The sequence below is a fragment of the Artibeus jamaicensis genome, unplaced genomic scaffold (assembly GCF_021234435.1).
Source record: "Artibeus jamaicensis isolate MK-2021 breed Jamaican fruit bat unplaced genomic scaffold, CSHL_Jam_final scaffold_847, whole genome shotgun sequence".
Lineage (NCBI taxonomy): Eukaryota > Metazoa > Chordata > Mammalia > Chiroptera > Phyllostomidae > Artibeus > Artibeus jamaicensis.
The window spans coordinates 29,949,638-30,083,067 of record NW_026522057.1 but is presented as its reverse complement, the minus strand read 5'-3'; the positions used below and the strand labels follow the sequence as shown (position 1 = coordinate 30,083,067).

The window sequence follows — 133,430 nt, the reverse complement described above, 5'->3', positions numbered from 1 at the left end:
AACCAGGCGCCCCCATGTCGGGGGCCACGAATGTGGACCTTTACGTGCCATCGGCCACAGGCCGTGCCGAGCCTTGAGGAAGGAAGTGCCCTGGGCGCTCAGAGCTTTTCCCGTCTCAAAACTCGGAGAAGGGGTGAGGAGCTGAGCCAAGGGCTTGGTTCACCCGCTCCTCATTCCCTCCCGGCAGCTGCAGTCTCCCGGGCCCTGTTCTGGGCGCTCCAGGCCGTCATCCTCGCCCTCAGTGACCGCAGGGCCCAGGCAGCCCGAGGACGAGGCCGCTGGGCAGAGGACAAATCCCCCCTGCCGGGGGCTGGGAGCAAGCAGTCACCAAGTGCGTCTTTGGTTCGGAACCAGGGCTGGGGACAGGTCACGACTGCCAAGCTGAATGGGCGGTGCTCGGACCTGAGCCGGCAGGGCCACTCAAAACAGGGGCACAGAGTTTGGGAGCAGTCAGAAAGCGGGGCGACAGACACCCACCAGCACACCAGAAGGAGCTGATGTTTGGGCGGGAGGCGGCTGGCGTTGCCGGGACGTGGCGCAGAGGGCGGTTCAGGGAGGCGTTTCGTGCCGCCGGCCCAGCCGCACGGTTCGGTGTCTTTGTCCAGCGGGGCAGCTGCCTGCTGCCTGGGCTCCGGTGCTCTCACCTCGGAGACGCAGGCACGGTTTTTCTCACCGGTGGACGCCGTGGCTGTGCCATCAACGTAGGTGCTGAAACCAGTGCCTGGCGCACAGTAAACAGTATGGGGGGGGTGGGGGGGTGGAGGATTTGCTGTGTCCATGGAGTCAGGTCTGCTGTCCGACTGACAAACACATTTTCAGGGACTCATCATTGCTAATGGGGGGCTGCTGGTAAATACTATGGCGTGGGGATGGAACAGTAAGGGGCGGGTCGGCCACCCACCCTCGCTGTCAGCCAGGAAGACTCCCCAGTCACCAGGCAGGAGCAGGGCCTGAGATGGGCGATGACCCGAGAGCATCTGGGGACCCACCATCTTCACGAAGGTGCTTGGAAGAGGGAGTGAGGGGGGCAGAGTCAGGGATGTGACGGGGGAGGCAGAGGGTGGCGGGAGGGTCCGCCCCGAGGTTTCCGGCGGATGCGGGAGGAGGCGGGGGAAGAGCCGCTGTCCTGGAGCGTCCAGACAGAACCGGCCCCGCCAACACCCCCGGTCCTGGTCCCTGAGCCTCCTACGGGACGTTGGGCCTCCAGAGCTGTGGGAGAGTAAACCTGTGCTGTCCAAGCCACTGACCTGGTGGTCCTCTGTCACGGCAGCAACGGGGAACTTAAAAGACACACCTCTCTGCCCAGCACCCCCTCAGCTGCCGCCCCATCAGAGAAGCCAGGCCTTACCCGAAGGTCACACCCGGACTTCCCAGCTGGGCCTCGGGCCCTGGCCTGGGAGTGGGGCAGCCGGAACTCCCAGTGTTTAGGGCCGTGTCTCCGCCGCCCTCCCAGCCGCAGGGTCAGCCTCCAGCCTCGAGGAGCCCGGCCTTCCTCTCTCTTGGGGGAGAGGGTGGCGAAGGGAGTGCCAGGAGGCACCTCCAGAGGATGTATTCAGCCACTTGAGATGGGCAGTGGGGGCCCCTGTTAGGGGACCCGGCCCCGGCCCGGGTGCGGCCTCATTCCAGGCGTGCGCACATGAGGGCCACGTGTAGCACGGGCTCTCTGCACAGACGTGTCTGTGTGGTGCCCACAGCTGCCACCTGACACTTTCACCCCGAGCGGCCCCTGAGGAAGGGCCACTTTCCCCAGGTGACGGCAAGACACCGACCTCCCCGGTCGCCCCGGGGCGGTGTGGGGACAGCCCAAGCCCGCTGCCCGCGCCCCCCGGAAGTGCGTGCCTGTGTGAGCAGGACACAGCGGCTGAGCGTCAGCTGCTCCCTGGTTGAAAAGACCAGTCCCAGTTCGTGAGAAGCCCTGCGGCCGAGTGGCAGGGGAAGGCCCCACGGGCCCGAGCCCAGGCTGAGTCAGACTCTGCACCTGCACCCGTGTCTCTCCTTCCCCGTGTTTGAAAAGTTCTAGGGGGCGGGCGGAAGGAAAGCATGCAAACAGGGGCAGGGACTACGGCTCCAGCCCCAGCTCCCCGCCTCCAGCTCGTCCCTCCTCAGGCTCAGGGCGTCACCGCCACCGCCACCGTGGGAGGGCACGGCTCTGGAGCAGGAGCACAGCCAGCCACCAGCCTCGGGCTCCAGGCCACGCTCCGCCCCGCCTGCCCCGGCTCAGCCGGCCACGCGGCTCCAATGTCATCACCTAGGCTACCGGACGCCGCTGCCTCCTCCCGCCTGCCCAGCCACGAGCTGCAGCGGCCAGCCTCCTGGCCCCTTCCCTCGGCTCAGACCCTCCTGGCCCCGTCCCCGGCAAGGTAGGCTTGGGTTGGGCCTGGCCCTCCGGTGCCAGGCACCAGCTGGAGGTGCTGCCCTCGTCGCGGCCACCCAGGGTGCAGAGCCCTCTCCCCACTGCCTGCCCCTGGGGCAGTGGCAGCAGGCAAGCAGGCTGGTGGCCAGGCCAGTGCCGGGGGGCCGTGCCGGCGAGCGTCCTGATGGGACTTGGGTGAGGAAGACCAGTCCCTGCTTCACGGCACTCTGGGGACCCATCTGCCCCCAGGGGGGCGGAGGCGCAGCCCACATGGTCCTGGGCCAACTGGGCAGGAGCAGACGGGCTCCGACTCCATGCTCTACGCCCTTGGACCCAGCAGAGCTCTCCCTGTCCCCTGCCCGGGGGGACCCGCAGTGTCCAGACCCGCAGGTCCGGTCGGGGCTGGCCTGGAGCCGGCTTTCTCAGCTCCCCTCACCAGCGTGGGGCCCAGAGGCTGCCCTGGACCCTGGCTCCCCCCGGCCACCTGCAGGGCACCCGAGTCCTGGACATCGGAAGTCCACGCCCTGTGCACAGCCGCTGCCACTGCTGTGCCGTCCCCACGGCTGAACTCCTGAGGCCAGAGGTTGTCTGGCCTCTCGCCCTCGAGGGGAGGAGCTGGCATGGGAATTCGCTGTGAGGGAGGCAGGGGGTGTGTGCGCTGGTGCAAGCTTGTGGGCGTGCCTGTGTGTGCGGGCACCCTGGTGGTTGAGAGAGGGGCGGAGGGGAAACTGGCTGGCTCCTGTTCCCGCCCGACGCCCCTCCAGCAGAATGGAAAGCGAGGAAACTGACCGAGAGGGGATTAAATCTCAGACACCCCAATGCGCCCAGCGGACATGCAGGCAACCATGCTCTCTCGGTGCCTGAGTTCGCCCAGAAATCCTGCCAGTGGCTTTTGCCCAGATCAGTTCTGCATGACACGTGTGGCCTTCCTGACGCTGCAGGAGAGGCAACAGAGGCCCTGACACGCACATGGCCTGCAGGGGGCCGAGGGCGCCCGAACCCGTGGCTGGTGGGAGACTCTCACTCGAAAGTGCACCAGCCAACCTGCGTCCCCGGGGAAAGGGTCCTGGGCCAGGACGCGCGCCCGCCCCCACGTCCGAGCCCGTCCCCCCGGTTGTTCCCCAACCTCACCCGGACCTGCTGACGCCTGCCCCACTCTGGGCTCACCAGGCCCACAGTGTGACTTCCACAGAGCCCACTGTGTCTCTCTGGGAACCCGGCCCTCAGCTGGTTCCCTGTGGCCCGCAGAATTCAGAGCCCACCACGGCCGAGACCTCCCAGCCACCCCCTGACCCGAGGGCCATTGGTGCTTCCGGAAGAACAGCTGGGCGGTGCGGCACGGCTGTGCCTTCTTCCCTGGGTGCCTTGGAGGGCTGACAACAGACAGAGGGCTCTGGGCTGGGACCGACACAGCGGGGGTGCTGTAGATTCTGGGGGACATTCTCGGGAAGACCATCCCAGGGCTGGGGGCCAGGGGCCAGGGGCCAGGGGCCAGAGAGGGGGCTGGGCGAGGCCACTCTCTGGACCGCTGACAGATGCTCCTGGAGCGAGGGAGGGGCACCTGCACCACGGTCATGGCCACTTGGATGAAGTCACATCAGATGTCAGCTGACTTCAGGGCAAGGAAGGAACGTGATTCAGGGGGCCAGACTGAACGTCGGGAAGAAGCATGGCCTCCTGGCTGGGAGTGGGGCTGGGGGGAGCCCAGAGCCCGGGGGGATGTCCGTGCAGGGTGGGCACACCCAGGAGTGGGGTGCTCCTGTCAAGGGATGTGAGGTGTCCCAGGGAGGGCGGCCAGGTGAGAGCGATGGGCGGGGAACAGACATCCAGGGCATGGCGGAAGGAGCACACAGGCCTGTCTGGAGAAGGTTCCAGAGGCAGAGCAGCCCCTCCAAAGCTGGCTGCTGGCATGTAGAAGTGTGACCCCCTTGGGCAGAAGGAGGGCCAGGCGGGCGGGACAAGGCCCCACGGTGACCCTGTGGTCCCCAAGGCTCCCACAGCAGACAGCTGTTTGCCATGGGACCCGTGCCCGTCACCTGCACACGTGGTCACTGCTCGTCCTCCGCCTGCGTGCCCGCCACTCTTGGGCTCTGGGGATGCGGTGGTGACCGAGCCCTCAGGGACCAGCATGCAGTGGAGGGAGGTGGCAGGAAGCAGGGGTCCATCCAAGGCCGATGTGGGCTCCCCGGGGCTTCTCCTGCAGGTGTGCCGACCCCACACGTGCTGCCTGCGCAGGGGCCGGGGAGGGGCCTGCCGGTGGGTGATCCAGGGCAGAGCCGCGGCTGGTAATGGGGCTGGGAGAGGGGGACGGGGGGCTTCATGGGCAGGAAAATGCTCTCTGATTCAGTGCTGGCTGAGATGGAGCAGGGGGTCCCCAGGGTTAGGGACATGATCCCTCCCAGTCTGGAGCTGTGCTGGGACAGCAGGGGGCGCAGAGCAGGGGGTCGGGCCAGGAGGCTGCCACAGCCGTGGGCAGGGGCCAAGGGGGCTGGGGCTGGGGTGGCCCTCCCAGTGGGAGCCCAGGGTTCCTGAGCGGTGCAGAGGCCGGGAAGGCGGAGCCCAGGGTGCACCAGGCGGCCGTCTGCCCCCCTAGACCCCGCCAGGAGGAGTGTGCCAAGCCGGGAGCTCCGGCATGCCCACTCGGACCTCAAGCTGCTCTCTCGAAACTCCCAGCTGTGACTGCACCTTGCCCGGCCCCGTTTTCCACCTCCGGAGCTGGTCTGAGCCTCCCTCACAGACACCCACTCTTGTGCCTCCAACCCTCCGGCCAGGGTCTCAGCCCCTGCTCCACCGGGGGCGGGTGCCGCTGGGGAAGCCGCCCAGATGGTGCTGCTGGCTCCCGGCACCGAGCCATCCACCCCTGACCTGCCCCTGCTCTGCCCGCTTCCTAGACCTGGGACCCCTCCGACCAGCATCACGCTCCTGGTCCCCCCCCCCCCTTTGTAGAGAGTTCACCTCCGTCAGGAGCCTCTTGCCTCTGATCCTGCTTCCCTCCCTCCTCTCACCGGCTCCAGCTTTCCTCCACCGCCCCTGCTCAGGCAGGGGCTGGGGGTCCGGACCTCTGTCTGCCGGCCCCTCCCTCTCGGGTCCAGCCCCTGAAGCCCGAGCAGGCAGGCGTTTTGTTACCGTGCTCGGGCGGGCGGCTTGTCCGTCACCCACTTTGGCAAGGCCCTGGAGTGGCACATGGGGTTTCTGCTGTGATGGGGCGCTGGGTCCCCCTCATTCTGCAGCTACGTCGCTCCTGGTGAGACTGGGGACAGGGGGGCCTCTGCACAGGAGCCGGTGGCAGTGCAGCCGCCAGACTTGGCCTCCCCGCTGTGCTGGGGCGGCTGGGGGCTGGTTTATCCCCCTCAGCGGCCTGCCACCCTGACACTAAGTAACTCTCGGTCAGTTGCAACTGGCTACTGTTTCCTGAGTTCCTAGCGCCCCAGATCAGCACCCTGGGCGTGCACCTCAGGAAACAGGGACTCGGAATGGGCAGCACAGCTGAGCAGGGCGCGGCGGTGGCAGTGGTGGGCTGTGTGCGCTGGGGGTTGTGCGGGGCAGCGCCGACCTGGGCAGGAGGCCACGGGACAGGACCGGCGTGTGCGGGCGCGACCTGCACATTTGGGGAGCGAGGAGATTAGGAGGTCGGTTATGGTGAGGTCGGCAGAGGGCAGGATGTGGACTGGGCTTTGATGCGTGTAGGTGTCAAGAAGGGGGGCAAGGGACTTCCGGGGCGCAGCGTACAGGTAGGAAGGCAGGCTGGGCAGGGTCGGCTCCTTGCTTGCCTCCGGGAGAGCCGGCCAGGTGGAGTTTGGGGGTCAAGTGGAAGGGTTTTGCCCTCTGCCCAGACCCACTGTGGGCTCTTGGGCAGATGATGTGACTTCTCCGTGCAGTGAAAATAGACGTAGGGAGTGCTCGCCGGTAGGAAGGGCTGCCAGCCCTCCAGGAGTTAGCGTTTCTTTGTTTCATTTAGCTGCCTATTCATTTCTCTACTGCAGAGCCGTCTGGGGCAGCCCCTGGCGCGTTCCCAAGCTTCTGCTCAGCCAGGCACCTCTCCCGGCAAGGACTCTCCTAGCCCCTGTAAGCCCCTGAAGGTTTGTTGAACCCTCGCTTCTTTCTAGAAGGTTGTCGTGCTTGCACGGGCTCTAAGCCAACTGTGCGATTAAAGGCAGGAATGACCGAGAAGCTTCCGAGTCCTCTAGACAGAGACGACCTAGGTGCCGGAGGGGGCTGCCCACCCTGGGCTGGCCGTGGGAGGAGGCCCTTTGCCTTCCAGGGTCTGGAGTCCCGGGTAAGAGGCTGGAGCCCGGGGTAAGAGGCCAGCAGGGTAGGTGGCAGCTGGCCTGGGAGGTCCGGGGGCTGCCCCACTGCCCCCATTCTGATGGGCTGGGCCCAGGAAGGACAGAGGGCAGCTGAATTGGGCGCCTCCAGCTGTTTTCATGTTTCCCAGTGGTGCCCCGCCTCAGGGTGGGGAGGCTAAGTTTGTCTCTCGTGGCCTGTGCTTGCTGCCCCCCAACCCCGCCCGGTGCAGGACTCGGGGAGGGGGCTGCCCCCGGAGGGTGCTGGGCGGCCTCAGCCACAGGCCCCTGCCGGGCCCTGCAGGCCCCAGTCTCTCCCCAGGAGGTACAGGGCGCAGCTGTGGCCCAGGGTCCTGCCCAGCCCCAGCCCCACCCGATTGGCCGGCACAGAGGGCGGCCCAGCAGTTCCCTGGAAGAAGGCAGGAAGGGTGGGTCACGAGGGGCGCTGCCCTGTGTCCAGGAGGGAGGCCCAGCCCCACCCCATGGGCAAGAGCCACCGCCGTGTTGGGGGCCGCAGAGCCCTCTCAGCAGCGAGGGCCCCGGGAGGCCGCTCCCAGCGTCCCGATGGACATGGGCTGGGCACGGCCCGGGGAAGATGGCTGCCGACCGTGGTGGCCGTTGGACAGGCCCGCCCAGGTAGGGGACATCCGGGCGCTGTGGGCCCCTCGAGACAGGGCCACTGGGGTGACAGGAAGGCCCTGGGGTCCCCTCCTGTGATGATACCATTTCCCCGACACCTTGGCTCTGAGGCCACTGGGGTCTCACTGGAAGGAAGAAGTGAGTGGAGCCTCTGGCCGGGGCACAGTGGTTGCTTGGCTCAGAAACCCTGACGGCTGGTGCGGGGTTGGGGGGCCGGTGGGGCCCCGCGGCTCTCTGCTGGCCCGACAGACCCGCCCCTCCCCGAACGCGGACGCCCAGAGGCCAGGCTGGACAGGCCTCTGCCCTCCGGTCAGGGCTGGACCGGAGGCGCTGTCCCCATGGATGGGGCGTCTCTCGAGAGCCCTGGGGAGGGACAGGTGCAGGGGACAAGAAACAGGAAGCTCTGAAACCCTGCCTTGTGGGTCACACAGCCCAAGGGGTGCCTGTGACGGGGCGACACGGGGGCCTCCTAAGCCAGAGTCGGGGAGGGAGGGAGGGCAGCAGCTCCCCAGGGGAGGCTGTGGCCTGGCCTGGCCCAGAAGGACCAGGGTGGGGCAGGCGGCGGGGTGGACAGGGGCGAGGTGGTCCCCAGCTCAGGTGCATGGGGACAGGCAAGGAGAACAGGGAGGAGGCATGTGGGGACAGGGCCGGAGAGCCACATGGGGCCGGGGCAGAGGTATAGTGAGGGGACATGTGGGGACAGGAGGCACTGGCTCTGGCTGGGAAGCTGTGGGCGACGAGCTCAGAGGGAGGGGCAGAGCCGTGGAGGAAGGGCCTCAGGGCCCTCAAGGTCTACAACCCCCGGCCAGGAGCTGAGGGGCCCCGGGGGCGGGGCGGACGAGTGGCGTGCCCTCCCCAAACAGGGGTGACCTTGGAAGGTGCATCTGTCAGAAGCCGTTGGGCCGGAACTTCCTCTCAGACACCCTGAGTCACCAGGGGGAAGCAGTGGAGTGTGAATCCATGTGCTGGCACCTCAGCCTCCCAGCCCCGCCTGAGCTCTCGGGGTCCTGGTGGGCAGGGGGAAACCCTCGGGCCGCCAGCCCCAGGACTCTCCCCAAGTGACAAATACGGGCTGTTGAGTTGAAGTGGGTTGGAGGCCCCGCCCGCGGGACTTGGGGACAGAGCAGGACCCTGGGTCTGAGGTCTGTGGGGACATTCCCGGTGCTGGTGGCGGAGGCTGCTAGGAGCCAGGGCTGGAGAGACGCGGGCACGGATTTTTTTTAGCCGGCTGAGTGAGTGCTCCAGGGACATGCTTTGTATCCCTGAGGGCCCCCTGTGCTGCCCCGGGCTCTTATTTGTAAAAATTAAAGAGAAGTTTTTGTTGAGGTGAAAGTCACAAAGGATAACATCGGCCCTTCTCAGGCGATCAATTTGGTGACATTAAACACACTCTTGTCACCCCCCTCCCTGTGCCCCAGCCCCTGGCCCTCACCACTCTGCCCCTGTCCTTTCGGCTTTGCCCGCTTGAGACATTTCCGACGGACGGAGGCACAGGACACGGGGTCCTTGGCGCGTGGCTTCCCTCGCTGGCGTCCCGTCTCTGAGAGCCGTTGACGGTGCAGCGTATGCCGGGGCTGCGCTCCTTTTCTCGGCCGAGTGGTGTTCTGCCCTGTGGACCTGCCGCCGTTTGCTTCTCCGTCCCTGGTGCGCGCGGGGGCTGTTCCCTGTCCTTAGGAACAGTGTGGCCAGGATGGGGGATGGGATGTCGCTGTCCACTCTCGGTGGGACGCTGAGGGGCTGTCCTGACTAGCTGCTGCTCCCCCCAGGGGTCCAGCCCGGGCGGTGGGCGAGGCCAGCTGGCCCCGCCTCAGCTGTGCAGCCACCTCACTCTGGATTGCCCAGGGCCCCGCCCCTGCCCCACACTCAGCCCCACTGGGTTGTGGACAGCCTGGGCCAGCACGGGGTGACCGCCCAGCACAGGGGGTGCCTGTGGGTGCCGGCCAGCCCCTCAGGAAAACCTTCGTGGGTGCTGTGCTGTGGGTCTGTTGGCTTGGGGAACAGGCATGACTAAGTCAGTTTCCACTCTGAGAAAACCACGTGGCCGTTTCTGTACGCAGAGCCCTGCCGTGTGACCTCCGCAGGCCGCTTAACCTCTCTGAGCCTGCAGGAGAGTTGGTGTGTGGCCAGCCCTGTCTAAGCTGCTTGTCCCGAGCCTCCTGGATTAGCCACGCCTTCGTCCTCGGGCCTGGTCTATGTGGTGGCCCTCAGGGCTCGTGCCACAGGGCCAGGGACTGGACGCCCAGCACGCGGCGGCCCTGGGGGCAAGCCACAGGACTCCACAGGCACCTGCCTGCACGGGGACAGAGTGGCAGGTTTCGGGGGCTCTCTCCCTCTCCCGATGGCTCCGGGCAGGTCCGGGCCTGCCTGCTCGGTCACTGCCAGGCTGTGGCTGGACTCATTCCCATAGCCGTGCGCCAAGGACCAGGACTTGTCACCTCGGCCTGGGCAGGGACAGAGGTTTCCTGCCCTCCCCCTGCCCCCACTGCGGGGCAAGGGGCTCCAGCTGAGCCCAGCCTGGTGCCTGGTGGCAATGGGGTGGGGAAGACCCTGGGAGAGGCACTGGTGGGGACAAAGGACAGCAGAGCCCTGGGTCAGGGCCCCAACACCCAGGCATCTCCTAGGATGGGGGAGCTGCCGGGGGTTCTTGGCCTTGGTGGGCTTCTTTGTAGGCCCAGAGCTGCGTCCATATCTGTGTCTCAGGGTGGCCCCCCTCAGAGGGGAAAAGCCCAAACCCAGCGCTGGGCTCCTGCCCCCCGTGCGCCCGCACACGCTGCCCCCACATCCTGGGGCAGCAGGAGCCCCCAGGCCTGGCTCCAGACCTGGCTCAACCTGGAGACAAGGTCCCAGCGACAATGACCACGTGCCTCCGAGTGCCGACGATGGCCAGACCCCTCCCGGGCCAAGGGCACCGTGGCAGCCCCACACGGGGAGGCTGCTGTCACCCCCACTTGCGCGTGGCACTCTGAGAAGGCCCTGCCGTCCAGGGCACCCCGGCTGCATCGGAGGCCAGGCCTGCGCTCTGCAGGGCTGACCTCCCACCCGCTCGTCTGAACCGGGAGGCGGGCAGGTAGGGGGTGAGCATAGGGCCGGCGTGGTGTCCTCGCGGGTCACCGGTGGCCCTGCCCGCCCGCCCCTGAGGACGTTGGGAGAGGAGCACACAGGTGTCTTCCCAAAGCACTCACGGTCCCTCTTTCTCCTCCCAGAGCCAGCCTCTCTCAAGGCCGGGTGCGGGGATGATGTCCCAGTCCACCGCCACCGACCAGGGGGCCACATTCGAGAACCTCTGGAGCTCCCTGTGAGTGTTTCCGCAGAGCCAGCTCCGGCCGGCACGGGAGGGGGAGGCAGCGGGAGGGTGAGCCGAGGTGCCGGGGCGCAGACTGAGGACTCCCTGGGGGCAGGAGAGGGAGGCCCCTGCAGCGGGTGGGGGCTGGTCCCGGGCTCGGGCTGGACACGCTGGGGCTGACGGCCCGGTCCCCTCTCCCAGGGAGCCCGACAGCACCTACTTTGACCTTCCCCAGTCGGGCCGGGGGAGAAATGAGGAGGCCGGCGGCGCGGAGGCCAGCATGGATGTCTTCCACCTGCAGGGCATGGCCACCTCGTCCGTCATGGTGAGTGGGGTGTCTCTGGGGAGGCAGGGCCACCGGTGACTTGGGTGGGGGGAGCAAAGGTGGCCTGTCCAGACCTGGGAGCCCATGGAGCCGGGGAGCAGGGTGTCGGCGCACAGCTGCCTCTGCGGCTTGCCGGCACATTCCAGCTGCGAAAGAGACAATGTACTGGCGCACAGTCAGTCCAGGGGTGGGGGTGTGTTCAGGCACAGCTGGATCCAGGTGTCTGAACAGCCACGGGCCTTGCCCTGCCTTCCCCATGGTGGTTTTGCTCTCAAATGGCCCCCTCCTGCAGTGAGGGGTACGGGGTCCACCAGCACCAGCTCCCAAGGGGGCAGGACCCCTCTGGGCCCTTCATCCAGCAGGCTGCCTCTCACTGGTCTCAACTCGGTCACGTGCCCATCTCTGAGCACCTCTGTGTGTCTGGTGGGCCTGGGTCCCCTGGAGCAAGTCGGGATGGAATGGTTCAGCGGGCACTGGGCCTGTCCCCGCTCCCTGAAGCCCCCCTTCCAGAAATTGGAGCCTCTCCCTGCAACACACACCCTTCCGAGGCATCTTGGGCATGGGCTGCGGGGGCTCCAGCCGCGTGGACGAGTCGGAGTGGAGCAGGGCTGGGGGAGGAGGCAGGAGGGTCCCTGTGTCCTCCGCCTGTGTCTGCCCCAAGCTGGGCTGGGCCAGGGCCTGCTGGCCCCCGCGGGGCTAGCAGAGGGAGCCGCTGGGGCAGGTAAGCCCAGGCTGGGGGGCTCTGGTGGGCAGTGAGCCCCTGGGACGCCCAGTCCTCTGAGGACCCTCACAGTAGCCCTGAGGCTTCTGACCCCCTGGCCTGGCCTCCGGCCTCTGCTCAGGGGCCATTGCAATGGAAAGAGCTTGTCCGGACGGAGCACCTGCTATATTCCATGTTGCGGGTGAGGAACCCGAGGCAGATGCTAGGCGAGGAGGGGCCTCGTGTCGTCCTAAAGCAGGGAGGGAAGGGGGGACCGGCGATCACAGGCTTCAGGTTAGGCACTTACGTTACAATCAAAAAAGTGAGGTGTCAGGCGCTCCCCCTGTGTCCCCTCTATGGGACACGCTGTAGGACAGGAGCTGCCTCGGAGCCCGGGGAGGGGGCCCCCCCGAGCGCGGCCTCCTGGGAGGTCTGTCGCCAGAGCCTTGCCAGCCGCTCCCACCCAGCCACCTGGCTCACCACGTGGAGGGCCGAGGGGTGGGGGCGGCCCAGGGTGGGGAGGGGTCCTGCGTTGGGGGAGGCAGAGGAGCCGTGCTAGGTCCCAGTGGGTGGGATGTGCCCCCCACCCCTGGTGGAAGCCGGGGGGTGGGGCACAGCTCTCACCAGCCCTTGAGTGAGGAGGGCGGGGCTTTCCACCCCTGGGAACACAAGGGAGCACGTTGGCCAGGCAGCCACATGCCACCTGCGTGCAGAGTCGGTCACGGAGGCGAGGGAACCACGCCCTGCCCTGCCCATTGTGGGAACATTGTGAGCTTGCCACTTTCGGCCCCTCGGGTGGCCCCCCACGCCAACTGGGAGACTCACCTGGCGTGGGCGGCTGGCGGCAGTGCCCCAGGGCCTCTGCCCACTGCACCCAGGGGCCTGGGCGGGGCTCCGGCAGGCACAGTCCAGGGGTGGGGACACTGGTCCTCTGGGGTGGTGCCTTCACTAGTCTAGGGGCCTTGGGTCACCACCCTGCTCTGCTGGGAGCCGCAGGCTCCTTCCCGGCTCCAGGGCACGCAGGGTTCGGGCCACAGGTGCTGGGCGAGGCTCCGCCCCAGCCTCCCTGTGGAGACTTGAGCTCAGGGCTCCCTTCTCTCCCTCCCCCCACTCCTCCAGAGTCCCCGCCGTCCCTGGACTCCTTCCCGCCTCTCCTGGCGCCTTTCTCTGGTGACAGCTGGTGTGGGCAGGTGGGCCACCCAGGGGCAGGGCTGCAGCCAGCAGGGGCCGCCCACCACTCCTCCTCAGGTGCTAACTGCAAGCTGCTACTACACAGGACAGCCATTTAGGAGCTCAAAGGTGCCGGCGGCCACCCGGGGCAACCTTCCTCGCTGGGGAGGGAGCATTTCTGGGCCAGCCCCCAGACAGGGGGCAGGTGCGCAGAGGGAGGGAAAGGTGTTCCTGCTCAAGGAGGGTCTGTGGTCCCAGGGAGGGTGGGGGTGGGGCCGGGGCCTGGCGTGGGCTGTGTTATCTGAGGTCCAACCCAGGCACCCCCGCCAGTCTGCCCCCACCCCCCGCCACCCGAGCAGTGAGCCCTTCCTTTGACAGGCCTCGAGGAAAGGGTCTCTGGGCTTCATGAAGCAGAGCCCTGGCCGGCCACCACGTCACAGAGCCACCTGCCTGTGGGTGGCCAAGAGGTTACTGTGAGTGCAGAGGAGGCAGCACTTGGGGGAATCCCTGATGAGAAAGGACGAAAGTCGTGGGTGCCGAGGGCCAAGTGGGAGGTCAGCTGGAGGGAGCAGCTGGGCGAGGCCAGTCCCTGGGAACAGAGGCCCCGGCTCCCCCATCACCGTCCCCAGGGGGCCAGGACTTTGGAGAAATGCACAGGAGGTGGCGCTGGACATGTGTGCTTGGTGACCCTGGGATCCCAGGTGGCCCAGGCTCACTGTGGGGACAGCGCCGGTGCTCCGGCCCCAGTGACCCAGCACTGTCTTCTCTGCTCTCACCAGGGCTGCAGGGAGGAGGCCTCCCGCCGGGCAGCCGCCAGTCCACAGCTCTGGTGCGGCCGGCTCACCTGGGGCCCAGCCTCGCCTCCTGTCCCCGGCAGGCCTGAGCCTCAGAGCACAGGCAGAGGCCCAGGCTACCCCATGGAGCCCTGGCTCCCTCTGTCCTGACTCCTCACGGTCCTGGTGTGTGAGTCAGCTGCTGCTGCGTAACAAAGCGCCATGTGAAACAGCACCCATTGGTCGTCTCACAGTCTTGCGCGTCAGAGACCCCGTCCTGGGTTCCCTTGGTGTGGGCCAGGGGGACTACCATCTCCCTCAAGGCTGGCCGACCTCTGCCAGGCTGGCTGCTGGAGAGTTCTGTCCCTGACGGCCAAGGAAAGGAGGTCCCTGCTTCCCGGGAGCGGGCGTCGAGGCTGAGGGCAGAAGTGGCTGTGCTCGGGGGCTTGGAAAGCCGAGGGTGGCCGTCCACCTCCCTGTCAGTGGTGGTGCCTAATAGATGCCCTGGCGGACCCCGGTGAGGCCCCTACACCGGGGGTGACCTCATGCCAAAGACGGTTCATTACAATGAAAATAGACTCTCCGGGAGGGGCGTGGCGGTGACCGCCTTGAAGCCCCCATTAGGTGGACCACCATAGTGGGACCCCCTGTCCATGCTCAGGGTCCCATGGTCAGCTCACTGACTTGGGCCCCGGGGGTCTTCCTGCTGGGCCACTTCCATCTGTTTCAAAGCAGCAGGGATGAGGCCGGTGGCAGCTGGCAGCCCAGAGTGCATAGGCTCTGGGTTCTCTTGCTCTGTCTGCTGCCCGGGCTGCGCCAGCCACTCCTGCCTTCACCAGGCTCCCTCAGATGCTGGGAGGGGTCCTGGGGGGGCCCACGGTCTCCTCCAGTGTCTCTCTTCTCTGTTCGGCCTTTAGCGGGAGCCCCAGCAGACCACCAGTTTCCCTGGGTAGGCGGGAGATAGCTCTGCCCAGGGCGCCAGGGCACATGGCTTCCCTTTGGGGGGGCGCGGCCTTGCCTCCTGAGGTCTCGGGGCCGTGCTGGCTGCCCTGCTTGGCGTGGAGGCCGTGGCCCCCAGACTCCCGTGGGCGGCGTCTCAGAGGAGCGGGTGTGGCTTCCTCACGGAGCTGGCCCCTGCCCGGCCGGCGCCCCCTCCGGGCCGCCTCTGTGGTGCGGTCCAGTGTGGCAGTGGGCAAGCCGGGGCCTGCCTGGGCCCTGATGAATAGTCATGAGGAGGGGGGTGGGCGCTCGTTTTGTTGTTGGATGCAGCGAGTTGACAGGACTCGGGGAGCAGAGAGAGAGAAGATGCCCGCGCGCCGTCCGCCAGTCCCCCACCCTGGGCTCCTGCCCCCCTAGCCTCGGAGCCTCTGTGCCAGGCCCGGCCGGCCGGGCGGCTGCCGCTCTGCCCCTGGCCCGCCGGCCGCCCAGACCCATGCCTCGTCCAGCCGCACGCCAGCCCCCCGGCGCGTGCGGCCCCCCCAGCGCCCACCATGCTGTACGTCAGTGACTCTGTGCAGCAGCAGCTGGTCACGGTAGGTGTGCCGCGCTCACCCTGCAGCTCCGTGCCGAGACCCCGTCTCCATCCTCAGGGGGGCTTCCACCAGGGTGGAGGGCTCAGAGGGGCGTTCTCCTGCCGGTGCTCTGGTTGGGCACCTGCTGAGGGGTGGGGCACCGCCCTCCAGGATGCACTGAGGGGCGGGGCAGGTGCTGGGCGTGGAGGCAGACGCCTGCGTCCCTGGGGTGCCCTGGGGACCGGCGCCCCACAGGCCGGGCAGGACCAGCCTCTGGGGAGTGGAGGGGTCTGGTCAGAGCCTGACAGCCACTTCTTGGCGTAGAGTTTTCCGCCCTCCTCGGCTTGGGGTGGCAGCTTTGTCCCAGGCTTCGGGTCCAAGAGCTGCCCTGCCCCTCCATCCCCTGAAGCCCTGGAGGTCATCTTCTCCCTGGGGCTTGGGCCAGAGGCTGCCACACCTGTCCCCAGCCAAAGGCACCCTCACCAGGGAATCTGCTTGTCTAATTGCCGAGGCAGGAGGGCACCTCTCTGGCCGAGGGCTGGCGAGGTTGGGGTCCAAGCTCCCGGTCAAGGACCTGCAGCAAGCTGGCATCTCGGAGGGACAGCCGCCTGTCAGAGGGAAAGGAAGGGACTGCAGCCAGCATGTGGTCCTTGGGGCCCAATGTGGCGAGAGCCCCGGGGACCTGAGCCTATTTCCAGACCTGCCAGGTCCCCAGGGCCAGGCAGGCACCCGGCTGCTAACTGAGCAGGTGGAGGGCAGGGATCAGCTTCCACCGGGGCCAGTTTCCCACCAGGGCGGCAGATAGAGGGGGGCTGTTCGCACCGAGGCCCTGGGGACACGGGAGACTCTGGTGTAAGCTTCCCCCCCAATAGTGAAGTGGGCATCACAGTGTGAGTCAGGCCAGGCTGCCCAGGGCGGCTGCGAGGTGCCTCTTGGGGCTGGGGTAGGAGGTAGGGACCGGGGCTCTGGGCCTTGGAGCATCGCCTCCTGCAGGAGCCGTGGGCAGCGAGAGCCGCTCGAGTCCACCCTGCCTCTGCCACCCGCGTTGGGGACGCGCGATGGCGTGAGGCTGCCCCACAGGGCAGCTTCGCTGTGCTCATTCATCCCCCCTGCAAGTGTCTGGGGAGCCCTGGGCAGGGGGCGGGGATGAGGGGAGGGATGTGAGGGGCCTGGGCCAGGCCGGACCGACGGCTCAGGTACCCTCCCGTCCTGTTTCTGTCCCAGAGAGGCGGTGGCATTGGCCCCAAACACCTTAAGCCCCAAATAGAGAAATGGGTTGGACTTGAGATGACTGTCCGTCGCCCGAGCTGTCGCAGAGAGCCCACGGGGCCCGCTGGCGGGAAGGCGGCCAGCATGGAGCTGCAAGGTGCCTGCTGGAGCAGCCGAGGGGAGGCGGGGGGCACAGCGCCTTGCTCCCGTGCAGCACCCGAGGGCCACCCTCTGCGCCCGGACAGGTCTTACAGGGCTCCCGGTGGCAAAGCCAGGAACTATTTCCCGAGCGCCTGCTGCATACAGGGCATCCAGAGGGAGGAGGGTCGGGATGCCACACGGTTAGGAGCCCTCTGCTGCAGTGCTGAGAGCCGGCCACCAGGGGGCAGGGCGGAGGCCGGGAGCCACACCCTGGACCTGGTGGCAGCAGCGGAGGCTCTAAGAGCCCTGGTTCTACTCCGCGCTGTGCCAGGGGCTGGGTGTGACAGCAGCCTGGAGGTGGCCCCTGGGGCCCAGTGTGGCTTGCGTCCTGGGGACCTGAGCTCATTTCCTGAGGATGAGGGTGACCGAGGTTTTGGCCTGAGTGGTTGGGTGAAGGGGGTTGACATTTATTCAGATGGGCCCCTGCAGGGGGAGTGTTTGGTGCTTTGAAAAGTGAGCGTTCAGGGTCGGCCATCACAAGGGTGGTGAAGAACTGTGGGCAGGGAGGGTGAGGGGGGCGAGGGGAGGTCCGCAGCTGCTGACGGCACAGCAAAGTGGAGCCCAGGGCAGGGGGTGGGCTGCGCTCAGAGCGAGGAGGGGGTTTGGAGGTGATGTGCAGATCAAGGGCGGAGAGGGGCCAGAAAACGTGGAGGTTTCTTGTCGTGAGCCTGGTAGGGCGGGGAGGAGTCGGGGCCCCATTGGCTGGGCAGCCGGGATCTGCCGGGCAGGAGGGCTGGGCGGAGGAGACCGGCGGGGAGTCCCGGCAGGGGTGGTGTTTACTGCCAGATCTGGGGTGGGGGCTGCTCAGAGAGAGACCAGCCGCAGGCCTGGGTCCCGCGGGGGCTCCCCAAGCAGAGGGAGAGACCCTGGAAGAGGGGCAGGTGGGGCTGTCCGGAGAGGGCGGGGGTGGGGCGGGGGACGGGAAAGGGCGGACTGGGAGGGCCCCGCTGAGAGGTGGAATACATGGATGACAGAAAAGGCTTGGGGCCTCTCAGGACCCTGCAGGAGTCCAAAGATAGGACTGGACAACGCTGGGCTGGGGATGACCCAGGGGGTCCTGGGCTGAGGAGTGGACACAGGCACAGCATCCTGTCCCCACCCTTGTGCCATGGGGGCCCCAGGCTCTCGTGGGGGGAAAAGGGGGGACCAGAGCCGAATCAGAGGGCTCGGAGTAGTCACCCCCATTCTCTCGCTTGCAGTGCCCGATGTGCCTCCTCGGCCAGGTGCCGTGTCTGTCCCTAAAGTTCCAGCACCGGGCACCTGTCCTGCCGCCCCACCTAGAGGTCTGGTTGGGACCTCCACGTACTTGTCCAAGCTGAGTTCCCTTCACCCCCCACAGACCCCAGCCTCCCTGCCCCGTGACGCGTCCCTGCCTCAGCTCGGGGACAATCCATTCTTCCTTCCCAGGCCGAACCCGGGTGCCGTTCTCGACATCCTCTCCCTGAGCACCCAACATCCGGGTCAGGAGGAGCCGGTCGGCATGCCCTCTGAGAATGCCCGGTCTCCCTCGCCGCCCTGCGCTCTCCAGCGCAGAGGGGGGCCTTGCAGGAGCCCTGCCTCCCGCTCAGCTGCCCTGGCCTGCTCCACTGGGGCGGGGTTGACCCTCTGCCAGGGTCCTGTGCTGCCCCTGCCCCTCAGCCCTCTCCCTCTGACCACGGGCCCTCCAGCCTGGAGTCTCGCAGGCAGCCGCGGTGGCGGCGTGTCTCCCTCAGGCGGGTGTCTGCTGCCGTCCTGAAAGCCCACTGCCCTGGGTGTGCATTGCCTTGGTCCTCCACCGGGTCTGAAGCCCCCGCCCCGCCCCCTCGAGATGGCTGGCCTGTGGTCTTGGAGAGATGCACAGGAGGGCTTGGGCTGCATCTGCCAGGTGGGAGGGCTGGCAGGGGCAGTCTGTCTGTCCACCCCAGAGCCTTGGATCGGGGAGAAAATGAGCAAATCAGGGACTCCGTGCCCGTTAAGTTCAGGGCCACCCCTCCAGCTCCTGCCTTCGCTGCTTCTGCCCACAGGTCTCGCCCCCGGCTCTCTGAGCTGCTCTTTGGGTCCCAGCTCCATGGTCCCCTTCGCAGAGGGCCATCGGCAGTGGCCGCCAGTGACTCCCGCCTCACCCTCCCGGGCCCTTTATCCACTGCTCAGCACCCAGAGCCTCCCTCCAGCCGCCCACTCTCACTGTCGCCCAGAGAGTAGGGCACCACCCAGACCGCCAGACCCCTCGGTGTCCCGAGTTGCATCTGCAGGATGGACAGGCTGACGGGCGGAGGGATGGACGGATGAAGGACGTGGGGGCAACGCCTGGGTCAGGCCTGGGCTGCACGTAGGGGAGGGAAGGCCGGCTGCGCATGAGCAGTGCTCATGGGGGGTGGGGAGTTGGCACCCGCACCCCGCCGTGCTCTGCAAGCCGGGCCCTCTCCCATGGCCCGACCCGGACGCCTGCCTTCATTCCTCTGCACCGAGGGGCAGAGTCTGGCCTGGGCCCATTTCCTGGTGGCTCAGGAACAGCTGTGCATCCCGGGGCCGCGCTTGCTCACGGGGACCCCCAGGAGGCTCCACCCGGACCCTGGATGCCCTGGGGCCTCGCGTCTCAGCAGCGCCACCTGTAGGCACAGGCGGGCAGAGCAGCTGCGGTCCCGCTGTTTCCGCCCTGCAGGCGCACGACTGGGGGGGCCGGGGCTTCTGGGGCACGTCTCTCCCGGGCGCGTTGTGGAAAGTTCCACATGGTCCTGGCATGGGCCTGGGCGAGGCCTGCCTCAGCCCCGGGTGGGAGGGGAGAGCGTGTGCGCACACTTTCCGGCGGAGCGGGAGCCTTTCCCTGGCACATGTAGGGTCTTGTCAGCATTGCCATCCGTTTAATCACAGGCTCGGAGACGTTGTGGGAAACACCAGCGGGACGGAGGTCTCGCTCTGAGTGGGACGGGTTAGCTCCCAGCCAAAGCCAGACGGCGTGTCAGTCACTTGCCTCTGGGTGAGGTCGAACCCAAGCCCAGGCACGCCCGCGGGAGGGGATCGGGGAGGTCGAAGTAACGCTCCCCGTCTCCAAAGCATCTGGTCTCAGTGTTCTCCTGGGTGCATGGGGGGCCGGGGGTCAGGCAGACACCCGAGGGAGGCCCTGGCTGACCCTCCCCGAGAGGCGCCAGAAGGACCCCTCAAGATCAGACCCCTGGTGTCCGCCACGCAGCCTGCAGTGCCCAACAGGGGGATGGCACAGGCGTGTGTCTGTGCCAGCGCGGGGAGTGGGTGATGGGGAACAGCTGGGGTGCACGCTGGGCGTGGGGGGTGCTGGGCCGGGGCCTCGCCCCAGGAGTCCCCACCCGAGCACCTAGCAGGAGGAGGGGAAGTCTGCGGAGGGGCATCCTGGCTTCCAGGGCACTCTGTGCCAGGCGCCACGGAGGCCCTTGCCCTCAGCGCCCCAGTCAGATCCACACTCTGACCCCAGGAGGAAGCAATGGCTGAAGCTGTTCACCCTGGTTTCCACAAAGAAGGGGACCACATGGCCAGGCCACGGTGAAGCGGGGGCTCGAACACCCATCTCCTGGCCTGCGCCTTGCCGTGTGGGCTCGGCCCCAGCCCCCAGCCCCCAGCCCCCAGCCCAGCCCAGAGGGGCCAGCCAGGTCTGGCCGCTGGAGGAGGCTCCCCAGCTGGAGCGGGGCGTGGACGGAGGAAGGGATCAGAGTCCAGTGGAGGGAGTGAGAAGGGGCCAGAGCAGCAAGGCTGGGCAGCAAGGGACATGTGGAGAGCGGAGCCCAGGGAGGCCTCGGCTGGGCCTGCAGTGGCAGCCCAGGTGCGGAGAGCACAGAGGCTGACCTAGGATGGGAGCCGAGAAGACTGTCCCTCGGGCTGTAATGGGGGCGCATTGGCAAGGTCCCCAATCAGCACTGGACACACAGGAGCTGCAAGCTGGGGGAGCAGGGGACAGGGCAGGCGGGGCTGCGGGGGCCTGGAGCCAGGGCCCAACGGGGTTAGGAGGGAGGGAGAGAGGGGAGGAGCCCGTGGCAGCTGGTGGGTCCCTGGGAGCGTCAGGGTGGATTTTGTGGGGGGCTGTGTTTGGGCCTCTTTGGCTTGGCTTTGGGTGCCCTTGGTCTACTCTGTGGCTTTGTCAGGGGTCTCTGAAAGGGTGGAGTACTGGGTCCTGGGGGTCCCATGGGCTCCTCTGAGCCTGGCTGAGGGCACAAAGCGAGAGGGGACTGGCGGGAGCCCAGGCGGGTGTCCCCTGCTGGGTCACAGAACCTGGGTGGAAAGAAACCTGCTTGTCAGGACCTCACACCTCTGACCTTAGAGATGCGTGACGAGCCAGATGGTGCCCAGACTCCGGGCTGAGGGCCGCTTTCTCTCTCCTCACCTGGGGACGTGTCTCCCCTTCCCCGAAGGATGGAATTCCAGAATCCAGGCCTTGTCCTGGGTCCCTGGCCACGCGGGTTGCCCGCCGCCTGCCCTGGCCATGGGACAGGCTCCTTGTTGCTGGTCTGAGTTGGTTTCTCACCTCTGTCCCCGACTGAGGCCCTTTCTGCTGTCTGGGTGTGCGCGGGAGGGAGTGTGCCGCCACCAGCCAGAATCAAGAAGACCTGCAGAGGGCTTGTGGTCCCCCAAAGGCCAAGGTGCCCCAGAGGTCAAGGTCCTCGTGGAGTCAAAGCCCCAAAACCCGCTCGGAGGGGTTCCCCGGGCCCCCGGCTGGGGCAGGTGTGTGGCAGATTTGACACGCTAACCACATGCAAGAACAGTGCGGGCGTCCGATGCAAATGAGAGCAGGGTGAGCGAGCTGGCCACCCCCCCCCCAAAGGGGGACCCAGAGCCCGCCTGTTTCCTCGATAGCCGGCCCTGACGTGGCTCCCAGCGGTGGCCACTTGGCCCTCGCCCCCTGGAGCGGGGAGAGGAGGGGGAGCCGGCAGCAGCCGGGCAGACAGGCTCTGCGGGGGGTGTGCTCACGCCGCCCTCAGCTCTCCAGCGGAGTAACTCCTGGACCCTCACAGAAGCCCCTGCAGGGGCAGGAGCCCACAGGGTTTAGTGTGACAGTAGTCACTTAGAGAGGTGGGGGCATGGGGACGGGTGGGGGGAGCCTGGAGGCTTCTGGGAGGAGGTGAGGAAGGACCAGCATGAGCCAGAGCCCCCGGGAAAAGACCAGTGGTGCCCCAGGGAGGCAGGAAATGGGGGCCAGGGGCAGCTCTCACCGCCCAAAGGTGCAGGATGTCTGTGTCCTTGAGGCAGGGACATGCCGGTGCCTGAGCCTCATGTTCCCTGGCTGCCCCTGCTCTGTCCCCTCACGTCCCCTCCACTGGGTGAGCCGGCCTGAAACCGTGCCTCTGGGGACATAACCAGAGTCAAGTTAAATTTCATGGACTGCCACAGTCGCAGTTCCTGTGACTGCCACACCCGACCCCAACCGAAGGCTCCTGGGCCGGTCCCTGAGCGGGTGCCCCGGGAGGTTTGACCCAAAGGACCCTGACCTTTGAGGGCAGCTTGACCTGCTCAGGCCCCATGGAAAAACAGGTCCTGGAGTGCAGCCCCGAACAGACCTGGTTCAGAGCCTGGCCTCACTTCCGAGGTCTGTGTATTTGGGGCCGAGGGCTTTGGCTGTGGAGGCGGGGACATGGGCCATCAGGAGGGACAGGCCATCAGGAGGGAGCTGGCACACAGATGTCAGACTATGAATTTTCCACCTGCACCCCCAAATCACTTGAGATGGTCTGCAGACTTTAAGGGGATAAGCACATAGAGGGACAGGCAGCTCACGGTGGGAGGGCCAGCCTGGGGGCAGGAAGGCTGCTTCCTGAGAGCTCACTGGTGGTGAGGATGGGGCAGGAGAGGGGCAGGGGACGCCCCGCCCTCACGGGGAGGTGGCCCGACCCCAGGCTGCCCAGAGTGGGCGTGGGCATGGTGGGTCCTCATGACTTTCAGGGTCTATTTGAGTTTTGGGGTGTACTTGAGTTCCGGAGTCTGTTTCCTTCAACCCTGAGTTTCTGAGCATCCAGTGAGGTACTGGCTGCCACAGGACAGGTGGGAAATGACCATCCCAGGACCCTGGGGCCTCTGCTCTCCCACCCCTGTGCTCGGTGCTCAGCGCCTGTCCTCTGCGTGCCTGCCTGGGGGGCCGGGTCTCCTACCTGCTTCTCTCCCAGGAGACTCTGGCCCGGCCTCAGATTCCTTACCTGTGCCCCCCCCCCATCGAGTTGGGCTTTTGTGTGATGAGGCGAGACATGTCTGTCATGCAGGGTGGGTTCCCTGGATCCAGGGGGTGTCCAGGGCAAGGATCCCCCCTCCTGATGAAAAGTCCCAGATTACAGTGTTTCTGGGCCCTCTTGTCTGCACACAGGAGACCCCGAATTGGGGGCACAGCCGTAGGGTTGGTCCTCGTCTCCTTGGAGTGGGGGTCCTTGGCAGAGGCCAGCTCCCTTGCTTCCTGGAGCGGGGGCTGCCCAGACACCCCCGTGGGGGCAGCCCCTGCCCGCGGGCCCCACCCAGCAGCCTCCTCCCTCTGGCCCCATCCTTCGAGTGTCCGGCCCTGTGTGTGAACACGCGTGTGCACGCTGGTCTGGGGAGACAGCAGTGAGAGCCCTTGGCCGGCAGGCAGCAGACGCGGCTGCCCTGTGATTCGGTTGAGAAGTGCTGACCCTGGGGAACAGACTTGGGTGCCCTGAGGACCAGCGCAGTGCACGGGCTGCCCACGTGGGGGGCGGTTCTGACCCCCCTCTCCTCCACCCAGTGCCAGGTTCCCAGCCCGCAGGGGCCACCTCGTGCAGGTGTGTGGAGGAGTGGACGGGTGGGATGGCCTGTGGGGGCTGCCTGGCCCTGGTCCTGGCGGGGGAGGGAGTCAGGGGCATCGCTCTGCTCTGGCGACACAGTGAGGACCTGCCGGCCCGGCCCCTCCCAGAGCTGCTGCACGCCCCCGCCTGGCCTCGGAGGCAGGCCTGGTGCCCGCGGCCCGGACCCTGCTGGGAAGGCCACCCGCTGGCTTCCTCACCCCGACCGCTCCAGGCCCTCCTCGGGTCGAGCGCAGGAGCCCTGCACCCACATGCACCCACACGCACCCACACGCAGGCACACGTGGGCGCCGCGGGCCGGGCGTGTCCTAATTAGCCCGCTCTCTGGGGAGCTCTTACTGAAAACAAAACAAACCGAAAAAGTGCTGGTTTTGCCTGGGTCCCTGCCTGCTGCCAAGTGGGTATCGCCCGGGGCCTCAGGGGCTCCTGGCTCTGCAGGACCCCCACACCCCACCCAGGGCTCTCGGGTGGCCCTGCCGGGCCTCTGCCCGCCGTCCGGCTTCAGTCTGCAGTCCAGGCAGGGCTGGCGCATCAAAGCCCCCAGCCGCTCGGGAGAAAGTGCGGGGAGCTCCCTGTGGGCGGGGCGGACCAGAGAGGCCGCCACGCTCCCGGATGCATGGTCCCCCTCTGGGCTGGAGCCCGGGCCACACAGACGGGACAGGGACCTGTGCCACACCTCCTGGGGTTCGGGCGGAGGCTTCCCCGGGGAAGCGGGACCCGCAGAGGGAGCAGCACCCCCCGGATGGGGCCTCCTCAGGGTGCCGGGGCCAGGCCCCCTTCCGGGCACCTCCACGGGGCGGGGCTGCCGGGCTGCTGTTGGGGGCACCATGCATGGTGCTTTTGGCATCTCACCGGGCCTGCCGGCTGGGGGGAGCTGCTACCTCCCACTTTGGGGGCCGCTGGGCGTAGGGATCCCATCCGCCGCTCGGTGCAGTGACTAATTCCCTGGCACCCACCGCGGATGGTAAAGAATGTGGACAAGTTAAAATCTGAACAGCGCTGTCGCGAGGCTGCCTCCCAGCTTCTTCTGAACAGAGTGGTGGGGGCCAGGCGGGGGGCAGACAGACCTGGAGCCCCCCGCTGGGCTGTCCCCCATCAGGGATGCATCTGAGGTCGGGACACCCAAAGACTACCCGAAGCTCTCGGGCAGCCCAGGACCCCACCCAGCAGGCGCTGGGCTGCCACCTGGAAGTCAGACTCCGGGGGGAGGTGGTGGGCAGGCTGGGACCCCCCTCCCCACCCCAGCACCTACCAGGCTCTCCGGCCCTTTGGGGTGGGCAGGGACAGCACGCAGCTGGTCCTTGGCCCTGGGGGACCTGCTAACCACAGTGACAATGCAGGGACTGCCACCCACGCTGGCCTGCGGACACTGGGACCCGGCCCAGCCTGCCCGGGGGAGATGGAGTCGGAGCCTTGTGGCTGGTTTTGCATGTCCTGCAGCCACATTGAAAAAGGGGGAGAGAAACAGGTGGGAAGAATTTACCTGATTTATTCCGAACCACGCTCGTGTCCGTACGTCACCGGCACGGAATGGTGAACAGGAGCCTGAGTTTTACGTTTTTTTTGTGGACTAAGGCCTTGGAATCAGGGTGCCCCCACCCCCACCATAGCTCCATTCACACTGGCCCCGTTTAACATGAATGTGGGGCCAGCCTGTGGCTGCCCTATGGGGCGGTCCCAGTGTGGGGACGGTCCGTGCCAGCAGCACCGTCCTCGTGGGGCCTGCATTTCCGCGTGGCAGACGGAAACTGCAGGGCCACAGAAGCAGTGGGCTCCCCTCGGGGGGCTGGGGGACACGGGGCCCCGCCTGCATCTTCTGGGAGGGGCGCGGGCCCCTGTCCCAGCGGCCGGGCCGGAATAGGGAGGACCGTCCCTCTGCTCCGTGGAAAACGGCTTCATTGAGTTGCAGTTGATTTTGCGTCCCGCACACAACTCGCCCGTCTCACGCACAGGCTCAGGGGTCTTCAGTCCGCTCCCGGATCTGTGTGCCCAGCCTGCGTTTCAGAGCCTCTCAGCACCCCCAGAGGAAACCCTGCACCCCTTGGCTGCCACCTGTGCCACCTGCCGCCTGTGCCCGGTTCTGCGGACCTGCCCTCCTGGGCCCCGGGGGCCCGAGCAGTGCCGGAGCGATGGTCAGCTTCCCCCGCTGGACAGCGTCCGCGGGTCCCCAGACCTAGCACTCACCAGCTATTCATTTTGTTTTCCTGGTGAGGGAGGGATGCTCCATCAAAACCCACTGTACTTTGTCCATTCACCCCTTGGTGTGTGCTCCCCCCGTTCTACAGGCGAAGGCACAGGAAGGTAGGGGGGCTGTGGGGGGGCCGCCAGAGTGAGGTCCCCACTGGTGGATGGGTTCCTGGGTTTACAGCACCAAGATCCACGCGGGAAGGCAGCGGGAGCTGGGTCCTTGGAGGGAAGCACCTGCCTGGGCTCCAGGAGGCACGGAGTGGGGGGGTCGTGGCCTTGGGAAGAACCCGTCACCTGGCACCTGCCTCCCCCTTTGCATCCTCTGAGTTTCCTTTGAGCTGGGAGGGCTCTGGAGGAGCATTTTCCCCACTGAAAAACTCCCTCCCCGGGCCAGGCGTGGGCGTGGGGCTCCGAGGACCTTGTCGGGGACACACAGGGATGTGTGCCCTCAGTGGGCTGAGGTGTGGGCGCTCAGGGTAGGAAGCCGAGTCCCCCTTGGATGGAGAAGAAGATGGGGGTGCAGAGAGGGTGGAGCCCGGGCTGGGAGAGGCTGGGAGAGGCTCTCTCTTTTGTCTTTGCATCCTCGGGAGGCAAGGAGGGCGCCACCTTCTCTGAAGAGGGGTGCGGGGCGCAGGGGCCCCTGCCCTTGCTGCCCAGTCTGGCTCTGCCCCCCGATGGGGACCCCGGGCCCTGCTCCCGCCACACTAAAGCCCCCCATCTCCATGGGCCCCAAGGTTCCTGCTCACCACCTCGTGGATGTCTGGTTCCCCTGGTTGTCCCCCAGGGCCACTGTCACTGTCATGGCCTCAGTTGCCTCATTGGTCAGACCCCAGGCCAGCAGACAGTCCACTCGGACCTGAGGGCCATCCAGGAGCTCTGTCAGCGTCTGCGGTCAGTGGCCACCTGCTTGGCCAGCGCTGTGTTCCCCTACACACCCGCCGCTGCCCAGAGCTTCCAGATCGGGGTGGGTGGGGATGGGGTCTTCCTGCCCGCCCCCCAGGTGGGATCTGATTTGAGGCACCGCAGAGGGGGCAGGGGCCCCTCCCTCACTAATCCCCCCTTAAGTCCCAGGTGGGGTCTGATCTGTCCCTGATCCCTGGACCCCACAGGGGTGAGCCAGGGGACACAGCCACATAGTGCGGCCCTGTTCCTTTGGTGTGTGGCCCTGGGGAGGAGCTGGTGCCAGTGTCTGGGATGGGCAGAGGGTGTGGACGGCCACCAAGCACAGCTGGAGAAATGGCTGTGTGGAGGGTGGGCAGAGGGTGTGGAGGCCACTCTGCCGCAGAAGGAGGCAGCCCGGTGACAGGGGCCCGGCGGTCGGCCCCCACCCCAGCCCCACCACCCACGTGGCTGGACCTCAGAGCCAGATCTGGTCCCCCAGGGCCTTGGGCAGCCGCTGCATGTACCCTGCATGAGGACGGGGGCGCCCTCTGCCCCAGCCCTGTGGCTCCCACTGCCCAGGCCCGCAGGCTGGGGTCTCCCCACCTGAGCTGTTTTGGGGGAGGCTGCCCTGGCAGGTGCTGGCCCTAGACAGTCCGGCCAAAGCAAAGGGGGCATCAGGGCTGGGGGCCACCCCTCGGGCAGCCGGCTCCAGCTGTGGGCCCCGAGCCCCGGAGCCCTGGCACTGGGAGGCTGATGGAGGGAGGACGAGGTGACTATGTCAGCTCATCCCCGCACAAGCAGTGACCTGTCAGAGTGGGAGGGGGGCACCGAAGAAACGTTTGGGATGACGGAGCGGCTGGCCCTTTAAGGCTGTCCTGTAACAGGACACCTCCCCGTCGGGCAGGGCGCTCTCCAGGCTGACTGTGGGTCTGTCTCCCCTCTCTCCTCCCACTTCCCGCCAGGCCCAGTTCAATCTGCTGAGCAGCACCATGGACCAGATGAGCGGCCGGGCGGCCTCGGCCAGCCCCTACACCCCAGAGCACGCGGCCAGCGTGCCCACTCACTCCCCGTACGCGCAGCCCAGCTCCACCTTCGACGCCATGTCGCCCGCCCCTGTCATCCCCTCCAACGCCGACTACCCCGGTCCCCACCACTTTGATGTCACCTTCCAGCAGTCCAGCACAGCCAAGTCGGCCACCTGGACGGTGAGTCGTGGCCCCCGCCCCCTGCACCCAGCGGGCACCTGCGGGGCGAGGGACAGGGAGCAGGTGTGTCCTGGGCTCGAGGGAGGCTGAGCTGCCCGGCTGTCCAGCTGTCCACACAGGGCTCTGCTGGCCCGGCCGCCCCACCGGGAGGAGCATGGGGCAGGAGGCGTGTCTCGGGCTGGGCAGTCTGTGCGTGCCCACTCCTCGGATGTGGGGCCAGAGTGAGCCAGCCCCCTGGGGGGCCCCAGAGGGGATGGATGTGGCCCCCCAGTGTGGTCCACAGGGCAGGGGCTGACCCTCCTCATCAAGACTGCCAGGCTGGCGCTCCGGCAGTCAGATGCGGGCTCTGGTCTGAATCCCATCTTGGGTGGGCAGGTGGCGTGCGGCTCTGCCGCCCAGAGCTGTCTGAGGTGCAGTCCGCAGAGGCCGCCTCCCCCGGGCGGGGTGCAAGGCCGGCACGAGCGTCTGGTGGTTGGCGGACTGGGCTTGGCCCTCGTGCATGGTCGCTGGGCTGTCATCTCCGAGCACGAATGTGAGACAGGAGCCGGGGGTGGGGGGCGCAGCTCCGCAGATTTGAGGTCCCGCCATGGGGCTCGTGCCAACTCGGGTATCGACCCCTGGGCCTGTGGCCGCCGAGGGTCAGGACCTGGGCGCAGTCCCATTTCACAGCCAAGGAACCTGAGTCTCGGGAATGGAAAGTGGCTTGCATGGAGTGGTGCGGATGGTGGGTGAGGTGCTTGCACTGGAAGCCCAGGGCTGGGCTGCGGCTTGCGTTCCTAACTGCAGAGCCGCACTGTCCCTACTGAAGTTCCGGGAGGAGGGGGCTGCCAGCCACGGCTGCTGGGGTGAAGGCCACAGGGATGCGGAGACCTCCAGAGAGACCTCGGTGCACCTCCCAGGGTAGGGCACCCGGGGCGTTGGTGGGAGAGGCAGCCCCCAGACCCTCTGGGTCTCCTGCCTGCCTGCAAAGGGGAACAGTGACACCCGCCCTGGCTCCCACCCTGAGGACAGCTGGCAGTCCCTTGGGGCAGCACCACCGCCTCTGGGGAGCAGCCCGCACTTACCCCCACCTGGATATAGGACTCGCAGCAAAACGGTCCATTTAGGGTGACTGTTCTGCCCCGAGGGGAGCAGTGAGCAGGTAACCTCAGTGCTCTACCACTTTAAGAACCCACTGCCCTGCTGGCCGGGGCTGAGGTTTTTCCCACGCTCCTGGGGGGTGGGGAGATGGGGGAGGGGGTGGAGCCACAAGTACCCTGAGTCAGGCTCTGCAGGGGGTCCGTCTGGGGCCTGGGCCAGACCGTGGTGGCCCTGTGGCTGTCTCTGGTCCCTGCTCAGGCTGCGTTCTCCCCCAGGGGCTGGTCCCTGGCTGAGTTAAGGCCGAGAGGGGCAGGGACCTTGGTGACCCCTGTTGGTGGCCCCCATCTTCCTCATCTGTAAGTGACCACTCTCCCGCTCCTTACACAGAGTTTCAATCGGGCTTAAAGGAGACAGGCGGGCAGTACAATGGTGTCGGGTACAGTGGTGTTGAGCGAGAGAGTTGTCTTCATTTTTCCCCTTGGCCAGCGGGGCCGGACCTATGGGTGGGTTGTCTTGGTTCTCTGTTGCCTGCGGGGTCTGGGTCCTCACACCCCAACTCTGAGGTCTGGCTGGGTGATGGTTAGCCAGGTCAGGAGGCCACCATGGCATCCCCACACTTGCACACCTCTGGCGACGACGGGCTCACTACCGCTCCGATTCCACATTCAGACTTGTCTCTCCCTGAACCTTTCTCTCCCCTGCAAGGGGAAGGGTCATGGTCCCTGCCACACTGAATTTGTCATCAGGGCCCGATGCAGGCACTTTGGGGGTCCCAGCTCCCTTCCTGTCCTCTGCTTGAGGATGCTGGCGGGGTCTCTGCATGTCTGGGGGCTCCAAGAGCCTCAGGTGGCCTGGGCCAATACCAGGAGGGACAGGACCTGCCTCTTTGCTGGCTGCCCCTGCCATCTGGAGCCCTCTGCCACACCCCCATTGCCTCCACCGGGCTGTGGAGCTTCCGGCTTGGTCACAGGTCCCTTGGCCATAAGTGTCCTTGTAGGGGGGGTCTGCTCAGAATGGGGGCAGCCCACCAGCCACATCAGGGGCAGGGGAGACTCACCTGTGGGCCTGGGCTCTGCCTCCACACAGCACCCCACCCAGACTCCCGAGCAAGGGGTCCCCACCGTCCCTCCCTGCTGGGGCCTTCGGAGGCTCTCTGCTGCAGCAGCTGGGCTGAGGGGGAGGCTGCGGCTGCTGGGGCCCTGGTGCCCCCCCAGCCCCCATCGACGCAGGGGGTGGGGGTGGGACAAGCATCGATAATGAGATTTTTGGCACCTCAGGCGCCTGGGAGCAGACCCCCCGGCAGGCCCGTCTCCTGGCCCAGGAGGGTGGGCAGGACAGGACTGCCAGGCCGCCCACCGGCTCATGGTCCGGGGGCTGACGGCGTGGGCGCTGCCCAGGCTTGCTGCCGGGCTGCGCGCCGGCGGGTGGTAACTGATAGGTAACTCACATTTTTCTCAAGTGTAATTCCAAATGGACCGCCACCTTTGCGCTTCTTGCCACTCAGGAAACACGCCCGCGCCGGTCTCCAGGGGGACACAGCTGTTAATGGGGTCTTTGGCCTCTGCCCCGCCGGCTTCCCTCAGCCTTCAGGTCTCACGCCTGCGTTCCTGGGTGCTGGGGCCCTCTGTTCTCAGGTGTCCGTGTGCATGGGCGCACACCTGCACATGCAACACCATGCACACATGTAGCCGTGTGCGCACACATGCACTTGTGTGACACGCAGTGCACACATATGTGCATGCACAGGCACACGTGTGTGCGCGCACACACACATGCACACACCCATGCAGGCTTCTCTGGTCGCTGCCCAGGGTTCTGACCGCCCCCCACAGAGGCAGGAGAAGGGTCTCAGGCCACCATTGTTGGAGAAGTGGTTTGTGCTCCGGCTCAAGGAGAGAGCGGCCAGGGCCAAGGCCAGGGCCAGGGCTGGGCTGGGCTAGGCTGGAGTCGCTGTCCAGGTGGCTGCACAGGGGGCGGGGGTGGGGCACCCTGCTATGAGCAGCACTGGCTGAGGCTTGTCTGTTTGGGGGCCCATCTGGGCTGAGGGGAGACAGACCCTGTGAAAGACCGAGGTTTCAAGCGAAGCCCTTGGGCACTGCTGCTTCTTGGACCCGTGGGCGGTGGAGCCCGGTGTCTTTCTTTGTCCCTGTCCCACACTCTCCCTGGGACTCCCCCTGGGGCTGGCAGTGAAGGGGGTGGTGGTGACAGGGGTCCCAGGGAGCAGAGAGGGGAGCAGCACCCTAGACGGGTGTCCGGAAGCGATCTGGCCCAGCTCAGCCCTTGCCCGCTCCCAGGGCTGTGCTTGGTGTTCGGGAGGTTTGGGATGGGGCTCCGAGGTCAGACAGGAAGGCTTAGTGGGGCTGGAGTCCTAGCCCAGACTTGGGGACCCCTCTGGTGCTCCAAGCAGCCCTGCTGACAGCACCCAGGGGCAGGGCGAGGTCCTGCACAGTATGACAGCCCAGCCAGCCTGGGCGTCCAGTATGGACACAGCCCTCTGACCTCCAGCTGCCCCTGACCTGGCATGTGTGCACGTGTGTCTGTATGCGTGTGCGTGTGCATGTGTGTGTGTGTGTGTGTGTGTGTCCATCCACGGCACGGCACTGCGAGCCCGGCTGCGGGAGGAACACGTGGAAGGCGGCAGGAACTCGGCGTCCGGGTGGAAGGTGGCTGAGTCAACCCTAATGGATTCAGGAGGAAACTTTCCAGCCCCTCGGAGGCTCTCGGGCAGGAGAGCAACCGCGGAGGTGCCCCGACACGACCGCGGTGTCAGCTGCGCTCTCCCCGTAGTGTGTGGAATGCGGGAGTGGAATTAATGCCTCTTACTGGCACCGGGAGCAACTGGGGAAGCGTCCTCCAAGTGTTTATTGTGGAGATGAAACGTGGATTACTGGGGGGAACAGGCGCACCCCGGGAGAGTTCGCCGAAATTGTGGGCATTGTCTGAAGCTCTGTGGGCGGATGAGCTTCCTGCAGGCGGCCCCAGGCTGGGATCCGGGCCCCGGGGCTCCTTGTGGCCTGAGCCCGGGGTCACCCCTCCTCTCTCCACCCTCTGCCACAGCTGGGGCAGCCCCTGGGCCTGGAGGTCACAGCCTTCGAGCCCTGAGTGGGGCCGGGACATCTCAGACCCAGTCCCGGGGGGCGGCCCCACCTCACCCCCCTAGTTCTTGCAGGGGACACAAGGGACATCCCCTGGGAGACAGGAGTCAGTTCCGCAGGTTTGGGGCTGTGGGTGGGCTGCCGCAGGATCGAGCTCTTACGGAGAATTGTCTGTCTGCTGGGACGTGCTCTGGAGGGGAGCTAGGCCTGTGGCCCTGGGGAGAGGGTCCGCGGCAGTGACGGGAGCGTGGTGGAGCACCCCCCCCACCTCCACAGCCCAGGCGGCGCCCGGAGCGCCCTGGCCAACTGCTGCCCAGGTAGAGTTCGCCCCACTTTACGGATGAGGAAACCGAGGCTCATCCGTAAAGTCCCTGCACAAGTCCCTGCACAAGGTCACCGTCAGCAACGGGTGGGGCTACACTCTGCCCATCAGGACCTGGCTCAGCAGCCACACCCTCAGCAGGGGTCCCGGGTTTAGAAGCCAGAACTCTGCCTGCCCAGGGCTCCGCTGGGCACTGAGAAGGTTTGGAGAAAACCCTGACTGCACCCCACGGGGATTAAAAGCTGACAAACGACCACCCTGACCGCCCGGGGCATGCAGGCCCTGGGCTCAGGAAGGACCCGGGGCTCCTCTCTCGCTCGACGGGGGTGGAGCGTATATAAGGTGAAGCAACAGCTCTCACTGCCTCCTGTGCAGAAGGCGTGTCCTGCACTGGGTCCTGATCTGGGTACTGACCTGTAGCTACCGTGGCAGGAAGGCGGGAGGCGGGAGGCGGGAGGCGGGAGGCGGGAGGGCCCCCTCCCCAGGGCTCCCCACTGGAGCCCACCCAACAGCGCTCCCGAGAGGCCGCCCTGCGCTTCTGCCACAGCCCTGCCTCCCTCTCTCCCCTCCCCCGATCCCTGGTCCAGCACCAGCTGTGAGGCCGTCCATCCCGGAGGCGGCAGCACACGGGGTGAGGGCTGGCCCTGCAGTGCCTGCCGCCCTGGACCTGATGCCGGGGCCAGAGTTGTGTGCCATGGTCAGAGGCTCCGGGACTGTCCTACGAGCAGAGAGTACTGCTGACCCCAGCACCCTGCCAGGTGGGCGGGGCCTTAGATCACCAGGGTAGACAAGGCCAGGCCAGCTCAGGGGACAGGACTGAGGTGGTGGTGAGGGCCGGGAGCCCGTTCCCCAGCCCCCCGCCTGCGGCGGACAGAGCCAGGCAAGTCGCCAGCCCGGTGCGGGGCAGTCCTGTGGCCTGGCCCTCAGTCCAGCTCACCCCCCCTTGCCAGAGAGTTTCCCCCACAAGGCCCGAGGCAGACAAGGACCTCTGCCCTGCTGCGGAGAGCGCTGCAGGTCTCCCTGGCAGTCGGGGACGCCGTTCGTGGGCCACGAGCTGTATCAGGGCCTGACTGAGGCTGAGGGTCAAATGGCCACCTGTGCCCTTGGGCTGGGAGGGGTGGCTGCTGGTGGGGGTTCTGGGGCTTTGTGCCAGCCCCGCCCACCCCAGGACACAGATCACATTCAGTCACCCCTTCATCCTCCCCGGGGAAGCCACAGGATGGGCCTTTGCTCCCCACCACCGACCCGGGCCCAGGGCCTCTCTCCTGGGTCAGCGCTGCACACAGGCCTTAGCCCAGGACCCAACCCCACGGGTGCTCTTTGCCAGAGCAGCCCCGTGGGACCAGCCAGCCAAGGGTGGGTGCTGCCAGGCCGTGGGGGCCCCGCGGCTCCTGCTCGCCTGTTTGGGGCCTGGCTGCAGGCAGTCTGGGGTCAGCTGCCCGCTCCCAGGCCTGCTCTCCCCAGCGGGCAGCTTCTTGTCCATCGCCTCTGAGGGCTCCAGTGGACAGAGGCCGTTTCTGCGTCCTGTTCGCCCTCCTCTGGGCTTCCGGTCAGGGGACCCCGACCCTCAGCCTGCATGGGGCTGTGGGCAGACACACCTGTCTCCGCCCAGCCAGGTGCTCCTGAGGAGTCCCTGCCGCCTCTCAGGTCTTGCACGTCCATCATCGGGCCGGGCGCTGGCTCCACAGGCGTGCACGGCCCAGGCCGGTTCGGGGTGTGGCCTGCGGGATTCCTCGTGCGTGCGCTGAGGCAGGACGGGGTGGCTGTCACAGGAGCCCCACTTCCTCTCTGGCTGTGGCCCCGGCCCCGTGCTCCCAGCAGCTCCCCGCTGCGGGAGGACATAAGGATGGGGCAGCCAGCCCGGGCAGCGCAAGATGACAGTCCCCGGGAAGGGCGGAGGGGGTCTCCTGCCGGTTTCATCGCCTCGGGACCTCTCCTGCCCAGGGAGGAGGAGAAGGGCCCCTCACCTGGGGGACTGGTGGGGAGCGGGCGATCTGGGCTCCCTGCATGTCTCGGGGTGGCTCTGTGAACCCTGTGAACCCACAGGGCCAGGGGGTCCCGTGGAGCAGCCCATGGCCTGGGGCAGGTCCTCGAAGGGGCCCTGGCCCGAGAGAGGAGAGGAACGTGGCTCTGAACACGCGTGCACACGCGTACACACACACGAAAAGCAGATGAAAGTTGGCTCTAAAAAAATCATTTAAAAATAGGCGCCCCCCGCCGCAGCCCCATCTTCCAGAATCTGTTGTAACAGATTCGCCCGAGCTGGTTAACGGTATTTGCGGTTTGCAAGATGCTACACGTCCCTGGAAAATGACAGACACGTTATTATCACCTCTCCACTCTCCTCCTGCCCGGACCTGCCCGCGCCAGGCACCCAGCTGCTGAGCAGTGGGTGCGGGGAAATTAACAGCCGCCGCCGCGCCTCCCGCCACCCCTCGCCCACCGCCCCCGCTCAGCCCCAGCAGACCTGGGGCTCCCAGCCAGGCCGAGGCCCATCGTGAACTGGGGGGGAGGGGTCGGAGGAGGGAAGTGGGTGGGGGAGGGCAGGGTGGGCATACCCCAGCGTGTGGCAGGGCGGGCAAGTCTAGACGGCTCTGTGTCGAAAGCCGAGGATAAATAAGATTTTATCGGCTCAGAATATGTTGAAACACATCCATCTAGCGGTTCCGGGGAAGGAGAGGCGGATTGGAGGGCGGGGGAGGGAGTGTCTCCACGTGACCTTTTCTCCTGAACGGGCAAGGACCCCGGGCTCCTTCCTGCCAGGCTCCCTGAGCACCCAACCCCAAGCCCGGGGGCTTCTGGGAGGAGGGGGCCCCGGCGCGTGGGCGGGAGCTCAGGCCTGCCTCTCTGGGCCGCTCTGGGTCACACCCTGCCCCTGCCCCTGCCCCTGCCCCGGGCTTGGCCCTCCCAGGCTCCCTGACTCCCCCCACAGCTGCCCGTGTTCACACCTGATGCTCCAGGTAGGTGTGAGAACAGCAAGCACCTCGGCCCTTGCCTGGGTGGGGGCTGGCAGCTGTTAGTGCCTGAGGGCCACTCCAGCAGGCAGCCGGGGCAGCACCCGGCTGGAGAGCCACCCTGGGGAGCGGGGCCAGGCCCAAGGTTGGTGGCGGCCTCCTGCAGGAAGCAGGAGGGGGGCACCGGGCCACCGATTGCCCAGGTGCGGACCTGTCCCCCCCGGGCAGGCAGTTCCAAGCTTTCTTCCCCGCAGCTCCCGGAGAGGCAGACTCCTACCGGGAGGGCAGTACCAGGGACAGCTCCCCTTGGCTCCTCCCCGCTCCAGCTCCCCTCGGCTCCTCCAGAGCGCGTCCCAGTCCCCTCTGACCGCGGCTGCACTGTCTGTCCTGCATTTTCCTGGGGCCTCAGCTGGCGAGTCCAGACCCCACAACACCACTGGGCCCCCACCCCACGTGGGCTCAGCAGGAAGCTGCCCTGAGTCCCGTACCCCCTCCTCTCTGCCTGACTGCAGCTGCCTGGGAAGTAGGACCCAGGCTTCAGAGAGGGCAGCAGCGGGCTGGAGGGGTTTCGAAGCGGTGGCCACTGTTCAGACCCCGGGGCCGGTCAAGGAGCTGCAGGGAGGGACGCTCAGGGCACCTTCACTCAGCCACACCTGGGACCTGGCCCAGCCCTGGAGGAACCGGCTAAGGAACCCAGGCAGCCCCCTGCCCTGGGCCGCCCCGGGAGTTGTGTTGGGGCTGCCCAGGAATCGGCCCGCCGGGACCCTGGTCACTCCTGGCCTGCCCACTTCAGCCCACCTGGGACGCACCTTGGTGGGCGTAATGACCCCACCCAGGTCATGCCCTCCCACAGGGTGACAGGACTGATGGGCCTGTGGGTAGTCAGCGAGAGGAGACTGCAGGCCCACTTGCCCCTGGGCACCCACCGGCTCCTGTCCCCCCTTCTTGGCCAGGGTTTTCCACACACCTGGTTCTGACCTCACTTATGGGACACATCCCTGGAGGCGGGTCACCTGGGAAGGAAGAGTCCCATGCTCATCCAGTTCCCACCGTGATGGGGTCTCCAGGGGCACGCCCTCAGCAGGCTCCCAATTTGCCAAGGAGAGGAGACCCCGCCCACTTGTCCCTAACCCCCACTGGACCTCGCCCCAAAGATGGCGATACTTCAGGCAGGGAGAGACTGTCACACTGCCCGGTCCGAGGGCTGGGAGTGACCTGGGGACCCTCGCTCCTGGTCCCAGGTCGGCCCCACCTCCCCAGGTCTCCCCTGACTTCCTTTCCTGCACTTGGAGGTACAGGGGGTATGAGGCCCTGGAGGTCCACTTGATGGCCAGGGAAGCTGCTCTGGTGGCCAGTGGGGGCCTTATGTTTCGGGGTCAGGGTGTCAGGCCACCACTTCTGGGCAAAGATGGGCTGGGACCTGCTCCTTCTTGGCTCTGCCTGCGGCCCCCTCTCTTTGGTCTCAGGTTCCCTAGAGGCACGATGGGGACGCGTGACGGGGCACTCCCTGGGGCTGTGGCCGGGGTCACTCTGGGCTGCTGGGGGTTCAAGAAGGCATGGGGACACGAGGACAGGAAGTATACTGTGGCTCTTGGACCCGGAATGCCCCCCCCCCGCCCCAGGGAAGGGAGCGTGACCACCCCGCTGGTCCCCAGAGCCGTCGGGAGGTGGGCGGGCGCTCCAGCCGCCCGCAGCCTGAACTGCTGAGAGCCGTCCTGGGTCCTCTCGGGGTGCCCTGGACCCCCAGGAGCTGCGTGCTGGGGCGGGACGGCCGTCACCGATTCTTTCCACAGGGTCCCAGCAGGTGGCATCTGGGGCTTCGTGGTCGGTGACCCCCACACTTCAGTGGCCAAAACCGAGCCACTGCATACAGCCCCCGGCCTCTGTGGCCCGGGTCTCCCTCCCAGTGGGTGAGCACCCAGAGGCCCTGGTCCATCTAAAAGCAGCGTGTGTCCTGGGCGCCGATGAGGGGGCTCCGTGCTGCGAACCTCTGTGGTTGGGGGACAGGGGCCTGCGGTAGGGTGGGGTGGGGTGGGCTGAAGTTCACGGCGGAAAGAGCCCGACTCGAGGAGCTGGGGGGCCTGGCTCCCAGCCCCCACCCTCCAACAGCAACTTCTCCCTCCCCCGCCTTTTGGTCCTCGTCCCAAAGAGGGACACAAAGGAACCTACCTCTCCATGGTGATACCCACATTGAAAGTGTCTCGGTCTGGCTGCCGTGGGCACAAACCAGCCACCCGGCTGCTGCTGGCGAGGTCGGGGCACACTGGGGGAAGATGCTGGGAGGGGCAGGCCCGAGGGGGCTGCCATCAGGGAGCCGGGGGAGGGGACTCCTGACCCGGTGGACAGCCCGGCACTCCCCGCAGGGGCCAGCCTGCCAGGGTGTGGGCCGGGCCTGCAGCCTCATCCCCGCCCCCTCCCGTCCAGTACTCCCCGCTGCTGAAGAAGCTGTACTGCCAAATCGCCAAGACCTGCCCCATCCAGATCAAAGTGGCCACCCCGCCGCCCCCGGGCACCGCCGTCCGCGCCATGCCCATCTACAAGAAGGCGGAGCACGTGACCGAGGTGGTGAAGCGCTGCCCCAACCATGAGCTCGGGCGGGACTTCAACGAAGGTGAGGCCACCCGGCCCAGGGTGGGTGGGGGCGGTGCCCTGGGGGCGCTGGCAGTGGGTTCAACCTCCCCCCCACCCCCATCTCCCCCCAGCTTGGCTTGGGCCCCGAGTGCAGGTGCCGAGCAGAGCGGGGCAGCCTGACCTCGAGGCCGGGTGGGGGTGGGGGCGGGGGCGGGGGGCAGGCCTGTGGCCCCCAGTCTGTGTGCGGCCCCAGCACCCGGGGGGCCCGCACCTCCCTGAGGCGGCGCCCCCTCCTGGCAGGACAGCCCGCCCCGGCCAGCCACCTCATCCGCGTGGAGGGCAACAACCTCTCGCAGTACGTGGATGACCCCGTCACGGGCAGGCAGAGCGTCATGGTGCCCTATGAGCCCCCACAGGTAGGCCTGGCCAGGGGTGGGGGGACCAGGGCCCCCAGGGGACCCCCTTGTCTTCGCTCACCCTCGAGGCCCCGCCCCTGCCTCACCCTTGCCTGTGGACTTTCTCCGGCACTGGCTCCCCACCTGAGGCAGAGGGGCTGACAGCCTCTGAGCTCAGCCCTCACCTGTCCCCTCTTCCCACCCCCGTTCCCACTCACGGGACTCGAGGGTGGAGGGGCTGAGGCCCAGAGGACTGGAGTTCGGGGTAGGGGGTGGAGTGGCGGGCAAGACGGTCAGGGGGTGAGGGGTGACCAGTGCAAGTGGGGGGCCTGCCAGAGGCCAGCGGAGTGGAGGGACCCTGGGAGGTCTGCCCTTGACCTGAGGGTGGAAGCAGGCCCGGGGGGCCCAGCTGGGGGCAGAGGGGAGGGGCCAAGGGTGATGGTGGCGTGGGGGCCAGGACAGGGGGTGATCACCGAGCCCTCCCCTTTCCTCCACCTGGTTCTGAAACCACCCGTGAACCCCCAAAGCTAGGCCCGGCTCCCAGGATCCCTGGGCCTAAGACCAGCCCTTACCTCAGTGAGACCAGGGCATTGCAGGGGTGGGACCACCCTGCCCTGCCCTCCCTGCCCTGCCCTCCCTCCCCCTTCACCGGGCCCACCTTCGCTGTCTGGACAGCCAGGAAAGCAGGGCTCTTCCGCCCCCTGCTGGCCGTTCTGTGAAAGGCGAGGCTTCCCTGAGCTAGTGCGGGGCTTTTACCTCCTGACTTGGGGAGACCATGACGACTGCCGTGCCCCCTGGTCAGGAGTCCTCCACGCACCCCTGGGAAACCGGTGTGTGGGGGGCTGGGGTGGAGCAGGGCAGGGCTCCCTCCCACCCAGGAGAGACCATGCTGGGTGGACCCCCACCCACGCCCACTCCCCTGTGGCAGGGGAGCCGCCCGCAACCAGTTGGCTGCCCACTCCACCCCCCAGGGGCAGAGGCCGGTCCGAGCTCGCTCAGACCCCAGGCTCAGTGTTCTGCACGTGTGAACAGATGCAGGAGGGGTGGATGGACGGACGCACAGACGGATGAGGGATGGGAGACGGAAGGGTGGGTGGGTGGAGAGCGGGTGTGGCGATGAAAAGGGCCCCAGAGCATGGCCCAGCCCCCTAAGCCCACCCAGAGGCAGGACCTGATGTAAGAGACGGGGGCTTGGAAGGTCAGGAGCCCCCACTGTCGTGGGCTGGGCCCACACGCTGACACCACAGCTCCCCCCCCCACCGCTGCCCCCTGTAGGTGGGGACGGAGTTCACCACCATCCTCTACAACTTCATGTGCAACAGCAGTTGCGTGGGGGGCATGAACCGCCGGCCCATCCTAATCATCATCACCCTGGAGACCCGGGAGTGAGTCTGCGGTTGGAGGGGTGCGGGGCAAGGACTGGGGCAAGGACTGGGCCAGGGACCTGGTGCGGAGACAGGGAGGAGGAGGGCAGGGCCCAGTGCGGCCCGGGGGGGGGCTGCCAAGCGAGCTGCTGGGAGGGTGGGGGGCTACAGCGGCCGCCAGAGCAGAGCTGGGCCTTGGGGGGATTGGGGCGGACCTGGGGTCCCAGGGCAGCCGGGCACTCTGGCCTGGTCCCTGGTCATGTCACAGCCGGAGGTGGGCGGGGAGGTGGGGAGGGAGGGCAGGGCCGGGGGTCGGAGGCTCAGGGTTCCGGCTGTGCTCCCGGACAGTGGGCAGGTGCTGGGCCGCCGGTCCTTCGAGGGCCGCATCTGTGCCTGTCCTGGCCGAGACCGCAAGGCGGACGAGGACCACTACCGCGAGCAGCAGGCCCTGAACGAGAGCGCGGCGAAGAGCGGCGCCCCCAGCAAGCGCGGTGAGAGCACGGGCGTGGAGGGCGGCCCCGGAGGGTCAGCGCCGGCCGGCTGCCCTGCAGGACGTGGGGGAAACGCTGGCAGGGTGCCCATGTCCAGGGCGGAGAGGCCACCTCACCAGCCTGGCCACCCCAGGTCCACTCCACGTAGCCTGGGGACAACCGGTCTCTCGTTGCCTCACATGGGGTGGTGGGTGCCCGCTGGCTTTATCCGCGTTGTCCGCCTCTCCCTGCCGCTCACACGGCCTTCCCCCCCCGCCCCCCGGCCTCCCAGCCTTCAAGCAGAGCCCCCCTGCCATCCCCGCCCTGGGCGCCAGCGTGAAGAAGAGGCGGCATGGGGACGAGGACATGTACTACATGCATGTGAGTGTCCGGGGTCTGCAGGGCCCAGGCCCAGGCCCCACTGGGAGCGGGCGGAGCCGCCTGTCACACGTTGAGCCCTGAGCCCTGAGCCCTGACCCCTGAGCCCCTGGGCTCTACAGGCGGCAGGTCTCAGAGGGAGAGCCGGGTCCCAGAGAGCCAGGCCCCACGGGGCCCGGACGGCAGGGAGGCTGGGCTGTGTGGAGTCAGGGGCTTCCCACGCCCCCACTGGGCGTTCACACAGCATGCGGGACCTCCCAGGTCCTGGGGGCGAGGGCGGGGCGGGCATCAGGAACCCCACTTCTGGAGTCTGGCAGGCCACCTCCCTGTCACGGGATGTGACCCTGGCAGTTGGTGGACCAAACCACTGTGTGTATGGCCAGGACTGGCCTTCCACGCGAGCTTTTTACATTTGAGTCAGAACGAGCTCCTCATTCTAAACTCCCCTACTTGCTGAATTTCTTGTCCCTGAACCCCGAGTGTGCCAAGTGCTGGGGAAGGGAGAGGGGACGGCGGGGACAGCGGGGAGGCTCAGGGGCTGGAAGGGGTGGGCATGGGCGTGTGGACAGAGGACACCTGTCCCCCGCTCTGGAGAAAGAGGAAAGAAGGGGCCTGCGGGTGCCGGGGAGCCCGCGAGGCTGTGGGCCCGGGGTCCCCGGGGCTCCCACCAGGGGCCCCCAGGCAGAGGCCCGCCTCCCTGTGCTCAGGTGCGGGGCCGGGAGAACTTCGAGATCCTGATGAAGGTCAAGGAGAGCCTGGAGCTGATGGAGCTGGTGCCCCAGCAGGTGGTGGACTCCTACCGGCAGCAGCAGCAGCAGCAGCTCCTCCAGAGGCCGTGAGTGCAGCCCCCGCGCACAGGACACCAGGCCCCCGCGGCGTCCCCTCCCGTGGGGGGCCTTCCTTAACTGCCGGGGTCACGACCATCAAGGGGCTCCCCTAAACGTCTCCCGAGTGGAGGGCGAGGGGGCCCCCCCGCAGTGGCGTGAGTGCCCTGCCCCCACCCGCCGGCTCCTGAGAGCAGGCTGGGCACCACGGCCTGGGTGGAGCGGCGGGGGGCGGGGGGCGGGGGGAGGTGCTCCGACACCTCAGCTCAGGGTCAGGGGCCGCATGGAGGTGCCTGGGGGGCGGGGCAGGAGGCTGCCTCCTGGGCCCTCTCCAGTACGGCTGTCGCTGTCCCGGCAGGAGCCACCTGCAGCCGCCGTCCTACGGGCCGGTCCTCTCGCCCATGAACAAGGTGCATGGGGGCGTCAACAAGCTGCCCTCAGTCAACCAGCTGGTGGGCCAGCCGCCCCCGCACAGCTCGGGGGCCGGGCCCAACGTGGGGCCCATGGGTGAGTCGCAGTGGGGACCGGGGTGGGCGGGGGAGGCCCAGATGCTGGGCCTGGCTCCAGACACGTCTGTCCACTCAAGACCCGCCCGAGGGGCTCTTGGTGGCTGCCTCCCTCCCTCCCGCCCTCCCTCCCGTAGGCCTGGCCCATGGCAGGAAGGGCGCCTCTGCCGTTCCCACTCCTGGGGGGTCGTGCCTTGCCTCTGACAGTCCCTCCCGACTCTTGGCAGGCCCCGGGATACTGCCCAACCACGGCCACGCCCTGCCGGCCAACGGGGAGATGAACGGCAGCCACGGCTCCCAGCCCCTGGTCCCGGGGACCCACTGCACCCCGCCTCCCCCCTACCACGCGGACCCCAGCCTGGTCAGGTATGTGGGCTGCGGCCAGGCCCTGCCCCTAACCCACTGGCCTCGGCCCCTTGGTGGCTGTTGGTCCACAGGCCGGAGGCTGGGGGCAGTCTCCGCCAGCGCCTGGCCTTCCCCTGCCTGTCACTCTGCTGCCACCTGGGGGTGAACAGAGGCAGAGAAAGTGTGTGTGTGGGGGTGCGGCTGATGCTGGGAGGTGGGGGAGCACGAAAGCTGGGGGGTCCTTGGAGGCTGCGCCGTGGTGGCCACGTGGGCAGGGGTGGGCAGGGGTGGGCAGGGGTGGGCAGGGGTGGCCAGGAGTCACCCTTCCGTACGCAGCGCCCCCCGCCGCCAGGCCACACGGCCGCCCCTCAGACGTGGGTGCTGTGTCATCTGGTGAATTCTCCCCGCAGTTTTTTAACGGGACTGGGGTGTCCGAACTGCATTGAGCACTTCACCTCCCAGGGGCTGCAGAGCGTCTACCACCTGCAGAACCTGACCATGGAGGTACGGTCCCCGCCGTCCCCGCGGTCCCCACCCGCCCCCACTGCAGGGAGCTCGGCTCCTCCCTCTGGGGAGGCTCTCTGGTCATGTCCTGTTCTCAAGGCTCGAGGAGGCGGCTGTGACATTTGGGAAACCCTTCTTCCCAAGCCCACCCACATCCTCACCTCTGGCTTTTGTGCCGAAGTCCCCCCATGAAGGGGGGCAGGCCCGGCTGTGCAGGCCCGGGCAGCTGGACTGGCCACGTGATGTCTGACCCCCAGCCGCCAGGCTGCCTGTGATGTGAGGGGGATGGACTCCTTCTAAGGCCCAGAGTTTCAGAAGGCAGAGGCTGGAGGGCCTTCTTGGAGCTGGTCTATCTCAGTGCCGCTCACCAGGGAGAAAGGGAGACTTGGAAGGGACGTGGGCTGTGGGCATCTGGACACAGCCATGGGTGAAACAGGAATGGGGGCTGGGCCCACTCCGGAGTGCCCTGGGTGGGCGGGCGCTGTCAGCGGGGGACTCCCAGGCCAGGGAGACACGGCTGCGGCCTGGATCCCTGGGGAGGGGGGGGTTCGGTGGCCCGGAGCCTTCTGCGGGGCCTGCCCCCAGCCTAGTGCCACAGACGACCAGGCCATGTGCTCAGAGGGTGGCCCTGACAGTGTCTGTGTGTCTACCAATGTCCCTGGGGACCCGATGCTGGACTGGCTCGGTGTTGACCCTTGCCTCGCCAGCATGACCTGTGTGCTCCGGGCGTGCTGGGAGCGTGGGTTGGGGGTAGGAACCGGGTCATCAGCTCTGGCCTCAAAGGGCTGGGGGGCAGGCGCCAGGTCCTCCAGGGCTGGGGGTGGAGGGTCTCCATGGGTCGCTGTGGCGGTGAACGGGGCCCAGGCCCCACGCAGCCCAGCAGTGACCCCTCTTGCACTAGCAGATGGGTCACCTCTCAGCTCTCTGGACATTGTCTGGGCCACCAGGCGGGGTGTGTCCAGATCAGCTGCACAGGGTGGGCACAGACTCCTGTCCTTGGAGCCCCTCCGAGCTGCTGTATTGCCCCCACCGTCAAGTTCCAGGATCAGGACGGGTGGTGGCCCCGCACATCAGGCTGCCCCTGGCCTCCCTGGTGGTCCTGGGGACTCCCCCCAGTCAGGTGCCCGGCTGGAGAGGAGGGGGCGTGGCCTGCAGCTCCACCTTTAACGGGGCTTTGGGGCGCCTGCCGCTTCTGCAGGATCTCGGGGCCCTGAAGATCCCGGACCAGTACCGGATGACCATCTGGAGAGGCCTGCAGGACCTGAAGCAAGGCCACGACTGCGGGGCTCAGCAGCTGATCCGCTCCAGCAGCAACGCCGCCACCATCTCCATCGGCAGCTCCGGGGAGCTGCAGCGGCAGCGCGTGATGGAGGCCGTGCACTTCCGCGTGCGCCACACCATCACCATCCCCAACCGCGGCATCCCTGGCGGCGCGGGGGGCGCGGGCCCCGATGAGTGGGCGGACTTTGGCTTCGACCTCCCGGACTGCAAGTCCCGCAGACAGTCCATCAAGGAGGAGTTCACGGAGGGGGAGGCCAACTGACCGCGGGAGGGCGCACCGGAGTGCGGGGAGCCGCGCCAGCGCCCCTGCGGGCTGCAGCCAGAGAAGCCTGGCTTTACCTCTTCCTTTTTGTCAAAAACTGCCCCTGGGGCTGTGCCCGGGAAAGGCCAAGTCCAGCCTTCCAGGGCCGGAGAGGCCGTGCAGGGAGGAGCTTGCGCGGCGCGCGGAGGGCCGGCGTCCCCGACCAGCCGGCCGACCCATCTCCTCCCTGCCTCATCTTCCTCGGGGACTCTGCTGCTCAGGCGAGAGCCTTGGGAATGACAGGACGGCCTCTGCTGACGGACTGCCAAATAGTATTCTTTGATGTCTTCTCATCTGGGTAGCAACGAGGAGCTTGGGGATTGTGTCCGAAACATTTATTTTCAGGGCGCTGCTCCAGACAGGCTCTGTCAAGGCTGGGCCCTCGGCTGGACTTGAGGGTCAGCCCATCCCTCACACACTTGACAACCAGTTCCACCCCCAGGGCAGCTGCCCTCCACCTCCTGGACTGGGAGGTGTTACCAAGTACTGGGTCCCTCCTAGGGGGCTTTTGGGCGATGCCCACCGGCCAAGGCCCCTGCCGGCATCACTGGCCAGTCACCACTCCTCGACGAGCATCTTAGCACACATGCAGAAAGACCCTTAAATGACAGGAAATTGTCAATATTTGATAAAATGATACCCTTTTCTACATGGTGGGTCAGCTTTTAAAAAAAAAATTAACTTTCCCTTCAGGATTCAACCTAGGCGTGTCCCAGGTCTATGGAAACAAACGGGGCTGCAAAAGCAAACCAGGTGGGGGTCCTGGTGTGGCTGGGTGGGATGAGACCCCCCCCACTGAGAGACTTCCATGGGAAACTCTCCTGTTCAAACGGTGCCCTTGTAAGCTGGGGGAGGAGCCACGGGAGAGCCCCTCCCCAGTGGAGAGAGCAGTGGGCTGGAAGGTCCACCTCTGGGCCTCGGAGGCGGGCTCTGTGCTGGAGGGGCCTCCTGTCCCCCATGGGGCTGCAGGAGGCAGGGGGTGGGGTCTGGCCTCTATGAGGGACCCCAAGGCACCCGTGGACTTGGCGGAGACAGCTCTTGATGCCCACTGAGGGGGCCCTTAGGAGCCTGGCTGCAGGGCAGCAAACAGAAGGCCACAGGGAAGGTGGGTGGCAGGGCTGAAGCAGGCGGGCGGGCGGGCGGGCGGGGGTCCTCTCCACTGTCCACTGTGGGGACTGAGACACCACCCTGTGGGCTGCCTGGTGTCCCCCAATCAGCCACTCTGTCCTTTTGCCGGGGTTCCGATGCATTGATCCTTCAACTCCGGGTGCTCCTCACTGCCACCCCAGAAGCAGGGAAGGCCCCCCAGGCCAGGGGAAGGTGGATACAGGGTCCGGAGTGCCCCTGGGGTTCGTTGGTTGCAGGACACCCCCTGCCCCTGGCCCCGGAAGGGGCCCTTCTGTGTGGAGCCGGGGAGGGTGTGCTCAGGAACTGAGCTCCGGCCCTCTCCTTGTGGAGGGGCAGGGGGAGCGGGGTTAAAGTGCCCATTTGTTCCATTTTCAGGCCCTTGGGAAGGCTGCTGGGGGGCGTACCTGGGGGAAGCTTGACCTCCGGGGCCCAGGGCTGTCCTGACGGGAACGACCCAGGCCAGAGCCACCCCCGTCCCAGACCCTCCAGCAGGGTGGCCCGCAGACCAGGACGTCATCACAGCAGGTTGCCCGCGCAGACAGCGCGAGTCCCGACGTGTTCAACAGCAGCGCTCTGGTGTCGACACTAGGAGTGGCTTCCTTCCCCACACGCTCCCCCGGGACCACGTATCAGGGTGGCCAGAACCTCAGGGCAACAGAACCAGCGTGTCCCAGCTGGCACCAGGCTTTGCCAGTTAGCGGCACTGGGGGGGGGGGGGGAGGCTGCTGTCTGCCCGGGGCACACCATGCCCACAGCTCGGTCTGAAGGCTGAGGGTCAGTCAGGACCAGACTCAGGCCGCAGGCTCCTGGGGGCTGGGCGCAGTGCCTCCCCATCTTGCACTCACAAGGCCCAGGGCGCCTGCTCCCGCCTTTTCCCGGATGGAGAAACTGGGGGTGGGAGGGCCACTGCTCGCCAGGTTGCTCGTGACTGGCTTCGGCTGGGTCCCCCCCGTGGGCATGGGACTGGGCTGCCGGGGAGCCGCCACCTCTCGTGGGTTTGGTTGGCCCCCCGACCCAGGACCCTGACATGCATGGATAGGAACGTCGTGTGTAACCTGTCTCGGAACATGCCACGCAGGCACCGCCCCTCTGTGACGGCCGCCAAGGCCCTGTGGTGCTATCGTGTTCGAGAGAACCCACCCGTCCACGCGGAATGCTCTTCCCTACGGTGTTCACACTCCGCCTCAGCTTCTCTGGGTGCTGTCCTCTTGGGGAAATGGGCTATTTTTTTTAGCTGTTTTGGTGGGGACTTTTGTTTTTGTAACGTAATAAAGCACATGGCCTGTGGCTGTCCCCCGAGTCAGTCAGACATGAAGACACGTCAGCCCCCGAGGGGCCGCCGCGCCCACGCTGGCCTGGGCCACCCCCTTTGGGTTCCCTGTGTTTTTGGTGAGGCGATGAACCCTGGCAACCCCCTCCCTCACGGGGGTGAGGGCTGTCCTTTCCCAGCAGAGCTGGCTAACCCCCCGGACTGCCCTTGGCCTTGGTGTGGCCATCCATGCCTCCAGGGGTTCGGGCCATAGCCCCCTTCCAAGCCCCTGAGGCCCCTAGAAAGGCCACACGAGCTGCCCTGGACCTGAGCTCACAAAGCCCCCCTGTGCTGGGCAGAGCTGAGCCCGTGAGTCAACTCAGGAAGACGAAGGGGGCGGGGCTTTCCCACGTGCCCTCTCAGAGCTGCCCCCCAGGACCCACCTTGGGGGGCGGAGCCGGATGTGCCCCACTCCCGTCATGGTGACAGGAACCCAAGTCACAAGTGGGCCAACAGCTCAGACCTGGACAGGAAACAAGGACTCAGGATGTTCGTCCAGAAAGGCACCGCCACACACAACACAGAAAACAGGGACCTTAAAAATGCCCTGGAGTGGCCATTGTGGCTGAGTTGGTTAGAATGTTGTGACCTGGAAGGTCACTGGTTCGATTCCCGGTCGGGGTTCATGCCTGGTTGGGGCCAGGTCCCTGGTTGAGGACGTGCGAGAGGCACCCATCAATTCTCTCCTTTCCCCCTGCCTGCTCCTCTCTGCAGAGTCAATAAAAGGAAATTCGTGCCCTTAGAGAATGAACTCAGGGACACCGGAGTCCAAGGGCAGCCTCAGCACCTCCAGCAACGGCTTTTTGAAAGCAGGATATGCAGAAAGGCAACTATTTTCAAACACACGATAGCACCTCCAGCAGGTTTGGTGAAACCCTGAGCAGAACCTGGGGGCAGGGTGGGTCTGCCATTTTGCCAGACCGTCCCCCGCATGTCACCGCCAAGGAGAGGGGACGAGGCCTGCTTCTGAGACGCCTCCCGCCCCCTGGGAAGGGAGCTGCGTCTCCCTCTTCCTGTCCCCAGGCACCACAGAGCAAGGCCGTGTTCAGCCCAGGACAAAAGTGGTTTGTTCATACGAAGTATTTACAATATTTCTTAGGGAACGGTGTGGATAATGTTCTCATGCAAAATAGTCAGAGTCAAGAGAAAATGGTTTGACTTTGAAACACTGTCCTAACGGCCTGAAGGCCGGTGACCCCCGCAGCCTGCTCTGCACTCAGGGCACCGGTACGCCGAGCCCAGCTCCTGCTCTGCCTGCCTCAAGGGGGGAGCCCCAGGTCCAGGCCCTGCCTCCGGCCTGCATTCTCCCAAAGACCTCTGCCGAGGGACCTCGGACGGAAGGGCGCTCCCCTCACCAGGCCCAGCTCTGCCCCCTGGCTCGGATGTGGCCCCCGAAACCCTGTTTCGGCGTTAAAGACACAGACTGAATTTCCCGTGGTGCCCCCTCCCTAGGCCCCCAGGATGACAACATCACTGAGGGTCCGCCTCTCGGCAACAGGCACACGGGGATGGGCCAGCAGCTCTCGGGCAGAGTCCCAGCTTCCGGCCTTGCAGCATCTCACAGGTCTTCTGCCTTGACCAGAGGCCACGATGGCTGTGTCCCCTGAGCCACCTGCCCCTTAGTGACCGAGGGAGGCTCTTTCCCTGGACAGACCGTTTACAGATTCAGGGCAAAAAACCGAGCCCCCAGTCCGAGCCACAGATGTCACCCCTTCAGTGCGGGGTGTGGAGAGGCCACAGGCCTTGGGGGCTGGTCCCGAGGGGGGGACAGAGGCAGCCCACCCACCTCCAACCCGGCCAGCGCTGCTGCCTGCTGGTGTCCAGCCTCCCCTGCCACCCTCTCCGAGGCCGCGGGCAGGGGTTCGGAAGGAGCCGTCGCTTTGCCTACATCAGGGCTAGAGGCGCTTCCTACGCTTCACCCAACAGGGCGGCATCACCCAGCCCTGGAGACGCACCCACGGGCCGCGGCTGAAGCACGGAGGATGCAGACGATGCTCACGCAGCCCAGACACCGGGAAGGCATGTCCACTGCGTGAGTGGCGTGTCCACAGCGCTGCCTCCAACCCGAGGGGCAGTGATGTTCTCGGAAAAGTCGGCACACGCCCAGTTCTTCCTCAGAACTTCGCCCACCTCTAAGGGGCCCAGCGGAGTCTCCGAAGAACTTTCCTCTACACGCCCGCCGGCGGTGCCCAGCCTGGGACTGTGACTGTCCAGTGGAGGGGCCTGGGGAACCACTGAAATGGGGGACCCCGACCCACTGCATCGAGGCCTGTTTCAGTCCTGTGCCATGGTGCGCTGTGACCACAGGGGTCTGAAATGGCACCTGGCATGAAGGAGGTCACCTCAAGGAAGGCAGGGTCCACGGAACCCATGGCCGTCATCAAGTGTGGAGACCTCAGCTCTCGCCGGGAAAGTGAAAGTAGGTAAGGAGTAAGGAAATAGTCTCTCGGCGCCCTCTGCCCACCAGGCACCGTGGAAAGGAAGAGCAGTGACAGGCTGTGACCCAGAGGCAGGGGGCTGGCCACCCCCAGACATGCCAGGTTAAGCCAGCTGGGGCGTGTTAAGTACCCACCATGCGAGTGGTGATGCCCCACAGGGCTCGGGGGACAGGTGTGGGCACCAAGGTGTGGACAGGGGCAGCCAGCTGCACTGGCTGATAGGAAAGGCAGGGGTCCGGTGGGATCGTCCTGGAGTTCCAGGTGCTATGTCCTCTCCACATGGACACCCGAGGACTGGGACCTGGTGTGGGAGGTGCCCAGAAAGATGGGGTGAGGGGTAGGGTGGCAGCTGACAGCACCCTGAAGGGCAGAGCAAGAGCCCCGCTGCAGAGCTGACGCCTGATGAGGGCGGCCTGGACCCGGGGGGTCGGCATGCCTGGTTGCGGGGATGAGGAAGCAGAGCCCAGGGGGAAGAGGGGGCCATGAGGACAGACAGCTAAGGGTGCAGCTGTAAGGACAAGGCAGGCAGCTGAAGGTCAGGGGCACAAGTCAGGAGGGACCCCTTGCTGAGATGGAGACACCAGCAGGTCCCTACGCGGTGACCTTCCCCTGCCGGAGCCCGGGCTCATTGTCCCAGTGGGCTGTGGGCTCCCACACATGCAGCTCCCCCACCAGCTGACGAGTTGGAGGAGCTGGGGTCCATTCCCTCGTAGTCGCCAACTCCGGTCACTACTCACCACCTTTGGCTGCACCCCCCCCAAGTGCTTTCCCAATGAGCGCTGGAGGCCAAGCCTTCCTTCCCCCTGCAGGTGGCAGACAGGAGCCTGTGAGCACGTCTGGCCAGCTGAGCTCCCGGGCCAAGTTCAGCTCCAGAGTTGCTTCCAGGCCGTGCCCTTCAAAGCCCCTGCGTGCTAACAGAGACGGGGTACAGGGCACGTGCGGGGTGCTGGGCAGCACCCTAGACAGGAGACAGGGGGCTCGAGCCTTGCTCCCCACTGGCGTCCCAGCTGGTCCCCGAGCCCCAAAGCTGGAGCTCGGTGCCCATCACCCACCCCCCAGCTGCTTCCTATCCACTGGAGATGGGCCCGGGCCACCTGCACTGTTTGAAAGCAACTGCGGCTTCTCCAGCTTGTAGCAGTGCTCGCCCCAAGCCGCGGGCACAGGGCCCTCCCACAATCTGAGATGGCGAGTTCTTGTTCTTTCCAAAAGGCCAACTTCATTCTCACACCCACACTAGGTACACAATCCGTGCTCCTTCCCTGAGACCGCAGCCTTGACAGGGGGCTGTGATTGTGACCCCTGGACCGTGACCTCGGTGCACGAAGCCGGCCTCCCGGCGCAGACCGTGACCGACTAGCACAGGAAAGGTTAGAGCCCGTGTCGCTCTCCTTATGGGGCCAGTTGCCTGGTGCGCCGGACGAGGCCCAGTCCCAGCCTGGAGGACACCCTCCCCATCGTGAACGCGATGAAGGGAAGCCCCCCTCAGTCCAAATGTGTGGACTAAGCCCACCAACCAAGGGTCCCGTGCCTAAGCCAATACGAATAAAGCCTTCAAGACGTCCCCCAAACGGGCGGGGTGTCTTGGACCTGAGAGGCCTCAAGCACCACGGGGAGACAATAGGAGCATGGAGGGCGTGCAGGCGCCAGGGCAGTGTAACATACCCCAATGCGAGCACATGTCGGAAGCCTTCAGGAGTTTAAGATGGAACTTTATTGGCCAAAGTTTCAAAGTTTTACCTGCGCAGGGGCGAACTCTCAGGGTGCCTCCGGAGACACACAGGTGCCAAAATGGCTGCAAATGAGAGTCGCGCCTAACGCTTACAGGATAGGGTTCTTATAGAAGCGAGCAAGCAAGCAACTTCCAGAAGCAAAATGTGGCAGTTAGCTACTGGCTCGGGGGCTTATGCTAGGGCTCGTGATCTTGCTGATGATTGGCTGGCAGGGCTCATGAACAGCTCGTGCTCAGGTTAGCCATTGGCCTAGGGGCTCATGCTAGGGGTAAAAATTTCCCCCCCCAACGGATGTTCCAAGAAGCTATCTGCTTAACTTCCTGGAACATTTGCCCCGGGGGTGGGGGTGCAGTCCCCCCCACCGAAGCTTGAGCAAGCAGCTAAGGTTGACCAACTTAGTTTTCTTAAGACTATTTCCCTTAGCCCCTAACAGGCAGCTGGCTTCAGGACTGTCCCAGGAATCCGGTTGTCACCTCGGAGGCCCACATTGGGCACGAAGGGACGTCAGCTGCTCAGGGTTGGTGCTAACCCAACACCGGCAAGTCACCAACTTGGGGTATGGTGAGGGAGAGACCCTCACTTGGAGTGATACAGCCTCAGTCCCCCCCAAGCAGGTTCTACCAGAAAACTGCTTTGGAGTTGTCCCCTAAGTTGGGACTGCCAGCCCCGGTCCCCCCAGCCAACTCTGCTCCAAGACTAGGCCCCAGGGCCATTAAACAAGTCCACTCTTCCCCTCCATGCACCTCCCCGCTTCAGCTCCACCAAGGGAACCCCATACACAACAGCAAAGTATGTTCTGGAGGGAGGGGAGCTGCTTATATGGACAGAAGTCCCGTGCCTGGTCCCTGATTGGTCCATCCTCATGCAAACGAGGGCTCCAAATCCTCGTAGTTTGGTTGGTCCAAAAGACACTGTCCTGATTGGTCAGAACACAACCACTCTGACTACTCAGAGCTGCACAGCTCTGATTGGTTGGGGAAAGCCTTGGTGCTATTGGTTGAAACAGGACTCCAGGAAGTCCTCTATCAGGGCTGCTCAGCTGGCCGGACACCAGCCAGCAGGCGGCTGAGTGCAGGCTGCTTCCACACGTGCAGTTTGCGTGAGAGGCCCCTGGGCAGAGATGGCTGCCAGACTCTGTTCATTTTTAAAAATATTTTATTTATTTTTAGAGAGAGGGGAAGGGAAAAGAAAGGGAGGGTGAGAAACATCAATGTGCAAGATACAAATGGATCGGTTGCCTCTCGCATGCTTTCTAACTGGAGACTTGGCCCGCAACCCAGGCACGTACCCTGGCTGGGAATCAAACTGGTGACCCTTTGGTTCACAGGCCAGCGGTCAGTCCACTGAGCCACCGCAGCCGGGGCTGGGCTGTTTTTTAAAAATCAGCCGAATCAGTCACCTGGAACCCTTCTTAGTAGGTGTCTTCTTCCCTCCAGGTTCATACTGTAAGGGTAGTTAAAGATTTCGGACAGAGTCGGGGGGTGTGCAAGCGTGGTCACCCCCAAAGTCAGCCAGCCCTGCTCTGGCACAGCTGGCCGTGGCCACCCGCCACCCAGGCGGAACCACTGCCCTGCCAGTCCGTCTAAGCACTGGGTGGGGATACTGTGACCCAAGCGTGAGAGGCTGAGTCCTGCTCGGCTGTGCGTCAGCAAGGAAGCCGGCGCCGAGGGACTCAGCAGGTCTCGGAGGCTCTCTGCTCAGAATCTCCCAAATCTCACCCCCACCTCTCTGGTCCGGGCCTGAACCCCACACAGGCAGGCCCCTTCCGCTGCGCTTCGCTTTACTGAGCTCACGAGTGTTGCTTGTTAGTTATTTTTTATTTTTTTTTACAAGTTGAAGGCCAGGTGTTCCACCAGCAAAACAATTCTGACTCACATTTTCACGATTTGATTCATTGTGGTGGCCACACCTTGGGCCTGCCAGCACCTCGACGCCCCCACCCCCAGCCCCCGAGCCTGGGGTCTCCAGCACAGCGGGAGGACCTGCTGGAGCTCCACGCTCCACACCTGAGTCAGATGCATCAGCCTTCTGCCCACAGGCCCAGTGGCTTCCCCAGGCTCCAGGCCCAATACCCGGCTACCACGCTGGCCTCCGGGTCTACCCCTCAGCCCAGGTCCTCCGAGTTCCTGCTAGCTCGGCCCCACTGCTAGTCCTTGAGCAAGCCACACAGGCCACTGCTTCAGAGCCTATGATACTGAGTGTCCTCTCTGCCCAGAGCGGTTGTCCCCAGGCACCTGCACGGCCAGGCCGGCTCATTCAGGTCCCTGGTGAATCTTCCCCCTTCTCAGGGCCTCTGTGGCCACCACATCTGGGCAGAGGACCACCCTCCCGCTCCTGAGGGCGTTCCTTGCTTGTCTCCACCGAATTCAGCCACGCGGCGTTTGAGGTCCTGCCCGCCCAGGGCAGTGGTAGACAAACATCTGCAGGGGACCAAAACCTGCCCCTGGTTACTGAGGACGGTGTCTGAGTCCTGCTCTGGACCCACCGCACGCTGGCCAAGCCCTGGGCCCCGAGGCTCTCTCCACGCCTCACACTGACCCTCAGCCACAGGGAGCAGGCAGAAGCTGCTGGGTCCCTTAAAGTCCGGACCAGGGCTTGGCTGCTGTGCCCCGCCCCGAACACCGAGGACAGCCAGCCAAGGCGGCCGCCCCACTGCGATGTCATGACACCATCTCCTGCCACCTCCCGACACCGTGGTGTTGGAAGCTTCTGAGAAAACTCTCCAGTTGGCCTGCTGGAGGGGACTGATGGCCTTTTCATCCGGAGGGCGGGAGAGGCTGCGAGGTGGCTGGGCAGAGGTCATGGGCGATAGAGCTGCCTGCCTCCCTCCAAGGCCGGGGGGCTGGGGAGCACAGACCTGTGGCAGTGGGAGGACAGGCTCCACCGTGTAGACTCTGGGGGGTGGGCAGGCAGGGGGGCTGTCCAGGAAGGTGAGTGGTGGCTGAGGGCTAGCGGTGGTGACTGCAGTGGCAGGAAAGCAAGCTCTGGGCTGCCAGCTAGACAGAAGACGACAGACCCAACCCACATGTAGATGTAGCACCTCTCCGGGTTCCCAACCCCGCGTTGTCTCTGGCCGCTCACTCTTTGACACTGTCAGCCTGTGACAAAAGGAACTGGTCAGGGAGCCCATCACAGTTCAACAAAACGGACCGATGGCTGGGTTTACTCCCCAAATTAAGGAGTGAAATTGAAGAATGATGGGGCCGCCTGTCCACCCAGCAAGTACTCCCCTGCAGGGCACGGAATCCAAAGGCGATAACCCGTCCTCTGCCCACTGGGATCTCAGGAAATATTGGTGTCGTGGCCAGGGGCTGCCTGTCCAGGCTGGGGAGTTTCTTACCTGGCTCTGGAGGAGGGCCCTGGGCGTGGGGCGGGGCTTTGGGGTGGGGCGGGGCTGTGGAGGCGGGGCCTGGAGTCCACCTAGGGTTGGCTCCAGCTGCATCTGCTTCCGGGTGCCGGCCTCCCCACCCTTTTGGACTTTCTCTGAGCTTGCTGTCCGCATGTGGAGCCCCGCCTACCACCAGATTTCCCCCCCATCCGAGCACTCCCTGCACTTACAATTGTGGACAGAGGGTGGCGCTGTGGGTTCAAGTGCGCCACCCCAAAATTTGTTTCCAAAAGTTTTAACCCACTTGTGAAATGACCTTCTCTGGAAATAGGGTTGTTGCGGATGTAATTGATGAAGATGAGGTCATAGCCCAGTAGGATGGGCCCTAATCCCATATGACCGGTGACCTTATAAAAGAAGAAATTTGGATACAGACACACATGCACATGAAGCCACATGAAGACAGCGCAGGTGGGGTGATGGGTCTACAAGCCAAAGAATGCCAAGGATGGGGCAGCCACCAGGAGCTGGGTGCGGCCTGAGGCGGGTTCTCCCTCCCAGCCTCGTTAGGTTCGAGCCCTGCCGGCACCTCCATCTTGGACTTCTGGCCTCCAGAACTGGCAGAGGAGAACTCTGCTGTGTAGCCCCCGCCCGTGGTGTGTGTTATGGCTGCCCCCCGGAACCAGTGCAGTAACAGTCCTCCTTAGGGACCCTCGCTGCCTCCAGGAGGCCTCACACCTTCCTGATGGCTGGTCCCCATCACAGGCCCCAAAGGTGTGGCGGCGGCTGCTGTTCGGGCTCAGGCCCACCCCACCTGACGAGCTCGCTCCGGGTGCTAGGAACGCCCTCCGTCCCCACATTACTTGTCTCTGTGTCTGCCACAGGTCCTCACGGAAGTGGGACCACGCAGTATTTGTCGTCTTGTGTCTGGCTTCTTCCCCTTGGCACCATGTCCTCAACATTCACCCACATTGTAGCAAGTGTCAAAATTTCCCTCCTTTCTAAAGCTGCATCATATCCCATTGCACCGCTATCTACCTCGTCTTGTTGATCCATCCATCCATCCACCCACAGCACGTGGGCTGCTGCCACCTTTTGGCGACTGTGAATAATGCAGCTGAATCACTGTGCAAATATCTCCTGTATCTTTTCAACGCCCTCCCAAAGGGGTTGCAGTTATGTTCGGAATGCAACATTATTAAAGAGCCGATCCCTCGGTCCACCTTCTCCTGTGGTCCCTGGAGTGCAGGCTCCGTGAGGAGCGGAAGGACCCGGAGGGTGTGAGTTTCAGTGAATCCAGCAGAGAGCACCAAGGAAGGAAAGCTGTCGAAGGCTCGCACAGGCGAAGAGAGAGACGTTGAGTGTTAGGCACGTCACTGCGTCTTTTCTCGGTCGGTTTTCACAAAGACACCCTCCCAGAGCGACTCTGTGGGAAGGACGCCTGAGGCACTGCGCTCCCAGCCACCCTGGGGGGGGGGGGCTCGCAGGGCTGAAGGCGGACGTGTGAGCCCATGAGACCGCTTCCCTTCATTTCGCTGAAGTCCCGTTAAAAGCAAAGAGTCGCACGTTGCAGGTGCATGTGATACTGTGACAACTGCTGTTTCTTTTTATTAACATAAAAACCGCCATTGCAAAGTGTGAGATCGGCGGCTGCAGGGCGTGGACCGAGCTGCTCGGCCTCCGCTACCACCACCTAGCGCCGGAGCGTTCTCCTCCCGGAAGAGGGAGCCCCGGCCCCAGGGGCGCTCACTGCTGTCCTCCCTCTGCCGGCCCCCGGCCCACGTGAGTCTGTCGATGCGGACTTGCCTGCTCTGGACGGCACATCCATGTAATCACACACGACGGGGCCTTCTGCGCCTGGTTTTGTTTATTTATCTTCCACTGCAGCTTGCAAACTGTGCGGGGGCCCCCCCCCCCCAATGCAGAGACTCACCACACCGCTTTTTCCCCTCCCTCTTGAGCCGGGCGCCTGTGCGTCTGAGCATCTGGGACAGGGAGGTTTCCACGAAATCAGGAGTGTTTCTCTAGAGGCTGTCCCTCCCCTCTCCGTCCCCAGTTCTAAATTCTAGCTATTTTTTATTATTTTTAAAATCTCACCCGAGGATACGTTTCCTGATTTTAGAGGCAGAGAGAGAAACGTCGAAGTGAGAGAGAAACACGGATCAGCCGCCTCCATACGCGCCCTGAACAAAGTTCAAATCTGCAGCCTGGGTATCGGGCCTTGACTGGGGATCAAACCCACAGCTTTTTGGTGCACGGAGGGGGGGTGGTGCTCCAGCCACCCAAGCCACACTGGCCAGGGTCCAGTTCTGTTTTTCTATCCGGTGTTAAGGAATGCTTCTAGCCTGTGGGTTTGAACCAGGACATCTGGTTTTCATATCAGAGCCACTGACCCAGTGTCAGGCTTTAAATAAGGTGAAATACTGCTGATGGAAAAACAAGAAAAACTCAGGAGAGTGGCTGCCAGTGCCTCGGGCCACTCCTGTGCTGGGACCGTCCGCAGTCCAGGGGAAGCAGATTCCGGGCCCCCGCCCTGTAGAAAATGAAGATGAGACTCAGGGAATGAAGGCGAATGTCCTGCCCCGTTTCCATGGAGACATCTGTGATGCCATCCACTCCTCCCAGGATCCCATAGGATGCGGAGCTTGGGAAATCGGTCTGGTCCGAGCCCCGCCCAGGGTTCGGCCCACACTGGGGCCATCCGCTAACTGGTCTCCCTGGTGGCGAAGCTTGGTCCTCTGTCCCGCCCTCCTGACACTGTCTCTGGGAGCCGGCCGGGGCCCCTGCCAGCTTCATGGAGAAGGGACTGATGGTCCTCCGGAGTATGGGTGGCCAAGCTCCACAGTGGAAATTGCACCCAAAAGGGTCCTCACTCAACAAGCTGGACCAGGGCATCAACTGGCACCACTGGAAGAAGGTACGGGGGCAGGAGACTTGGAGACGCCCCCCCCCCGCCCGCCTGCGGAAGGCCCCGGGCTGGCTCGAGGCTTCCGTGGGGGCGTCTTGAAAAGGGGCGAAGGGGGCAGAAGAGAACACAGGAAAGGGGCACCCAGGGTCCGTGTGTCTACCAGGGGCTGAGGGAGACTGGGGGTCCCCCGGTTCCTGGGGGCTTTCTAAATGGACAGTCACCGGGCTTGGCCGCTACAGGTTCTAGAGCCGGGTCCGTCCGTGGGGCTGTCGGCACGCTTGCGGTCTGCAGGGCGAGGGGACGGACCACTGCCGTGGGCATGTGGGATGAGGCCCCGGCTGCCCCGGTCCCTTCTCTCCACCCCTGTCTCCTCTCTCCCGCCGTGCAGAGTGAGGCCACGCAGGGCGCCTCCCCGGAGGACAGGAGCTTCGCGTTGGGCATGGAGGACCTGCGCAGGATGTTTCTCAGGCGCCCAGACTGCCCTCAGTTCTGCTCCCGGGCCACGTCCATGTCCAATTACGGTGAGAGCCGCCCCCGGGGGCCCCGAGAAAACGCCCCCCTCTCTGTCGGAGTCGGGACCTTCCTGGAAGTCAGCCCATTTCTGAAATCACTGTGAATATCACTGCACATGGAACAGGGGGTGGGAGGAAAGAACCTCCTGCCCCCTTCATATCCATTATTATTCCTCTCCCAGCCTCTTGCTTCTCCGTGTCTCGTTCACCAGGGATTCAGTAGGGTTAGGGGTGGGGGAGGTGGAGGAGATGGAAGGTTCTGGAAGCTTCAGGAAAGAGGTCTGAAGGCCAAACTTAACCCATGACGAACCAGCCCCTGTGAAATGCAGAAGTGAGGACGTCAGGCCCCCAGACGGGCCTGCTGGGAGCCTCTGCCACCGCCCGGTCTGGGCTTTGGGGCACAGTGTCTCAGGAGCGCCAGCCAGGCTGGGTGTCACCCCAGGCTCCCCAGCTCCCACACAAGATGCCATCCTGAGTGATGGGGGCGATGATGGTGGTGCCCTCCGCCAGCACCTGGGGTGGTCCTGTTCATGGGTCCGGGCCAGGACTCCACCCACACTCCAGGCCCTGACCTGTGCCCTGAGGGCCAGGCCTTGGAGAGTGGCCAGTGCCCCGGGACCGAGACCTGTGGACAGGTCTTGGGGGAGGGCGGAGCGTCCACGCCCTGGGTGGGGGCTCTGTGCCTGCACAGGGCTCAGCGGCTGGGGGGTGGGGCTTCTGAAAGACTTGGAGGAGGAGCCATTTTTACAGAAGGGGCCTCGAGTCCTCCGACCTGGGCGGGGATCACTGCTTGGCAGAGATCGGCGGCACCTGGTGTGTTTCGGTGGGCACCCTGGGGGTGGGTAGCAGTCACAGCCATGTTTCCATCGAGTCCCAGGGCTCAGTCCCCTGAAGCCACTGGGAAAGGTCACCTTTCACCCGACCCGACGTTTAAAAAGAAGAAAGGAAGGGCCTGCCCCAGCAGTTTTGGGAAGGCGCGACCAGTCACCCGCCGGCACTGTGACACCCACAGGGTCAGCCTGCACCGTCGCCTTGCCCGGGGTGGCGTGCCCGGGCTCCGAGGCCTGGAAGACGCCCAAGGACTCCCCCTCCAGCCAGCAGGGCCTGGATGCGAAGGTGGACGGTGAGGGCAGGGCCCGGTGGACACTGGGGGCCCTTCCTTGGCACCCAAGCCCCGAGGGCCTCGGCTTGCGCCTGCCCAGGCCCTACTTCCCAGGGGTACCCGCTCCCACTCCACGGAACCCCGGTCCCCGGACCACCTGCCGGGCCCCATGTCCCCCACACCGAGGGCCCTGGGATGCATCCCTCCTGGAGCCGAGAGGCCAAAGGCGCCATTCCCACAGACCAATACACTTACTCTCATGACCCAAACACGGAATCCATACCTGTCCTGAATGCGAAAAACCCTGGGCGAGTGTCCGGGGCCACCTGTGCACGGGCAGCACCAGGACGGCCGTGTCACACTGACTCCCGGGCTCTGGGAGCCTGGCCGGGGCCTTTGTGTGTCCCTCCACTTTGTCAGCAGACGCACCGGGCCCAGGGATGGAGGACCTTGTGCAGCCTGAAGATGGAAGGAGGGCTCCCCAGCTGGGCAAGGGAGGGCCTCAGTGGGGGTCTTGGGGGCGGGGGAGGGTGGGTACCGTGGAAGACAGCCACCAGGGCTGCTCGGCGGGAAGAGCCTGGTGCCCTGTTTCTGTACAGGGTCCCTCCTTCCCGTCAGTAAAAGCGCCTGTGAGTTCAATTACTTGCGGAAGAAGAGTGAGTCCCTGATGTTGAGCCCGGTCCCCAGCAGCCTGGTCCCCGGGCAGAGCCACCTGAGTAAACGGATCCCCTGGTACATCTCTGTCATCCACGAGAAGGTACCGCCCGCCGACCCGGGGCCGGATGCTGGGGCCCCGCGCCCTGCGGGAGAGGCTGCCCTGCCGTGCCCCAGGCTCTGTTCTAGAACCCCGTTAGCTGGGCCCGCAGGCCTCCCACACGTGGAATAAACTGACTTCGGGCCCCTCCTTCCACGACTGTGAATCAGACCTTTACACACCTCTGGCCCCTGTTTACCCTCAGCCAAGAGGGTGGCGCTGTGAGACTCGGGGACTCACCCGCTGGCGTGCAGCCATCCGTACAGCTCTGGCTGGTCATTCCACGTGGGGATACGTTGTCGTAGAAACGGTGATGGTCAGCTTGGGAGGCAGAGATCGACCCACAGGTCACGAGGCAGGCCGGCCCCCTCAGGATCTTGGGATCCCTTTGACTTTGGTATCGGGTATTTCCGACCTCGTGGGAAGGTGGGACGCAGCTCCCTCCCGCCTCTCTCTGTCTCTGAGCGAGTCTGCCTGCGGTTGGGGTGGCTTCTGGTTCAATGCTGAAGAACTCCTCCCTGGGGCATCCGTGTCTGGAGGCATCTTACACGGTTGGATTTTACAGCAACAAATTCCACTCCTTTCACGATACTCAGATTTCCTCTCTCCTGTTGCTGCCCTTTGGGTGAGCTACCTTATTTTAGGAATGTGTCCATTCTAGGTAAATTTTCAGATGGATTCACCCAACCGGGGGTAGAACGGGCTGCTGCTTCCCTCCCCCCATGTCGGTCCCTGGCGCTGCTGACTCCCACCTCTTTCTCTCTGCATCCGTCTTGCTCGAAGTTTATCGCCTCATAGTCTTTTCTTAGAGTCAGCTTCTGTTTTGTTTTTTTAAGGTGGTGAAGATTTAACGACAAACCTGTAGGTGGCAGGTGGGTCCCCAGGGGACGCTGACCAGGCCCGAGAGTGTGGGTCCGTGAGCCCTGGTTTTACGTTGATTCTGTAAAGGCCACCCCTACATTTTGGGGTGTGATTGCAGGAGCGTTGATTCCCCTGGACCAAGCAATGCCCCTTCGGGGAGAGAGCCCGACGGTGCAATCGGGGAGAGCCACACCGGAACGGCGAAAGGGCGTTCTCTGCAGTGCTGACTCCCACGGACTGCAGAACGCGGCCCCCAGCTCCTGTCCATGAGCCCACAGGGGAACGGCTGTGGGTGGGCTGCCTCCAGAGCTCATGAGGGGCCTTGGAGCTCTCCTCTCGTCCAGGCTGCCTTCCTCTGAGCTGTTGTACAGGTGCACCTGTCTCCCCTGGGGGCAAGAGCGCCACCTGCAGCACCACACAGGTGTTGCACCATCTCTGCAGCCCCCGTGGAAGGGAGCACCCTCTTCACGGTGATCACTGTCTGGTTCGGGGCACACGCGTGTGTCTGAGTCGCCACAGCCAGGTGAAGGCGTGATGTCTGCGTGACCATCGTGCACTCTAATCTAATCATGCAGATAATTCCACATACCCTGCAGATTCTCCAAACATCACAGCATTGCCGTGTGTGCTCTTTCCTCTCCTCTCCCTCCGTGCCCCGCTTATATCATTCGTTCTTGATATAAGAATGTCTGTCTGTCTGTCTCTGTACCATTGTCTTCCCTCTTTGCTCTTTAAGTTTGATTTGCGGTCTTTTCCTGAATTCTACAGATGGATACTTACATAATTGTTTTTCATTGTTTTCTCCAATAGATGCATTTTTTAAGGCTACCAATTTGTCCTTAGTCACAGCTTTAGCTGCACCCCACAAATCCCAAATGTGTCCGGGTGTTCATTGTTGCTCGGTTTAAGACATTCCCTAGCTTCCTTTGTGATTTCTTTGCCTCGTGGGCTGTGTGGGGGCCATCACTGGATCTGCAAATTTTGGAGAAATTTCTAGTTATCTCTCTTTCCAGAATTCTGTCTGGGACCCTCTGCCTGAGGAATGCCCCTCAGTCTCTCCAAGTCCAAGTCCGCCAGGGACACATCCTTTCTGCCCCTTGTGTGTCCAACCCCCGCCTCCCCCATCTGCATTGTGTCTCCCCAAGTCTGAACAGTCGAGGGCAGTGAGATGCTCAGCACAGAAGGCCGAGGGGCAGAAGGCCCCTAGTGGTGGCCCTCAGAGGGCGTCACTGGTCAGGTGTGGGGCTGCACAGAGGACCGGCGTCCTCAGTCCCAGCGGGCAGCTAAGGGGAAGCTGCCGGGAGTCTCCCTGGGCAAGGATGTGAGACGTGCCCTAGTCAGTGTGTGGCTGCATTAGGAGGCCCCCGTCCCGGGCCCGGGATCTGGGGGTCCCTGGGCAGCAGGTGTGCCCCCCTGGCCTGGAGCTGCTGTCCTGCAGGGGCTGGGGCTGAGGGTGAGGGGGCTGCGGCACATGGCTGCCCCCATTTCCTGCCCAGGACCACTGCCTGTCCATGCTGGGGGCGGAGGTGCGGCGCCTCTCGGAGCTGGAGGTGCAGGTCCGGAGGAAAGACCAGGAGATCTCGGCACTGCAGGAGGAGCGCGAGGCCCTGCGCAAGCAGCTGAGAGACCTCCGCGGGGGCAAGGTCTCGGAGGCGCCCGCGGGCCAGGGCACGAAGGTGAGTAGAGCGTGGGAGTGCCCACCGGTCCCAGCACGATACAGACACAGCTGCCAGGGTGTCCGAACCTCCCGGCGCCCCTCAGAACCCAGTGTGCCCTTGCCCCCAACACCATCCTGGTTATCCTGGAAGGCTGCCAGACCCTTGGGGGAGCTCGGGCTGGGTCTCAGGGTGCAGAGTATCTTCCTGCTACGCCGAGGCTGCAGGTTCGATCCCTGGTCAGGGCACGTACAAGAACGGACCGACAAATGCACGAAGAAGCGGAACAGCAGTGTTTCTCTCTTTCTCCCTCCCTCTGCCTTCCTCACATCAGTAAGCACACATTTTTTAAAGAAGAGCCATGAACGGGACAGCTCGTCCTGCGCTCTGCCGCCAGCTTGCTGTCTCCCCAGGACAGGCTGTCGCTCTCTCTGGCCTGTGAGATGAGGGCCAGCTCCTGTCATTGGAGGGAAGGGCCCCCCACAGGTGGAGCCCCCAGACCCGGCCTGGCCGTGTCCCGAGGGCGGCGGTGACTTGGGTTGGCTGCCCTGTTCTGCTGGATGCCGCACACCCATGTCCTTGCCTGTCAGGGGGGCTTGGGAACGCTGACCCCCCCAGGCCTGGATGGGGCGTGGAAGGAAGCGGATGTGGGGTGGCCCAGTACCCAGTCCCTGGTCTAAGACCGGATGTTGTCATGCCTGAGGCTACAGCCCGGTTTCGTGCTGGGGACACACAGGAGTGTGTGTGTGTGTGTGCGTGTGTGCGCACGCTTCAGACCTTCGCCGAAGCCCACAGGTGTCTCCAAGGAAAACAGCCCAGAAGCCGCTGATGGGGGGGTGTCCGGTGGGCGGGGAAGCAGGAGTCTGGCGGCCTGACGCTGTCCTGCCTGCGAGGGCTGGGAGTTGACAGAGTGGGGCAGGGACATACATGGGAGGTGGGCACGTCCCAGGCCGGACCCTCCGCCCTTCCCAACAATGGAGCTCACAGAGGCAAGGCTGCCGCTGGCTGCCACCTGCAGTCACTGACCCCACCTCCCGGTGCAGAGCAGCTTCAGTCCCCGTCCCCCTGCCCCCCTCCCCGGTGGACAGCCAGGTCTGCAGGTGTGGCCCCTGGAGAGCCAGGAGATCCGTGCAAAACCCTGAGGCCCACACGGGCTCTTGCAGGAGCGGGCCTCCGAGCTCCTGATGAAGCCGTGGGACAGGCAGAGCTTCCTGCAAACCTGCATCAGAGACGAGGAGGAGCTGCGGCACTGGAGGCAGGTGCGGGCCGGCCCCTCCCCGAGGGCCCCACGTGCAGCCCAGACCTGGTGGGGCACCCCCGTCGCCCTGTCCTGTGAGGGAGCCAGTGGTGGGGCTGCTCCTCCCCGAGAAGCTTCTCCAGCCCCCCACCCCGGCGTGCTGGTCTCTTGCAGTCCCCCCAGAAGGAGCTTCCACGTCTAGGCTGGGGAGGGTGCTCCCTGATCCTGCACAGCCCTGGGGCACCCACAGCCTGGTGTCCCCTCCCATCCCCAGATGCAGGAGGAGTACGTCATGCGGCACAGAGCGCAGGACCCTGAGGCCGTTGGAGAGGAGGAACAGGGCCTGGAAGGGGTGGTCGAGAGGCAGGCGGACGAGGAGGAGGACGAGGGGGCCCAGAAGGGGGCCGAGCAGGAGGGGGGAGGTGAAGAGGGGGAGGAAGAGGGGGAGGAAGAGCTGGAACTGGAGCAGGAGCCGGAGCCGGAGGGCTGGGCGGGTGGCCGGAGAGCGGCCTGCTTCCCGGACGAGGACTTTGAGGAGGAGCTGATGGCCCAGCTGCAGGAGTACGAGCAGGTCATCCAGGAGTTCCAGTTCGAGCTCGAAGTGGCCAGGACCAGACTCTCCCTGGCAACTGGTAGGCGGCCACAGGACTCGGAGGCGGGACCGGCCCCCCACCCCACCCCAGGCTGGGCAGTGGGGAGGCCCGGCCCTGCCCCGGTGCAGCGAGCCTCGTGGGGAGGGGCGACTGGGGTGGGAGCCAGAGCCCTCCAGCCGCCCCGGGTGACCCCAGGCCCCTGCTGGGCCGCGCCCCCTCCCCGCCGTTCACCCAGGAGCCTGCATATCTTTACAACGACAAGTGGACCACCAAGAGACCCAACTGCAGAAGGCCGACACGGAGAACCAGCTGCTGCAGAGGGAACTTCGCGAGCGGAAGCGTCAGTTACAGGCCATGACCGACAAGGTGGCTGCCCCAGCCCACTGCTGGAGATGCTGAACTTGGGGGCAGCGGTGACTCGCCCAAGGTCGCGTGGCAGACGGAGGCGGGTGGACTGCCCAGCAGGCTCCCCACGGTCACCCTGCCTCCTGGGCCTCTGGCCACTTCCCAAGCACCCGCTGGCCCCCGAGTCCCGGGGAGGAGGCCCCACCCACGCGTACAGAGGTCGTCACTCTGCTGAGTCCACCCCTCAGGCATTTTAGTCTGTGTTTCTACCAGACTTTTTCACCCGCGTAGCTTGAAGAGCCAGAGATCCTCAGTCTTGTTATGTGAACAGGAGGGTCCTGTCCTCCTCCCCGCACTGGTCCCTCCCCAAGGTGACCTGCTCTTTAGGACTCCCTGGCCCTGCGGCCCCTCCCCTCTCGTCGGTGTTGGTGGGTTGACCCTGGGGCAGTTGTTGGCAGTGCACTGGCAGCTGGAACTGGTTTGTGAGACATCTCCGTTCATAAGCCGCGTGTTAAAGCTGCCCCGCCCACACCTCCCTCTTGCTCCATCTACACGTATATTCTCTGGAGGGTGTCCTCCAGTCGTGTTTTGAGGACAGGTGAGTGGGGGGTGAGTCTGGGGGTCGCCATGTGTCTCCAATGCCTCTGTTCTATGTGTTAGTGGTTTGGCTGGAGGCAGAATTCCAGCTTGGAAAGTGCCCCCACACCAGGGGTGATGTCCCTGCTTCCTGTCTCCCCAAGTCCGGGGCTGCTGGGGGGAAGCCCACGGTCACCCTAATTTCTGTGCTGTCCCACGACTTCTTGGTGGCGGCTGCTTCCCTGCTGGAAGGGCACAAGACCCTGTGTTTGTCCCAGCCGTTCCGAAACTTCACGGAGTTGTGCCTTACTGAGGGTTCACTTCCACTGTCTGGGGCCCTCGGGGGCCAGCTGGGCACCCTGTCCCTCCGTCCGTTCTGGGGTTTGTCTCTGTTTGTGTTGCCTTTCACCTCCTCTCCGGCCTCCCCGCCCCCCGCCACGGGTCCCCCACCCAGGGCCAGCTCTCCTTCCCTTCCGGCACCTTCCTCCTCTCAGGCCTTTGCCGCCCATTGAGGGGCTTCCCTGGACTGACCCGCAGCCGCTCCCAAGTTTGGATTTTGTGATAACGTCTGCGATGTCCGGGGTCTCTTTCTCTCTGAGTGTTCCCTTTTCCCCTCTTTTTCCTGAAAGCCCACCCTCTACTTCTCCATTGGAGCATCTTCTCTTTGCCTCCCCCCACCCCCCGCAACCCCGGTGTTCATGGTCGTCCTTGGTTTTAACCTCTTGTGTCGTTTCTATATCCTACGAGTTCCCTTTGCCAGCTTGTCTGGGTCTCTGTCGTTCATGGGAGGGAGGACTTGGCTCCCATGTCAGGGCACCTAATGGCCATTCTGTGCTTTGTGGCATGGGGGTGCACGTGGGCATTTTAACCGAGAGTTCAGATGTAGAATTTATGGGTCTTTCTCTTGGTTGGTCAGATTCCCCTGGAATCTGGGAAACTGGAAGAATTTCTTGCCCGGATGTGAGGGTCTCGCTGCCCCTGCCCTGGGCCCGCAGTGGGGAAGGAGGGTGTGGCTTTCCCCTTCAGCACCCACCTCCCCCCACCTCGAGTCTGGGGTCTCCCGGGTCAGACACCCCCCGAGTGCCCCGGGTCCCTTGACCTCCAGGCTCGGGCCAGGTGGGAAAAGAGCGGGCTTCTGGCAGCTCAGCTTGGGGGGGAACGTGTCCAAAACTTCCTCCCTCCCAGCTCCGCCTTTGAGCCTCTGGGTCCAATTCCGAGCTCTGGGGGCCAGTGCACCGCCTGCCCTCGGCCCCAGTGCCGCCGTCGAGGCCCCGTCCTGGGATCTGCTTTCTAGTGCCGGGGGTCACGGCGCTCTCCCTCCTCTTCCTCTCCACCCTCATCAGAGACGCGCCCCAGGGAGGGAGAGGGCAGACTCCGGGTGTCCGTGACCCTCTGCGGCCTCCGCCTGTTGTCCCCCGAGCTACCCTGTCTGCCTCCCTTCCAGTTCTCCAGCCTCCGGGAAGAAAAGAAGTGGGAAGAGGTGAAGGGGCTGGTTGAGAAGGACAACCTCCTCCTCCGACAGGTGCCTGCGGGCCAACCCCCAGAGCAGAGTCGGGGTGGGGGGCCCACTCATTTTAGGCAGCACCCCACCATCACTGGGTTCGGGTGTGACTTCAGGAATTCAGAGAGAGTTGGCTGTCTTTGGGGGAGGCGGGGTGCGGACAGGTGGGCCTACGCCCTCGTGCCCCCCGCCGCGTCCCCAGCAAGTGTTGGATCTGGAGCGTGAACTCCTGAACCGCGAGCACGCCCTGGCCGAGTCGGATGCCAAGGTCGGCCAGCTGCAGGCCCAGGTGGCCCAGAGCCAGAAGCAGCAGCGGAGCTGGCAGCAGCTGCAGGAGGTGACGCGGGACAAGGTGGAGGCTGTGCAACAGGCCGAGCAGCAGGCCCGCGTGGCCCTGGAGAGCGCCCAGTCCCGGGTTCGCCGCCCTCCCTGCCCCTTCTCCAGGGCCCCGGGTGGCAGGGCCCTGCCTGCCTTGAGTTCAGTGGGGTTTGGAGGCGGGGGGAGGAAGGGGGGCCGCCAGGAGTTTCCCTAAATGCCCAGTGTGAGGGCTGGGTCAGGGAGGGTCTTCCTGGGAGGGGACGGTGCCCAAAGCTCCTGTGGGGAGGGGAGGGTGGCCTGGGGGTTGCTCTGAGTTTTCATGCGTTATTTTTAAAAAACCATGTTCAAGTTCTACCTTTTCACTTAAAAAAGTTGGTGAGGCAGAAAGCCCTTCGTGTTAGGCACCCCCACCCCCAGTCCCTTCCAGCTTGTGGGCAGACGGTGACCCTCTGCCTCCATCCCTGGTCCCCAAATCTGGGAGGTGAGGTGGAGGCCACCTTCCCGCCTTCTGTGAACCCCGGGCCTGGCGGTGGGTGGGCACCTCCACCTTCCCCCCAAGGCCGGTGCCAGCGTCTGCCGTCCTCCCGCAGCTGGAACGTCTGAGGAACAAGATCATTCAGGCCACCTTCGGCGCCACGGGGGCCAAGTCCGTGAGCACCGAGATCTCCGACAGTGACATCCTGGAAGCCTTGCAGGTGCGGCCGGGACGCGCCACCCCGGGCCCCAGGTCCCCGGCCACGTGCAGCTGCAGCCTGGGGCTGAGCGAGGCCTGGATCGGGACTGGGGGCGCCCCTGCGGGTTCTGGGCGTGTCATTGATCTGTGACGCCAGGACTGTCCTCTCTCTGCTCAGGCAGTGGCATCACTGGGCTGGGGAGGCCAGGCCGCTCTTGGCACCAAGTGACCAGCCAGGGAAGCAAACCCTCCAGGGGGCGCTGGGCAGGGGCCCCGCTGCGGGTTCCTGGAGCAGGAGCTTGGCCTCCTGCGGGTGCTTCCCAGCACCTGCTGGGCCAGGACCCTGGTGCAGAGCCCCTTCTGTGGCCTTGGCCACGCCAGCCCCTCGCTGACTCCAGGCAGAGGACTCAGAGGGCAGGGGGTGGGGGCTTGTGGGGAGACGCTGTGGCCAGCCGCTCGGCCGTGCTGAGCCCCAGGGTGCCCTCCACATGAGGAGACAGCGTGCCCACCCTCGGGTGCCATGGGAGAGAGGGCAGCTGGGCCAGTGCTCTGGGGGGAGAGCACCTGGCTGGCTCGGGGGCTGGGAGGGCCTGTGCCCCTGTCACCAGGGGCCCACAGGCTCAGAGCGCCCACCTCTCCCCGATCCCTGGTTCCTTTCCTCTGGGCACTGGGTGGGCCCCGTCCCTGCTGCTCCTGTGAGGTGGTAGTGGTCCGCAGAGGAGAGGCGGACCCGGACCCCTGCCTGGTGCCTGACTGCCTTTGGGTTAAGAGAGAGGCAGGGGAGAGGGAGAGAAGGGGGGTGGGGTGGGAGGGGTTACAATGGAGGGCAGGCGTTGTCCAGGGGCCAGGAAGGAGACTTAGGGACATGGTAATACAGCCTCCTGGTGTGGGATGGACCTCAAGGGACAGACCTGAGGCCCGGCGGGGGCCTCTCTGACTCACAGTGGACATAGAGACAGCTTCAGGGCAGAGCGGCCCTGGAGCCTGCTGCCTGGGGTGGGGGCGCTCAGCACAGACAAACGCAAATGCTGCAGACCCTAGGGCGCCGCGCCCCCACCCCTGGCTCGGGGGTCTGGCAGGGCCAGTGCGGCCGGACAGCGGGGCTCCCTTCCCCACAGAAGCTGGTCTTGGAGAGGGCGGAGTACTACAGCCAGCTGAAGCAGAGGGGTTTCAGAGGCCCCGCCCCGCCGCAGTCCGAGCTGTCCGCGCAGGGCAAGGCCAAGAAGTTGGCCTCCAAGTAGACCTGGCCGCCGCCCCAGTGCCGGCTCTGCGCGCTGTGTCTGAATTAAACCCTGTTGTTGACCTCGGCCGTCACCTTCTCCCTGGGGATACACACCAGGCTGGGGCAGGCGTGGGCTACACCCACACCCCCTTTCCAAAACTCACTCTTTGGGGTCAGCACACCAGCCAGCACCACCAGCTCCATCCTCGGGGCACCTCACATGGAACAGGGTCCCCTCCAGCAGCCTGGGGTTTAGGAGGCCCCCACCTCACTCGTGGACCCCACGTGGGTCCTTCCTCCCTGCCGCACCCCTCTGAGGGCCCTGCTCCCGAGCCCCCTGCCTGGGCTCCGGGCGCCTCAGCTTCGGAGGAAGGTGGGTGGGAATGAGCTCTGCTGTTCGCCCAGGGCTCCGGCGACAGCGCCCCAGGAGGGCACCGGGTCTAGGCACAGGAGCGCGTGCTGTGTGCGGCGGCCGGGGACATTTCTCTCCGCCCCAGGCCCGCCAGCCTACCGGCCTTCCTTACATCTGGGCAGCACCCGTGTGGCGTTCTGCCGCTGCGGCCTCCGGCCCCTCGCAGCCAGGAAGCTGGACGGCCGGCCGCCCAGGCCAGGCAGGCCGCCGGGCGCCCCAGCCCAGCTCCTCGTCTTTCCGCTCAAACCCAGAAGCCCCGGAGGCTCCCGGAGCCCTGCTCGGCGGAGCTCGCGCCCGTGCCGGCGGGGTTGGGGAAGGGTGCGCGCCAGCATTGGGCTGCAACAGCGGGGAGGGGGCTCAAAGATCCTGCCAAACCTGGGTTCTGAGGAGCAGTGTACAGCGGCCCTGAAGCCTGCGCGCAGCCCCATTCGCCCCGCCCTCGTCCCGCCCCGCCCCCTGCAGGGCCCTGCCCCCAAGGTCCCCTTCGGGCCGGGACCTCCCTGCTGGCTCCACACTCCCGACCGGGCCCCGCCCCTCCCTAGTCCAGCTCTCCTTTTGGAAGCTGAGCCTCCCAGGCTCTGCGCGCCCCTCTGTGACGGACGAGTCTGCACCAGGTGAGACGCAAGGTCGAGGTACAGCCTCCCGGTGAATACGGGGCCTGGGGGCGTTGGAGCAGCTAGGGGTGGCCTTGGCTGCTGGGGTCCCCAGGCCTCCAAGGCCCTGGCCTCCCTGGCCTGTGATCGCCTGCCTGGGGTGGTGGGATTGGTGGGGTGGGGGTGGGGGTCAGGGCGTGGGGGCAATCGGCTGTCCCATCCAACAGATCCCTGGGCCTGACCCACAGGGGTGGCCAGATGGGAGCCGCTGGGAGACACCCCAGGGCTGCTTCCTTCCCAACCCCCCGCAGAGCCACTTCTCTTCACCCTTTTTTCCTTTTCTGTCGTTTAAGGTCGGACAGCCCGTGGCACCTCAGACACTGAGCTGCAGGTGGAAAGGGGGTGAAACCCACTGTCTGGCCAAGTTCTGACCACCTGCCTGGGCCCCAGAAGCTCCGCCAGCCTGTCCCCTGGCCAGGACTCCCCCTCTGTGAGTTGTGGGCTCCTCGGAGGAGCTTTGGGGGGAAGGAGTCTGAGGCCCGTGGAGCCCCTGTCCTCACAGGCTCCCAGGGAGCGGTGGTGCCCCGGAGGGTCCCAGGGCAAGTGTTGCTGCCATGCGGCACAGCCCCAGGCTTCTGGGTCACAGGGTGGCCATTGTGCCGGGCTGGACAGACAGTCACCGAGCTGGTGGAGCCATCAGGAGCTCAGCTCTAGGCACGCCACCAACCCCCAGTGGCTCTGTCCAATCGAGCTGACTGGAGAGCCGCATCCCCGTCAGTTCGGAACATCAGTTTGGAACGAGTTTCCCCGCAAATGATAAGAACCGCTGCCCCACACTTGGCCAGATTGGGGCTGACCCTCCTCACACCGAGAAGCCTGCAGTGGGGCAGCTGGTGTGGATGCAGAGGCAGCACCATCGGGCTGGCGTTGCAGGACACTGGTGACAAGGCAGCTGCTGCAGCACCGGCCATCACATCAAGGCAGGAAGGAGGGGATGGCTGCTGTTTCTCTTCTGAAAGTAGAAGCCTCCTCACCCCCCCCCTACCCTCCATGTGTCCCCCAGCACCCTGCCCGCCTCTGGGCAGCACAGGAAAGCAGGGACCAGGGCTTAAGCTTCTGCAGCCTGAGGCCACTGCCTGGGGCTGGCACATTGCTTCCTGGAATGTAACAGCCTCTGCCTGTGGAACCAGAGGGGTGGGTGTGGGGTAGGGAGTGAGCGGCGCTGGCCTGGGCCACTCTCCTGGATGCCCCCTGGGGAAGGGGAGCCCATACTCTCCTAGCATGGGCTCCCTGGGCCCGAGAACTGTTCTGCGTGGCTGCCAGGGAGCAAGGGCCGCACTAGAAAGACAGGCTTTGTGGCCGAGGCGCCGGCTTTCTTCTCCCCTCCCCCCAGACTGGGACAGGGCACCCTGGGAGGCCTGGCAGGGGGCTGAGGATAGTGGGGTTGTGACTTCCTGGGCTGGCTCTGCTTCTGTGTCCGAGGCGCCCTGGGACCGAGGTCAGAGCTTCTGAGGCTGGGGTGGCTGACCACGTCTCGGCCCCTGGAAGTGAGGGGCCTACCGCCAGCTGCCTTCCCTGCCCCAGACCCTGTGAAGACCCAGCTGCCCAACCCCCAGCCCTGGCTTCTTCCCCACCAGGGGGTGGGACAGGGACTGGAGTGCCGCAGGCTGGGGGGCACTGCACAGGGGGTGGGGGGGGTGGGCAGGCCTCCTCCCCCAAAACAGACAGGCTGCACCAGCCCCAGCCCCCCAGCCCAGTCCTTCCGGACCTCCTGGCCCACCCCGGGGCCTTATCTGCCAGGAGTGGGTGGAGGGAGGAGTTATCGGCCCAGCCAGCACTGCCGGCTGGGAGGCCCCGGGGCCACTCAGACTCTCACATTCCTGCACCTGGTTCTTGGACTTTCAGCCTCCCGGGTTGGAATTCCCACTCTGACCCCTCCCCTGGGACTTTGGGCGAGTGGCTTAACCACGCTAGTCCGGGTCACCTCATTGGGAAGACGGAGGACGCAGTCAAGGGGTCAGCCCACCTCACTGCCTCTGCCCTCCCCAGCCCCCAGGGGTCCTCAAGCCCAAGGGCCTGCGGCTGTGAGGTCCAGCCCAGCGGAGGCCCGCCCCCAGCCAGCATGCAGCCCCCGGATTTCAGCGTGCAGTACAGCAGGTGGGAGGAAGTCAGTGTGGGGGCTGCGTCCGGCACCGGCACGGAAGAGGCCTCGAGTTGGGAGCGGTGAGCAGCCCACCTGGGCCGCTCGGCCCCCCTGCAGCCCCCGCCCCTGCGGACTGGGTGCCGGCCCCCTCAAACCCTGGCCCTCCACCTCTGCCTGGTCTGTCAGCCTCCCTCCTGGCTCCCAAGTGCAGCGGAGCACCCCCCCCCGCCCTCCTTTTGGGTCCACCTGCCCCCAGCAGCGCCTCCCCCTCCCCACCGGGGCTCACGTGCTCGCCCTTCTCACCCCAGACTCTCCCTGAAGCTGTGCTCGGGCAAGCTGGGTGTCGCCATGAAGGTGCTGGGAGGAGTGGCCGTCTTCTGGGTCGTCTTCATCCTGGGCTACGTTGCCGGCTACTTCATACACAAGTGCAAATGAGTGCTGGCCACAGGCCAGCGGGGGCATGGGCTGGAGGGATATGGGCGTAGGAGAGCCCCTCTGTACACCCCCCATGTACACAGACCCTCTCCACAGTCCCAGAGCCCGGGACACACCCAGCATGCAGGACACGCACAGGGACCTGTGTGTACAGTCACAGGCCCCTCCACGGGTGCACGGACAGGGACACCTGCGTGCAAGGACACTTGCCCATGACCAGCACAGGCGTGCCTCGCCCGGGGCACCGGTGGCCTGGAGACCTGGGACCAGCCCGAGCTGGGGCTGCAGGCCAAGGCCCCTGGGACTGGGTGGCTGTTGTCCCCCTGGGCGAGGGCCGGGTGTGGCTCCCCTGGGGTGGGGTCCTCCCTGGGTGGGCGTGGTGTGGGGCTGGACAGGCCCCTGATCTCTCTGGCCTGGTGACTCCCCAGTGCCAGGACGGCTCTGAGGGAGGCTGAGTGTGACGCTCTGCCCCCCCTCTCCGGGCCCCCACCCCCTTCCTGGGCCCCGCACCTCGCAGGGGTGCCTGGGGAGGGCTGTGCACGCCCGGGAGCAGTCATTAAACGTCTGTTGAGTGAACACGGATGATGGCCTCTCCCACGGGTCCCCCAGGCGAGGTGCGGCTCAGGCACTTCGGGAGGCCCGCTGGGGGGCACTGGACAGCTGCCAGGAGGCCTGTGGGAAGGGCCATGGAAGGGCCCATCCTGGCAGGGCCTGAGGGCCAGGATGTGGCCAGACCTGTTCCAGCCTCGTCTGACTGCAGAGACCAGGCGCGGTGGCCTGTGGCCCCGCCCCCCTCCTGGGCCTCTCGCTCAGCCCTGGCCTCTTGCAGACATTTGTCTCAGGCCCTGCAGACACCTGCCAGGGACATCTGAGGGGTGAGGGTGGGGAAGAGGGGCAGCCACTGTCCTGCTGGGCCCTGTGTTAAGACCCAGGTGTCATGCCAAGCTGGCAGAGGTGGGCAGGGGACAGAGACCCCACCGGGCAGGTCTGTGGGTGAGGCTGGGCCAGGGGGACATCAGGTGAAGGAGGCCACAGCACCCAGTGACCTCTGGGAGGGAGGCCAGCTGCAGGTGGGGTCTGGCCAGCCAGCTCTAGTTCTGGGTCTCAGCACCTGCCTCCGAGGAGACCCTGCCCCCACCCTCTGGCCCACCTGGGGGGGAGGGGTGTAGCTGGGCCCCACCCTGCTAGAGGCCCTCCTAGGACAGGCCGTGGCGGCTGTGGACAGCTGGCAGCGTGGGCCAGAGGCGCAGGGCCCAGGCCTCCCAGGCCTTCAACAGCCTGGGCCCAGAGCTGGAAGGCGGGGGTTGGGGTGTTGGGGGAGTGGTGGCCTGGTTGCCCCTGCCCACCGTTCCCCGCCCCCCAACTTCTCTGCCGCCCTTTGGGCTCCAAGGCTGCGATCCCCGCACAGCTACTGAACTACTGGGCTGCTGGGTACAGCTGGGCTGACCCAAGGTCCAAAGTGACTACTGGCCTAGGGCAAGGTGGGGCAGGGGGGCTGTCTTGGGGAGGTGGGTGGGGCAGGGAGGTGGGGCAGGTGGGTATGGCCCTTGGGTAAGGCCCAGAACTAGGAGCCAGAGGAGGGGGCTGACCCGAAGGTCTCTGCAGCAAAGCCCAGGGCTCCAATGTGGCATGGAGACCCAAGGGTGCTCCTGGAGTCACTTCCCTGGGGCCACCGCAGATGGCAGAGGCCAGCACTGGCTCTGGCCGGAGTGGGCTGGTCATGCCCCGTGCAGCCCATGGCCTGTCCAGTGTCAGGATGGAGGCCGAGGGCAGCCTGGTAGGTGTGTGTTGGTGCCCGGCCCTGTCTGGCGGGGGAGCCAGGGAAGCATGGGGCACACGCGGCCTCTGAGGTATGGCCCTTGGGTCCCCAGCTGCACCAGAGTGGCTTCAGTCCCACTGTCCCCAGGGCCATGTACTGGGCACAGCCTTAGGGCCCTGAGAAGACTGGCTTCCTGACATAGGTTTAGGAAGGAATGATCTGCAGGGTGGGGGTGGGAGGGCTGCAGGACAGGAAGGAGGGGCTGCAGGCGGTTCCGGTCCTGGATCCTTTCCTCCGATATCTCCACCCCCGCCTGCAGAAACCCAGAGGACTGGCGCTTTTTATTAGGCGGCGGGGCGGCATCTGCTGCACACGAACTCCATTTCCAGCCCCGTGGGGTCGAGCTGCCGTCTCCACCAGCATGGAGGTCACACAGATGATCCCATGTGGCACCGACCTCGATGGCCCAGGAGCCAGGAAGGCAGCTCAGCTGCCCCCTGACCCCGGAGCGGACCCCACGGCAGCCACCGAGTTGACAGCCGCGCTGATGCCCGAGGGCCCCGAAGTGACACCCACATGTGGATGTCTGGGGGGCTCTGGGGGGGGGGCAGCTGTCATTGGCCTGCCTTCACCAGCCCAGGCACGAGGATGGGAAGGCTTGGCAGTGACAAGAGAACCAGGCCAGGGTCTGGGCCCCATACCCCACCCCTGCAGAGCAAGTGGGCCGGGCCCGGGGAACCACGGGCTTTGCTCAGACCCCCACGTGCTGTCCCCGGCCTCACGGTTCTGATGGATAACGACCCCCGCCCCCAAACTGAAGGAACACAACAGTGGCCCTTTGCAGGTTACGGACACTGAGCGCACAGTGTCACTGGACAACAGGGGCTGTACCCTCTCCTGCCCTCCAGCCAGGTCATGACCGGCAGCCGCACTCCCAACCTCAAGGACGCTCACACAACACGCACACACAGACACAGAGGGTCTTCGACATGGAGCCCAATGCGCCCTCCGCAGTCCCCACTGCTGTCCCCGGCCCTTCCTCCCCCCACACGGCCCTCCCCCCCACCAGGCAGCCACAGAGACTCGGAAGCGCTTACTGAGGGGACGAGTGTTTATGAAGGACCGGAGACGGGGCTCTAGGCCACACTCTGCAGTGGGACTGGGAACCGTGTGACGGCGGGCGGCCCCGCACGGGCCGACGAAACGCGCACTGTGCCGCGTGCTCCGCCTGGCGCCCGGCACCAAACCCTGGTCTTTTCTGCCGAGTGTCTGGTGAAGCCACCTGACCTTGGAACGTCCTCAACACGGGGTCCTGCTACTCCAAACAACTTTGTCAAAAGCCGCGGTCACAGCTGCAGACAGAAGAACTTAAGCACGTGACCACATGGCACACCTTTACGGCAGAACCTTCTGGAACGGGAGAGACAGTGCGAGGGCTGACGAGTGGGTGGGTGGGGGCAGTGCAGCAGGTGAGCTGCCCCCACACCCGGGCCCGCGGAAAGCCGAGCTGGCTGCGTCTCAGCGCAGCACGGTGACGAGGGCAGCGGGCAGGTCCAGGTCCGTCTTGGACGGGTACACCACCTTCAGGCGGCCCTCCTCGTCCACCACCCGCACCTGCTCCACCAGCAGGGGCGCCGGCCCGCCCTTCCCGACGCTGGGATCTGTCTCGGCGTCCGGAGGCTGTCCGGGGAGGGCGTTGGTGTCTGTGTCTGAGACCGCTTCCTCCTCTCTATTTTCTAAAGCACATTTGTTGATCTCTGCCATTTTCTGCAAGTGAAAAATACCTTTTCAACCTGGAGAATCAGAGGCGACCCAGGGAAGCCGCTACCGGGCCCCGGACGGCCGTGGGAGGCAGGTGTGGGGAGCGGGGTCACCCACCAGAATGAGGGCGTCCATGGCGTCTTTGCAAATCTGCAGACTTGTCGCACTCGTTACTTCCAGAAACAAATCGGAAGTCGTCTTCCTAATCTGGGAGAGATGAGGAAGACTTCAGACAAGAGCAAGTTACCAAAAGCAGACGCCAGCAACCGCAATGCTGAGTCTGAGGAAAACCTCAGGGGACGGGGCCACTCGGCCCAGACTGCCACGTCCCTGCGGACGGGCACAGCCCGGAAGGCTGAGCGCAGGCTGGCGGCTCGGCCCCAGGCCGGGACACCAGACAGGCGGACGCTCACACGCGGCCCACCTTCGTCTTCTCGCTGTTCGTGATGGGAGGGAAGGAAATGACGTCGCCGTCCGCATCAAGCAGGCAAGGGTACTGCTCCTTTCCGTCCAGCAGGTGGAGGTACCTGTTTGGGGGAGACTCGTCACGGTGCGGCCACGACAGTGCACCTGTGCTCGGACCAGGCAAACCCAGGCTCTTTCCACGGGGACGGCGTGTGGGGTCCAGGGCGCACCCAATGGGCTCCAGGGAGAAGCGTGTCCTGCACACTCCGTGTGCTAAGCCGGGTGGGTCCCAGGGCCTCTGGGCACATTCCCTGGCTGGGCGAGACCCAGGCGACATGCTGTGGGCTTGGTGGTTCGCCTTCTTGGGGCTGGTGGGTGATGCGGCTGCCGCCCCCAACCCGAACACTGCAGTCCCTCTCCCTGGGGAGTAGTGTCCACCCACCGAGTGTCCACGACCTGTGGTCTGAGTCCTGCCTTCTCCCTCATGCAGGAGGGCCTGACTGCGGAGCGAGCAACCTCTGGGGGCTGGTGGACAGCAGTCGGGGAAACGGGGGCCCATGCCTGACCCCCCGAGTGTGCCTGCTGGCCGGCAGCACCCCACCTGTGCAGGCCCGAGACAGTCTGCCGCTTCCTCTGCTTCCGGTGCTCCTCCGCCTCCAGCTGCAGCTGCCGGACCAGGTCCCTGGCCTTGACTTCCTTACGCCCCAGGGGGACGATCTTTGGGGGGAAACCTCTGGTCAGCTCTCACGGAAACACCCTCGCAGCCACCAGCACCCCCCCCCGCCGCCTTTCACTCCCTCTGGCAGTGGCACCAGAGACGCGCCTGAGTCTCCTACGTGAACTGCTACGATGACAGCAGAGGTGACAACTGTCCCGCAGCCGACAGCTCTCCTACATCACATGGGGTCACAGGTGCCTTCAGAGGTCACTACGGAAGCCAAATACCCAAACACTCAAGTACTTTTGAAAATGAGCTTGACCCTGAACCTGCTGCCCACACGGTGGCACTTCCAAGGCCTTGGGACGGAAGGTGGAGTGGGGACGTGGCCGGTGGTGGGACAGCAGGATGGGTGCGCCCAAAGTGTCCCCACAGGGCCACTGGGACCCTCTGCACCTGGGACCTGCGCTGCACAGAGGCCATCAGCCCCGGGCAGGGCTGGGACGGGGCTGTTACGGAAATGAGGTCCTGCTGGGGCTTTGCACCTGGGACACGAACCACACACTTTCGGTTCCCAGTCAGCATGTGAAGAAAACCCCTTTCCAGGTCCGACCTCCCCAGAAGAGCGCGCTTTCCGACATGAACGTGAGCCCTGCCTGTGGTGCCACCAGGTGCGTGCCCAGGGCAGCCTCTGGCTCACGCACTTCTAAACAGAGAGGAACACTGCAACCCGCAGCCGCGGCAGGACACACGTCACCTTGAGGTCCTGTGGCGGGCGGGCGGTGTACAGCAGGGGCCCTCGGACGGCTCGGAGCTCGTGGCTGGCGATGGTGGCCGCCGTCCTCTTTTCGCAGAGCTCCTCGTGCAGCTTCGTCTGCAACGGGACAGCGGGGCCAGGGGGCTGGGCGCGGGCGGCTCCCGGCCCACCACTCCCTCCGGGAGACATTCCCACCTGCTCCCGGCACAGTCGCTCCTTCCCAAACTCTAGGACACCACCCGGGAGGCCTCGAGAACCCGTCCTGAACGAGGGCATGTGGCTGAGAGAACACGAGTGGGACCCGAAGGGAACGGTGACCCCAGCACGCTTTCTTCTAGAACCCGGGTCTCCAGTTCTACGCCCCAGGCTCTGCTGCTCCCCCTGCCCCAGGGGCCACACTCAGGGGGCCCCCCTGTGTCAAACACCTGGCTTATGCTGTAAAGTGGGGCTCACTGCTCAGAGACCAGCCAGGCAGGAAGTCTGTCTGGCTAGAACCTAAACAAAAGGTGAACAGCTCACAGCAGAGCAGGCTGGTGAGTTGATTCACTCTTCAACCCTCCCCGAGTCCTTGCTCACTGATTTTACAGGGGCGGGGGGGGACGGTGAGTGAGACACTGCCCTCGCTGCCTCATACATGCCCCAACGAGGGACCGACCCTGAGACTCAGCCTTGGGCCCTCAGAAGCATTGAACCTGTGACCTGTGTGTGGCATGACGCCCACCCACTGGGCCACCAGTCAGAGCTCTGTGGATGAGCCCGTGTGACCCTGAGAGTGTCATTCATCACAGAGAAACTCCGCCCAGACGCAGCAAGTGCTGGCACACCGCTCCTGGTGGTGGCAAAGCCATCCTCAGAGGTGCGGCTGGGCTGTGGGCGCTGCGGGGGAGGGCAGGAGGGCAGGAGGGCAGGCCCCCGGCCCAGGCCTGGCCGGGCTCACGGGGCTCTGTCTGCCCGAGGTGCCTGCGACACACCTGGCCGCCCCGGGCACGCATGCTTCCGGGGCATGCTCGCTGACACTCCCCTACCAGGGAGGGACCTGGGGCAGGCAGAAGGGGCAGGCCTAGGTCTCGGGGGCCCCTGGCCTCCCCCCGCCCAGGGCCACGCCCACTGCCCGCACCCCACGCTCTCCCCCACCCGCCCACACCCACCTGAGAGGTGAGGAAGCGCTTGAGCGCGTTCCCGGCCTGCAGGTCCATGCCCCTCAGGACAGCCCCCACGATGTAAGGCCGGACGTCCCTGACCTCGGGGCTGACCGTGACAGTCAGCGGGGCCGGGTTCTCGGAGACATGCAGCACCCTGAGCAGCAGTCGGCCGGCCTCGTCCACCTCCTCCTCCTCCTCGCCACTTTCCCTCTTCTTCCTCTCCCTCTTCTTCCTCCGGCTCTCGTCCTTCTCCGGGTCGGCCTTGCCTTTGCCCCTGCCGCTGCCCCGGCCCCCCACCCGCAAGTACTCCAGGACGGACTTGGTCTGGCAGCTGCCGACCATCTTCTCTAGGCGCCGGTCCTTCAGCCGGTTCCCTCGCAGGTTGACGTCCTTGAGCCGGGGGCAGTCGGCCAGCTCCGCCGGGATTTCGCTCAGCTGGTTGTTGGAGAGGTCCAGTGTCTGAAAGGGAGAGCGCACGTCAGGCTGCTGGGCTGTGCCTGGCTTCGGGATGGGGACGGAGGGCACCCGTCAGTCCCAGCGACCCACGTGTGCTGGCCGGCCGGCACCCGCCCCAGCCCTGTGCGGTGCTGCCCTCAGCAACCGGAGGCTTCTTGACGGGATGGGCTGGCGATGCTGCCTGGTCCCTACACACCCGTGTCGTGACCCTCGGGTCACAATTACAGCAGCGTCGCAGAAGGACGGTTAGGCCAGAGAGACAGGAGGTGGACAGAGACAAGGGCAGAAACCATCTGGTCACGAGACGAGCACTTCAGGTGACAAGCAGGCTGGTGTGGAGACGTCTGTGAGTTAAAGGAACGGACTGGATACACCTGGAGTCAGCACGCTCGCCCCAAACTGAAGTGCGGCGCAGGTGGCGCGTGGGCAGGCGGCCTGCACAGGCTCCCCAGGCTCTTGCCGAGACCCAGAAGAGTCTCGGAAACACAGGCATTGCCAGCAATCGGAACGGGGGTGGAGAGGAAGCGGCATCGAGGAGGTCAGATCCTGTCTGCAGTCACCAGCGGGCTGAGGGCAGCAGGCGGGGTGGTGGGTGAGCAGAGCCCCACTCGGGCAGGACTGGACAGGGTGGGGCACATGGGCAAGACCGCACTCCCCAAGGGGCCTGGAAGCTCCTCCCACAAGAGGCGGAGCCTGCACCCAGCCCCCAAACCCCAATAGGCAGGGGTGGGGCCTGTGCACACTTGGTCCCCAGCCCAGGCATGTGCCTGGCAGGCTAGCTGGTCAGAACCCTGGCACTGGATGGAGACTGGGCTGCAGCACGGAGCAGGATGGGCCGCCGACACCAGCTGCCCCTGTGTGCCTCCTGACCACCCTGAGCCCTGGGGGGGGGGGCAGTGAGGGGCTGATCTGTCGGCTTCGAGGTCCCCTGCACTGGCCAAAGCGGCTTTGGCCAAACAGCCCACCAGGTCTGCTGCCGTCACCCTCATCGCTGCACCCAAGCACGGCTGCCTGGGGCCCGGACGTGTCTGCCCCCAGAAAGGCCCAGCCTCAGCAGCAAAGAGCAGGCCAGCAAGGGAGGCCGAGGGGAGAAGCCCTGGTGGGGGGCCCCCAACTGGAGGCGCCTTTGGATCTCCTGAGTGTGCTCTGCAGGGACAGGGGGCTGGGCAGGGCTTCCTCCCGGGAAGCAGGGTCTGGGTCATGCGCTGTGACAGTGAGGGCGTGACGCCCAAGCTCACTCCCAGGGAACGAACGCGCCCTGTGAAGCAGCGTCCAGCACCTGCCTGGGGCGGACCCACAGAGAACTGGGCTTGCTCCCTGCTGGCAGCTGACACACCCCAACGGGCAAAGCAGGCCGGTCTCTGACCACAGACTGCGGTGCCTCCTGGGAACATCACCTCTGCAGGGGACATGTTGCTGAGAGAGGGACCCCGGACTCCTGGGTATGTGAACCTGAGACAGCCCCCTGCTCTGGAGGGGTGGGTATAGGGGCCATGTTCATCCCTGTGGGTGGTGGCCTCTCCCCCTCAAATTCTCTCATCACTAGACACGAGGTTTCCCCGTGAATATTTTAACCTTCCTGTGAAACGTGTGTGCGAGAACTCCCACACGTGAGCGACACTGGGTAACACGAGTGGGCACGTTTCCTGGCAGGAAGGAGGGAGACCCTGGATGGTGCTGTCCCGGCCTGTTCCAGCAGTTTGGAGGCACATCTGCCTGTCACCCCCCATCAGACCTCTGACATGCTGCAGCCCTGATGGGGCCCAGCAGCAGCAGGACCCTGTGCGGGACAGACACCACCGGGAGGAGCCCACTCCCCTCTCAGGTCTCCCCAGGGGACAGCAATAGCCAGGTGACTGCGAAGCCAGGGCCACCAAAGGCAGAGAGGACTGTGTGGTGAGGGAAGGCAGTCCGGTGCGGCCATCTCTCAGCTTCCTTGCCCCAGGCCCCGCAGTGGGGACAGCTCCTTGAGGGCGGGCACCAGGCATGGGCCAAGGTGGCCTCCCCACACGGGGGGCAGGGGAAGTGGCAGAGGCTGGTCTGCTGTCACTTCACTGGGGGACGCCTGCCCCCGACTCGGGACCGGGCTTTAGGTATTTTTAATCAACAGGAAGGGCAAGGTACTGGGGCAGGGGCTACATCAGAGGGCCTGGGAGTCCTGAGCTGCCACATGGGAGGAGGGAGGGAGGGGTCCCAAGGTCACACGGAAAGGAGCCCAGCCACCTGGCTCCCCAGACAAACTGGCCACGCGTGTGTGATCCCCAGCAAGGCAGTGACCACCAGTGGAGTCGGAGGCCCGGAATGGAGAACCTTCAGCAACTGAACTGACTGTGGTCTCAGTCTAGGGTGGTGACTTAGTCAGGACCTGCATAGCCACACCCACCTCTGCTTTCCTGTCTCCCAGGTGAGGGGCCTTCATGGAAACCCCTGCTTTCTGCTTCCCATCTCCTCCACTCCAGCTGGTCCTCAGGAAGGACGAATGCCTCACCCTGCCAAGCCCCGGCCTGTGCGCAGTAGCGTGGCTCCGCGTTGCACATCTCCAAAAGCCTCCCCCACCCGAGGGACACCCAAGCCCCAGTGGGGTGCCACGTAGCCCCTGCACAACGCTCTTTGAGACACAGGTCTGTTCACAGGACAGGGTCCAATGGAGGTCTAACCGAGCTGCAAGGAGCGGACCAGGTGAGGGAGCCTGGTGAATGAGAACCCCCTCTGCAGCAGCGAAGGGCGTTTGCATACAGTAAGGATGACAGCTTGATGGGCGGCACCACAGGGCCGCAGGGAAAGATGCTACAGGTTCGAAGAGGAATGAAACCGTAGGCTTGTGTGATGCAATACAGAGCCACACACCTGGCACGCTGACCTAACACAAAGCGCGAGATCCATCAGAGGGGAAAGCGAGCAGAGTATGCGGCACGCCGGCCACGCCCGAGTCCTAAAGGGACTCAGCCCCACAGCGTCGCCCTGGAAGTGCCAGCAAGCCCATCGTTTTGCAGAGCGGGCTGGTCCGGTCCTCCCAACCACACACCTATGCCCGCACGCACACAGCCTGCAGTTGTAGACACACTGGGGGGACTGGCTGGTGCAATCTTAAGAGCAATTCCTCCTGCCAAGAGATCATCAGTCACTAAGCTGTATGAACATTTTATCGTTTAAGAAAAATCTGCATTAGGCCCTGGCTGGTGTAGCTCAGTGGGTCGAGCACAAGCCTGTGAACCAAAGGATCGCGGTTTGATTCCCAGTCAGGGCACATGCCTGGGTTGCGGGCCAGTTCCCAGCAGGGGACCCATGACAGGCAAACATACATTGATATTCCTCTCACTCTCTCCTTCCCTTCCCCTCTAAAGATAAATACATAAAGCCTTAAAAATATTTTCAAAAAAAGAAAAACAAAAATCCGAATTAAAAGTATGAAAAACAGGAGAAGAACAAATGCAGGCCTGCCTTTTAAAGGTGAAAGGGGGAAGAAAATCGGGCAAGCGCCCCCAGCCTGGCCTTAGGTGGTTCTGTGACTTCCCTCGCTCCCACCTGGTCTTTTGTCTTTTGAACTCAACAGCCCTAATGGAACCCTGCCTCGAGTCAATCACTCCCCGGGGCCCTGGAGACCCCAGGTGGGTAAATGACCCGGGAGGCACAGTCTAGAGAAGAACCAGTTATTTGCCGGTGATCTGAGCAGCCCCACTACTGTCCAGGGCCGGGGTCCAGTGAAATACACCACACGCGATGGGCCATCCAGGGCGTTATGCAAGCCCTAGTCATTCTACACCCTCAGGCCGCGTCCGGGCGGCCCCTTCACAGGGCTCATTCCACTGTTTCACAAATAGGAACATTTAGTCACGGCCCCTCCCAGCCCGGAGGGAAGCCGAGTTTACTGACAACTCTGGAACGGTGTCAGTCGTTGAAGCCCAGGTGTGAACAGCTGGTGCGACCAGGGGCTGGAGCCAGGTGACTGCGGGGGTGGGGCATTGGGGCGACGCTGGGGTGTGGGGGACAGCTTCCCAGCCCGGGCCCGCCCGCCCACCCAGCGCCGCTGACCTTGAGCGAGGCCAGGTGCACGATGTCCGGGCTGAGCTCCCGCAGGCAGTTGTCCGCCGCCGCCAGCTCGCTGAGCAGCGGCAGCGCGCCGGGGCGGAAGAGCTCGGCGGGGAAAGCGTCCAGCCGGTTGCCGGTGAGGTTGAGCGTCTGCAGGCGAGGGGCGCAGCGCGCCAGGTCCGCGGGCAGCTCTCGCAGCCGGTTGCCGCTGAGGTTGAGGCTCTGCAGCTGCGGCAGGCCCGGCGGCTCGGCGGGGCCCAGGCCCTGGCCCGGCGGCAGCGCCTCCAGCGCGTTGCCCGACAGGTCGAGCACGCGCAGCGCGGGCAGCGGGCCGAGCTGAGGGCTCAGGCCGGGCCCCAGCGCGTTGCGCCGCAGCACGAGGCTCTGCAGCTGCGGGAGGCCCTGCGCCAGGCCCGGGCCCGGCTCGCGCAGGCTCCCGCAGCCGCTCACCTCCAGGTAGTGCAGCAGCGACAGCGTGAAGAGCTGCGGCGGCAGCCGCCCGCCCGCCGCCCGCACGCGCTCCTCCAGCGCGGGCCCCGTCAGCAGCAGCTCCCGCCGCCGCTGCCGCTCCGCCTGCTCCAGCTCGGGCCAGGGTTCCGACACCGCCACCACCGCCGCCGCCGCCGCCATCGCACCGCCCTCGCCGCGCGGGCTTCCGGGGCTGGGCGCGTCACTTCCGGCGCGGGCCGGAAGAAGCGTGCGGACGCGGCCCTACCGGTCCTTGTGCGTCCTGCCCGCCACGCCCCTGCTCCGGCCCGCGGGCCCTGCCCAGGCTCAATGGGCCCAGTGTCTCCGCCCCAGGGTTTTGGGACGTCTCGCCGCCAGGCTGAGACTGCATAGTTTCACAGCAGCCCGCACCGGATCCCGCCCTGGTGTCCTTCGGCAGGGGAACGGACAGTAAACCGCGACACGTCCTTAAAGCAGACGAGCACCCCGGGGCTGAGAGCTGCGCGACGCTCCCTGGCGCGCGCGATGCCCAGGCCGTAAAAACAGCCGCACACACGAAGACTGTGAACGATTCCATTTGCACAGCCTGAACACCTGCCACACTCAAGGTCACGTGAATTGGGGAGCCGTTCACATGTGCTGAGTCTGAGGACAGCCGGATGGTGATACATTACTCCTGAAAAGCAAGGCCGAATTTACTGTCCTGCAAAGCAAGAGTGATTCGCTTTTCTGGAGGGAGCCCAACCAATGCCCCAAGCCAGCCTTGTGACACAGTGAGGGGTCAGCTTTTTAGGGCTGATGTCAGCTCACAAGCAACTGCGAACTCCCAACTCCCAGTGGCGATTTAATGGCACAGGCCTACTGCCCAGGTCTGGCCCGGGGCTGCAGTCAGATCCTGCATCTGCTCACGGGTCCTGAAGGTGAGGCCCTGGCTGAAGGGCCAGCCCTGCCTGGCGGCTGCTGTGCTCTGGCAATGCAGGGAAGGGACAGGATGGACCGACTGCCCAGAGCACACCAAGCACACAAGAAAACGAGGCCATCAGAGACGTGGGAGACAGGATATGGACGAGGCAGCTACCAGGACAGTACAGCCGCTGCTTCTAGGACCCTTTTAAAATCAAATACTGCCCTGGCTGGTGTAGCTCAATGGATTGAGCATGAGCACGGGCCCAAGAACCAGAGGATCGAGGTTTGATTCCCAGTCAGGGCACATGCCTGGGTTGCAAGCCAGTTCCCAGCAGGGGATGCACAAGAGACAACCACACATTGATACTCCTCCCCCTCTCTCCCTCCCTTCCCTTCTAAAGGTAAATAAAATCTTTTAAAAAATCTTCTAACTTCTGCAGCCACAGGCTCCCCTGTGCCCACCCCCCACTGACCCACCTGGGGTAAAATGTTGGAAGTAATTTTTGCTACTTTAAACTGTGAAGCTCTACGTTTCCAGTTAATCCCTACTTGTGTAGAGAAAAACACTACATTGTAACTTAAAATAGAAACAATTACCAAGGTTGATAAAAGCATAAAACCACTCTACAAATCTATGGATAAAGGGCTGCATATTTCCTTATTTTAAAAGCAAAAAAGCCCAGTGGGCCGGTAGAAACGTCCCCTTTCACGGGTGAGCATGCTGGGAGCCTCCACACGGACCCCCTCCCGGGCGCACAGCCGGCCGGGGCTTACAGAGCACTGGCCTTTGTCCACAGGGTTGGACTGGTCAGTCATCTTCCCTGATGCAGACGAAGCTTAGACTCTTTTGACTTCTTCAGCAGTAAATTCATTCTGACAGATTACTTATTTTAGGACCAATTATAACCTCAAAATAAAAATGACAAACATTGAGTGACCTTTTTATTATATTAATGTGTTCCAGGTGGATTAACTAAGTCCTGGAACAGCAATGAAAATATATTACTCAGAAATTTGTAACTCTGGTACCTGACCTGGAATAAACACAAATAGAAAACTATGTTAAAATAGCAAAAGTTGCAAATTTTCATCAAAAGGGTTTACAATTGTATTATAATGCCCATTTATAGATACAATCCTTTTAAATTAGATTGATAGAATATTCTGAAGTATGAAATAGAAAATAAATGTTGTTAAATACCCATAACATAGTCATGAAAAATTCAATTGTTAATTACCATCCCAAATTCAGACACTTAGTTATGACTGCATTTTCAGCCTCTAGTGTAGGTTCCTTAACAGTCAGTAACTCTGTGCAGCTTTGGCAGCCACCAGCCATCACCCTGGGTCACTCCACCACAAACTCGAGACTCTTTGGTAACCAGCAGGCTAACCAGTTTTAAATGCACCCAATTTTGCCAACCACTAAAAGCTAAGTATTTTTGCAAATATTTGTAAGTTAAAATATATGGAAAACATATGTACGCCTTAAAAGTTTTGATTGGAAAGATAAATCTCTTGGTTAACTTTTCTTGTTATTGTTCTGTTTTAAGGTGTTTTATCGGCACCTCAAAAATGGATTAGAAAACCAACGTGTCTGTTTTGCCAAAATGGGTTATTTTGTAATTATCTTGGCATCTGAGGCATCGGGTGGCGGCGCCCCGCCACAGGAGGAGGTGCAGAGGGCCAGCTGGCTGTGGTCTGGGCGGACTGGGCCCTGGGGCACACCGGCCGGGCAGGAAGAGGCTGGGTGTGGCCGAGTGTGCTGCCTGGGGAGGAGGCGGCAGGGGAACCACTTCTGCGGGTGGGGCTGGTCCGGAGCTGGCAGGAGACGGGATTCCGAGTTTGGTGTCGTCCTTGTGAGTGGCGTGTTGGCTTTCAGTATCATACAGTGTGTGAGAAAGGTGACCTCACAGCCCCAGCTCCACCGCGGTCCTCAGAGGGACAGGGAAGAGGTGGACATCAGACGTGAGTGCTGGAGGGGACCCGCTCTCGGGAGCTACTGTGTTTTTTAACTTTTATTTCTCGTCACAGAGGGAAACACGGGCTGTGCAGACAGATGCTGCCTGGGAGAGGTTCGAGCACGCGCTTGCTCTCCCATCCCGCTCCCCTGCCAGACCTTCCCCGCGGGAGGCCGGGGAAACCCATATGCGCAGGTCTCCCGCGCAGCCGGCATGGAAACCGGGTGCCCCCGCCACACGCCCTGCCCGGCGCCCCCTGGCAGCACAGGGCTCTGGGGCTGCCCGGGCCTAGGGCGTCGCGAGCCCTGCTTGTTTTCGGCTGTAACACGGAGGTCAGGTCCCAGCTCAGGAGGCCGCTTCTCTGGTCGTCCCCACAGGGTGCCAGGCGGGGACAGCAGGGCGGAGCACGTGCCGCCCCCTGCAGGTGGCTTCCAGGAGAGGTTCATGAGGGAGGTTTGCTCGATCCCCAGGTGGAGACAGAAGTCCGCCACATCATCGCTTCATGAAGGTCCTGCCGGAGCTCTTACTCAGGCCCCCCTTCGGGGTGGGGATCTTGCTTCCCACCTTCGGCCCAGAGCTCCCGGCCTTGGCCACGGCTGGGCCTCTGCCTGCGGAGGACACGGGCACGGAGAGCAGAGGCGCGAGTCAGGAGGGAGGCTGACACCGCCGCCGCCGAGGCTGGAGTGCAAAGCCGCAGGGATGGTGCGGGCGGCCAGGTGTCAGCAGACACCAGGGGCAGGGAGAGGGCAGGAGGGGAAGGGACACTCCAGTCACTCGGCTGCTGGAGCCAGCCTGCAGGGTGGGGTCAGGAGAGGACAGCGGTCACCCAGCCCGGAGGTGGCTGCAGACAGACAGACAGACAGACACACACACATGCACACGGACAGTGGAAGGGGAAGGAGACCTGGACTGTTTACCTGGGCCCACTTTCCACTCCGAACCCTTAGCTCTGGAAATGGGGAAGCCGCCTGCCCAGAGCCCCATCGCCTGGCTGAGTGGCCTCGCAGCGCCTCTGTGAGCCTCCTGTCCCTGGGGCGCAAGTGCGCACCCGCCCGCCCCCATGCCCGTCCTCTGCTCACGGCCCTTGCCTTTCTCACGCCCCTGAAGTAGGGGGCGCCCCGGGCTTTCTGGTCAGAACGTTTTCTTACAAGAAATACCACTTTCTGGGAAAGCATTCTCAGTCCGACATAAAGTCACTACTGAGGGCCCAGCGCCAGGACAGAAAGCCGCCAGCAAGCCGCCTCCTGGCTGCGGCAGCAGAGGACGAGACCGGGCGTGTCCTCACCCTGTGGGGGGGGCGGAGCCTTGTGCAGCACGTGCGTCCTGCGCAGGTTCATCGTGCAGCCCGCGGGGCCCATCAGGTGAGCTTTCCACGCCTGGAAGGAGAGGCAAAGGGGTGTCGGCGGGCCTTTCACAGCCCATGCTGCCGGCGGTTGAAGAGGCAGCTACACCGGCGGGAGGCCCCCGCCCCCCCCTCTGAGCGCTGTGGGGAGCGCACCGGACCCAGCCCTCCCGCCCTTGCTGGCACCTTGGCTCCCGCCCCAACGCAGCAGACTGGCCGCCTGCAGCTGTGCAGGCGGGTGACGAGGCTCGGGGAGCACAGGGGGCGGGTGCTTGGTGGCCTCTAGATGCTGAGGGTGGCCCCAGCTGACAGCCAGCAAGAAAACGGGGGCTCAGTCCCAGGATGATGAGAAGTCTGCCGCCCCCGGGAAGGAGCTTGGGGCCCACAGGGGAGACCTTGGCCCCAGGCGCCCTGCCGCCTCTAGGAGGTGGGCAGAGCAGGGCCAGCCACTCAATGTGGTCCCCGAGGACGCCTCACTTCAGACCTGGAGACCAGCCACATGTTCCACCCAGCCGTGGAACTTAATTTTTCAGAGCACTTAGAGTTGGACAGGAAATGACGCAGGTGAACCCAAATGTGTTTTGAGCTGGTGGCAGCGACTGCAGTGCAGCCGCGCGGCTCCACACCACCGGGGGGCGCACTCCTCATCCCGTGGTGGAGAGAGCAGGTGCAGGCGGCACACGCAACCAGCCTTGGCGCTGGGCCTCCCTGGGCCGCGGGAGCACGCACTCTGACCCCGAGGTCACAGCCTGCGACCACTTCAGTGGCCGTCTGTGCGTGAGGTGACGTGCCATCTGGGAGGGGCACCGGGTGAGGGTGGGTGACTGGTGTTCAGGAGGCAGTGGAACCTGATGGGAACCCGAGGTGTCCTTTGCTGTGTCCTGTTATGTTTTGGACATTTTCTGGGAGGACGAGTGGACAGGTAAAGGGCCGACAGGAAGCTGCAGGGCAGGGCTGGTCTCCACAGCCCTGCTGGCACCTTGTCCCTGGGCGGGGACAGGGGGGCTGGGCAGTGGGGGGGGCTGGGAGGCGGGGGCTCAGCAGGCTGGAGTGGAAGCAACTGGGCCAAGGTGGGTCCCAGCCCCTGCTGCTGGGCACACAGCAGGCAGCTCCGCCAGCCCCAGAGGAGCAGGGCAGGGGAAGGAGGCAGAATTTTCAAACTGGGTGGGGCCCACTCTCATTAATCAGGAGGGACCAGAGAGCGCAGCATGTGGCTGAGGTGCCAGCTGCGGCCCGACACCTGGAGCACAGCCAGGCCTGGGAGACCGGGTCCCACTGCACCCGTCCGCGAGGCTATCGAGGGGGCCGTGCAGGGATGGGCGGATGGGCCGCAAGGGGCCCAGCCGAGAGGGCGCCAGCAGGCCGGGCGCTCACCTCCTCTCCAGGCGCGAAGTTCTCGTGGCACAGAGGGCACCGGTTGGCCAGCTTCTCCGGTTTGGCAGCTGCAACGGTGTCAGTTAGGCAAGACTCAGTCACTTCCACAGGGCTTAGGTGGGGGGCAGAGAAGCAGGAGGTGCCCAGCAAGGCCCGCAGACCCTTGGCCTGCCAGCCTCCTGCCTGGGGCCTTCCCTGGGGCGGGCCTGGGGACTCACGGTGGCAGTCCTTCATCCTGAGGTGTCTGGGCAGCTCTTCCCTCAGCACAGCCTCGCTGCAGCGGAAACACCTGCCAAACCCGTCCTTGCTGTCACACTCCGTCAGCAGGTGCTCCGTCAAGCTGGAGATCTCCACCACCTGGCTCCGAGACACAGGGCAGAGCTGCCGTCGGGACTCGGGCGGGGGCCCCGGGCCCCCCCGCCCCCCCCCCCCGCACAGGTTCCTGTCAGGCGTATAAACAATGAAGACCAGTGAGGGAAAAAAAAATTGGCAACTGACTTAAAAATAGGCAAGAGACAGGACGGTGCCTCATGGAAGAGGTGGTCAGGTGGCCCAGAGGCCGCTGGGCAGGAGCCCAGCACTGCGACAGCGGGGGCCTCGTGCCCCACAGCGCAGCCGCTCCGGCCGAAGACAGGCCCGTGCCCGGTGGGAGGGTGGGTGTGCGGCCCTTGGAACGCGTGTCCGTGTGCACAGCGGCCGAGCACGGCACGCCCAGCGGTCCATGCCTAGGTGCGCACCGCGGCTGCGTCCTGCACGGAGAGTCCAGGCAGCGGTCTCCAACCACGCACGACTGAGTCCCCTGGACAGGAGGACGGCGGTGCGTCGTGACAAAGGAGCAGACGACATGAGACAGTCGTGGGGCGTGCGCCCCATCGACATGGAACTCAGAATGAAGCAGCTCCGACTCGCGGTGTTGGCAGTCAAGGCCGTGCGACTCCAGACTCCGAGGCCTCCTGGGCCGGCCTGGGGTCACCACGCAGGCCCCTACTCTGCGATGGCTCTCAGAGCCGTGACCCTTGTGACATGTGCGCATTTGTAGACACGTGACACTCCAACAGCGGAGCAGCCGCAGCCCCAGACGAGAGGGGAGACGGACCCCCGCTGCGCGCCCTGACCTGTCTGCAGTGCTCACAGCGCGTCAGCATGAGGCAGCGCTTCCAGTAGTGCAGGTCCAGCCCCTCCTCCGTGAAGGCCTCGCTCCGCTCCCCACAGAAGATGCACAGGCTGCGGGCGGGACAGTGCGCGTGACGGCCCGCGGCTTCACGCCCCTCCCTCCGCGGGCGCCCCCCTCATCACCGCCAGGGGAAGGCCCGTCACTCACTAGTCCAGGTGGTGACTCTCTGGAGCCCCCGGGGCACAGGGCGGGGCCGCTTCTCTTCTGTGAGCGACTGGAGAGAGGGAGGAGGAAGCGCCCTCAGGAGCTGCTTGCAAGACCCTTCCCAAGGGTTTCGTGACTTCGTTTAAGTCAGTAACGTTTGATGTGAAACGTATTGAAAAAATACATTAGTAGCCCTGGCTGGTGTGGCTCAGTGGATAGAGCACTGGCCTGCAAGCCAAAGGGTCACTGGTTCAATTCCCAGTCAGGACACTGGCCTGAGTTGCTGGCCAGGTCCCCACTAGGGGGCACTGGAGAGGCAACCACACACTGATGTTTCTCTTTCTCTTTCTCCCTCCCTTCCCCTCTGTCTAAAAATGGACAAAACCTTTTAAAAAACACAAGTGAATAAAGACGGAAGTGTTCACAATCTGCCCCCGACGTCTGAGACACAGCAGGGGAGCCACACCCCCGAGGGGACAGTGGTGGCTTCACAGGCACCTCCCCCGTGTGTGTCTTACGCACCCGGAGCCTCTGCCTCGGCAGCCTCGCTGTCTTGCTCCTAGGACACAAAACCGAAGGGTCAGGACAGACGGCGCAGAGTGCGAGTGGGGGTCTGTCCCTGGGTCAGCCCCTTCAACAGTGCGCACACCGAGGGGCGTCACCCTGCGGTGTTGGCAGGCTCCCTCCCTCCTGGCCCTGGTCCCTCGCCCCACGGACGCACATGTCGAGGTCACCACCCCTCCACGCTGCTCGCCCACCGCCAGTGCCCACCCGCACCGGGGGCTCCCAGCAGCACACCACCCCTCGGCCTCCCCCGAGCCCCAGGGCAGCTGCCCCTCCGCCATCTCCCTGTCCCAGGGCGCACCCCACAGGCCAGGCGTGGGGCTGCCTCCGCCCGGCCCGCTGCCCACTCAGCCTCTCCACTGGGGTCTTCAGGTGGCCGTCAGCCTCATCTCCGCAGACAGCCCCCTCCCCCCTCACACCTGCCCTCACTGGTCCACTGTAGGTTAGGGCTGTCCTCCCCACCGTCCCACAGAACGCCCTCGGACCCATCACAAACGGCATGGGCTGGCTGTCGCCCTTCACTCCTCACTGCTCCTCTCAAAGGCGGCCCTGGTTCCGCTCCTAACTGAGGCCCGAGGCCGGGGGCCTTCCTTCTGCTCAGAAACCCCGTCGGCCTCGTGGGCCACTCTCTCGAGCCCTTTCACACCCACACGCCTCCCATGCCCCTGCCATGCTGGCACCCTGGCGACACCCCTGTCCCCTCCTCCATGCCCTCCAGGCCCCCGTCAGCACCCTCTCTGGTTTCTTTTCCTCCTGCGCATGCACCACACTGTCACACTGACTCCTCGTTTACTGTGGGCAGTGAAGGTCCGGGAGGGCAGCGTTCCTGTCCATCTGGGCACTGGTGCGTCCTCAGCGCCGGTAACAGCGCCCGGCACATGCTTGTGACTAAGTGATTCGGGTGCCACGGAGACCTGTGTGGCTCCTGGCCAGCACTTGCTACTCGCGTGTCCCTGTACCTTCTCTCCTGCGCACAGGTGCACTCGGACCCAGGCGGAGTGGGCAGAGAACATCAGTCACGGCAGCAGTTTTCCCGGCCGCAGCCCAGGAGGAACCGGTGGCCCGGGGGAGGCTCTGCCTGCCGTGGCCCAGCCGCCTCCCGGCTGCTCCCTCCCCTGCCCTCAAACTCGGGGAAACGCCGCACCTTCCCAGCCGCTCGGCCAGTGGAGAGCTGCGCCTGTGCCAAGCCGGCACCGCCTCAGGGACTGGCCGCCCAGCCAGGGGCTGAGGGGCTGCTGGGACGTGCAGTTTCCATGGGACGCTGGTCACCCTGCACCCAGCATTTACGTGACGAGTCAACAGCATGAATGCTGGCCACCATGACACATTTGTGGGCAGTGGGGTTTCATGTGCCGGTGAGTAACCATGCCAGAGAAAACACGCACAAGAGCAGAACTTCGGACCTGGGGAGGAGTGTAAGGGGCTAACACCACACTGCCACACAGGGCTCAGTGAGCACCTGGAGACAGCAGATGGCACCCCACCCCTCGTGACTCCCCATGCCCTGGACACTGTGGTAGCAGCTCCTCGAGGGCCGGGCCGCACAGCCAGAGCCCAGCCCTGTGCTGGCACAAGGCAGGCGCTCAGCAAACACTGGCTGCGTTCAGAGGCAGCGGTGAAGGCGCTCGAGGAGTGTGGACGAGGTCCCGGGCACAGCCACCAGGGCCTCTGTGGGGACAGCGGGTCCCTGAGGCCTGGTGGCAGCCGGAGTAAGAAAGAGGTTTGGCCGCAGGGCTTAAGAAGTGATGAGCTCATGACCCAGGACAAGCCACTTAGCCTCCTGGCCGTGAACCGTTAGGGACAGTCATGAACATTTGCTAGGCCTACGTCAGCAGGTTGCTGGCAGACTCTGTGCCTGAGAGTCTCACTGTCCTGAGATTCGCCACCCCCACCGGGTCCACTCTCTCCCTCCTCTGGCCCCACCCCAAAGGGGCGCTTCCTCCTTCCCTGTCCGTCACTCTGGCGCCCTCGCCGATCTGTGAGTGCGGCTTTCCAGGCACCCAGCGCATACACAGCCACGTGTTCACCCCTGCTCTCCATTCTTCCCCGTTCTCTTCTTAAAGAGGAAATGATCGCGACACTTCACCGGCAACCTGGCCACCTAGAGGACTTCTGGGTGCGCAGTCGGGTGGCAGCCCCAGGCACAGCAGACGCCCTGCTCCCCCGCCCTTTTCCTCTCTGTCTGAAAGAAACCCTCTCCCCCCTTCAGGGAGGGAATCACGAAAATCGGCATCTGCAGTAACTGCGGTCCCAGGAGCCGCTGCTGTCCCACTGTGCGCACATCTCCTCAGGCGCAGGGCTGGGGGCTTCTCTGGGTGGACTGATTGCCTGAGACCTCGCCCTTTTAACGCTTGGAATCCAGATCTTTGACTCAAGTTCGTTTTCCCCATCTGCCCCCGAAGGGACTGGGGAGCTGCAGCGAGGACAGGGTCCCTCCACCCTGTCTGTCACCCCTGCGCCCCAGAGATTGCTCTCAGCGTTCGCAGTAGCGGGACATGGAGAGCAAGCCAACGAGCGAAGGGGGACTCCTTCCAAAACAAGTTTAAAAACGGATAAAGAACAGAAACACCCATCTGCGTAATGGGTGAACACCAAGCACCCCGTGCTGTGTGTCTACATGATGAAGTCCAGTCACGGGATTCCAACCCAAAGCCCAGGATGCCTCCCTGTGGACCCCGCCCACCTGCACTTGGGCCCCACCTGACCCCACCCACCTGGACTTCAGCCTGCATTTCTTTCAGTGCTGCCAACTGCCCCTGTAAGACTTTAATTTCTTCTTTCTTTCGCTTTTCTGCTTCTTCTGTAGCCGCTTTTTTCTGCGCCTGGCATGAGATTGTCATTCTGTTAGAACAGCTCTCTGGGACAGTCTGAGAGACTGGGGACACAGGACACATGCATTTCTTGTGCACTGTGAGGGTCACCAAGGCTTGTCACGTGATGAGGGTGCAATGCAACCTCACGGCTTCTTTAATGAGTGTTTTGGACACAGAAGGGTTGGGAAGTGTCCTCACCCTGCCACCCACTGGCCCCAGGGGCCCGTCGCTCGAGGTGGGCTCTCTGCTGCCCACGCCACTCCTCGGCCCCTGGGCCTGTTCCCGCAGACCACTTCGTCAACGCAGGACTGCACCGCAGCCTCTCGAGAGGGGACCTACCCTGATCTCGGCAGCGGCAGGCCTGCCATCGATTCTTGCGAAACCCTCAAAGACGGTCTTGTAGAGCACGTTCCTGCGCGCGGTGCTGTCTTCCGGGGGGAGGTAGTCCAGGACGAGGGCCCGGTGCTGCCGGTACATGTCCAGGACGACCCGCACTGCCGCCTCTCGGACCTCGTACACCCGGTGCTCCAGGGCGCACACTGCGAACTGGACACGGCGCGGGGAGGGCGCCTGCTGTTACTGCTTCTCAAAGAAACGGGGTTATTTTGTCTAGCACGGAAGGGCTGGAGGCACAAACATGAAAGCTGGAGAAGAAGCAACCAGCACAGAACCGCAGCTACTGGACACGCCCCCCTCCTCTGGTGGATGACCCCACACACGCGCACGGGGGCAGCTGGGCTGGATGTGGAGGGTGCGTTCTGCTTTTTTCCGCTCACTGCATTCCTACGCTGTTGGGGTCGTGCCCTCCCACTCACGGTCAGTGCTCTGAACGGCCTCAAACACAGAGGGGGGGACACGGACCCGCCTCTGCGCACCCACCACCTAGGATAGCCAGTGCTACAACCGCGCCTTGTCCTGTCTCCGTTCTTACGATGAAATGCTGGCCACCCTGTGGCCCCCACATCTGTCTCCAGGCGACGGGTGGGCTCTCCTGGAGCCGGCTGGCACGCGAGCACACCCTGTCCCCCGTGCCTGCCTCTGCTATGCAGCGTGCACACGCGCCCTAGGTGTATGCACAGGTGCCGTGCTGTGCGCATTAGCTGGAACTTCCTTTTGTCCTCAATACAACATTTTCAAGTTTCGTGCATTTTAACCGCTTTGTGGCATTCTGTCCCACAAATGTGTCCCATGTCTGGTCCCATCTCAGGCTGCTGTCACACGCTTGGGAAGGGGCTTGTGGGCACCTGACCTCTCTCCTCCGGGCCTCCTCACTTCCACGGTCTCCGCCTGCCATGCACCCCGGGGCGACACCGCCAGGCGCCGCACACCTCCAGGAGCACTGGCCCACGGTCCCACCCGAGTCTGCTACCTCCCAGCTCTCTGGCTCACTTCCCTGTACCTCCTCCCTGATGACCCCTTAGTCCCTCCCCACCACCCGCTCCTTCTTCTCTGCATGTCCTCTCCCTCCAGTCTCTGCTGCTCTGCGTGTCCTGCCTGAAGGGCAGTCAACCCACCAGGCGGCAAGAGGTGGTGTCCACGCAACTGCAAGACCGGGACCCCTGTTCCTGCTGTCCCCGGGCGAAGGGGAAGGAGGGGGCAGACGTGAGAGGCACGCCAGCCGGCTCCATGCTGGACTCAGACCGAGACCACGGGTCCTCTGCGCTGCGCAGAGAGGTGCCCCACAGGGCCGCCTCCCGGGTGTGCTGCGGACACCTCACCCCCTCACCTCCGCCCCTGAGCTCGGCTTCGAGCTGAAGCCTCCGGTGAAGACGGTGACCAGCGCTGCTGCCCTGAGCCGACGCCCGATGTCACTGAGGTTATCGCCCTGCCCCTGGCTTGCTTTTACTCGTCGCTTCTCCCTTCCCACGTCTGGGCCAACCCCCAGCATCTGGCTGCCAGGACAGGGCCCTGCGCTCAACCCAGCAGCTGCCTGCCCCTCCCCGGGCACAGCCACTCCACACGCCGGGCCCCTGGGGATGGCTGCACCGCCCGGCCAGTCCAAGTGAGGGCTGGCCGCCACCTCCCACACCCGGCCCTCTAGTCTCCGTCCTCGACGGGGTCAGGTCGAATGCTGCTTTTCCCAAGGTCGCTCAATTAGTGTCCACTCGACGAACACGGACCCGCCCCTCACCCGCCCCAGGTGCCCTCACCTTCATCACGCTGTCCACCGTGAAGCCCGAGCCGTCGGTGCCCAGGTCTTTCAGCAGCCGGGCCAGCAGGTCCAGCTGACTCAGGGCCAGGTGGGCCGAGGCGTTGGCCTTCAGGGGCTGCACCAGGTAAGACGGGATCACCTGGAGAGCCTTCACTTCCTTAAACAGGGCCACCTCCTGCAAAGGCCGACGTGCGCATAACTCCCGAGTAGAGGAGAGCGCCACACGTGCTCTGTCTCACGTGTCCCCCAAGTCGGCTCTGACGGGAGACACGGGCGGCAACCAGCGAAAACAAACGAAACAGAGCTGCGACCTCCCGGAGGCTGACGAGAGCCATCAGAGAGCACGGCCAGTCCCAGCTGCTGTGGACTGAGCGCAGGCCTGTGAACCGAGAGGCCGCTGGTTCGATTCCAGCCGAGAGGCCGCTGGTCAGGGCACGCGCCTGGGTTGTGGGCCGGTCCCCAGTGGTGGGTGTGCAAGAGGCGACCGGTTACCATCGATGGTCTTCTCCCTACCCTCCCGTCTCTAAATGTAAATTAAAAAATCCCAAGGGAAAAACCACGGTCGAAGACTTAGGGACGGTCCTTTCATGATTTCCCAACCTCAAGAAAACAGTTTTCTAAACACTAGAGAACCAACTGTGCCTGTCTGTTGAAGTTCACGTCGAAGGTGGAACGTAGATTTTAGAGGCCAAGGCGAGAGGCACTCAGGAAGGATGAGCGGGTGCCCCGGGCAGACCCCGGCCCTGCCGAGTGCGTGCGGCCCGGCGTCGACAAGCCTGCACCCACCAGGACTGAGCCGGGCCAGGAAGGTCCTACCTGAATGAAGTTCGAAGCCACAGCCCGCAGACGAGCAGACGAGTCCCCGGTTCTCGCGAGCAGAACGGGGATGGTTCTCTCCACACAGTGCGTTGTCTCGAGTTTGCTCAGTCTGTGCTTAGGGATGTACTGGGTGATGATCATCTTCAGCAGCTTCAGAGCGGCCTGGAAGACCTGGGCGGGGCGACGGAGGCGGACGGCTGCCGGGACGCCCCGCAGACGGCCGCCTGCTCTCTGCAGGGCCCCAGCGGCAAGCCGCACGCCCCCTCCTGGCAGAGGCCGGGCAGCCCGTGAACGTGGGCCGGTGCCAGTGTGGGCGCTCACCCCGCAGCCCTGCCACAGGGAGGACACCAAGCGGCGCCTCCCGAAGCCTCAGTCTAGGACAAAGAGTCAAGGAAAAACTAAAGCGACGGGTCTGGAGGAGTCGCAGGGAGCAGGCCCCGGTGGCCCGGCGCTGAGGAGCACGATGCAGTGGGGGTGGCTCACGACCAGCAAGACCAGCCCAGCCGCCCCGATACCCCCCCCATGGCATTTCTAGAACCTTCACTCCCAGGGACAGTGAGGTGGGAGTGGACGAGGATTCCGGTGCCCAGGCGGCCTCCTGGCTCCTGTGAGTCCTGGGGAGGCACAGGGCTTTGCACAGGGACCCTGGGCGAAGGGACTCACCGGGGTCACCATGTCTTGGATGGCTCTCCTGACCAGGAAGGTGGCTGCCCGCAGCACACTCCTCAGCTCCTCCTTCGGGGTGTCCCCCGGCATGTCCGTCAGCTGCTCGTGCAGGACACGCAGCGCGTCCTCACGGTGCGACCACGTTTTGGAATAGGCCCCGGCCACCTGTCGACCAGAGTCCGCTCCCTCAGTGGGCAGGTCGGCAACACCACCACCACCGTGGAAAAGATCTCCAGTGCCAGGACCTCTCATGATAAGTGCGTGTGCTCAGAGAATCGCTTCTGACTTGGAAACCCTAAGGCTACGCAGAGCCACCCACAGGGGACGGCTCCCCGGGGCAGAGCTGCTGCCATGCTGGGGGCTGGGGCCACGCCTGGGCTGGCGGGACGATAGACTCCCCGTCTTGTTCTGATTCACCAGCACCACCCCGGAACAGGCTGGTGTGCACGGGGGCCGGAGGGGCCTGTCTCGGATGGACACTCTGTGGAAGGCTTACGTTCAAGCTTATGTTGCTCAGAGTTAGGAACGAGCTGAGACTTCCCAGGTGGCTCATGAGGACAAAGCACAGTCACCGTCACACACGGGGCTCCCCCTCAGCCCTCCCCTCCGCCCAGCCACGGGAGAATGTGGACAGGTCACTGAGAGTGTGCTGTGGGCATGCCCTTACGCCCTTGGACCCCAGCCCCTGTGCACGGGTGCAGGAGCTGAACAGCGAGGGGGCTGCTGGGGCACGGTGGGCTCATGGGCAACGCAGTGCCAAGGAGGGCTCTGCGGAGACCCTGGACCCAGGACAGACAGGCAGGTCCTGAGCCCATGAAACCTGGGACGTCGCTGGGGACAACGCAGGAAGCTGGGGCTGCCCTGCTTCCAGAGGCCCTGAGAGGCCGGGCTCCTTGAAGAGGAGGATGGTGCTGGGAAGGGGCCCGAACCCCAGGCGGATGGAGCCCCTCACAGGACCACAGGCGGCAGTCAGCCGGCTGAGCAGGGCCGCGAGGACAGGGTGCTGTGGACGCCACTCAGCCATGGGGCGGCGGGGGTCGGAGCCCAGCAACGGCGCGTGCCACTCACACGTACAGGCACCACTTACCAAGGTCTCCCCCAGCACCTCGATGGCGGAGCTGGCCTCCCGCAGCGCCTTCTCCGTCAGGGGCTCCGGTGCGCCCAGCACTCCCCCTCTGGGCGCCTCGCTGGCGTCCACGTCGCTCTTGTCCGGCTCCGTGGCGGCTGCTGCGGGCAGCTTGCGGACCGCGGGAAGCGGCCGCTCGTCGTAGGGCTCGTGCTGCGGGAGGGCAAGGGGCTGCCGGGCTCCGTGCGGACACCGGCCGACGGAGGGCGCCTGCCGAACACCAGTGCTGCCCGGTGAGCGCAGGGCGGAGGAGGTGCCCTCGGGCCCCCATGGCTCTCGGACCCCCTCGCAGCCTCACGCAGCAGTGGCGGTGCTTCCACGCACCGCCCGCATCCGGCCCCGTGTGGGACCTCGTCACTAAAGCAAGAACTGGTACGTTTTCTCGGACAAGATCTCTGCTGTTCCCTCGGTGCACGGCCAGCACCACCCCTGCGGAGGTGGCCGTCTCCCCGAACCCAAGACTCTGGCAGACGCTGCCTGAGCCCCCCCGAGTCCCCGGGCCGGTGCCCCACGGGGAGCCCTGTGCGGCAGGGACATGCCCTCCTGGCTGACCTGGTCCCGGGGACGGGCACACAGACAAGTGAAGGGGAAGCCAACTTTCAGTAACTGAGTGACAACAAAACCAAAGGGCGTCCCCAGGGTCCCTTGCTGAGGTGGGGCTCAGGGTGGCACAGGCCAGGCCAGCCTGCCCTCCTCACTACTCCTGGAGGTCACAGAGAGTGTGTATGGTGAGGGACGCTCCTTGCCCTGAGATTTGCTCTCAGACGTGACGTGTGACACGTCTGACGGCGAAACATCGAACACGACGGACAGTGAAACCGTGACGGGGTGGGCCTGGTGGGGACCATGGGGACACGCAGGTGGGGCACTGGGGTCCTCCTGCTTCCCCAGGCCTGTGGCTGTGCAAGACACCTGGCGCCCCCCATCCTCCCAGAGCCGTGGGCCATGTGGTCACACGTGTCAGCAGAGGCACCAGGAGGAAGGTCCACACAGCCAGTCACACGGTCCCCCGGTCCTTGTCCTCGCTGCAGAGGCTGCACGTGGCGGAGGCTGACGTAACCAGGTGGACGTGGGGACTCTGTTCCAAGGGCGTGTGCTCTCCCCTCGGATGGTGCTGGGCCCACAGCTGAGGCTGGGCCCAGGTGACAGGGAAGGCGAGGGCAGAGGGAGCCAGGCTCTGAGCCCTGGTGGGGTCACGAACCAGCCCCGGGGCCTCAAGCTCCTGGCACGGAGGCAGCTCCCCCCGTCTCCCGGCTGGGGTGGTGGTCACAGTGTGGCGCCCGTGCGGACCGGTGCCGGGGTGGTCCCCGTGCAAGCCCTGTCCCCGCTCTCCCGCCAGCAGGCCCTCCGCAGACGTCTGGGCTCTCACACGCAGACTGGCAGAAGCCCACGAGACGCCCCAGGGGACCGGCAGCAGCAGGCGGAGGCCCAGCCTGTCGGGCTGAGGACGCGACCCCCAGCGAGCTGTGACTGCGTGCAGGTCACCTGCGTCACTGCGTTCTGGCTCAGACCTGCCCGTCCTGGAAGCAGGACAGGATGGGCCTGGCTGTTTTGTATCCTCACACTCCCTGCACTGGGACAGCGCCTGGCACGAGGCAGGGGCTCACACGTGTCTGCGGAACAAGCCACACGCGACCCGCGCTACCTACGTGGGCCTTCAGGCGACGGTGTGTGGCGGGCAGGGATGGCGGGTCCGCGGTGCAGGGCTGGGGAGAGGCGTCCAGGGAGTGCGCCGAGGGCTTTTCCTGAAGGAGGGGTACCGCGAGCTGGTTCTCTGCCCCCCTTTCTTCTGGTGGAGATGGTGGCAGCACGGGTGGTTGGCGGCGGGGACTTCCAGGACGCGCGAGGGGCTGCGGCGGCAAGTTGAAAGGCCTCTTCATCTGGGGACAAAGGGACGTTTCCTTCCCGAGGCCACCGGCCCCCAGACCCCCCGGAGCCCTCATGCAGGGAGGCCGAGTGGCTGTCTGCACCGCCACCGCCTGCACCGCCCAGTGGCACACAGGCGGACCCCAGCGCGGCCGCACACGCTCACGCAGGGTCAGCTCAGTCGGGGGCGGGGTTGGAGGACGGTGCTCGGTGTCTGCAGACAGAGTCCCCGCGTCATCACAACAAGCCCTGGGCGCGGTGACAGAGTACCTCACTGGTGCCCACCACGGCCCCTGGTGAATGTGACGGGGACACTGAGGTGCAGGGTGGGGAAGGAATGAGCGGTCACTCAGCTAGAGGGGGGTGGCAGTACAGCCCCAGTCCACTCTCTCTGTCCCCCAGGTCGGGCTCCGCCCAGGCCTGCGGCTCTGTAACTCAGGCGCACACAGCTGCCCGTGGGGGGGTCCTGGGCCAGGACAGTGCCGCCAGCCCAGGGCTGCGGTTGCTCTCCCACACGTCCCCCGGGGACACGTGGAGCCGGGCTGCCGGCAACTCGTCCTCACAAATGAGAAAACATGGGGGGAGTGAGGTCCCCTGGCCCTGCCCCGGCCCCTTTCTGCTCCACTGTGCGTCCTGCCGGTGCCCGGTGAGGCTGTGGCCACCCGAAGCAGGCACACGAGAGCCGATGTCGCCGAGCACTGCACGCCCATCAGGTTTTGCAGAGCAGCGGCCGGCTCTGAGGCCGGCGCAGTGACCCCCTCCCCAGCGCGAGCGTGCCTACCGGCTCGGCGTCCACCAGGCTGTGCAGCTCCAGCTGTGCGTAGGCCCGGCTGCGGTACTGCTCCATCTGCCGCTTCTTGTGCTTGGCCAGGTCGTAGTCCTCCTTCTCCACGGCGCAGCGCTTCTCCACCTCGTACCGCCCCAGCCGCTCCCCGACCTGCAGCACAGAGCGCACTGTCCCTCCCACGCAGACGGCGGCCACCGTCAGCCGTAACCACGGTGGTGCTGGGCCCCTGCGTGTCCTGTGGCGACAGGAGCTCCAGGACAGTGGGAGGCATGACCACACTCCCCGCAGAGGGCATGCTGCCCGTGGCTGCACCAGCATCTGAGAAATGCCGTGAGTTCCCAATGGTGCTCACACCTCTGGCGTCCCCCACCCGGCTTCTGGGCGGTGCCTGCAGAGGGCCGCACGGGCGTCATGTACAGGGCCGTGTGGGCACGCGCCAGCCAGGACGCTCCCCCAGTCGCTGGTGCGCACCAGTGCAGCCCCGAGTGACCCATTCACTGCCTCCCCTTGTCCGCCACCACGGCCCACTGCCACGGGGGTGAGGGGAGGAGCCGTCCTGGGACGCGCACCTTCTGCAGGTCGGCGATGGCCTGCTTCAGCCTCTTGGCCAGGTCGTACCGCTCCTGCTGGACAGCTTCGCGCTTCCGCTCGTCCAGCCTGCGGATGATCTGTGCCACCTCCGGGTCCTGGTACATGTCGAACGCGAGGTCGTCCAGCGGGGAGATGTAGTCGGACTTCCTACAGGAGAGGACCGAGCGAGAGAGAGCTGGGGCCCACTACAGGGGACCGCGGGGAGGGGCCCTGTGGGCACGGTGCTGATGGCACAGTTGGCACCAGTCCCTGTCCGGGAATTGGCATGGCTTCAGGTCGCCTGGCCACTCAGGGGCATCAGGCCGCAAAGCCCACGCTCTGGCCCTGACTCAGCGGCACATGCCAGGCTCTGCCCTGGGCCCAGGGGACAGGACAGTGGGTGGTGACTCGGACACTGGCCCGCAGTGTCCCTGGTATCATGGATGAGATACGAGACAAATTCACACGAACTACCGAGTCCTGGGGAGGAAAAGGGATGGTGTGGCTTCTCTCTCAAGAGTGTCCTGACCCTTTCCCTGACAGATTTTTATTGGCTTCCAGTTTGCACAGGACTGCAGGTACAGTGCATCCACCACCCTCAGGCAGGGAGGATCAGATGACAGACAGCACACAAAGAACTACAGGGCCTATTCTGAGCCAGGGTCTGTTAGCTAAAGGGCTACAAAACTTTGGGAAACAAACTCATTTCCTGCTTGGACCCTTATCATTTAATTGAGAGGATTCTAAAAAAGGAGGTTTCACAGGGTTTTATGTATTCTTTCTTAATCCTGGTCACTGGGGGAACCCGCCCTTTCCAGCACAGGGCTGCACGGCCCTCTGTCATTGTTTCAGGCTTAAGTCAGGCAGGGAAGTGAGGCAGCCAAGAGATTGGAAGACTTCTTGCAGACAGAATGAGGACTCAGGCTGTGTCAAAGCCAAGGGGTAAGTGTCCATCACCCCCTTTTGCTATAGCCCCCCAAGTCCTTCCCTGGGGCCTCCACATGACCATGCCTGTCTTAGGTCGTCCCTCCCTTGAGGAATCTTACCCATCATTGGCTAACAGACCAAGCACTGGGGGCCAGGCAGGGTGAAGTAGAAGGAGCAGAGGCAGCACCCCTGCCAGGGAGAGAAGTTTTGTCTCCTCAGTGGCTTATGATGCGAAGGTCACTCACTCAGCCTTAGACATGGGGGGATGGGTTACAGCTCCTGAAACCAGGCAGGCAGGGCAGCTCCCAACAGCGTGGGAGTCGGTGTGGACGGGAGGAAACCAGCGCCAGAGCACACACAGACCAGGCCCCACCTCTGCGCCATGAGGGTGGTACGCAGGGGGCAGGCGTCTGGCTGTACGCCAGCGCCACGGTGACAGACGGATGTCGGTGACCGATGGTTGCTTCTGCAGGGCCACCGCCTAAGGTGTCGAACACCGTCTACAGCCATCGGGCCCTGCAGGGAATAAGAAGACCCCTCCCAGGAAGACGCAGTCCCTCCAGTCACCTGAACAGCCCACTTCTGAGGGTCACCTCCTGTCTCTCTCCCCTGTGGGCCCAATGGGAGCAAAGACGATGCCAGTCTAGCAACCCGGCCAAACGCTGTCCGAGGACAGGTTTCCAAGCCTCCCTCTGCTGTCGGGGACAGGACATGCACCGCCGTCAGCGCTGGTTTGGGTCTTTACAACCAGGTGTCCCACCCGCAGCCCGAGCGTGACCCAGGACGGCCGTGAGTGTGGCCAACACGAAACTGCACCCACTGGGAGCACCGAGGCTGCCTGTGATTGCGGGTCGCACTGTATTTAACGTGCAGCCCGAGGCAACTCTTCTCCCAGCCTGGCCCGGGGCTGCTGAAGGCACCTCTGCTTCAGTAACATGCTACTTGTCACAAGGAAACTGGCTGGCAAGCGCATACGATAACGAACTCCCATAGGACACAGGGCGACGCCACCTTCCGAGCGACGCGCTCCACCCCTGCTCCCTCTCCTGGGACCCGGGGCCTTTGCAGCTCCGAGCAGGGCAGGGGGCCCGGTGACATGCTCCACTGCATCTGCAAGGCCATGTGACTATTTTTATGAAAACACAGGACACGTGCTCCAGTCTCAGGCAGTCTGCCTTGAAGACCCAGGGACGAAAGCAGTGACTTCCTCGTAAAAGCCCCACGAGGAGAAAGGATGGCTCATGACGCCCGTGCCGGAACTCTGTGGCACCAGAGGGACGCAGGGCAGCTGCTCCAGTCTCTGCAGAGCGTCCCGTTGCGGTGTGATGGATGGCACGTCCCGGGACTGGTGCCCGCAGCGCCCACCTGGCCTTTCAAGGCCCCTTGACCTTCCAGAGGCCCTTCAGGAGGAGGCAGGGCTGGCTCAGTGCGGTCCGACACACCGGATTTGAACGGAAACGGAACGACCCCAGGAGCCCTCCACGGAGGCACCGGGGCTGGCTGTGCCCGTCCTCCTGGCTGGGGCTCCGCTCGGCAGGCGCGGGGCTGTCGCTGTGAGGACGCCGTCAGGGGGGAGAGGCCCCGCCAGGTGCCCGCCCTCCCTGTGTCTCTGACCCCCACCCTGGCGGGGCGGGGCTGGGGTAGACAGTGACTGTGGGGCTCAGAGAAGTCGCTTCTGTCCTCCTGTCTGATGGCAGCCCCTGTGAAGACCGGCCTGTGGAGAGCCGGGCCCACTGTCCATGCAGCTGCGAGGCCCGTGGCCCCGGTGACCACGGGGCCTACTCCGCTGTGCGCAGACAGAGGAGGCTTGGACGGCAGTCAGTCTGAGCGCATCTCCCCACAAGCTGTGGACTGACCGCAGGGGATGGACCCTTCCTTGCCGGGAGGCCGCTGTCAGAGGGGCTGGGGTGGCTGTAGGCCCCCCTCTAGGGGGCCCCCGTGCTCTAGTGACTGCGGGCAGGTGCTGAGGGAGCCGAGGTGCCCAGGAGCAGAGAAGGGACGTGCCGGGGGCTCCCCAGCTGCCCGCCTCTCTGACCTACCGAGAGCCTTTACTGCTAAAACAAGGGACAGCAAAACAAGCAAGCACACAGCATTGTCAATGTGAGCAATGTGGAAAGGAGTTGGCAAAAAGTGTACTTATAAAGCTGGTATGGCCCCAGCCAGTGTGGCTCAGTGGATTGAATACTGGCCTGAGAACCAAAGGGTGGCTGGTTCGATTCCCACCCAGGGCACATGCCTGGGTTGCAGGCTGGGTCCCCAGTAGGGGGTGCACGAGAAGCAACCACACGCTGATGTTTCTCTCCCTCTCTCTCTCTCTCCCTTCCTCACTCTCTAGAAAAAAGTAAAATCTCAGAAAAACCACAAACAACTGGTATGATGTGAATTTCTCACTTCCTTAAAAAACAAAGCTTTAAAGTCTAGTGACCGTTAAGTTGGGGGAGTCGACACCTTCCATTTTCACCCGTGGATCTGCCAGCATAATGCCAAGTGTGGCCAGTGGGTCTTTTTCCCAAAAGTGCTGCAGAACCTGTGTACCGGGCCCGGGCCCGTGAGCGGCCGACACAGCCCCACCGGCGGCGGGGCCGGGGCTCCCGGCTGCCCTCGGAGGCTCTGGAATCGGCGACGCGCACTCTGCCGACGCCACGGGGCCCCAGGGGGTGGCTGCGGTGGGGGTGGGCACTCACCCTGTGCAGGCGCCTTCCAGAGCAGGGTCCTCTGCGCCGCGCCCCAGGTAGTGGTCGATCAGCTTCTCTCTGGAGGCCTGTGGGGGACAAGCTGCGCTCGGTGTCTCGGAGGAAACAAGCGGCCAGAACCCCAACGAGGGCCCTGTGGTGCAGGGACTCTGCCGAGTGTCGGCGACCCTCGTCTCGTGGAGAGACAGCTACGACTCTCGAGTAAAAGGAAGTTTACACCCTGGCCGGCGTGGCTCAGAGGACAGCGTGCCGGCCTGCGAACCAACGGGTGGCCAGTTCGATTCCCAGCGTGGGCACATGCCTGGGTTGCAGGCCAGGTCCCCAGTAGGGGGCGCACAAGAGCCAACCACACATTCACGTTTCTCTCCCTCTCCTTCTCTCTAAAATAAAAGCTTTAAAAGAAGTAAAAGTTTAATTACTCATAGTCAATTTTACCAAGCCTTTTAAGACACCTTTCGTGATGACGATAAGCATCTCCCTCCTGGTAGAAACAAATCGCCCTCTTTAGAAAGGGTGCTTCCCAAACTCACAAGGTTGGTTTCGTCGCCGAAGTCCGCAGGGTCCCCGATGATGTTTATCGCCACCAGAGCGACCTGCGAGAGAGGGGCCGACGGAAATGGAGTGTGAAAGGCTCGGGACAGCCAGCCTGCGGTCACACGGGATGACGCACGGGGACACACAGCGAAACCTGCTCCCGGGTAGTGTCACCGACGATGGCTGTTTCCAGTCACACAAGCTACTGCTCTAACGTTGAACCAAGAGGCTATTGTAATGTCCAAAGGATGCTAAAACCGTAACGACGAAAGCCCTTGCGTTTTTTTAATCCTCACCTGAGGACACGCCTGTTGATTTTAGAGAAGGGAAGGGGGTTGGGGGAAGAGCGAGGGAAACATCGATGGGTTGCCTCTCCTATGCGACCCGACTGGGGACCAAACCTGCGACCTGGTTTATGGGATGACACTAACCATGTCGTGCCGGCCAGGGCAGACCCTGTTCAACAGCCTCTCATGGAGCCATTGGTTCCAGTTACACACGGGTCACACCAATACCGTCTTGGTCCATTAGACAAGGACACGAAAACCAAGTCTCGAACAGCTCCGTCTAAGTCAGACTGTCACTGGAAGGGGGGAGCCCTGGCCCGTGGGGACCCCACTGCGGACCAAGCCCGCAGCCTGCCCAGGGCTCCCTCGCTCCCTGCCTGGGCCTGGCCTGGCCCTGCACTGCCACCTGGGCCAGCAGCTCCCTGCCCCCCCAACGAGAGCTGAACGCTCCCCCCGTAGGAGAGGTTCTGAACACGCCTTTCCGAAGGCGTGGACACACAACACAGGACGCACAGCCCTCGAGGAGCAGGGCAGGGGAGGCGCGAGCCCCACCTGATTGTAGATGTTGTACTTGTTGGCATGGTTCTGGTGAAAGATCAGTTTCAGGAACTGTCCCACCGCGTCCACATACACCGACTTCAGCTCCCGGGCTTTGCACCCCGTCTTCTCGTTGTCACAGAGGGAGACGTACCTGAGGGTGGACACAGGCAGGGTGTGTCCCCAGGAAAGTGTGCTGGTCGGGAAGGTGGCCCTGTCCCCACGCAACACGCGGGGTTTCAGTGAGCACAGGGTGTCTGGGATGAGAACTCTGGGCTCTCATCCGTCTCCGTAAGGCGGGTTCTGCGTGTGCGAGGCGGGCTGGAAAGCTCTCCGCGGCGGCAGCCCCTGCGTTCCCCGCGCTCAGCCCCGCCTACCCGAGCCTGCGGAACCGCTCGGCCTGGTACGGGGCGAAGTACTCGGGCAGGCTCTCGCTGACGTAGAACTCGACCTTGCTGGGGACCATGTACTGGTGGGCCAGCAGCTGCAGCTTCCTGATGCGGCATCGCTCCACAGTCTGGACGACGATTTCCTGTGGGAACTGGCAAAACCTGAAAGCAGACGCAGGTCGGTTTCCTGTGATTCCAGGCTCTTCCCTGGGACGGCACTACCCTGGCCCCTCGAAGCCCTAGTCCTTGGAGACAGGACATGAGGGGACCAGGACACCGCCTGCCCTTTCCAACTCTGCACAGTGGGACGGGAGGCTTGTAGTTAGGGCCGGATCTGACCTGCCCACCACCCAGTGAGCAGCACTCTGGGCGGCCGGGACGGGGCCGCCGTGGGTCCTGAAGTCTCACCGCAGGGCTTTCTCACCACGAGAGAAACACGTTCCCCTTTGGTGGCTGTACCGGCGGGGGAAGCGGAGCCCAGGGACTTCCCACGGGAGCCCTCTACACACTTCAGGGAACGGCCCACTCGCAGGGCCCGGTCACGAGTCAGCAGCAGCTGCCCATGTCTAACGTGCCTCCCGCGTGCGCACCGCGTCCGAGGGGACGCCTGCACCGTCCACGCTGGGGCTTCCAGCTTCCTGGGAGGGGACACAGCGCACTGAACCCTAACCTGGAAGCGGCAGAGCCACCGCGCTGGCACAAGCCTCACAGGGTGTGATCACAGCCCGGCCAGGGGCGCCGTGCGGAGCTGGCGGGTCCCGCGTGTGCGGGGCTGGCGGGCTGGCGGGCTGCAGGGCATCTGGAGCACCGGAGGACGGACGTCGGGGGAGGCCCTGCCACCACCTGAGTCCCTGCCCTCGGCACTGCTGCCTCTCCCCCACCAGCAGTCACTTTCCACGAACGAGACGGGGCTCCTGTCCGACCCTCCCACCCGCTGGTGCCCTGCTCCCGACTCGACCGGCTGAACCTCACTGGAGCCAGCGGCCTCTCCCTCATCTGGTCCACTCCCGTCAGGACACAAACACGCTCCAGAAAGCCCCGGTTTGAGAGTCCTTCCATGTCCCCACCTCCCTCCCGGGCTCCTGCTGGTTTCCCAGCTGCCTTCCTCACTGACGACCTCAGGTGTGGTGCGCAGTCATCGGGGCAGCTTTGGGTGCCCCCCCTCCCATCCCCTGCAGGAAGCCTTCTGTCCCGGCCCCACTGGCCTGTCGCGGGGCCACGCCTCCCTGGGCCCCCAGCCCTGGACTGTGCCCGGGCCCCTCCTCTCCAGGCTCTGGCAGCCTGTTACCCCTGTGGTGTTAACAACCCCCTGCTCATCAGGGAGCCTCAGCTGTCGCCGAGTCCCACCCTAGAGTCCAGCGGCAACTTGCCAATTTCCATATAGAAACCTGGAAAGTGCCATGTGACCATGGCCCCAGCCATTCCCACCCACGCAGCAGCCCAGCCCATGCTGACGCTTCCACGGGATGGGCAGGCCTCCTCCCGCCCCCAGACTCCCGCTTGGCTCCCTGCTGGGTGATACGGCCTCATCCTGGGCCTGGGGAGCCCTGCTCTGTGGACACCGGGGAGGAGGGGAATCACTGCATGGGTGTGAACCTCGGGAACCCCCGCAGCCCTGGGTGGCGCCGACCCTGCAGACACGGTCTCTCCAGCGCCTGCACACCCGAGGTGAAGGGCACGCACACGGCAGGCCCGGGAGGAGCGGAACAGTAACCGGCAGTGAGCTCGAGCGGTCACGGCAGTCCCGTGTGGCCACGCAGCGTGACTGGGGTCCCTGGGTCCGGGTCCCCGCCGAGGTCCTTGCGGAGCCCGGTGCCTGCTGGGAAACACGTCGCTGTCCATCGGAACGCGTTTTCCGTCTGTCTTCCACCCACAGACCGAACGCCTCTTCCGCCCTGACGAGGTCCTCGTCACGCACCGTGGCCGGAGCTCCTGCAGCCCGAGGGGCGGCAGCAGACGGGCCCGGTTTCTCTTTGCTGCTCCACCGGCACACGGGCAGCGGACGCCCTCCTGTCGTGGGTCTCAGCAGCCCCGACAGGACTTTCTCCCCTTACTCGGTCGAGAACTCGCTCCTTCCACCCACGGGAAGCACTTCACGGCTGCTCTTGGGCACATCCGAGCTGCTGGTGTCCCCACCCTGCGCTTTGGGGCCGTGACTAAGGGACACCCCAGGTGCCGGACACGGGGGCCGAGATGCGGTGGCCGTGAGCCTGACACCGAGGTGGCTGCTAAGTGACCGACGGGTAGGGAGTGTCCACAGCGTGGGGACGCTGGACAGAGGGACGATTCATGCCCAGGCAAGACAGCCAGAGATCTGATCACGTGACTCAGACTAGCACCGACTTTACAACTACAATCTGTTATTTCTGGGCTTTTCCGTTGAAGTATTTTTGTTCTGTGGCTGGACCATGGGTACCTGCAACTGCCACCAGGGGGACTGCTGTGTGCACGACACAGAGGGACACAGAGGGACTAGTGGGCCAGTGGGGGCGAGACGGCGGCTGGGCGGGAAGACTCATTCTGAGCGCGCCAGGCATTTCCTGACGCTGAGTTTTCCAGCGGCACAGTCGTCAGGGAGGCGCAGCCAGTGGACAGTGGGGACTGAGCCTCCCGTGACATGAACACTCTGTGCCCGCTGCCGGCCGTGCGCCACCGGGGACACGTACTGTGCACAGCTGCAGGGGGCAGTCGGGGGACAGCTGTGGTGAGCTCACTCTAGACACAAGGACTGTCAGTGATCTACCAGGAAAAGAACCCTTTGTTGCTAAAAAACCCAAAAACCTCCAGAATTGTTTAAAGAAAACAGAGACCGACAAAACCGTGAGGCTGTGTCATTTTTAAAATCCTTAGAACACAGTCTGGTTTAGCTGCTCAGGTGCAGGCCACAGAGTTCACAGACGAATCGAAAGCATCCTTTGAACTGACTGTAAAGTGAAACAGACCTCTCTTCCCAGACACACTGACAGCTCTGGCCTTCTTTCTGGACATCAACTTGGCAATGAAAGGATTTGTGCCCCGGGGCCCCAGTGGCTGGTGGAGACAGTCCGCTCTCTGCAGATGCCAGATGCTTCCAGCTCCCGGCAGGAGGACACTGGAGGGGCTCCCCTGTGCCAGGCAGGACCCTTGCTGCCCTTCCTCCCGGCAGGGCTGCTCCTGCAGGGCCCAAGCACCCCCCTACCCCGGGTCGACAGAGCCCCGTCCTCTCCTGCGGGAACCAGCCGCGAGGTGGTGGCCTCAGGGACCACTCTGTGCCCAGGTCTGGAGACCCCACCAGAGCCAGCGTGGGACTGCGCTGCGTCCCCCTGCCGGTGCCATGGTCTGGAAGCCCGCCGCTGAAACGAGGGCTGGGCAGGCCCTGAAAGGACCCACCGCCACGCCCGTGCACAAGAGAACCTGTCGGTTATGTCTACGCATGCGACCCAAGTGGTCCCTGTCCACACGGCTGCGCCCCTTTCACCCGCATCGACACCGACCGACCGCGATGAGCATGGAGGGCGACTGTGGAGGGGGGTGGGCCGTGGCAGGGCACGTGCATGGCCCCTCGCCCAGGGAGAGGCAGGACGGGGGGGGGGACTGGAAAGTGAGGAATGCACAAAGGGGGCACCGCCGCCTGGTGGGTGCCCCCCGCCCCCCAACCGGCTGGCCCGGGTCAGGCGAGTGGCCATGGCGTGACCAGGTCAGCCCTGCAGCGCTTGCTGGCCTGCAGATACAGTCCTTGCCCCCCAGTATCAGTCTCATGAGCAACGAAGGGGCTGTGTCACCCCCGTCTGCCTGGCTCTCAGCTTTGTGTCTCGGTTCTTCCCCAACTTGGGAAGGAACAGGAGTCCCTTTCGCTGGGTTCCCTCAGAAAGCGCCAAAAGGAAGGTCCATTGTCATTTTAAATGGGATCTATGCTCATCTCCTCAGCAGCAAAAGTGAGTGAAAAGAAGCCACAGGTGTGGAATGGGGAATTCAGACTGTGACACTCAGTCACGAGGAGCAGGGACAGTGAGGGCGCCTGGGCCCTGGGGGAGGACAGCCGGCCTCAGGGGACTGCGCGGGGCCCACCACGCACGGCACCGACTGCACCTCCGCCGAATGATGCGGCCGCCCGGGGCCGACCCGCTCTCGGAAAAGCCCTAACCAACACCACGCTGCCCACGCAGCGCACACTCCCAGGGCAGCAGCAGACACTCTGGACGGGCCCGAGAGACCCCTTGGTTGGGGCCTGGGGTCACTTAAACGCAGGCAGACGCAGAGCCTTGGCCCAGGGACACGGCCACGGGACTGAGAAACCCACCAACGCAGGTCTCCCCACAGAGCCCGGACGACTGTGTGAGCCCCAAGGGACACAGGGGACCGTGGTTCGACCCCTGGGAGGGGGGTCCACCGTCCTCCGCCTCCGGCTCTGCTGGGTCTGCACGTTTCTTAGGTGGACACGGGTTAAGTCACGAGGGGAAGAGGTCCGACAAACTCTCCTTGAACACAGGAGCAGCAGGAAACAAATGCGTCACCCAAACAGACAGGCCCGCAGTTCCGACACCCGAGGGTGACAATGGGAACTCGAGGCAGCCCCTGCTCTCCGAGCCCCTGCCGCCTCCAGCCCAGACCCCTGCCCAGCCCACCTCGGTGACCTCCACCCGCTGACGGTCGGGGCGTGGATCATCAGTTCCCGGGCACTGAAGCCGTCCTCGTGCCCTGACGAGCTGACCACGACGAATCCGATCTTGTGGGGCATTCTGGGCACCGGCTGTTCAAAAGAGCAGGAAGCAGCCTTTAAGAGAAAGGGACTTAGTAATGGAACAACGTCGCCACACCGAAACAGGCAGTTCGGCCTTGCTGAAACACAGAGCAACTGGAAAACTCTGGTGTTTGGTAAGGGCTTCTCACAGGAGCCTCTAATTCTGCTTAGGGCATCTTCCGAGTTGTTTTAGCTTTTCCCAAATACACGTCTAAAAAGTTTGATCAGTGTTGTGGTTGAATTTTGTCCACCCCAAAACACACACTGGAGCCCTCCTGTGAGTGGATCTTATTTAGAAAGAGGATGTCTGCAGATGTAACAGAAGCTACAGTGAGGTCCCACTGGCGCAGGGCAGCCCTGCTCCCGAGTGACTGGTGTCCTCATCAGAAAAGAGACGAGGGCGCGCGCACACACACGTGCATGCGCATGTGCACAGGCCACGTGACAACAGTGAGGCCACTGGAGCTCCGACGACTGCTGGACAGCACCAGAGGCCGGAAGAGGCAGCAGGGACCCTCCCTAGAGCCCTGCGGGGGTGTCTCAGCTTTTGGCGTTTCTGGGCCACACCGGAAGGAGAAGGGCTGTCTTGGAGCACATTACACCGTGACACGTGGTCACAAAGACATCGCGTCGTGTTCTAAGTGAATTGACAGTTTTGCGTTCGGCCGCGTTCACAGCCGTCCTGGGCTGCAGGCGGCCCGCGGGCCACGGGTGGGGCAGCCCGGCAGAGACCACAGCCACGCCCACGCCTTGAGTTTGGACTTCTAGCCTCAGAATAAAGTGCTTGAGGTACTTTGTTATGGCAAAGACAAAATTTTCAGATAACGTACAAATACAAAGCTTGTTACGTTGGTTAAAAAACTAATCCAACCGTAAGTCACCAAAAATAAGGAGAAAAGGGGGCTTTTTAATCAGCAGCGTAACAACTGCTATGTGGGAGTACGCGCCCAGAGTGGGGAGCGGAACCGCAGACACGAGCCGCCCCAGAGACGGGCGTGGAGCCCGGCCAAGTGGCTCCGGGGGACGTTCACATGCATACGGCCAACTGCATGTTTGTGTCATGACTGTTCCCTTAATCCTCACCCAAGGACATGCGCAATATTTCAGAGAGGGGAGGGAGGGAGAAAGAGAGAGAGACAGCAGTTGGTTGCCTTTCACTTGAGCCCCAACCGGGGATCGATCGAACCTGTCACCTTGGCATGGGCCCTGACTGGGACTGAACCCACGGCCCACGCTCCTCAGCTCTCTGCGGCGGTGGCCACTCTCCCCAGGATTGGTCAGTCCATGAGTTCCATATCCATCCTCCGTAACTGGTTCAGGGCCAGGGCCAGGACAACAGGACCCGAGATGGACCAATGCCACTCAACCCCGGGACTTCGCTGGGGCTACCTGGGAAGAGAAGATTCCTTCCTGCTGCGAATGGGGTTGTGGGGGCTGCTGGAGCCACCAGTGGGGGTCCTGCCACAGAGCACGCCACCATGGGAGCCTTGCTAAGTGAGGCAGCGAGCCAGAGGGCCTTGGGTCCCAGCCACGTTTAAACCATTCGTGGGCTTCTGGACTCGTTCCAGCTAACGAGCCCAGCAAACTCCCTTCAGCAAGCCGGGCTGGGCCAGGCTTCGGTGCTTGCAAGTGAAAGTCCTTGTTAGAGCAGGGGATCTAGAATTCTCCAGAGCCCTGGCTGGTGCGGCTCGGTGGGCTGGGCGTCCTTCCACGGACCCAAAGGCTGCGGATTCGATTCCCGGTCAGGGCACACGCCTGGGTTGCAGGCCAGGGCCCCAGATGGGGAGACGGGAGAGGCAACCAATTGAACTCTGTCTCTCACATCGATGTTTCTCCTCTTTTCCCCACCCTTCCCCTCTCTGAAAAACATAAATAAAGTCTTCAAAATAAAGAGCTCTCCAGAAAGTTCTCTGGGTTGGGGACACTATTAAAGGAAATTCTCAGTAGGAGGGCCTCGTGGACGTGCCCCCACACGATCACCACATTGGCACACGCACGCTCCGGGGCCTCACTTGCCCGAGAACCCGGGGTGGCCACGTGGGCAGCCCGACCACTGCCAGCCCTGCTGCCATCTCTCGGGAGGCGCACTCGGTGAGCACAGAGCGGTAACTCACTGCTGAAGTCCCAGCTGTGACACCTTTTGTGCAAAGCTCACAGCAAAATGTCCCACTGCAGTAGAGGGAAGCTCAGCTAACCCAGGAAATAATGAGAAGCAGCCACGAAAAAATGGATGCATGAGATTTTACCCACTGGATTCGGTGTAGCCTCACCCAGCGATTCTAGGAAGGGAACTGGCCCTTGAGCCCTCAGCCCTGCCCAGGTGCTCAGCTGTCTGCTGGCCGCCCTTCTCCTTCAGCCTGGGCCCCACCCCTCCCCATCCCCCACCCCTTTCTGCAGTGCCCCCTCCCCACCATGGAGTGCCTGCCAAGAGGGGAATGTGTCCCTCCAGTCCATCCTGATGTCTTCCTAGATGCCAAAGTCCAGGAGCACTGCCCACGAACCCTCCTTGAGCCCAGCTAGGGCCACCGCCACCCGTGTCCTAAGTTGAGAACCCTTGATGGCCCTTTGTCCAGGGCTGCAGGACCAGCTGGGTCCTGACCCCATGTGCTGCTCCAGCCCTCACTCTCTGCCATGAACTCCAAAGCCCAGCCAGACCTGCTGCAGATCAGAGCTCCTTCCCTGACTTGGAATGCCCAGGCCCTCCGTCACCTCTGCAAGCCGGTCTGCTACTCCTTCTCCTGCCCTGAAGGCGGGCGGCAGCTGTGGAGTCCTTTCAGCTGAGTGTGACGGTAGACCCCAACCCTGCCCAGACTGGAGGTCCTCCTCCCATTGCCCGATGTGTGCAGACTCGCTAGATCACCTGGCACTGGTGACCGCACGGCCCGGGATCACTCAGTGTGCCCGCGGCTGTCCTTAGCACTGGACTCGTATGCACACCTTCGTGACAGCTGTCCCCGGTTCATTCGTCACCCCAGCTTTATAGACGAGGGAGCTGAGGCACCTCGAGGCCGAGGGTCACCCAGCCAGTGAGCCATGTGGGCAGGGTTGCTCCTAGCTGGTCAGCTGGCCAGGCCCCAGTAGCTTCTGCTCTGGTGCTAAGACTTCACGGGGACCTTTGAAACCCATGCAGAGCGTGTGTCCACAATGCTACGTCGCTTCAACAGAGGCAAAACGAAGCGCTGGCTTTCAGGAACCAGTGGGAGAGAGGCCGGGGCACATCTGAGCAGGATTCCGCTCTGGCCGCTCCACCAAAGCCCTTTCACCTGGTCCCATAGGGTCCCCTCCTGTGTACCTTCCGGTGTACCTCGAGACACCGGGACCACTGGAGGGTGCTGCTAGAAGGCTCCGTAAAACCACCATTAAGTTGGGGAAGAAGCAAAGCTCTGCTCAGCGCTCAGCACGTGGGACCCCGACTGCTCTAGTGCAGGGTGGAGGTCCGCCCCAGCCAGTGCCAGCCTGCAGGTGTCCAGAGTCCCGCCCGGCCCACTGGGGGAAAGCTGCCTCGGAGGGGTTCCTTCCCTGAAGTCCGCTTCTCCAAGCTTGGGGGGGGGGGGCTGATATCTACAAATTAAGGTGAAACATTTTAGCAACTCCTGAATATTTTGCTACAAGACCGGGAAAGACAACTTGTTTCCACTTTTCAAGAAAATATAAATGTTCAAAATTAAGCCATTTTTGGTCAAGTGATCTAAAGAGCCGAGAATGCCTCTGAGAACATCTGAGACTGAAAACACGCAAAATAACGAAGTAAGTAACAGGAGGCGAATAGAACCTGTGCGGGGCAGAGGCACACTCTCGACGCATTTTGGCCGGCCAGCCATGCCGTTCTGGGTCACCATCAGCCCTGCGTACCGCACGGCCAGGTAGGGACACAGGGAACTGGGCGCAGGCGCCCGCAGGGCCTCTGTGGGCCGTGACGCAGCGCGCGGCCGCGCCACCCGGGGCCCCGGGTACCTGGCCGGCTGCTCGACACGCTCGGGCAGACAGCGCCCGCACCCGCTCACCCCGCCACACGCCGGCCCCACGGTCCAAGTCCGCGCCCAGCCCCGCGAGCCCGGGATAGAAGCCCGCTCGGCCTCGTGCCCCACGCCCCGCGCCTGCGCTCCCGGCCAGTCCAGGTACCTGTCAGGACCGAAGGCCGCGGGACCTCGGCTCCCACACGACCCCCAGGGCCTTCCGTCCAACTCCGGGAGCGCCGCGACTTCGGCAGAGCTCAGGTAGCGCCGACTTCGCAGCCCCGGGAGCGCCAGCCCCCGCGAGCCGCAGCATCAGTGGCGAGGAAGGAGCAGTCCCAGCAGTCTACACCCAGCGCTGTGGCCGCGGCTGCCGCTCTCATGACAACCAGACCGGGCCCAGCCCGGTCTTCGCGCCTGCGCGACCCCGCCCCCGCCGTACGGCGGCTGCGCAGGAGAAGGGACGCTCCGCCTTCGCTTCCCCGGGACTTCTGGGTAACGGAGTTTCCAGGGAACTGCGCACGCGCACAAAAAGGCTGAGCCTCTCCTTTCCCCGGCCTTCTGGGTAGTGTAGTTCCGGGGCGGTGTGCGGCCTTCTCTTCCGCGGAGTGCACCTGGGGCTGACCCCGCGGCCCGCGTGGGGACGCGCCTAGGAGTGGGCCCAGCAGGTGCTTCCTGCGGGGCTGGAGGCTCTGAGGATGATGTCTCTCTTCCGGAAGCCCAAGACGTTCAAGTTGCGAGCCCTGCACAGCCAGCAGAAGTTTGGGGTAGCGGGGAAGAGCTGCCAGGAGGTGCTGCGGAAGGGGTGTCTCCACTTCCAGGTGCGGTAGGGGCTGGGAGTCGGGGGCCCCGTGCATCCCCCTGCAGGTCCCGGGAAGGGACAAGGGCGGCTGTGGGAGTTTGTCTGGAGACCCTGGGTGGGATGGAACAGTCTGACCCACCGTCTGTCACCAGCAGCACTGGTGGAGCCTCGTGTCCCCAAGTCCTGACAGGTGCCCCGTGAGGCGGAAAACTCGAGCAGCAGCTGGCCCCAGCTTCGACTGGGCTCCCTACACGGGCTATCGTGGGGCCCACGACAAAGCCCGTGAATGAAGTGCGAGCGCTCCACTTCAGGAACAGGGTGCGGGTGGCGGAGACTCCGAGGGCGCGCGAGGCCCTGCAGAGCGGGTGGAATGTGGGTCCTTGGACTGGAGGCGCCTGGGGCTGATGGAGGTGGAAGCCTCTGTAGGGTGCGCAGGAAAACTTGGGGAGAGGAAAGGGCTGTTTTCCAGGGTGTATGTGTGCGTGCGATGGCCGGGAGTGGGGGGGGCGGGCAGGCGCTCCAGAGAATCACCATTCCTCGCCATTAGGCCCTGGAGACACCCTTGAGTCAGGAACTTCTTCCTCTGGTTCCTGAGCGGGTGCCAGGCACAGAGCATAGGGGCTGGAGGTGGAGGGGGATCGGGAACACCTTCAGTCTTCTGACGGTGAGAGTCACAACTGCTCTGGCTTGAGATTCTGGGATCCTGTTTTCAGTGCACACCAGCTAATGCACTGGGAGTCAGAGCACAGCCACTCGGCGTCCCTTGGACTCGGTTTCCCCTTGTGTAGAAGAAGGGGTTGGGCTCGGAGGCGTCTCAACTCCGGGCTGCTGAATGTTGTAGTTCCTCCAGCCGCTATTCTGACTCTTTGGGAGTTTGTTCCGGTGGCTGGGCCTAGACACACGCCAGCGTGCGTGTGTGTGGGCAGGGCTGGGCCCAGAGTCGCCACAAAAGTTCATAGAACTGACCAGAGGGGGGCAATGGACAGCCAGAGCTCTGCAAGAGAACAGTGCTGGTCACGCTTCTGCACAGAGGCCACACATTACCCTTGGTCAGATGTTCTCCCAAAACCAGTGCCCGGGACATGAACTCAGTGAGCCGGCGGGTCCTGACACCTGCCAGGCACTGTGCCCTCATCCGTGTGGCTGCACCGACCAGCTTAGTGGCAGCCGTCATGAGTCATTTTGGGAAACAGGCTCGGATTCTAAGTGCCCTGGAGGAGCGGCTGGAAAGGGTCCGTGTCCCGCATCCCAGGAAGCAGTGACGCTGTGTATGCTCGTATGTGACTTCCTGTTATAGAAGGACCTACCATGGGTGCCCTGGCTCAGACACATGTGCGTGTCTCAGGCGTGTGCCCCACTGGAGTGCAGATGGCACGTCGAGTGTGATTCTTTACAATGTGCTTCTCTGTGGCGGGCCCACCTGGAGCCCGGTCAGTGAGCACCCTGCTCTCTCCCCTTCTCCCCAGCTGCCTGTGCCCGGCTCCCGCCTCTGTCTCTACGAAGATGGCACGGAAGTGACGGGAGGTTACTTCTGGAGCATCCCCGACAACTCGGAGCTGGTGCTGCTCACCGAGGGCCAGACCTGGGAGGGCTGTAAGTGGTGGGGCCCCGGGATGCTGAGGGACAGGGTCCGGTAGACAGTCCTCCAGGCAGGATATTCTGATGGTGGACAAGCCCACAAAAAGAGGCTCAATAGCATTAGCCTTCAGGGACATGCAAGTCAAAGCCACGGTGAGGTTGCACCTCTTCCTCCACCCCCCACCCCAGAAGGATGGGCACTGGCGAGGATGTGGGGGCACCGGCACCCTCATTCACTGCTGGTGGGCAGAGTCTGGTGGTTCCCGGGACAGGATCACCAGGGGACCCAGCAGTTTATGCCTAGGTGTGCACCCAAGAGGCGTGCAAACACAGGTCTGCACAGAGGTTGCACAGGGGCGTGCGCAGCAGCCTTGTTCATATGGCCGGAAGGTGGAGAGAAGCCCGTGCTCTCAGACGGACAAACGGCCTGTCCCAACGGTGGAAGACTGTTCCACCAGGAAAAGGGGTAACCCCGGGCCGCACCCCGCCCACTGGTTCTGTACCAGGGGTCTGCTGCAGCCGCGTCTGTGCTGTGCGTGGTGGCTCGTGGAATCTTACTTCTTGTTTCCCCAGGGGCTCATGGTGTCGACCCCCTTTAACTGTGGCTGTTTCCCATCAGTGCACAGTCCCTGCCACCCCGCACGGCGCTGGCCGAGAATGTGTGGCTGCGGGGTCCCCCGCCATGTGAACGTGGGCATCCGCACAGCCCAGGTGGCGTGCCCACTGCCCGGGCAGCTGCCACGTCCTCTGCATGCTTGTCGCTGACCGTGTCCTCTTTGGTGGAATGTTTCTGTGTCCTCTGTCCATTTTCTAATTGTTTTTTACGTTTCAGTGCTGAAATTGGAGAGTTTTGTTGTTCTGAGACACTCTGCATGTGAGTCTTTTTGTCAGGCAGTGCGTCTCACTCTCCCGGAAGAGGAAGGGCCCTTCGCCGAGCCACAGCCTTCGTTCTGACGAAGGCCCGTTCACCCTTTTTTTTCATTCTACTTTTGGACTTAAGGCCGAGAAGGCCCCCCCAGCTGTAGGTGCCCAAGGCCCTCGCCTTCTCATTTTTCTGCATGGGTCGCTACGACCACGCGACTCCATCCCTTCTCTGGTTGAGGGCAGACCACAGAGGTTGCTTTGCAAACTCTGAGCACCCTGGTGTCCCGCAGCGGCCCCCGTGGGCCGAGGTTCTGGCCACGGGCATGCCGGGTTCTGTCTGTGAGATGCTGTGAGGGCAGCGGCAGACTTTGGCTGCACCCTGCCCTGAGCCCCTGAGGCGTGGGCAGCTGGCCTCTGGCCTCGAGGACCGGAGCCCGGGTCCTGCTGAGGCTGGTGGTGCCCCAGCTGAGCGTGGTGGGCGTGAGGAACCCTGTCTCCCAGAGGCTGTCGGCCCCATGTTTTCCCAAGGCGGTGCCCCGAGGACCAATGGCTCTTCTGTGTGTCCCCCCTTCTGGTGGCAGATGTGAGTGACATCAGTCGCTTCCTCAACGTGTTCCACAAGCCGCATGTGGGGGTCATCCAGGCTGCCCGGCAGCTGCTGTCGGATGAACAGGCCCCGCTGCGGCAGAAGCTGCTGGCCGACCTCCTGGGCACTGTCAGCGAGAACATCGTGGCCGAGACCCGGGCCGAGGACCCGCCCTGGTTCGAAGGTGCCCCGTGCAGTCAGGGCCTGGAGGGCGCTGGGGGCGGGGGGGCTTCCCCAGAGCCGGACACGGGGGTGGGGAGGCCGGATTCTATTTCAGCTCCCAAAGCAAGGGCCCTCCCAGGTTAGGGGCTTGCCTCCTGCTCCCTGCTCGGCGGGGGGTGGGGGGCAGATTCCAGGCAGCCTAGGACCGTGGTGAAGGATGCTAACACACAGTTCGCCATCCTAACCATTGTCAAGGGCACAGCTGAGGGGCCTCAGGCACATTCGCGCTGTCGGGCAGGTGCCACTGCCATCCTCTCCAGAACTTTCCTTCTCCTACTCCATCTCTGTCCCCCTGGAACTGTAACCGCTGCCCCTCGCCCAGCCCCTGGCACCACCCTTTATTCTGTCTCTGTGGCTCTGACTCCTCCGGGGACCTCCTACAGGTGGAGTCGTTCTGTGTCTTTTTGCGACTGGCTGATTTCACGGAGCTTGATGTCTCAGAGGTCCGTCTGTGTAGCCGCAGGTGTCAGAGTTTCCTTCCTTTTCAGGGTGGAGCCATCTTCCACGGTGTGGCTGGACCACACCTGCTCTTCTGTCCATCCGTTGGTGGACACCTGGGTGGCTTCCGCCTGTGGCCCGTTAAGTCAGTTGGAAGCCCCCTGAGAGAATACATCCGCCTTGGAAAGGTGGCGCCGGGCGGGAGCTCTTAGGAGGCTTCTGAGACCCTCCTGGTGGACCAGAGACCCCCACCTGAAGCAGTGAGCAGGGTGTGCGTGCACGGCCCCGCAGGACGCTTCTCAGACAAATCCCCCACCCGCCCCCCTCGAGGACGGCCGGGAGTGCAGGGTCTGCCTTGGCTTCTCCCGCAGGTTTGGAGCCCCGGTTTAGGAGCAAGTCCAGCTACCTGAGGTTCAGCTGCGAGAGCAGGATCCGAGGCTACCTGAGAGAGGTAGGGCTGCCCCACGGCAGTGTGCCGGGCGGGTGGGCCGTGCGGCTGTGTCGGCTGGCACTGCGGACGGGGCTTCCCGACCGTGGTGCAGGGCGTGGTGGTGCAGGGCCTGGCGTTCCAGTCCTCAGCCGCGTCCTTGGCGTCCTCCAGGTGAACGCGCACACGCCCGCGGTGGGCGCGCAGGCTCGGGAGGAGTTTGCGCGGGTGGTGGACGCCATGGGCCAGAAGCTCCGGGCTGAGCGGTACAACGGCTGCTACTTCGACAGGGGCGCCAAGGCCGGCAGCCGGCTCTGCACGCCCGAAGGCTGGTTCTCCTGCCAGGTGGGCTGCGTGCCCCGAACCCTGGGGCCCTGGCGCCCCCTGAGCTGCCTGCCAGGCCCGGGAGGGGTGGGGGGCGGGTCAGCTCCCGTTCCCTGGGAATCCGCACGGGTCCGAGAACCTGCGTTTCCCACATGTCCCCAGGTGCACACCCGCTGCTCAGGGACCTCGCCGCTGCTGTGGGTGGGGACACAGGTGCCTGAGCAGAGCTGTGCCTTGGCATCAGGGGAGGATGACATTCCTTTGGGGGGGCTGGTAAGAGAAGGGGTGCTCGGGAGCCTCTGGGAAGCACGCGCGTCGTCCCCCTGGGTTAGCTTTGTGGGTGACAGAGCTCGGGGGTTCCAGGGTTTGTGGCCGCTGTGACACTTGGGGCACTCGTTAAGCGTGGCTCCTGGTGGGTGGCACTGGCTGCAGGCAGTGTTCTGAGCTGCGCAGGTGGACGTTGTGGGCTTCTCCGGGACAGGAGTGAACCATGGAGCGCCACGTCCCCCAGCGCCAGCTCTGGGCTTCGGAGCTGTGGCTTTGGGAGGGGGCGGAGGGTCCTTCCCGCCACCGTCCAGCCTTCCCCTCAGAGGCGTGTCAGGTGTGGTCCTGCCCCGAGTGGAGATGGCACCTGGGGCTTTGGCCAGTGCAGCCCTGCTGAGCTGGGCGGGTGGCGGAGGTGATCGGAGACCAGCAGGTGGCTTTGCGGCAGCCCCTTCGTTCTCTCTCGGCGCAGGGTCCTTTCGACATGGCCAGCTGCGTGTCCAGGCACTCCATCAACCCCTACAGCAACAGGGAGAGCCGGGTCCTCTTCAGCACCTGGAACCTGGACCACGTGTGAGTCCCCCGTGTTGGCAGGGCCTGTCCTGGGGAGCCGCCTTCAGGCCCAAACAGTGCCCGCGGGGCTGCCCACGGGGGCACCTGCAGCTCACCCGCGGCCTCTCCTGTCCTCGCCACCCAGCCCCTGGGTGGTTGCCAAGTGTGGTTTCTTTAGGAATCTTGTTTTCCTCTTTGTTTTTTCTGTGTGACCAATCGCCATTTTACGTTTTAGCCACAGCCGCGTCGGAGCTGTGTCTTAGCCGAGCCTGTGGGGTTGCAACACCGGAAGTGACCGTGTCTGGCCTCCCGTTGCAGAATAGAGAAGAAGCGCACCGTCATCCCCACGCTGGCGGGGGCGCTCGAGGACCAGGACGGCAGGCAGCTGGACTGGGAGTACTTCTACAGCCTGCTCTTCACCTCCGAGAACCTGAAGTTGGTGCACGTCGCCTGCCACAAGAAAACCACCCACAGACTCAGCTGCGACCCGAGCAGGATCTACAGGCCGCAGACGAAGCCCAGGAGGAAGCGGGCCGCTCGCAAGTGCCCGTGACTCGGGCTCGCGCCCTCCACATCGCCCTGGGCCTGGGGACAGGTTGGGGGGGCACAGGGAGGATTTTAACGGGTGCTGGGTTTTTTTGCCACTGCAGTGGCTTCTGGAAAGAGCTTCTACAAAACCTCCCTACAGACTCCAGACCCCAGGGCAGGTCTGAATCTGCGCCTGAGACCCCACAGTGGAGAGCAAGTTTGGTGCCCCGGCAGGACGTCAGGGGCGCTGGTGCCCGGGCGGTGGGGACCAGGGACCCGTGCTCTCGGGTCCTACCCGCTTGGGGCGCCCGTGTGGCCCCGCCTCCAGGCCCAGGCTGAGGGACGATGCTCTCCTGGCAGCTGGGCTGAGTCTCCCTGCCCTGACGGCAGGAAGCTCCACCCCAGACCCTTTCAGGGAGAGAAGGTCCCGCTCCGCGAAGAACACACAGGTGTTCACTCCGTGCTGACGCCTGTGGGCAGGGAATGGCCGCTGTGGCGTTACATCCCACCCCCTGGAATCCAACGGCCACGAAGGTCGGGCAGCGCTAACTTCACGAATCCCCTAACACGAGTGCGGGATGCGAAGCGGTGCAGAGGTTCTCGGTGCCTATGAGCGGAAACAAGGCGGGGGGGGGGGGGCTGCCTGTCCAACTCACAGGCCAGCTCCGCAGAGTGCGACCCGCCGCTTACGAAAGGCCTCCGCGTGCCGCACACGTGTTGGCGTGTGCAGACAGCACGTCTGTGAACAGTGGCAGTCCCGGGGACAGGGTGGGCACGGCTGGCTTTCACAGGACTAAGTCTGTGAAGTGCGGGTTTCACTGCACACTCGGACCTCCGTACCCGCGGGCTGGCGTCCTCGGCGCTGGTCCTCGCCGTTTGTATCCATTTGCACCAGGAGCAGGAGCATCTTGGGTCTGGGTGTCGGGGCCGGTGCTGGCTGCACCCCTCTGCGGGGACCGATGGGACAGCCACGCTTGAAATGTTCAAAATGAGCATTTATTTTGTAACTTTTAAAATTTTTTATTTTTTACATTTTGTAACATTTGAACTTTCACATTTACTGTAGAATCAGGACACACGATAAAGACTTTTCATAAACAGACATGTTGGAATAGTTTGCATTCATTGAAAATGATGGACATGAGGATGAAATAAGGGGTCAGACTGATCTTTTAAAAGCTGACCCTTCAATGGATGGAGCAGAAGGGTCACCGGTTCCATCCTCAGTCAGGGCACAGGCCTCGGTTGCGGGCCAGGTCCCCAGTTTGGGGCATGTGAGAGGCAACAGATCGATGTCTCTCTCACACATTGATGTTTCTCTCCTTCTCCCTCCCTACTCCTCTCTCTAAAAGTAAATAAAATCTTCTTTAAAAAAGCTGGCCCAGCCCTGGCTGGTGTAGCTCAATGGATTGAGCGCTGGCCTGCGAACCACATGATCGCGGTTCGATTCCCAGTCAGGGCACATGCCTGGGTTGCAGGCTGGTTCCCTGCAGGCCAGTTCCCAGCACGGGACGCACAAAAGACAACCATACATTGAATGTTTCTCTCCCTCTCTCCTTCCCCTCTAAAGATAAATAAATAAAATCTTAAAAAAAAAAAAAAAAAAAGCTGGCCCAGATTGTCCCATTTTCTTCATAGAAACATGGGACCACCTGGGGCCGAGCCACTGGTGTGGGGCGCGAGGGGCCTCACCCCACATGCGGACGGGGGAGCCCGCGCCTCTTCCCAGGCCCTGCGCACTGAGGGCCGCCAGGCAGCCCCCAGGGTGCCCGCTTCGCGACGGCCTGGGCGCTGGCAGTGCTGTGCCGGCCCAGAGTTCAGCCCCCAGCTTGTCTTGGTCACACGCTTTCTGGGCAGTGGGCGGTCTTAGGGGAGTTAAAGTGGACAGGCCTTCTCTACCGCAGCGTCAGAGTGACCCTGCTGCCCACCTTGCAGCTGGACACACAGGGCCACTGCTGTCCCCAGTGGGCTCTGTGCATGACTGCGTGTCACTTTGCAAAGACCAACCTTCGAGTGTCTGTCCACTGGAATGTATCACCTCACACGGTGGTCCTTGAGGCCAGGGGGCTGGGACGTGTGGTCTGCAGGCAGCGGGGTGGCGGGGGGACGCTGTGCCTGGTGACAAGTGACACTGTGCAGGACAGCTGGGCCCTCCCACGTGGCCCTCACCACTCGGCCTCTGCAGACGCCCGTCACAGGTTTATTGTCCAAGGTTAGACTTGTCCCATGGAAGAGACGCACAGGGCCAGGTAGGTGGGAGGGGCGTGGGCTCCCCCCAACCCGGGAGGAGTGGTCCCGTCCTACGGGGTCTCCCTCGGCTTTGTCACAGTCACCGAGCTGGCCACTGGCCAATGATTCAGTCTCCAACCCCTGGAGGTCAGGGGGGTTCTCCCAGCCCCCGACCCTTGGGGTCCCAAAGTCACCTCACTAACATGACAACGCTCAACTCTCAGGAAACTCCAGGGGTTTGCAGAGCTGTGAGCAGGAAACCGGTGAAGACCCCATGAACCACAGGGGGTGCCCAGGAGGAGGAGGAGGAAGGCGCCCCTCACCCAGGCCTGGCAGCAGCCGATGAGGTGCATGGGGTGCGGAGGCCAACCCCACCTTCCAAGGACGAGGCAGGGCAGGGGTTTGCTTTTGCCACTGAGCTCCCATCTTATGTATTTATTTAAATCTTTGTCATTGATCTTAGAGGAAGGGAGAGAGAGAGAAACATCCATTTGTTGTTCTGTTAGGCAGGACGGACGGCGAACCCAGACAGGCAGCAGGAGGGAGACGCCCAGTGACCGGGCAGCCCTGGGCCCGGTCGGATGCCAGTGCAGGGGCCCCAGCGGCACAAAACCACCAGGCTAATGGGGCAGGGGTCAGCCCTCGAAGTCCCACGTCTCGTCCCCACGCTCTGGGAAGAAAAGCCTCAGAAACTGGGCTTTCGTCCTGAGGCCCGCAAGGCTGGAAAGGGCCCAGAACCCGGAGGAAGGAGCCCATTGACACCGCTGGGTCTTCCCAGGGCCCCCCTCCTGCAGCCCCCAAAGCTGGCACCACCTTTACCCACCAGTCAGTGTGTAGCTTCTCCACGGCGTCCTGCGGGCTACGTCGGTGCCCGGAACACAGGAGCCTGGGCTTGGTGCTCTCGGCTTGTTTCCTGCCTGGCCTCCCCCTGCTCTTACCCCGCTCTGCCTCGAACCTATGCCTCCCAGGTCCGCCTCCACGAGAACGGGCCACAGACGAACCGCGCCTGTGCACCAGCAGACACGCCCATCTGTGATCCTTCACGGCACCGGTGAGAAGGGCCGAGTCTCCAGGCGGCCATCCTGGAACGGCCCCCCACTCCTGCACTCCCCAGTTGGTTCCTGTGCGTGCCCTGATCTAGGTGGGCATGGTCTCTAACTGACTGAGCTCTCGGGCCAGGGCGCTCCCAGACATTCTGGAAAGGAAAACAGCTTCAGGGACATAAGGCTTCTTGAGATATTTCCAAAATATATTTTATTTTTCCCATATGTTTCTTGGAAAGTTTCTGAGACAAACATTAGCTTCGCGCACGGGAAGAAAGGCGCGTTCTTTGAGAACTGCCGCCGTCGGTCACAAGGACGACCAAATTCTCTCCGTGGAAAGTGGGTGTGAGTGTCATCAAAACTGAAGCGCTTACTCGAAGAGCTTCCTTTACATTTACAGTCTGTCACAGTCACCATACGGCCCTGGAGGCCTCCCGCCCTCCCCCCAGCACCTGTGCAGACAGCCCTGGCGTGGACCAGTTTCCGCTTCAGGTGGGGCTGCCCCCAGAAGTGCGGTTCAGGACACACCCTCCCGGGGACACATTTGACAAGTCCTGTAATTCGCTCAACTGTCCACTGTTAACTGCACGGAACATGGGAGAAGTTGGCATATTTATTTGATTCCCTACATCTCCGCATCCTCTTCCTCCTCCTCATCGTCTTTGGCTCTGAAATGCATCTTCCTGAACTCTCGCCGGCTCACTGAAGGACCAGATGAAGACACTGGTGGGAGGTCCTGGGGGCAGAGAGCGCGCAGCTGTCAGCTACACACAGCCCGCTCCCTGCGCCCAGCTCGGCCCCACCTGTGTAAGGTGGGAGAGAAGTGGGGGAAGGTGGGAAAGAGCACGTCCAGCAGGCGCGGGCGCCACTCTCTCTCTCACACACACACACACACACACACACACACACGTGTGCGGGCAGGACCTCAGGCCCCTGCAGTGGGGTCCGCAGATGCCCACCCCCACGGAGGGCCAGAGCGGGAGTGGGATGGCTGGGCGCGTGCCAGCGCCCAACTGTTTCATTAGCTCCTCCCGGTCCACGAGGACTGTGTGTCTGACTCCTGCCAGGGCGGGTCTGCACGCGGGTCTGCACGCTGGGCGCGAGGGAGCTGAGGGACCCCCCGCGCCGCCAGACTTGCCTGCATCAGCTCGACGTTGCCGAAGAACCTGCTCACTGGCATTGGCTGGTTGCTGTCATCATCCAGGAAGACGCTGCCGTCCATGTGCAGCGGCGGCGTCTGGGCTGCCTCGGTCTCCTGCGTGTGCCCGCCCCCTGCAGTGGGACTGCTGTTCAGCTGGGGACCCGGAGGGGCGCTGGACAGGCCATCTTCTGTCCCTGCCGAGCAGGCGTCATGCACGACTCGGCCGTGCCCGAAGGGGAGGCCCGCGGTCTCCTGTGCGGTGCAGATGCCGGCGTCCTTTCCTGGGGCCGCAGGGCCGCCGTTAGCCAGCTCCAGGGGCTCGTTCTCACCAGGGGCCTCCGGGGACGCTCCGGGCAGGGCGGCGCTCTCGCTCTTGGGGACCAGTTTCTGTAATTCTGACTTCACAAGATGCCCTCTGTCACACTTGAACTTTTTGGAAGTCCGCCTGTCCGCGCCTCTGTGCGACGAAGAAGTCTGTCGAGGAAGAACAGCATCAGGGAGAAGACAGCCGTCCAGGGCTGCGGAGCTCGCGCTCCTCACACTGGAAGCCGTGGACACGCTGAAGCCCAGCGTCTGCTGTAGGGTCAGGGCCGGGTCACTGCCCGCCACCCGAGGTTCAGCTGGGGAAGAGCCCAGACCCCCCAACACCCCCACAGCTGCCGCTGTCTCTAGGCTGTGGATTTCCTGAGGCAAAGTCAGAAGTGTGGACAGATCATGAACGGGCCACAAAAGCACCCAGTGTCCATTCCTTCTGCGGAGCGGGGGCTGCGTGGGGGCGGGGGCAGGGGCAGGGAGCAGCGGCCGCCAATGCCCACCGGCTTTGCTGGGCCACGGGCTGGGGGAGGGACTCATGGCTGCTGGTGTCGAACCAAGTCCCGGCCTCACTGCGCCAATGCACCCAACCCGACGGACTCTGGGACAAGGCCTGCTCGGCAGCCACAGACGCGCGGGGCCCCCTGCAGCCCGCTCTGCCTTCCTCCCAAGCCCTCAGCGGTGAACAGGATGGCCCCATGCCACCGTCACTCAGAGGGTGGCGTTGAAGGAGACGATGCCTGAGATGCCTGCCCACGAGCAGGCAGGCCCCCCGGAGGCAGAGCCCCGGATCCACAGGCACTGGCAGCGCCCCCTCTGGTGCCAGGACGGGACCCGCAGGGTGAGCCCTGCGCCCACATCCCAGCGTCTTCTGTGCAAGGCTCACCTGACACACAGTTCTGGCGGACAGGGCGATCCCGGCTTCCTGGGCAGAGGCCAACCTGGCCGCACAGCTCCGGGCTCTCAGGCGCGCCGAGGACCGCACTCCCCCTGTGAGCTGGACCGGAGGCACGGCCGTCAGACGCTGCTCTCCCGAAACGTGGGCGCCGAGGCGGGTTTCCCGACTAGGGGAAACGTGCAGACGGTCCCTCCCGCCCCCCTTCTACCATCAGGGCAGGACATCCGCAGTCCGCGTGTGTGAGTTCAAACAAAACTTGGGGTTTAAGATGCAAGGTCTGCGCTTCCCGCTGTCCTGGAGGCTCGGCGTGACCTTCCCTCGCTGCGCGTCCCTGGGGCCTCGTTGACAAGGTCGTGACCAGCAGCACAGAGCCTCCCTCAGGAGGCTCTGCAGCCTCTGTGCCGAGCGCCCGCTCTAGATGCAAAGTAACAGGAACGAACCAGCCGCCCTCCCCCAGCCCATCGCTCCCTCCGGAATTACAGTTAGAATCCACCCTGATTCCATCAGTTCAAAGTCACCGACGTCTGTCTGATCAAACCACAGTGGGAAACGGGTCCACCTCCAGTCCACTCTGAATGCAAAGGCGAGTCTTCCAATGACGAGAGAGGAGTTAACACAATAACAAGATGTAAATGACTTTATTTGGGAACAACGTCGGGGTCTTGGTGCAAGAAGCTCCGCTCCAGCAGAGGCGTCAGCATGCGGCTCTCCTGGCGCTACCCGACACGGCGCAGGTGCCGGGGCCGAGCGACCACGCCGTGTGCCGCACTGTCACCGAGCTGCGGACTTGCCTGGGGTTTCAGTGTTTTTTTCCTGCGAACTGGTTTTCCTGTTCCAGAACGGACACCACGCAGGTGTAGGAAAGGATGGCAGTGAGTGATAAGGGAAGGGAACAGCATAGGGACACTGCAGGGGACAAGCCCTGAACTGGGAAGCCACAAGGGGACAGAGGAAAGGCCGCACACTCACAAGAAACGAGATCGAAGAGACAACCAGAGATGTCGCTACAACAGCACTGCGTCCACCCCCACTGTGGCCCGTGCTGCTCACCAGGCTGCTGCCCGCCTCCCCTGGGTGCTCCGCTACTGGAGCAGGGAGGCCCCACGGAGAAGCCCGTGGCTGTCCCAGCTACGCAGAGCCCTGGCTCAGAGGTTCTGCCTGGGGGGGAGGCAGCATCAGAACAGAGAGCTCTTCACCTCTTCCCCGAAGGGACTGACTTCCTCTGCAGGGAGCGCGGGGAAGTCCAGAACGGCCGGGGCTGAGAGGAAGGGCAGCTGCATCTGCTGTGGGTGGCTGGTCTGCAGGAGAGGACAGCGGGGCGCGGTGAGAGGAGCCCTCAGGGGCCAGAGCAGCGCAGAGGCCGACCCAGAGCTCTTCCTTCAGAGAAGCCGGAGCGTGACAGGGTCAGTGTGCAGGGCGCGCTTCCGCCTCAGGCCTTAGCTGGAAACCACTGGGCAATCGGCTGGCAGTTAATAGAGCTCCGGGCTGGGGTGTGTGGGGGTAGAGTCCCCCTAAAAGCACTGTCATCCCAGGGCGACTGTGGGCACACCCAGCACTGCCTTGTGTGTGTGTGGGGGAGCAGACCCCCACAGAATAACCCAGAAACTCACTAAACAAACAAACAAACAGTGCACTAAGGAGAGCAAGCCCTGGGGCGGGGCTGGGAGATCCGTGCCCAGTGTTGCTCCAAGATCCGTGCCCAGTGTTGCTCCAACGTACCATCCAAAACGCCCCATTTCAACAAGGAATTGTGAAGCTTGCGAGGAAGCAGCGGATCACACACGGGAAAAGGGCTTGGCTCTGGGCTGATCAGAAAGTGTTTAAAGTGGTCGTTTTAAATGTGTGAAGAGAGAACAGAAAATGATGAAAAAGTAAGATTTGATGATCGTGTTGTGTCTAACAGAAAATATCAATGAAAATAGTTATTATAAAAACCAAATGTAAGTTCCATAGTAGAAAAGTAGGACTAAATTCTATGCAGCAGAGAGAAAGAAGGAGCTACTACCCTTTGCAACAACATGGATGGAGCTGGAAAGCATTATGCTGAGTGAAATAAGCCACCTGTTGAAAGACAAATACCATATGATCTCACCATTAACAGGAAGCTAAACAACAAAACAAACAAGCAAGCAAAATAAAAACAAAGACATTGAAATAGAGAACAAGGGGACAGTGACCAGAGGGGAGAGGGAAGGGAATTTAAGAGGAAAAAACGGGAGGGATTTAGAGGAACAAGTATAAAGGACACAGGGACAATAACTAAGGGGGGTGGAAATGGGAGGGAGGTAGGGAGCACGGAGCGGGGTGGGCTGGGATGGGAGAAATAGAAAACTGTACTTGAAAAATAACTAAATAAAATTTTTAAAAAAGAAAGAAAAGTAGGACTAAATAAAACATTCAGTAGAGAGGCTCCACAGTAGGTGTGACCTGGCAGAATAAGAATAAGCGAACCTGAAGACAGGCTGATCGCTACGCAAGCCAAAGAAGAGAGAGAAAGAGCCAAAGAAAATGGAGAGAGTCTCAGAGAAATGCTGGCCACCACTACGTGAACCAATGCACACACAGTAAGAGTTCCAGGAAGAGAGGACAGAGAGGAGCAGAAAGACAGTCAGAGAGATAATGAGAGGGAACTCCTGAACTGACCAAAGACCACCACCGGCACACCCAGGATGCTCAGAGACCAGAATTCCAGGCAGACTGAATGCAAAGACCCCACAGACACATCGCTGTGAAAACGCCGAGTCAGAGACAAGGAGAAAAACCTTAAAGCAGAAAGAGGAAAATGACTCCTTACTCACAAGAGAAGCCCAATAAACAGGCCACTGACTTGGCAGCAGACACAGTGGAGGCCAGACCACAGGGGTACATCCTAATATATTCTAAGTTCTCAACAAACAAAGAAACAAACATACAACCCAACAAAACCCCAAAACAATACTGTCGACCAAGAGTCCTATAAGCTGGCAAAGCTCTCCTTCAAAAATGAAGGCGAAATAGACACTTCTGGGTAAACAAGTGCTGAGAGAACATGGGTGGACCAGCTGAACCAAGAAGCAGAAATATTACTACTGAAAGTTCTTCAGGCTGAAAGCAAGTGATCTCAGATGGCAATTCAAACCCAAAGAAAAAGAGCCAGCACCAGCAAGTGCAATTGTGTCCTTACTGAGGACAGTATAAAGGAAGCCCAACTCCTTCTCCTGAGTTGAAAAGCAATTACATGCAATAATACGGATACGACGCACAGGAAAACGCGCCACATTTGCAACACCGGCACCAAGGCGGCAGCACCAAGGCAGCGGCGAGCTGGAGCGAGGTGCTGTCGGGCTAAGAACACGGCTGCAGGTGGCAACGCAGGCATAGCGGTGTACTGTTGGGTTTGTGGCAACAGTGGAATAGTTATAACACATCCCCAAAAGCAGGCGACGAAACCAGAGCAACAGAGGGGCAACACTGCCGTTTCCCTGGAATTAGGCTGGGGCAAATCTGAAGCTGATTCTGCAGCTTTGACCGGGACGTTAAACCCAGAGCGACCACCAGGAAAGAAATTTTCTAAGCTGGTGGAAAGCATCACCCAATGAAACTGTTACTTTAGAACACATTCACTTTAGTCCATTTACACGAGGGCCATAGCAAAACAGAGTATAGTAAATACAAAAGTAAAACAGCACGCGTGCCTCCAACTATACCCACAGACCTGAACGTGGGTGGGCCAGCTGGACCGAGACCCAGAGACGTCGACGGGAAAAGGCCGCCGCACGCAAAGCCCAGCTACGTGCTGTCTACGGGGGCACTTCAGGGTCAAAGCCAGGCATGGCCGCTGGAGGTGGGCCCTGCAGCCCGGGAGCGCCCCGGTGGAAGCAAGCCCGCCCCCAGGAGGCGGGCCCGCGCCGTCAGGGTAGAAGGGGTCCCAGCCCCCTGCCTCCGGTCACAGTGCGCGCCGGTTACCAAGCGCCAGAAACTGGTGCCCCTCCATCCGCACTCCCTCTGGGGTGGGTTCCCCATCACCCTACTGTGCACGCGGGAGACTGCGGCCAAGCTGAGGTCGCCGAGGCTTGTGTGGTGGCAAGAGAAAAACATGACCCCATGGCTTGCCAGCGCCAGGAAAAAAACGCCTGGGGTCCAGACCAGCCCCGGAAAGGGAGCCCCGTTACAGGGAGCGCGGTCTGAAGCCCCTTCCCGGGGGCGCGGTCGGGGCAGCCCCCTCCAAGGGGCGTGGCCCGAGAGCTAACGGGGACTCAAACTCAGCAGAGGACGCCCCTAAGCCCGAGGCGTCCCTCTTCAGCTCCCAGGCAACCGGCGGCCGGAGCCCCCGCCTCCCCCGACCCTGCTCCCGCCAGACCTCGGCCCTCTCACCTTCCGGCTCCTCATGAGTGTGAGAAGCGCACTGCCGCCCCCGAAACGCCGCCAAGCCCCCCCCCGACTCCTGCCCAACGCTTCACTGCCCTGCTGCAACCCTCCGGTCCTCGGCCCGCTCAGTAGCGTCTGACGTCACCAAGGGCTCCACCAATCACACCCCGGAGTCTTCGGGCATGTGACCCAACAAAGTGGGCGCTGTACGTAGCGGACGGGCGGCGGCCATGTTTGTGAGGGTCACTTCCATCGCCTCTGCGGCCGCCGCGTTTCAGAGGGGCGGCAGCCATCTTTGGGACCGGCAGTTCCCTTGAAGTCCCTTGGGCGCGAGTCTCAAGAAGGGCGGGCGTTGACCGTGGTGGGCCCCCCGACTCCTGCTGTGTGAGCATCGTGAGCAGTGCTGGAGCCCCCTGGCCGGGCGGCCCGCCAAAGCCGCCTTCCTTGCAGTTGGGACTGCAAGCCCGGCGAGGTCCTGCATCTCTTGCTGGGGAACCTTGGCCAGAGGGCTCATCACCCTGACCCCACGAGCGGTGAGGTTCCCAGGGTATTGGTGGGACCTGGCCCGGGACCCCAGCGTGGCTGCACGCGTGAACCCAGCCTTTTCTCTGAGTTTGGGGGGAAAGGACTACATCAGGTCACTTCCTGTAACCCCCCCCCCAGCTTTCTTCCTGGTATTAACCCGGAAGGAATAAAAGACCTTCGAAATAAAAGACCTTTCAAAGTGAAAGACAACCAGCATTTATTGGAGATCAAAGAATGGCTGTTTGGAAGCACCGAATCGGAGGGTTCATATCGGCAACAAAGGCAGGGGGTATTGACGCGAAAGGGAAGGGGGTCGATGACACCCAGAGAAGGCAGGCGTGTCTGCAGGTGCAGATCAGCGGACATAGTGACACCAATGCCAAACAACGGTAAACATTTTCAGCTCCCTGGCCACCGGCCTGGTAGTCCATATTTCTGCTTTCTCGTTATCTTTGCAAACAGTTCTTTGGAACATGAGCTTGGGCCCCGTCCAAAGGTTGTTTTGCCCTGTGCTAACATTCCCAACGGTTTGAGGCATAAGACATGCAAGGGAGTTTCTCTGTGTTGAAAGAGGCTCCATTTATTTTATTCTTTATGCAGGAGTGGCCAACATTTTGGCGTCTGGGCAACACTGGGAGAAGAAGAGTTGTCTTGGGCCACGCATTAATTCACTGTGACCCATAATCACACACACACATGATCTCATAATGCTTTAAGAAAATTTACCATTTTGTGTTGGACAGTGTTCACAGCCACCCTGGGCTGCAGGTTGGACACCCCTGTTAGGATGGGGGCCTAACCCCTTCACCCTGCATCCCTCTCTGCGTGCCTCCTTGGCCTCTGTGAGAGCAGGTCACGGGGAGCCACCCGGCCACCTTCCCAGAGCCCCTGGCAATGCACTGGCTCTTGTCCACCCCGGGATGCGGCTGTGTCTCAACATTTGAGACTGTCACAAAGTTGAAACCCAGCTTTGCCCTCACACACCTCAGGCCCTGGTTCCTG

At 63.9% G+C, this 133,430-nt stretch overlaps 7 protein-coding genes across 16 annotated transcripts; 4 read left to right on the top strand and 3 right to left on the bottom strand.

The window, feature by feature from the left end:
- The first annotated feature begins 10,506 nt into the window (after positions 1 to 10,506).
- Positions 10,507 to 44,432, top strand: TP73 (tumor protein p73). 4 transcript variants are annotated; one of them, XM_037146845.2, is made up of 13 exons: positions 10,507 to 10,570; positions 10,760 to 10,865; positions 27,225 to 27,467; positions 37,343 to 37,529; positions 37,790 to 37,905; positions 39,160 to 39,269; positions 39,597 to 39,739; positions 40,011 to 40,099; positions 40,804 to 40,931; positions 41,279 to 41,427; positions 41,654 to 41,792; positions 42,182 to 42,275; positions 43,474 to 44,432. In XM_037146845.2, exons 1-13 carry the CDS (start codon positions 10,509 to 10,511, stop codon positions 43,816 to 43,818), a joined length of 1,911 nt encoding a protein of 636 aa, XP_037002740.2. In that variant the 5' UTR covers positions 10,507 to 10,508; the 3' UTR covers positions 43,819 to 44,432. The 4 variants fall into 4 exon arrangements, with proteins under 4 accessions (XP_037002740.2, XP_037002739.2, XP_037002742.2 ...); XM_037146844.2 differs by having other exon boundaries at positions 10,760 to 10,883; XM_037146847.2 differs by lacking the exons at positions 41,279 to 41,427; positions 41,654 to 41,792 and having other exon boundaries at positions 10,760 to 10,883.
- A 12,182-nt stretch (positions 44,433 to 56,614) lies between these two features.
- On the top strand, positions 56,615 to 68,066 carry CCDC27 (coiled-coil domain containing 27). The gene is made up of 12 exons (XM_037146841.2): positions 56,615 to 56,707; positions 57,087 to 57,219; positions 58,223 to 58,333; positions 58,912 to 59,069; positions 61,424 to 61,603; positions 62,746 to 62,841; positions 63,094 to 63,451; positions 63,648 to 63,778; positions 65,778 to 65,855; positions 66,037 to 66,249; positions 66,743 to 66,847; positions 67,944 to 68,066. Exons 1-12 carry the CDS (start codon positions 56,615 to 56,617, stop codon positions 68,064 to 68,066), a joined length of 1,779 nt encoding a protein of 592 aa, XP_037002736.2.
- Positions 68,067 to 68,983: 917 nt separating this feature from the next.
- SMIM1 (small integral membrane protein 1 (Vel blood group)) lies at positions 68,984 to 73,111 on the top strand. The gene is made up of 4 exons (XM_037146849.2): positions 68,984 to 69,073; positions 69,406 to 69,542; positions 71,102 to 71,275; positions 71,504 to 73,111. Exons 3-4 carry the CDS (start codon positions 71,175 to 71,177, stop codon positions 71,628 to 71,630), a joined length of 228 nt encoding a protein of 75 aa, XP_037002744.2. The 5' UTR covers positions 68,984 to 69,073; positions 69,406 to 69,542; positions 71,102 to 71,174; the 3' UTR covers positions 71,631 to 73,111.
- Positions 73,112 to 74,486: 1,375 nt separating this feature from the next.
- LRRC47 (leucine rich repeat containing 47) lies at positions 74,487 to 83,255 on the bottom strand. Its single transcript, XM_037146954.2, has 7 exons — positions 82,601 to 83,255; positions 78,119 to 78,571; positions 76,971 to 77,087; positions 76,157 to 76,272; positions 75,575 to 75,677; positions 75,268 to 75,357; positions 74,487 to 75,156 (listed from the first exon to the last, which is right to left on the bottom strand). Exons 1-7 carry the CDS (start codon positions 83,225 to 83,227, stop codon positions 74,908 to 74,910), a joined length of 1,755 nt encoding a protein of 584 aa, XP_037002849.2. The 5' UTR covers positions 83,228 to 83,255; the 3' UTR covers positions 74,487 to 74,907.
- Positions 83,256 to 84,879: 1,624 nt separating this feature from the next.
- CEP104 (centrosomal protein 104) lies at positions 84,880 to 115,762 on the bottom strand. 4 transcript variants are annotated; one of them, XM_053660245.1, is made up of 22 exons: positions 115,518 to 115,762; positions 111,280 to 111,404; positions 106,664 to 106,837; positions 106,302 to 106,440; positions 105,459 to 105,521; positions 104,920 to 104,996; positions 101,308 to 101,476; positions 100,733 to 100,888; positions 99,735 to 99,965; positions 98,047 to 98,295; positions 96,957 to 97,124; positions 96,291 to 96,464; positions 95,473 to 95,649; positions 93,662 to 93,868; positions 93,224 to 93,331; positions 90,468 to 90,504; positions 89,949 to 90,015; positions 89,743 to 89,851; positions 88,846 to 88,984; positions 88,628 to 88,695; positions 87,197 to 87,287; positions 84,880 to 86,519 (listed from the first exon to the last, which is right to left on the bottom strand). In XM_053660245.1, the coding sequence occupies exons 2-22, from the start codon at positions 111,390 to 111,392 to the stop codon at positions 86,404 to 86,406; spliced, it is 2,832 nt and encodes a 943-aa protein (XP_053516220.1). In that variant the 5' UTR covers positions 111,393 to 111,404; positions 115,518 to 115,762; the 3' UTR covers positions 84,880 to 86,403. The 4 variants fall into 4 exon arrangements, with proteins under 4 accessions (XP_053516220.1, XP_053516222.1, XP_053516221.1 ...); XM_053660247.1 differs by having other exon boundaries at positions 98,047 to 98,238; XM_053660246.1 differs by having other exon boundaries at positions 99,735 to 99,935.
- Positions 115,763 to 115,929: 167 nt separating this feature from the next.
- DFFB (DNA fragmentation factor subunit beta) lies at positions 115,930 to 123,035 on the top strand. Of its 3 annotated transcripts, XM_037146959.2 has the most exons (7): positions 115,930 to 116,169; positions 117,617 to 117,743; positions 119,174 to 119,362; positions 120,210 to 120,289; positions 120,440 to 120,610; positions 121,326 to 121,426; positions 121,724 to 123,035. In XM_037146959.2, exons 1-7 carry the CDS (start codon positions 116,047 to 116,049, stop codon positions 121,956 to 121,958), a joined length of 1,026 nt encoding a protein of 341 aa, XP_037002854.2. In that variant the 5' UTR covers positions 115,930 to 116,046; the 3' UTR covers positions 121,959 to 123,035. The 3 variants fall into 3 exon arrangements, with proteins under 3 accessions (XP_037002854.2, XP_037002856.2, XP_053516445.1); XM_037146961.2 differs by lacking the exon at positions 119,174 to 119,362; XM_053660470.1 differs by lacking the exon at positions 120,440 to 120,610.
- Positions 123,036 to 125,390: 2,355 nt separating this feature from the next.
- On the bottom strand, positions 125,391 to 132,500 carry CUNH1orf174 (chromosome unknown C1orf174 homolog). Of its 2 annotated transcripts, XM_037146962.2 has the most exons (4): positions 131,910 to 132,499; positions 127,545 to 127,655; positions 126,344 to 126,820; positions 125,391 to 125,941 (listed from the first exon to the last, which is right to left on the bottom strand). In XM_037146962.2, exons 1-4 carry the CDS (start codon positions 131,922 to 131,924, stop codon positions 125,831 to 125,833), a joined length of 714 nt encoding a protein of 237 aa, XP_037002857.2. In that variant the 5' UTR covers positions 131,925 to 132,499; the 3' UTR covers positions 125,391 to 125,830. The 2 variants fall into 2 exon arrangements, with proteins under 2 accessions (XP_037002857.2, XP_037002858.2); XM_037146963.2 differs by lacking the exon at positions 127,545 to 127,655 and having other exon boundaries at positions 131,910 to 132,500.
- Positions 132,501 to 133,430: the final 930 nt, after the last annotated feature.

Excerpts from the sequence above, each read along its gene's own strand:
- TP73 (XM_037146844.2), top strand. The coding sequence starts at position 10,509 with ATGATGTCCCAGTCCACCGCCACCGACCAGGGGGCCACATTCGAGAAC. Across the intron at positions 37,530-37,789 it reads CGGGCGGGACTTCAACGAAG|GACAGCCCGCCCCGGCCAGC; the intron begins GTGAGGCCACCC and ends CCCTCCTGGCAG. Across the intron at positions 42,276-43,473 it reads TGCAGAACCTGACCATGGAG|GATCTCGGGGCCCTGAAGAT; the intron begins GTACGGTCCCCG and ends CCGCTTCTGCAG.
- CCDC27 (XM_037146841.2), top strand. The coding sequence starts at position 56,615 with ATGGGTGGCCAAGCTCCACAGTGGAAATTGCACCCAAAAGGGTCCTCA. Across the intron at positions 61,604-62,745 it reads CCGCGGGCCAGGGCACGAAG|GAGCGGGCCTCCGAGCTCCT; the intron begins GTGAGTAGAGCG and ends GGGCTCTTGCAG. Across the intron at positions 66,250-66,742 it reads TGGAGAGCGCCCAGTCCCGG|CTGGAACGTCTGAGGAACAA; the intron begins GTTCGCCGCCCT and ends GTCCTCCCGCAG.
- SMIM1 (XM_037146849.2), top strand. The coding sequence starts at position 71,175 with ATGCAGCCCCCGGATTTCAGCGTGCAGTACAGCAGGTGGGAGGAAGTC. Across the intron at positions 71,276-71,503 it reads GAGGCCTCGAGTTGGGAGCG|ACTCTCCCTGAAGCTGTGCT; the intron begins GTGAGCAGCCCA and ends TTCTCACCCCAG.
- LRRC47 (XM_037146954.2), bottom strand. The coding sequence starts at position 83,227 with ATGGCGGCGGCGGCGGCGGTGGTGGCGGTGTCGGAACCCTGGCCCGAG. Across the intron at positions 76,273-76,970 it reads GCCCGCCACAGGACCTCAAG|ATCGTCCCCCTGGGGCGTAA; the intron begins GTGACGTGTGTC and ends TTCCCCCCAAAG. Across the intron at positions 75,678-76,156 it reads ACTGTCTCGGGCCTGCACAG|GTACCTCCACCTGCTGGACG; the intron begins GTGGGGTGCTGC and ends TCCCCCAAACAG.
- CEP104 (XM_053660245.1), bottom strand. The coding sequence starts at position 111,392 with ATGCCCCACAAGATCGGATTCGTCGTGGTCAGCTCGTCAGGGCACGAG. Across the intron at positions 100,889-101,307 it reads CCATCGCCGACCTGCAGAAG|GTCGGGGAGCGGCTGGGGCG; the intron begins GTGCGCGTCCCA and ends TCTGTGCTGCAG. Across the intron at positions 89,852-89,948 it reads GAGAGTCACCACCTGGACTA|CCTGTGCATCTTCTGTGGGG; the intron begins GTGAGTGACGGG and ends TCCCGCCCGCAG.
- DFFB (XM_037146959.2), top strand. The coding sequence starts at position 116,047 with ATGATGTCTCTCTTCCGGAAGCCCAAGACGTTCAAGTTGCGAGCCCTG. Across the intron at positions 120,290-120,439 it reads TCCGAGGCTACCTGAGAGAG|GTGAACGCGCACACGCCCGC; the intron begins GTAGGGCTGCCC and ends GGCGTCCTCCAG. Across the intron at positions 120,611-121,325 it reads AAGGCTGGTTCTCCTGCCAG|GGTCCTTTCGACATGGCCAG; the intron begins GTGGGCTGCGTG and ends CTCTCGGCGCAG.
- CUNH1orf174 (XM_037146962.2), bottom strand. Across the intron at positions 126,821-127,544 it reads CCGCCAGAACTGTGTGTCAG|ACTTCTTCGTCGCACAGAGG; the intron begins GTGAGCCTTGCA and ends CTTCCTCGACAG. Across the intron at positions 125,942-126,343 it reads GCAACGTCGAGCTGATGCAG|GACCTCCCACCAGTGTCTTC; the intron begins GCAAGTCTGGCG and ends CTCTGCCCCCAG.